Source organism: Xenopus laevis, chromosome 3L (assembly GCF_017654675.1).
Source record: "Xenopus laevis strain J_2021 chromosome 3L, Xenopus_laevis_v10.1, whole genome shotgun sequence".
NCBI classification, from domain to species: Eukaryota; Metazoa; Chordata; class Amphibia; order Anura; family Pipidae; genus Xenopus; species Xenopus laevis.
The window spans coordinates 96,639,904-96,781,721 of record NC_054375.1 but is presented as its reverse complement, the minus strand read 5'-3'; the positions used below and the strand labels follow the sequence as shown (position 1 = coordinate 96,781,721).

Below are 141,818 nucleotides of genomic sequence, written 5' to 3'. Positions count from 1 at the left end.
CGACACAACTGTTGGATGTGTGCACACTGCGTGCATCTTCATCCAACAATCGTGTCGAGTGTAGTTTGTACCTGCAATGTTTCTTTCACTCCCATTTTATTTGGCGCCTCCATGTCGTGTCCATTTCGTCACTGCGCACCCGAACTCCTCATGGAGTTTTGCCCTATATTGCACTTAATTATTTTTTTTTTTATAGTTTTTCAATTATTTTCCCTCTACTTCTAACTCTTTCCAGCTTTCAAATTTGAGTCACTGACCCTTTCTAAAAATCCAACGCTCTGTAAGGCTACACATTTTTTGTTATTGCTACTTTTACTTATTTATTTTTCTATCTGGGCCCTCTCCTATTCATATTCCTGGCTCATAGTCAAATCAATGCATGGTTGCTTGGGTAATTTGGACCCCAACAACCAGATTGAAATTACAACCCCTTTGAATGTACCAGTGCAAATATAAAGACTTATGACCAGTTTCTATATTTGGGTTGTAACTTTATTTTAAAAATAGCACTGGCAAGGTAAAGCAAAATCAAGGCAAATAATTATAACTTGATGGTATTATTAAGTGGGCAAGTGTTTCAAACTAAATACATTTAATAACATTATAGGATTCATTATCCCAAGTTTGCTCTTCAGTGACAATGTAATAACTTAAATGTTAAGATATTTAAGATCATTCTGTAATTCCATTCTTTTTTCATCAAGGTTTGCGTGGAATCTACAGTAATTTGAATCAACTCCTGGTTGCATATGGCATGATAGCTCACAGAGAGAGAGAGAGGAGAATGCTCCTTGTGTTACATCTGTTAAAACACGGTCAACCAACATAGGGGTGCAATGCTCACTCCCCAGATAGCTGACTGGCCACAGAAGAGTTAATTTAAAGCAAACAACTCTGCCTAAAGTGTAAATAAGGTAAGTAATGTTATTGTCAGATCGCGTTGCATTGTTAATGCGACACGACTGTCGGATGCAGACGCAGCATCCGACAGTCATGTCACATCAACGCTGCGTCATGAGCTGCGTCACGATCCGACAGTAGAATTACTTACCTTATTTCCGTCGCATCAAAATTGACACCTGCGTTATTGCGCAGCGCGTCGGATCGCGCCAGAATTGTCCATGGCCCTGCGCTTAAGGGGGCGTAAAGTGATCCCTTGTCTGCAATTTAACCCATCACTCCAATAGCTCTGATTACTGATCACACAAATCTCAGGCGGCTGCTGGCTGGCTACAGTGCAATGATCCATACTGAATGGAGCACACAGGGTTGGTTCATGCCTCTGCATCTTACTAAAGCTAACCTCGGTCAGAAACAACCTTGTGAGCCACTTTCCTGCCATCCAGAACTTGGAGCAAAGATGATGGTTTTGAAGTGATTCAGCCAGCGCCGTCTAGTGGAGTGAAGGTGGAAATTGCAGGCAAAAAAGAAAAAAACTGTAGTTTTTTTAAATGGATGTAAATTGGAAATAGGTTTCTTTTTTAGTGGAGAACCTGTGATGGTCTGGGGTTTTTAATCATGTGGAGAGAAGCAGATCTGCCCTGATCAATATCTCCCTGTAGCTGCACCAACAATCGCAGTTTCTGTCTGCGTGCAGCTACACGGAGCAGAGCAGAGATCAGCCGGAAAATGACTGCTTTTGCATTTTACGGTCAATCTTCACTTCCATTAACAACTGAGTCATCTGCTTGGGGTAGGCAGGGTTTTCCCTTTTATTTTTATTGCATAGTGGTAATTAAAGAAGTGTGAACACCGCCACCCCATCACAACAACTTTTAGATTTCACCTAATGTGCATTTCTATATTCAGGTAATATGTATGATTAAAAAAAACAATATTTTATTAGTCATGCACTTATACACAATTTCTAACAAGACAATTGTATCTTTACAAAAGTAAATCCATTGTTTAGATGTGCTGGACTTTCGATAAAAAAAACAATTTTGAAAAAAAAATGTAAACATACAAAAGTATATAAACAAAATCAGTAACGGGCTGGTGTAATTATAGATACATACATCTACATATAGTATACCTCACAGCTGTCCTGCTTTTCATGGAACATCCTGCTGTACCACATTATTGGTGGAATGTCCCACTTCTCCTTTTTTTTTAATTTCAGGCTCATTTTGGACTTTGGCTCTTTCAGGCCAGCTCAGTACAGAGAGCTCCGTCTACTTTGAGTCTTTATTGCCATGCAGCACTCCATTCAGTCACAGGTGATTTATTAAGAAAACATAGGTCTACTGCCTACATACTACACTAAGCCCTTTATCAAGCTTTATGATGGCCACATAGAGCGTTCACAGTACAATCACAAGTGCCTAAAAATAGCAGGTCATCCTTACATATTTTAAAATCTCCATCTACTGATACGTAGTCACATGAGGCCACATTAATAAGGTTCACTATTAATAAAACTTCAAATTAAAATTGTATCTGGAATGAATATAAACATAACAGTTAACTTCCCAAGTTCAGTTTCCAGGAGATTTTTGTCTCCGCTCCCCGAACTCGACCAATTGAGTCCAATCACGATCAACTAGACCCCTTCAATGCTGAAGTAATTTCTGGTTTCCTGTATGTTAAATTATTTATTAGAAAAGCAAGACGTATTATCCACCAAAGCAAATACCTTTTTGTTGTCAAGGTTTTTTTTCGATTTTTGTTTTTTTTCGATTTTTTTTTATCACGCTGATTACACGCAGCAGATCTTTTTGTTTCTTTTTCTGAATTTCCGATTTGAAATATTTTATTTGGTTTTCACAATAAACCATAAAAATCAATATGATAACAAATAGTATGCAGAATAAAAAGAATAATACAATGACATATTATACAGAATGTCTGAATTTTCAATGCTGGGAGGTAGGTATACAGTGACTAGACAAATTAACATGATGACAAGATTATTTCTACAATTACCTATTTCTCTAGTCTCTATCTATGTGAAAGCAATTAAAATGTATAGGATCATAATACATAATGCTCATCCAGTGGGTTTTAGAGTAAGTTCCAAAAGTAAGTAGGTTTTGCTGTAGCTCACCGGTTAGGGTAAGGCACAATGAGCAATTCAGAGCATTTTGTAGCTCCATTGGACAAAACACTTGAAATAAAAAATGTCTGGTTCAGTTTTGTCAAAGCAAATATCAATGTAAAACGTGGCACTGTCTGTAATATGGAAATACGGACAGGTTTCACCCAGATAGCTCTTTCATAAAAGGTGCCATCCCAAGTTACAGAGTGTGGAAGAGTAGTATCTAAACACTTAGAGGAGAATAAACAGGAGGTCCACATGATCCTGTAGATAAACACAGTAACAGCTTTATTCAAAGTCCAGTATCAGCTGTTTACACAAGTCCCAATAATATCATTAAACTGTATAAGGATTACCAGGCTGTTTGGCCCTCTTCTGCTGCCTGCCTTACTGTCTCTCCTCCTTCAGGTCAGGTGGCTCTATGGCTCCCAGGTTTCTGGTACAGAATAAAGCTTGCATTAGGGGTACCCTCTATGTGGCAACAGTATTTACCTAGCTTTCTTCCCCATACAATGAGTCCCTAACTGGTTAGGTAATGCCAAGGCACTGGCCCCCTTCTTAACTCTGCACTGGAGCCTCAACCACTCAGCTAGCTAGATCTGATGCATTCTTGCCATTACTTAAGTATTACTTTATTTAATAACCATATAATTCTAATTAAAGCAAGGATGGCCTTTAACCCATTAAGTCCAAAGCATTCTGTATAACCAATTAAGAGCCAATTAAGCTCAAGGTATTAAAGGTCAGGCAATACAATGGAAGTAAACCCATGTTCACATTGAGATATAGCCAATGTGTCATATGTTGCAAAACTTAAGCAAAGTGCCATAATAGTCACTAAACATAAAGTGATAAATACATAGTCCAAAATTTCCAGAAAGTCAGGCCAAAGTATCCAAAATTGTATCAAAATAAAAGTCATTTATAATCTTGGTAATCAGGGAAACTTCCAGGAGACGAGTTTATTAAAAAGAATCACACTTCTAAAGGGCACAACAAAACAACCTATCCTCATTAGATGATAGGAAACTGCCCCTAAAGCCTATCCTAGGTGACTGCCAACATGTCACACAAGGTAGAAAACAATAAACTGAGATATGCGGCATGATACAAACTCATTAATGATAACCATGCTAACAAAATTTCAACAAATTTTAATAGCCAGCATAATAAAAAATGTATTACTCCTGTAACTCACCCATGTAAAAATTCACGGCAGGAGATCCGTATTAAACCACACAGCTAACTGGCTCATTTATTAATTCCTTTAATATCTGAAAAATGGAGGAGAAGATAAGTTAAGAGTTACAGAAAGCAGCATAAACTATATTGTTCATTTATGTCTTTTGGCATGACAGAATCCAGCCGTCTAATTCACCTGACTTCCACGTGGCTTTTGTAGCAGAAGATTGTTCCAATCATCACCTCTTATGGGTGTCTGCACTACTTCCAACACTTTCCATTTCAACTGACAAACACTGTGTTTATTGGTAAAAAAAAAAGTGTCTGGACACCAGTGTGTCAGTGTGGGAGTCTTTTTTGAAACTCCTAATGGTATTTGTGTGTTCTTTTATACATGTATTGAATGCACGTATAGTTTTTCCCATGTAGAACATTCCACAAGGGCATTTTAGCACATAAACCACAAATTTACTTTTACATGTGGCGTATGTTTTCAACTCTATTGTTGAGTTGGTGTCTATTAGGCCCTTTATTAGGCCCTTTATTAATGGAACTACAACAATTGAAGTCCAGGAAAGGAAAAGTACTTATTTTAGGTCTACCCTCAAACAGTTTTCTCTTGCAAACAGTTTGTGTGGGACAAAGTAGATCTCTGAGTGATACACCTCTTTTATAAGAAAATCTGGGGTAGTTTGAGAATAGGTCACCATCCTTTGCATCTGATTGTAGAATAGGCCAATATTTTCTGATAATACCTTCTATTCTGTGGCTTTTTTTAAATCAAATTTACCAACAAACAACAAGCTATTTTAATCACTTATCTGTGTTTTAGGTTTTAACGGTTGTTCACAGGGTAATTCACCAACCTCATTGGCAATGTGTTGCAACCTCCATTGGTCAAATCATTAGCTGCATCTATATAAAGAATATCGTTAGATGCTATTTTTCTAGCCCGCATATATTGGCCTTTGGTTATTGCGTTAAAAGAGAAGTAAACCCTTGCTACTAAAATCCCCTACTCCCTTAGCCTACATAGACCCCCTCCCTGCTCCCCCCAGCCTAGCTGGTACCTTTGCTAAATGCCCCTAACTCTTTACTTACCCCTCGGTGCAGATTCAGGGCATTGGACTTCACGGCAGCCATATTCTTCTCTTCTGTAATCTTCGCGAAGCAAGTGTCGTATTGGCGCATGCGCAGTTTTAGCAATGATGAAGGGAAGGATTAAGACCCAAGGATTACCAAAGTGGCTGAAGGTGGAGCCCGTGAACTGAGTTAGGGACATTTAGCAAAGGTACCACCTAGGCTTGGGGGGCAGGGTCTATGGGGCAAATTCACTAAGATTCGTAGTTGCGCCAGGCGTAACTTCGCCGCACTTCGCCACACTTTACCAGGCGTAGTTTCGCCAGCGATTCGCAAATTCAGGGGGGGAAGAAGGGGAGCCCCAAAAAAAATTTAGATCTTTTTCAGCCTATCACCCATAATGTAGAAAGCACGCCAGCGTTTTTTGGGACTTAGTATAAATTTTGCCTTTTTTTGAGTAGCGTAAAAGGTAGCGTTCAGTACACTTCGCGCGTTAGTGAATTTGCGTAGTTACGTCGCTAGCGAAACTTCGCCAGGCGTAAGGGTGCGAAGTAACACTAGCGAAACTACGCCAGCGTTCGTTAGTGAATTTGCGCAGTAACGAAAATGCCAAACACTAGCGAAGTAACGCTAGCGTTCGGTGCTTCGGCGCTTAGTGAATTTGCCCCTATGTAGGGTAGGGGATTTTAGTAGCAAGGGTTTGTTTCTCCTTTAAGGGTTCGGGAATGTTGGCAACTCTTGACATGAAAGAGATTTTCAACCCTGTTGTCAGCTTATTATCAACTTTTCTGAGTTTAACATCCAGAAAGTTGAGTTCACTAGATGAAGTCTCAAACGTGAATTTTACTGTAGGGTGGAAAATGTTGGCTTCAGTTACCATTTGCTCAAATGTATTTAAAGGGCCATCCCATATAATGTATCATCCACACACCTGAAATATTGTTTGATATGTGGTAAATAGGTCTCATTGAGGAAAAGTTGTTTCTCTAACCCATAAACAAAAAGGTTTGCTAGGGATGAAACAACCGCAGAACCCATATCGGTACTCTGTTTTTGCCAGTAGAATGACCCATTATACATAAAATAGTTCTTGCTTAGTACCATTTATAAGCAGTCAATAAGAAAGTACACCAGAGCTTTAGGTAGGTTTGTGTCGAGTAATGCATTCTCCGCACATGTAAGACCCTCTTCCTGTGGAATTGAGATAAAAAGACTCTCAATGTCAACTTACAGTACAACGCTGCAAAATATGTTGACGCTATATAAATACATGTTATTAATAATGTTAATACTACAGAGCATAGTTCTATTTTTGCGATTACTCAAGTAGCTGTTCCTTAAAATGACTTTATATAATATTCACAAAATTGTTCCCCAGAGACTTTATTCTTATGTTAATGTTATTTTAGTACAAAAAATAAATGAATACAATTTTATACACAGAACATGACTGCAGGATATGGGGAAAATATATAAATGATTACACTGCAGACGTATACATTTCTTTTTATAAAAATGGCTTTGCAAATATTTATGTTACCTAACCAAATAAAAGAACAACATTTTCCTTGAACTAGCTGACAAGTACAATAGTTTTACACACTAATGTTTGTACTCAGAACTTTAAATCCTGGAAAAAATTACTTAAGTAAACCTTATAGCACTGCAGTTAAAAGAGTACACCTGGTTCAGAAGGATAGATGATTTTAAAACGTTGTCCTTGTAAAATATTTCTAAGTCCTAATGTACAATTGCTATTTCCTTGTTGACACGCCATGAATAAGAGTTTTGGTGCCAAAGTAACAATTAATTGGTTCTGTAAGGAAAGGAGTTAGGGCATGCCTGTGTTTTGTGTTGTGACTAAAGCTTTTGTCATTCATAGCTTTTTTCTCCTATATTGCCATGCCAACTGATTCCTGATCAGAATCACTTCTTATAAGACTTGTATGTTTATTCATGGAGCCAGGTGGCAAATGACGTTTGAAATTTTAAAATGCAAGCTTAAAAATATACAAGATCATAGACATATACAATGCCTTGCATACATATTCTCCCCCCTGGACTTTTCCAAAATTGGTTTTGCACCAGCTGGAATTAAACTGCAAATTTCTAACTTTATCTCTAGACAGGAGCACACCTGAAATTGTCTCCATCAACCAGAAGCAGACTGATTATTATTATTTATGGCTTAGCATTCATCTTCAGGTCAGTGATCAAATCACACATGGGTCTGGTCAGTCACAGTGGTCTTTGGCTCCTAAATGAGCAAATTGTTGGCCAACTGGGTGAAGTAAGGTGGAATATCAGTATCTTTTGTACACCAACACCTTTATCTTAAACTTTTTCCAGAAGCCAATTAAACCATAAGGTTTTATATCTGTGACCGTATTTGACTTGCAAATATCCATGTTTCCATATACTTTGCAAGTGATGTAAACTAAAGCATTATTCATAAAGTACAGATAAGCTAGCTGTGTTTTAAACATGGAAACTATGATGTATTCTGAATGATTGTAACACCAATAAGCTTTGCAGATTTATGTATAAATTGTCCTTATTCTTCTTATCTCATACTAAATAAAAATCCCAGTTCTAAAAAATATATTTGTTTTTGATTTTTTTTCTTTTAACAGAACTTTTAATAGTTTCTAGTAGTGTATACTAAGTTGCAATGTTGTTTGTATGTCAGTTGTTGAATTTGTAAGGTACCTGTATGGCAGCCATGTGATGATGTAGGCCCAAGCATCACCCTTTTCTTTTGGAAATCCATCATTTAGAACTATTTTATGTGTCTTGCCTTAATTAACTTGCGTTTCCATGCTGTTTGTTGATTGCTAGTTAGGCCCTAATATCTGTTGAAAATATACATCACACAGTGCAGGGGCCATTAATAAATGTAATACATTTAATAGCCCTTTATCATTATTTGAAGCTAAATGATCACAAATATGTCTCCATTAGTTAAGTCCAAATAAAGCAAACATTGAAATGTGTGTTTACAACCAGGAGCATTGAAGATGACAGAAAGGCTGCACAATGCACAATGGACTAAAGTAGTGTTGTTCAACTAGTAGCTAGCAGGCCGCATTCGGCCTACAACCCCCCCCTTGTGTGCCCCCCCCCCCACATGAAAGTCTGACTGCTTACCTTGTGTAAGATTTAAAAGGTATCACTACAGAGATTAACTGGCCCCTGGATTGTTTACACCTCAAATTCAGACAGTAAATTCCTATATTGTTCACACCTATAACCCCTCCTGAATTGTTCACACCTGTGACACCTATATTGTTTACACCCCTAAATCCCTGTACTGTTCACACCTCAGACCCAGACTGAAAGTGCTTACATTGTTCACCTGTTCACACTTCAGAGGGGAAAACGTGGCACCAGCATTGTGTCACTGTATGTAGCACAGTATGAAATGTTCATCTGTTCAAGAGTGTTCCTGTCTCTACTACTTTGCTGACCTATGCTCCCTGTGTGTCATACTCTCCCTGTGTGTGAGATACCATAGCCATAATCTGCCTGACCTATGTTCCCTGTGTGTGCCATACTCTGCTTGACCTATGCTCCCCGTGTGTCATACTCTGCCTGCCCTATGTTCCCTATGTGTGTGCCATACTCTGCTTGACCTTTGCTCCCCGGGTGTGATACTCTGCCTGTGTGTGCCATAGTCTTCAAAAGGGTAAAGTGTACAAGAAAAGGCAATTCAGCAAGATTAACTGCTTCCCATCAGTTTTTAATGACACACAGCATCTTTCAAGCTCTGTGAGGCTCTTTGTCAAGTGTAATACAACTTAGTGGGTTAACATATTTAAGGTGCTGTACAGGAAGTGACATACGAAGGTAAGTACCCTCGCCCTAGAGGAAAGCACCCTCCTCCGAGACCAATTCAGTTCATATAATGTGCAATAAAGTTCAATGGGAACAATTTCAATAGAATGTTTCTTGTGGCTTCAGACAGGTACAAAAACAGTCACTATACTGTGAAAGATAAAAACAGTGAGCCATACTGACATACATACTGACATAGTGACATACATAGTGACATAGTGACAAACAGTGAATATACTGACATAGAGTACACAAGGTTCTAATAAGTCTACTAGGAATATATAACTTGCCCATACTGTACATTACCATTAGTAGTTATTCTGTAAAGTTTGACTAGTGCAAGAGATCAATATCTGATAAACAAGTCAGAGATAAATATTGATGAAAGTGGTAATCAAGCAGTTTATAAGAAGCATTTAACACTCCAAGTTTAATTTAGGCCTTTTGGATTACCTAAAAATGTATTTTTATCCAATACATTTCTCTTTGAAGTAATTTTAATTTTAAATCCCCTCCTCTAGGTGGATTGTGTACAGCGTCCAAAACTAACCACTTTAATTTTTAAAACATTATGGTTCATTTCAGGAAAGTGCCTTGCTACAGTTGTTGGTATAAGCGTCTTTCTGGAAGTTACAAATATAACCACGGTGTTCTTTAACTCGTGTTTTACTGGTCTAGCAGTCTGTCCCCCATATGCCTTCCCACATGGGCATTCTAACAAGTACACAACATTACAAGTGTCACAGGTGGCATAATGTTTCAAGTGTATGGGGATGCCATATGATGATTGATCTTGCCGCCTTTAATGACCGATGTACAACAGACAAAGTTCAAGCATGCATATGTATCCTTCTTTGGTTTCCCTAAAAACCTTTGTGTACTGTTCTTTGGGGAATCGATTTCTGATGAACATAGCATATCTCTTAGGCAGCTGCCCTTTTTATAACTGAATATGGGGGCATTAGTGAAGCATTTGCCTAATATTTTGTCCTGCTGTACAACTGGCCAGTATTTGCAGATAGTTTTCTCTATAGTGTTGCTATAATGTTTGCAATATGTGGATACGAAGGGAAGTTGTTTGTTCTCTTTCTTAGTTTTATATGTTAACAACTCTTTCCTTTCTATTCTACAGACATCATCCATACATTTAGTGATAAATTTACAACTATAACTCCTTCCCAAAAACCTTTCTTTCAGTGTTTTGGTAGCTACAGTATATCGAAGTTATCTTTTCTGGGGATGGCTCTGATTATATTGGGGGCATGTAACATTATTTCTGTCTGTATTTTTACAATAAAGGCTGGTATGGATCTGTCCTTCCACTATTGTCAGGTGTACGTCGAAAAAATGTAAGGTATCTCCCATGTTTCAGATGTAAATTGTGTGCTTTATTAGCTACTTCAACCATTTCTTCAAAGCTATAGAGCGGGCCCTTCCATATGCCCTTCAAGATGTCATTGACATAGCAAAAGTACCAAAAAAAATGTGTTTTTATAACCACTTTCTAGGAATAGCTTTCTTTTTAGATGATATACAAATAGGTTAGTGAACGCAGGTGCGACTGCAGCATCCATATATGTACCTTGGCGTTGCCAGTAATAATCGCCTGTAAATCTAAAATAGTTTTTTTGTAATACCAAAGATAGGCAATCGAGGATGAAATAAATCAGTTGAGGTAATATATATTGGTTTCTAGAAGTGCTTCCTCTACAACCCTTATACCCTCTTCCTGTGGAATAGAATAAGTTTAACATCAGGGGTCTAACTTCTCCCAAGTATTCAAGCTACATAGCAAGTCAGTGGTGTCTTTTAAGTACTCTGCCTGCCCTATGATCCCTGTGTGTCCCATACTCTGCCTGTGTGTGTGATACTCTGCCTGCCCTCTCCAACAAGGGTGAGATCCATTCTAGAGCCTTCTCATACAGCAGACCAATGATTTAAGCAAATTAAACATTTTCAGACTGCTGCAGAGGAAGATAATACAGGCTTTTACAAGCTAACATTTCTTTACCAATGTCCTTTTTGGGCCCTGAGCTTTCTTTGAAGGAACCAACAGGAAATTGAATACTCTAGAGACAAAAACTAAAAGTATTTGTGACACCTGTGTGGTATGTCGTGCACTGTATATTATTCATTTGAGCAGTACAGGTATGGGACCTATTATCCAGAATGCTTGGGTCCTTTGGATCTTCATACCTTAAATCTAATAGAAAATCATGAAAACATTAAATAAACCCAATGGGCTGGTTCTGCTTCTAATGAGGATTAATTATATCTTAGTTGGAATCAAGTACAAACTACTGTTTTGTTATAACAGAGAAAAAGGAAATCATTTTGAAAAATTTGGATTATTTGGATAAAATGGAGTCTATGGGAGATGGCCATTCCGTAATTCGGAACTTTCTGGAAAATGGGTTTTCACATAACGGATCCCATACCTGTACCTAGATATGGCCCATCTTCATCATTCTCCTTCCTGCAACAGAAATCACTGGCCTTGCAGTATATGTCTTTCTGGATCAATATGCATGGGCCTTTCTCCAGCAGTATTTAGGCAGTAGATATCAACCCTCCTAAAACTTGTCCTGACCTGCCAGTTGAAGTTTTGCCAGCAGTAAACTCATACATATGTAGTAGCTATTTTAAGAGTAATTATTGGATTTATACATTTATATATGAGCTTGTGTAATATCTGCTACTTGGTTTCATTAATACACATATTTTCTGGGTATTTAGCTAACAGATTCTACTTAGCAGTAGTAAGGAACGAGATAAACAAATCATGTTGTAGGTTTTTAAATACAAGAATAGAATCCAACATCACTGTTGATTTTGTTGTATCGTATAATATAATTTTAAAATGTAATTTAAAATATAATTTTGCAATTAATCATTTTATAACCGAGCAAAAGCAAAAACTTGGTTTTAACTATGTGCAAATGAGGCTTGTTCTCCTTTTATTCTATTTCTAACAATGACTGCATTAGGAATTTCTTTGGTAAGGAAGCAGTGGGAAAATAAGCAAATGATGTACCTTTTGTTATTATAATCAATGCAAACAAGTATCAGCCAGACAGAGCAGAAGTATTCCATAGCTAGGTGATATATAGTGGTGATATATAGTGGGGAATATCCAGAGATGAGAGGAAAGGGATGATGCCTTTTACACCAAAGTGTATGTTGGAAGAGCAAGGTACAGATGATTGTCTCCCTGAGTGGTTTCATGGTCTCATTTCAAGGAGGTAGGTCTAAACATTCTTTTTTGATAACATGGTAATGAGAGACTCTGTCATTCTGGTGACATGTCCATGACACACAAGCTCATGAAAGAGGATAATTGGTACTATTTGTTTTAACTTAACTGTGTCTTCAGAAAGAAACTTAAAGGGGTAGTCCTTTAAGGACAATTTCAAAAATAGTTTTTAATGAAAAAAACAAAATGTAATGAAACAAAATGTTATTCTATGCAACTTTAAAATATACATACAATATACATTCATTTTAACATTTTTTGTGCAATTAATTCCAGTTTAAAACAGAGTTTGTATATCTCTGGTCTCTCTTGGTCTTGTATTTAGTTTTATTTCAGCTGGCTTGCAACATTGCCAGAACATGGGGGTAAATTTATCATAGAGTGAAGTTCCGCCACTAGAGTGAAATTCCGCAGCTCACAATTCATTTCTATGGGATTTTGAAAGGCATATTTATCAATGGGTGAAAGTGAAAGTTCACCCTTTGATAAATACGTCTTTAAAAATCCCATAGAAATGAATGGAAAGTGGCGGAATTTCACTATTAACTTCACTCTTTGATAAATATACCCCATAGAGTGCAGAGAGTGCTGCTTTTAAAGGCATTTATGTATACCTAATTCACGTCAGGCCATTCTGTTCTCTTTGTATTGTTTTTGACATTTTTGCCCTGATGAAGACAATTTACGGTTGAAACGTGTAGGGCCAATATCGTTGTTCTGTTTATTTTTCATGTAATAAAACGAATATATGTTTTCATTTGAGGGTTCAATCTTCCTCCTTATTGAAATTACTCCACTTAATAAGATCTATTATTTTCCTTCTTTGCTTTTCTTTCTGTTCTGATCTTTTTTGTTAATTTTTGCTTTGTATATTGAAAACTAATAAAACACTGTAAAAAAATTAACTTACAGTATCTTATAGACAGTAGAAATCTAAGCAATTTTTGTTCTTCTTGTGTTTATCCTGTCTGGTTGCAAGTGGGGGTTATTTAAGCAGTTTGATTGGCTTGAGTGCAATTTTTATTTTATTTTATCCATGCAGTCTGCCATTAATATCACTGCCTGGTTGCATCAGTTAGTGATTCTAATAACTGGACAATAGTGTGCTCCTTTAGTTTGCATCCGGAATCATAGAATTTTCAATCAATGGCAGTTAACAAGCAAGTTAAGAAATTCAAAACCCTCATGATTAAAAGTAACGTTACATGTGACATATGCAGTTAATTTTAAGGAGGGCCAATCACTGAGCTTGCAGGGCGCCAGCTCTGAATTAGCTCTTATGTCTTCATGTTTCCTAGAATAGTGTTCTGTATGAGTTCAACTTTTCTTCTAAATTTTACAAGGGAAACGGAAGAACTTCTGAAAAGCCAGGAGACAGGACGTTTCCTTATCGGATTAAGTCAAAGAACATTTGGTTACATCTTGTCCTACAAGTAAGTTTAAGTGACTTGTAGAAAATTACTGGTTGCTGTGTCTTACTTGGTAAAAAAAAAAGTATTGTAGTTATTTGTGATCTGATGCAATACGACACAAATTATGAATGAAGAGGTAAAAGATGAAGAATAAACATGAAGTCTCTAAAAGCTTTACATTCCATTTTTATATTGAATTCCTTATCAGGCCTTCCCGGTCAGAAACAATGTGCTTGTCATTATTACAACGTAATAGGTTTCCAGTGGTTTAATACATGGGAAATAATGTATTAGCATTATTATATGCATTTTGATTTTAGCAAAGCATTTGACATTTTATATGAAAGCATATATTAGCTATAATAAATTGCTAAGAATTGACAAAGTTGCTCAGTAGAGGATAAAATGCTTTTATCCTAGCTTTTTATTCGTCAGTGGTGTGTATTCTGAGGTACCATGAGAAACAATGTAACTGTTACCTTTGTAATAGTTATTGGCACATTGTCAAGGTCACTCTTCCTGCAGTAGCGTTTATGTGCTAAGTGCTCCCAATAATAAACCTATTAGATTTCACATTTAATTTTTATGATATTTGCACTAAGACATTCTCGCCGACCCTTCTATAGATATCTCCTTTCTTCAATGTGGCGTTAACACAATTTTAATATAGCTTTTATAATGGTCCAGAGAATTACATTATCTGTCACATGGGGAATACTTGGGAAAACAGCCTACACAAACCTAACATCATTATAAAGTCAACGCCCAGCTGGAATTCTGGCATAGTGCAAGAAAAAAAGCAGCTGGGAGTTAGAGTAGATTGGAAAAGGTACAATGAAGCACCTTTCATCTGCTTGTCCATGTTCTCCAATGGCATAACTTCTTCATTTTTTAGGAGATTGTCTAGTAGCGAGTTGGATACATATGTTGCAGGTGTGGGTTGTTCATACAAGCAGGTAAAAATGTGGGCTGCTCTGCAGGCAAGGGTCTAGTGTTGGACACAAACAGTCCTCTACTGGGAATTGTAGTCAAGCAACAGTGGAATACTGTCCAAGAATGGCAAGTGCTCTCTAAATAAACATATGAAAATAAAATGTGTTGGCCCATGGTTGTATACTGGTTATTTTTTAAACCATAGAGCCAAATTGTATTTATACTAGAGAATCACCAACTGGATCACTACATACGTACAGCACCAACCTATTAGCATATACAGTTCACAGGATAATACTGTAATCCAATTACGTTTCCTACTTTCAGTAGTGCGGCTATTGCAATGGCTTCATTCAATGTCCTCCTCCTTTTTGGTCACATATGTGGGCCATCCTTTAAAAAAGGAACTATTGCAAAAATGTAAATACTCTTCACTATCCCATTTTCAACATCAGTCTCTTTTAATTCTCTCTTCGAGCAGGAGTTGGAGTCAGTCTTAGGGGCAAATTCACTAAGGCGCGAAGCGCCGAACGCTAGCGTTAATTCGCTAGCGTTTGGCATTTTCGCTACTGCGCAAATTCACTAACAAACGCTGGCGTAGTTTCGCTAGTGTTACTTCACAACCTTACGCCAGGCGAATCTTCGCTAGCGACGAAATTACGCAAATTCACTAACTTGCGCAATGTACTGAACGCTACCTTTTACGCTAGACTTCCTTCGCCACCTCAGACCTGGCGAAGCGCAATAGAGTAGATAGGGATTGTTTAAAAAAAACAATTTTTTTTCTAAGTCCCAAAAAAAAACGCTTGCGTGTTTTCTACATGATGGCTGATAGGCTGAAAAAGATCGAAATTTTTTTGGGGCTCCCCTTAATCCCCCCTACATTTCCTGACTCATGGCAACTTACCTAGACAGTGGGCACATGTGTAGGGCAAAATAAAATTTTTATTTGCTGATTTGAAGGTTTTCTAGGCATTTGTAGTGCAGATACATGTTCCTCCATTGAAATTTGAATTTCGTGCCGTATGCAAATTAGCCTTCGCTAGCGTAACTTCGCTTTATATAGCGAATCAACGCTAGCGCAACTTCGCAACCTTACGCTACCCCTGTGCGCAACTTCGGATTTTAGTGAATTTGCGGAGCGCTGGCGAAACTACGCCTGGCGAAGTGCGGCGAAGTGTGGCTAAGTTGCGCCTGGCGCAACTTCGCATCTTAGTGAATTTGCCCCTTAGACTGACAGTTAGGTCTAATGCATCTCATGGGTGGTACTCCATTTGCCACTCAGATCAGATGACTCTTTCAAAATAACCAGAAATCATGTCTCTCTACATGCTGGATTTGTGCTAAACTCTGTTATTTTGTTAGATTTCGTTTGTGCTGGAGTTGATTATTTAAGTTAGCTCTAAATTATCTGTTAGGAAAGAGAGCTCCCCCCTAAAAGATGTATTAGACCTACCTGTAAATCAAAATCTGACCCTGAATTCTGCATGAAGAGAGAATGATGAAGGGGGGTCATGAAGATTAACTTGATTATTTTAGAAATGGTGTCAAATTTTTAACTAATCATATTTAGAAAGTTTCTTATTTCTATGAGATAAAGCTCATCTTACATTTTCATGTTTGAGATATTTCCCCTTTAAGCAGATGTTTTGTGTTTGATTTGCTCTCCAGTCCATGGTCATGGTTTGTCTTTTTCTACATTATTATTATTGCAGAGGTAGAGACAGGTGCCGCCATTTTGTCATAAATCAATTGTTGAACGGAGAATTGGTGGTATCCGGTGATTCCAAGTCTCATAAAAATCTGTCTGCACTTGTAAATCATTACCAAACGTCACCTATCTATCCATATGGAGAAAAACTAACAAAGTCTTACATCAAGGTACAGTGTTATATATTATATGAATGTTATGCATTGTAAATTCTGGATCAGCCTATTTGTTTGCAACATTGCTTTTTTCCCATAGTTTCTATATCTCCCATCTCAGAAAAGAAATAAAATGCAAAATACTGAAAGCAACTAAGGTTAGTTTTTAAAACATGGAATTCTTGTGTTCGTATGAGATAGGCCTCTTTGGTTGTGCCATGTCACTCCAGTAATGTCCAAGGTTTAATTATGTTGCTGGACCTGGTAGAAAACAGAATGATCACAGTGTGCATAGGGAACTGTTAAATGTTAATGATTCGTTTTTGAAACAGGATGGTGACTGAAGACGATGGGCAAGAAGCAAGAGAAGTGAAAAAAGTACAATTATAGGATCTGTTATGGAGTTATGGAATGGATTGCCTGTTCCCTCCTGAACACTATAGGTTCCAGACAGCAGAATTGAGTTGTTCACCTTCCAAACACTTTTCTTACTTGAGTTGTTTTCAGAATTTACACTTCAATATTAGAAAAACAGTCACACATAGAAAATACTAAATAATTGGAAATGTCTATTTCTGGTGAACTATCTGAAACCAACTGAACTGAAAAAGAGTGTTGGAAGGTGAACAATCCATTTAAACAGAGAAAACATTCTCTCTTTAGCAACAGCTTCCTTGATGCTTACATCTTCCACTATGGAGAACTTAAAGGCAAAACTCACTTTTTGCCATATTCTTTTGGTCACTCTACCACACTGTATGACAAAATGTGCTTGACTGTTTCACCTTGTAAGCAGTAACGTAACTAAAGGGGGGTGGGCCCTGGCTCGGGACGCGTAGCCGGGCCCCCCTCCTTACGCTATTTTCGGCCAGAATCCAGTGGCATGCGAGCTGCCGGGGGGCCCTGAGGGGGTGTGGGCCCTGGCCCAATTGCACCCCTGCTCCCCCGGTAGTTACGCCACTGCTTGTAAGTTTAATGCACAGACATTATATCCAAAAAGATATGACATGAATCACCCTTACTCACTAAGGGTGATTGATGTGATATATTTTTGAGTATAATGTCTTCATTGGTTTTAAATGGCATGTGCCTATGAGTATGCACTAAGCCCGGACTAAGGGAATGTTGCTTATCTAATTATTGATGGGCACACAAGGTGCCATTACTTCATCTGTTGCTGGCCCTGGAAAGATGCATATCAGTAACTCAGAATCCTAGTACAGTATAACAGTTACAGAACTGAATTGTGTCATTTGTCTCAATACAAACAGTTTAATGTCTTTAAAACGAAAACAAATATAAATAAGAAAAGTGGCACATAAGTGGCAATGCAATCAGGGACTAGTCCCTGTTGTTTACTAGTTGAATAAGGCATACACAACTTCAGAGGCCAGGGTATGCAAATGATATCTTTTGGTTTTTAAGATGAAGAAAAAAGATATGCGCTAAAACATGATCGGCATACTGAATAGGTAATGATTAGCAGGAAACAAAATAATTACAGTATTTTCTACCAATAAAATTCTCTGGAATGGCAGACAAAGAAAGTAAAACAGGAGTCTATGGTCAATTAAAACACTGTTTCATTTGCAGTTTTCAGATTTTAACAAGTATGATGAGATTGAGCCAGGGTTCCAGAATAAAAAGGGGCAAAATAAAAAGGGACAGAATAACTCAAATCAGGATGATTCTTCAGTGTCACAATCCAAGAACAAGACAAGAAGCAATCAAGAAAAAATGAATATGGCCTGTGTCAAGGTATGTTACTGTCATTATGCCTTTCCCCAAGCTACTGACCCCAAAGCCAGGCCAGATTAGTGTGTAGAGGCAAACTGCACCAAGACACATGGGATTTCTAGACTCTACATCACCTGCAATGGGAGAGGGAATTCAGTTATGTATATCCAGTTATAAAGTGATTAAATGGGAGATAATTCATTGAGGACCTCCACCTCCCGACACCAATAGCAAGAGATTAGGCTAAGGCAGTTTGGATGTGGAGGATCATGTGGCCCTCCCTGGTAATTCTATGACTTCTATAACTGTAGACCTGAGGGCTAATTTATAAATGAGACACAAGATGCAAAGAAAAAAACACTAGGCACATTTGCATGTGGGCATAACCTATGGCAACCAGTCATATTGTTACTTTCATTGTTCTTCCTGCAGCTGGCAGAAAAAAAGCCAATCACTGAATGTATGTGAATGTGTTTTGCACTCCATGCACCTTGTCCCTCCGCCTTCTGAACACTTCTAGAACACTTTATCTTGTCAGCACTTGTACCTATCCAATATTAAATGACCTCTCATATCTCTTACCTTGATAAAAGTATAAACTTTCACAAGAGCAAATGCTTTCCAAGCATTACTGCATAGAATAGTACAAGTCATTTGATACAGTTAACACTCTTCTGTAGGACATAGCACCACCTTTGCCAGAAAGAAACATCTCTTTGGCTGATCATTTGCAGGAAGATGTTGGGGATCAAGAAATCTTCAGACGCGTCAGCAAAGCTGGGTTTTCTATGTCTAGTGGAAGTGCAGAAGCAACAGTGCAACAGCACAAAGAAGCCAGTGAGAACGTGTATGCCCAGGTTACCAAAGGAGGTGCCTTTCATTCGTTAGTCAAAGAGACACATGTTAACCAAAAGAACACTGTGCAAACTGTGGTACCAGACGTTATATATTCTGAAGTTAAATTAAGCAAACATGTTCCTACAGCCCTGGGGCACCTTCAGAGATTCTCTCAGTCAACATCTACAAGTCAAGAAACAGTAAAAATGACATTAGACACCAAGTCCCAGAATGGAGAATATGAAGTGGTGGAGTTGAATTTTGCATCATCCATTCAGTGCAGTGACAGGTTTCACACTAAAATTTTGGGAGGCCAAATGCTACCTCAAGGAGTGGAAAACATATATTCGTATTGCAAAGGTTATCAACCTGAGCTTGAGGACACGTATGAACCGCTTCCTTTGACTGGACTCAAAGCCCAAAATAAGAGGCACGACTATAACCAGATCACCAGTTTCTCAGAAAACTGCAGAACCTCCACCTGCGATCAATGGTCCAGTCGAACACCCAAAGACACCGTCACTGAAAATGAGAGAGCACGCATTGCCACATCATTACAGAGTAATGTGTATGAGACCATTGAGAGAGGTGTCTCAAAACTCGCTGTAAAAAAGCAGACTGCAGCACAGAAGGTATGTCCAGGTGTAAGCCCTATGGGTTTCCCATATTTACTTATTTATGTTGCAGTTCACTGTTATGTGCTGTATTATGAACTAAGTAGGGATGCACCGAATCCAGAATTTCGTTTGGGATTCGGCCAGGATTCGGCCTTTTTCAGCAGGAATCGGATTCAGCTGAATCCTTTTGCCCAGCCGAACCAAATCCGAATCCTAATTTGCATATGCAAATTAGGGTCAGGGAGGGAGACTGCGTGACTTTTGTCACAAAACAAGGAAGTAAAAATGTTTCCCATCCCTAATTTGAGGGATTTCATGGGAGGTGTAATTTTTAACATTCAAGTTATTTTACATAAGGACATCACTAAACTGCATTTTCTGATGCTTCACTCTTCACTGAGCAACAGATTTTTCATCCAGCTCTTAGTGAAAAGCAAAACATCCAAGGGGATACAATTAGTTGTGCCCCCAGGTACTTGTGTGAACTATTTACAAAAAAACTGAAAAAAAAGTATATAGAATAACACAATATATACGATACAATATTGTTTACAGAGATGTACCCGCACTCCATTTTATCGCGAATCAAAAGTATTTGATTTTAATGCATATCCAACATTTCAGACCACTTTCTCAAGGCCCTAAAGTGGGCCAAAACGTTGGATATGCATTATAATAAAAATACATTTGATTCACGATAAAATGGAGTGCGCATCCTTCCATTATATTGTATGAAGTTATTTTGACCCTTGCACCCGGCAAAGTCTTCAATCCGGTAAGAGTGCAGACGCCGGACATAAATTATGTGTATATATATATATATATATATATATATATATATATAAAGTCCAGCAAAGAAAGGAAGCACTCACGTCATAAAGGTTTTTTAGAAGTCCTTTACTAAATCATGTAGACATCAATGTCTACATGATTTAGTTAAAGACTTCTAAAAAACCTTTTTGCTGTGAGTGCTTCCTTTCATTGCTGGACTTTATATTGAATTTGGTTAGCACCCGGTGAAATTGTCTAATGGTGGAGGTGAGTGCCGGTAACCAATGGTTCTATATATATATATATATATATATATATATATATATATATATATATATATATATACACTCATATAAAGAATTTGTTGGGGGGAAGTTGACACCATGGTCCATTAGAGATATACAATATATATACATTATCATCTAAGCAATCAAAATAGCCATATCAAAGCTTTTATATTAAAGTCAAAATCAAATATTCTTTACATTTGGAAATGTGATTTTTTTTATCCTCTTTTTTTACAGAATGAAAAACAGAAAAGATTCTTTTTTGCGGAAAAGAAGAAATAAAGGAATTAAATTAACCTGAGATCAGAGTGTGGTGTCAGGACATTATATTTTACATAGCGTCTGCTGTGGAAAGAATAGATTAAACAGCTAGAAGAGTGCTCATGGAGAAGATTGCTGTATTAGGATGCAACAGAATTCATGATGTTGAATGATGAGAATGATGCTGTAAATATTCACCTTAACTTACTTCATTAAGATGGAGCACTTGCAGAACACTCTCCTCTGCAAATATGAGACAAGAAACATCTATTTTGGCACTGAACATTTTTTCATATAGATGGAACAGACTGTATTTAAGCTTCAAACTCATTGTTTGTGGCAATTCACCAAGGGCTGAAGTTAGTCAAAGTTGTCAATTTAAGAGCTGAATTTTCCTTATAGTAACTGGAAATTAGTCTTTTAATACTGAGGGTACAACTGCGTTTTCTGCAATGCCATAGACGTGCAGGTTTACCTGCAATATCTCCCAATCTGCCACTAATTCAGTTTAAATAAAGTAGTAAAAGAACAGATCAGCCGATGTTCTGCCCTGACAGCAATAGTACGAAAGTTTATGTCCAACAAAAGCTAGTGACAGTCTCCCATTGAAAATCTTCAGATCGGCAATACACGCAGAGATATTATCGGCAGCCGTCAGAAATTTTCTAACCTGTCTGAACGACCGATCGCCATAGCACGAAAAATGTCGGGAAACTCCACACACGGTCCGAAAATCGTACGAATCGAGAATTCGTGCAATTATATCTGTACGTCTATGGCCAGCTTGAGGCGAGTGCAGGGGATAGATGACGGGTGACAGCAGCACCAGAAACACCCTTGAAGCACCAGAAAGATATACTTTCTTGTATTAAGCATTTCTATCTTCTTTTTTAATTAAAATATAAACTCTGTACAGGTATTCTGTACACCTGATTCCTTTTACATGTTGCCTGAAGTTGCCAACAACCCTTGTCTGAGCCATTTTCTCCTAGGTGTCAGCCTACTGTTGTTATACTAGTCTGAATACCCAAAGTGGAATGGGTTCCCTACAGGTGCCACTGCAGAAAGCAAGGGCTTCCAAAAGGTTGTTGGTGAACACCAATACTAGTGGGCAACTCTTGCTTTCGTGAGGAGCTTGTGACAGATGGTGGTGTCCATTGTGCATACACATGCTGGCAGAAACTTTACATGGGCTGCTCTTACCACCACTGTAAAGGGGTTGTGCATTCTGCCTGTCTCTGCTCCCTATTGGGGATTATGGGAAATACACTTCCTAATGCCCATTTAGGCGTAATAGGAGGACCTCAGCCCAGAAATGCTCAATTAAAGTCTTGATGGCAAATGGAAGTGACCAGTGATTTATATGGTTCTCCAGTATCCTTAAAGGAGAAGGAAACCCCCTGGGCAAAAAATCACTCCCCCCTCCCCTATGTTGCCCCCCCTCCCTCCTCCACCCTGGCCTACCTGTCCCCCCGGGCAAATGCCAATAACTTGTTACTCACCTCTCTGCGCAGGTCCTGTCCACGGAGCTCACAGGCATCATCTTCTCCCAAGTGGTCTTCTTCCTGCTTTGATCGGCATCTTCTGGCGCATGCGCAGTAGGAGCATTTACCGGTACGGATCTACTGCGCATGCGCCAAATGTCACAAAGTGAAATCGGAAAACTTCGTGACATTCGGCGCAAGCGCAGTAGATCCGTACCGGTAAATGCTCCTACTGCACATGCGCCAAAAACGCAGATCAAAGCAGGGAGAAGATGGCGCCTGTCAGCTCCGTGGACAGGACCTGCGCAGAGGGATGAGTAACAAGTTAGGGGCATTTGCCCGGCGGAAAATGTAGGCCGGGGGGAGGAGGGGGGGGCAACACAGGGGAGGGTTTTTGCACCCAGGGAATTTACTTCTCCTTTAAAGGGTTAACAGATTTCTGTATATGATATCATAATTTTATTATAATCAAGGCCTCAAACAAGAGATATGAGACATAAGTGGCCTACTAAATGTAAAGCTATACAGCATTGGCTTATGCAGTATATTACACAGTATATTGATAAAAGTTTTATTTGTCTATACATCGTCTTTAAGACATTGTCACAGAAAAAGGGGGGAAGCACATAGAATATCCATGTATTTTTCTTGCTTTGAATGTGTCATTAGTGTCCCCAGATTTTTTTAGCGTTTTATAGATAATTATATTTCCACAAACACATTTTTTCTGCATGTTTAACAAAGTATGTTACTGCCAGCCTTAAGGAGTCTCCTGAGCAAAGGACCACTCCCTGAAGGAATCTAACATTAGAAGTGTGGTGACAAAATATTTCACTTGATTTTAATTTAATTTCACTGGAAAAATAAAATAAAATTTTTGGGGGAAGCAAGACCTGCAATGGTTTTATCCAAATCTTATTACACATGGACATTACCAAACATAATACCCTACAGAGACTTGCAGTTAGAAGGCATTTATTGTTGCTTCCATGTCTAGGTGCCATCTGTATTCACTCTGAAAAAGTCCCTCGTAGATATTAATTTAAGACAACTATGTATCCAAGTAATGATGTTGTATTTCATTTTTGCTTTTTGTTCCAAAGACACCCATGCACATATCTCTGCCACTGCTGGAGACTATACTAAGCAAAGAAGATAGCAGGCCGTGAACAGGGGTATTGGGGTGGCTACAGACAAGGACTACAACAAGTCACAGAATACTTTTCTAATAAGAAGTATTTCAAATAAAATGCACATTGACTGGTGACTGATACAGCCACCAATGAAATACTAAGGAACCCGACTACCTTTTGTCACACTCTGAAGAATGAAACATCGAAGAAAAGTGTTACAACAGCATTTTTTTCCTTTAATTGCTCTGTAAATGAACATCAAGGGTATGTTCTACTGGAGATGTACATAAATGCAGCTTCGCTATGAAAGGCACCATAGTAGTTTTTATGTGAGACGCTACAAAAGCACAGTCATTAAAATGTCCACTTACTTATCACTTGGAAACGTTCCAGTGCTTTTTATCTTCAATGTGCCCCTGGGTTGGAGTGAGCTTCTGTCACCCATTCTAGCCCTTATAACCTTTCTTGTACTTATTAAACTTCCATTGTGTTAAACCTTGAATAGATTGTATTGCCTTGCTGCAAAAAAATGCTCACGCTGTGCTCAAAAGCCACTAAAATATTAAGAAATCTTTCTGGAAGAACATCTACATGGAGTTCATTACAGCCAGCAAGTCATTTTCACACCTGTTTCTTAATGTCTTCCTCCATTCAAGCTTGTCAATGATTCAACTATTACAGAAAGGAGAGGATAGCTCAAAGCACCACACATTCTCGTGTTTGATAGAATCTTCACACTGTTCATAAATTAGAATCACTTTTCCGTGGTATATGTATATATTTATATATATATATATATAGAGAGAGAGAGAGAGAACATTGATCTTGAATGGCAATTAATTGCTCACATTACTGTGTTTTCCGTAATGGATTCTAACTCTGAATTTCTTGAAGGACATGCTTTACTTTGCTAGGAAAAAGCCCTTAGGAAAAATTACTTATTACTCCAAACCATTGGTGTGAATTATACCTACCAGAAAAAAAAAATAATCCAGCTGAATGAAGGTTGCAAGAAATGAGATATTGAATGGCTGCCTATTTTCTTCTGCAGCAAGACTGCCCTTACACATGTTCATATTGTCATTTGCACAGTTTATGTTTATCTGTAATTCTTCTTTACTCATTCAGCAAATAAGGCTTGTCATCCCCTCCTGTTCCAGTTTTAGATCTTATGTTCTTTTTTGCATCAATATCATTAACAAAAATTGAATCGATAAAAAGACTGCACAGAAATGCATCCTCAAATTTCGGAAAAAGATTCCTGATGCAAGGTCAGCTTCATTTCAGCAGATGGAGCTATTTTATTAATGTTTTTGCACAGTAAGTGAGGCCAGTACCTGGCGATGCCTGAGATTCAGCAGTTCTGAAGCAGAAAAGGTTTCCAATTGCTATCTTCATATTCGTATATGAAAAGTACTACAATAGAAGAAAAGGTAAAGGTCATTAGGGAGGTTAAAATACATTTTCACTGGTCAACTTTGTTGATCAGCAAGACCTTACAGTATGGAAATAAAACTCTCTTTGACACCAGCCAGTCATAATCTAACTGATTTTGCTATTCTAATTATTATATATCCTGTAATTATATTATGTTATACAGAAGACACCAGCTTCTTGATAGTGTTGCACAGACATGCCATAAACCCTGAAGAAGACCTGCAGATTCAACTGTGGGTTGAGCAGATTTGAGCCAACAAATTAGCCCTCCAACACAGCGGCAGTCCTGGTTCTCTCCTTGGCCCAGGACTACCAGCGATCCCCCATCCATTTCAACCACTTCTGGAGACTGTTAAACTTACATGGCACTTTGATTTAAGTGGATGTCCACTGTGCCCTGCCCTGTCAGGGCAGAGTAAATATCTAGGAATTATGATCCATAAAGAGTTTAACAAATATAAATTGCTGAATCTTTCACCAATTGTTCAGTCACTAGTATTCAAGGTTAAGATATGGCAAGATCTCCCTCTCTCCCTTCCGAGGCAGATTAAACTTATTTAAAATCGTATTTCTGTTGAAGTTCCTTTATGCTTTCCACAACTCTCCAGTCACTCTCTCTATGCAGTGGTTGAAACAGCTTGGCACTATTGTTCACAAATGAATATGAGTCGGTGCACAACCCTGCATTGGTTTTAAAAAACCTCAGTCATCTGCAACTAAATTTGGTCTATCATGCTCCTATTTTTGGGCAAGCTAACTGATTTATGCACACTGGTGGTTAACTCCCAGGCTGACATGCTGGATTTCAAAAATATTGAAAAAATGCACAGGGGATAACTCTGGTTTGGTCACCCTAAACACCATTGTGGGGTAACCTGTCACTTCCTCACCTTTCCTCTGTCTCTGAAATCAGCTGCTGGGCAGCCTCAGGAATGAACATGCAGGACATTGTTATAAATGGGGGGCCTCAAACAATTTCCAGTGCCCAAGGAAGAGCTTCATTTCCCTCTGCCATTCTTTATCATTACTTGCAACCTAAGTACACTTTTCTTGATTAATTTCCCACCAGGACATTACAACTCAAAGAAACTACTTTGGATGTATATTTACACAGGCCTAACCTGAGCAAGCAAACAAAACCTTGTCTATATAGCCAGAGGTTGCTCTGTCAAAATTGAGGCCATTTAGGCTTCCTCACAACCCCTATGAATGCATGGCTTGCTCATCTCTTTCTTCTTCACTTATCTGTCTTCTTTCTGCTTTTTTACTCTCTTTTCTCTCCTATGTTTTTTTCTTTATTGTTAAATTTGAAAGTTGAAAATAAAATAAAAAATAAATTTTCATGAAAAAGCAACTTCACTAGTACTGAATAATCTCATATAATGCACTGTACTCAATCACCGGGGTCATTCATGCATACAAGGTTACAGCAGCCAAAGAATGGATAGATTTGTGTCTTTTATCCCCACACTTTTTACTGTAACCCCTGTTAGAACCTGCATTTTCTGGTTATGTTAGAACCTGCATTATTTCATGCCAGGTGACCCAGGTTCACGCCTCTCCTCTCTCACCTCTTACTCAATCTACCATTTCTCATTTTATACTTTTTTGCAGTCCTTTTTGGGGGGAGGGTATACAATTCTGGACACAACTCCACACTGTAAGCTTTAAGCAGGCTGAAATGTTGGTTATATATTTGTAAAAAGTTTTTTTACAAAGGGTGTTGGAAGATATTTTTTGTATACATTTTATAACTGAGCACCCCTACCCTCAAAGATACATTGAGCCTTGGAGTGCGGATACTCACCTGGTTGTTGGAAGTTTTGCCCACATCTACTAACATCTACTAACATCTACTATCCCCTAGCAGCCAATCAGTAAAACAGTAACTGCTACATGCTGATTGGTTGCTATGGTTTAAACAAGAAGCATTATCCCCTATAGATTTCCTTTACACATTTATTTAAATCTGGATTTACCTGAGAAAATCTGGAGCTTTGGAAATCATGTTCTCAAAATCTGCAAATGCCAATTTACCGTCCCCATCCATATCAGCTTCTTCAATGACCTTCTCACAGACCAGATTTACCTCTTCTTCCTCCAGTTCTTCTCTTGTCAGTTTATTTATTGTTTTCTCTAGGTCTGATTTACAAATGAAGTTGTCAGTGTTGAAATCTGTTAAGAAAAAAACACAATAAATAGTTATAAATATTGTCTGCCATCTATAACATTTTCCTTCGTATTGATAGAAAAGAAAAAAAATGCAAGTATATATAAATACAGTTATACTGCCACCCTTTGATATAGCTAATTAACATAATAATATGAGCACACATGCAGTGTCCCTATACTGTATGTATCTCTAAGGAGAATTTAGATATGAAAGCATGCAGAACTTGCACATGAAATTACTATTATTTACCATGAGAATCATTAATATTACATAAGGTTTACAGATTGTGCAGATAAATGTCCAATAATTACTTTGCTCTGTGTTTTTACCATAGATTTTAAATGCGTAGATTGCCTTGAGCTCACGTGGAGCCATTTCACTCATCACAGATAACATGTCAACAAAGTCATTGAAACTGAGGTTTCCGTCTCCATCTTCAGAGAAGGACTGAACAATTCTCTCCTTGAAAGGATTCTCCTGAAAAAAAAGCAAATGATGGTTATTTTTGAATTTAGCATTGCTGAAACCATAGAGCAGTTTCATAAGTTTCTTTTCTTTTTATTGGCACTACATATTTTCAGTGGGAATAGTACTGCTTTAGTATTGGGCCAACGAATGTATTGCTCTAGGTAATCAGATTTCCTACTTATATATAATTATTATGGGCAGCACAGTGGCAGAGTGGTTAGGATTGCTGACTTGCAGTGCTGGGGTCCTAAATTCCCGCGAGGGCATCTGTAAAATTTTCCCTGTGTCTGCAAGGGTATCCGCCCACACATAGAGGAAGGTTAATTAGCTCCTGAATAAAACTTATGGTATAAATGATTGAATATGGTCTTAAAAGTAATAGAACCAGATCATCTCTGGGACGAGGTGGAGCTATTTGATGTTCAGACTTCTTTTTCTATTACCTGTATATTGGGTTAACAAAAGAGAAATAATCTTTTCTAATAGAAAAAAACAGCCTTCCTGGTATTTATCTTTGTTACCATTTTTACCAGAAAACATATAAAACAATACAGACCAGCAGCTTGGTCAATACTAGATATTTACAGAAACCTTGTCTCCTGAGTGTTAATTTTCCTCTTGATTTAACAGCCAGATTTTCCAGCTGGTCTCCATAATTACTAAACTGCCAGAAAGCTAAATGTTGCATAGTGATGCTAATTCCCATCCCTAGGGAAACAGTGGCCTGCAGTTAGTGCCAATGGCTATCTTGTCTACCTTGCTGTGCACAGTGGGTGGGGAGGGGGGGGGGTGCTCATGACAGCCACACAAATAAACTGTCAACTTACTGCACATCTAAACTGTTATCTGATGTTTTCATATACATATATATCAAAAATGACTTCAGGACCAGCACTCCCTACATAATAATAACCTGAATAACCTGTAAATTATTCCCCTGCTTAGTGAGGTCATCCATTCTTAGTGATGTAATTTCTGTCACATGATCTCAGAGTTTTGTGACCTTTCTAAAAGGGGATACTTTATTCACTATATACACACATAAAATATAAATCTAGTTAATGTATTTTAATTATTTTAACTCTTCAATGTATTCCGCAACTTTCAGTATAACTCGTAGGTTGCAAAAGGGGCGGGGCTTGTGGACAAGTGCGGGGTTTGCTGGGTCAAGTAAGGGGGTTTGTCATAATTTGAGTGTGGCCAATGCAGATTAGGTTTTGACACAATAGGAATTTTTCATGTCAGCAATGTCCACTGCGGAGTGGGCCCAGGTGAATGGTGAGCTATTAATTGTGGCCCCCTAAGGGACGGCACTGCCCAGCTATGGGCCCCATGATAACTGCTGGCACTGCTGACCACTATGTGACATTAGCAATAGGTAGTAAATGTAAATAATAATGCTTAGGTCTCTAACACACCTACCGTATGTTATTGTTTTAGGTTGTAATCCAGTTCTGTTCTTTTTGTTGTTTTTTTTTATAATAAATATTAAAACGAAAAGCATAAATTCACCACACCTGGATCCATGCTAACAAAATATTAGTTTAAATCTATCACACCATGATCCATGTTAAAATCATACTAGTTAAGAAGCAAAAATACTTTCTTGTTGTGCCATCATACTTGTGCAATTGGTTTGTGGCATCAAAATCCACACCTATAATCTGACCCTAGAGAGAAGGCTGATGAATCACCCTTTACACTCTTTTATTATATTTTATTGTTCCTTGGAGGTCTCCCATTTACAAAAAAAAGTCTGCATAACTACAGTACTGAGGTATGTTACATAGTTACATAGTTACATAGTTAAATTGGGTTGAAAAAAGACAAAGTCCATCAAGTTCAACCCCTCCAAATGAAAACCCAGCATCCATACACACACCCCTCCCTACTTTTAATTAAAATTCTATATACCCATACCTATATTAACTATAGAGTTTAGTATCACAATAGCCTTTAATATTATGTCTGTCCAAAAAATCATCCAAGCCATTCTTAAAGGCATTAACTGAATCAGCCATCACAACATCACCCGGCAGTGCATTCCACAACCTCACTGTCCTGACTGTGAAGAACCCTCTACGTTGCTTCAAATGAAAGTTCTTTTCTTCTAGTCTAAAGGGGTGGCCTCTGGTACGGTGATCCACTTTATGGGTAAAAAGGTCCCCTGCCATTTGTCTATAATGTCCTCTAATGTACTTGTAAAGTGTAATCATGTCCCCTCGCAAGCGCCTTTTTTCCAGAGAAAACAACCCCAACCTTGACAGTCTACCCTCATAATTTAAGTCTTCCGTCCCTCTAACCAATTTAGTTGCACGTCTCTGCACTCTCTCCAGCTCATTTATATCCCTCTTAAGGACTGGAGTCCAAAACTGAACTGCATACTCCAGATGAGGCCTTACCAGGGACCTATAAAGAGGCATAATTATGTTTTCATCCCTTGAGTTAATGCCCTTTTTTATGCAAGACAGAACTTTATTTGCTTTAGTAGCCACAGAATGACACTGCCCAGAATTAGACAACGTGTTATCTACAAAGACCCCTAGATCCTTTTCATTTAAGGAAACTCCCAACACATTGCCATTTAGTGTATAACTTGCATTTATATTATTTTTGCCAAAGTGCATAACCTTGCATTTATCAACATTGAACCTCATTTTCCAGTTTGCTGCCCAGTTTTCCAGTTTAGACAGATCACTTTGCAAAGTGGCAGCATCCTGCATGGAACCTATAGTTCTGCACAATTTAGTATCATCTGCAAAAATAGAAACAGTACTTTCAATGCCCACCTCCAGGTCATTAATAAACAAGTTGAAAAGCAAGGGACCTAGTACAGAGCCCTGCGGTACTCCACTAACAACACTGGTCCAATTAGAAAATGTTCCATTTACCACCACTCTTTGTAGTCTATCTTTTAGCCAGTTCGCTATCCAGGTACAAATACTATGTTCCAGGCCAACATTCCTTAATTTAACCAGTAAACTTTTGTGTGGCACTGTATCAAATGCTTTAGCAAAGTCTAAGTAAATCACATCCACTGCCATCCCAGAATCGAGGTCTCTACTTACATTCTCGTAAAAAGAAATTAAGTTAGTCTGGCAAGATCTATTACGCATAAAACCATGCTGGCACAAACTCATAGTATTATGAGTATGTTGTGCTTACCACTAGCTCTGGCATGTTAATTATTAGTTGGATTGGCAGTTTGACATCCGGGTCATCTGTATAATCCATCGGCACAATGCTAGGTGCCAGCTCGTAGAATATCCCGTGTAACCTACAAGTATCACAAAAGAGTAAAGATTACTTTAGTAGATTATAGTCAAGCATAAGAAAATATTAGTCTGGTGAATGCTTAGTCAGCCCCCATGTGTAGGTGATATCATTATTTTCTTTTTGCAAGTGATAGGACTTGTCCTTGAAGTGATATATTATTTTACCAAGCAGATAAATATCTGCTTAAAGGAGAACTAAAGCCTAACTAAAGAAGTAGGCTAGAAATGTTGTCGAATTTCGAATTCATGTGAGTTCTTTAAAACTCTCATAAACTCCCATACATTCGACCAATCTAAATGCATTAATAAAATTTAATTTTCTCAGCTCGGATGAATTGAATCGACCTGAAAACTCAAATCTAATTTGATTTGAATAAAAAAAACCTTTTTCTCCGAAAAAAAACTTGAATGTCAGGAAGGCTGCAAACATCACCAAATTGATCCCTGGACCTCTCCCATTGACTTATACAGTAATTCGGCAGGTTTTAGGTGGTCAAATTCGAGTGCTTAAAGAGCCAGAGTATGATAAAGCTCAAAATTCGAATTATAACTCGAATCGAGTTTGGATAATTCACAATTCCAATTTGAGAGTTTTAAACAAAAAACTAAAAATTTGATTCGACCCTTAATAAATCTGCCCCTATGTGTTTGGCTTCTGTACCAGCCCAAGGCAACCACAGCCATTTAGCAGGGAAGATCTGTGTCTCCAAAGATGCCCCAGTTGCTCCCCATCTTCTTTTTTGCTGATTCACTGCACATGCTCTTTGCTGCTGTCACTTACTGAGCTTTGGGAACGACTCAAAATAAGCATGTGAGTGCAGCAGTCACTTTCCGAGATGGTGACCCCCCCCTGGGACAGGCTTGAAATCCTGGATCATTGCTGCTATTGAGAAGTTGAAACTTTAGGCTGGTGCAATGAGATCATTATATAAAACATGGCATCTTTAGCCATATTCATTTTAGGGTTTATTTGGTGGCATAATCATAGAGGGGCACACCTGCAACTGCCAGGGGGGGGTGCCTGGGGGAACAAGGGGCTTGCCAGGGGTGGGGTGATGGGCGACCCACAATTAATGCCCCTGGGCTTTAAGTGAATACTCTGGGCTTTTTAACTGCATATTTTAATAATATGACACTCCTCAGCAGGAAATATCTAATCACAATACACATAGTTTGTGAATGGAAGCAGGTTCAAGAGTGGGTACTGCTGTCAAACATGCTGTGTTATATACAGCAATAAAATTGAAATATATCAAAAATAAGATCATATTAAACTCATTCAACAGACAGAATAAACACTAAGAAAACATTATGAGGGCCAGAATACATTCAATTCTTAGGGTTTTTTGCCTTCAATATTATTTCCACAAAAAAACATATAAGGGAGGTCTATCCCCTGCAACATTATTTTGTTTGTCACACTGTGTGGCTTGTAATGGTTAAGCACCTTTCAATCTGTAGTGTTTCTGTTATTTTTTTGTCTCCTACAAAGTTAAACATCTAATTTATAGGCATTTGTTTAATGGTCTCTTCTTAATTGCTTCAAAAATGATTAATGAATTCCAAATGTCCGTGATTATCTGTTTAATGATGCTACAGCAGTAGGGGAAGGGAATCTCTGAGGAGGGTGGTAAAGGTTTACTGGGAGGTATCTGAACTTATGTATCATTGTGACTCAAAATAGAGATGGTCACTTTGACAGACAGTTAGGGCAAAATATATCTTAAAATATCCATATAGTACAGTGACTGATAAAATAAACATATCTATAAAATGCTAAGCATCTATATTGAATGATTAGAGGATCACAACACTGTGGCCTAATTCATATTAAGGTATATCACATATTCTGACCCAAATTTGACTAAGAATGTGCAAGACTAATGCCTAATATCACTATGGACCTGGCATAACCAATTGAAGACAATCAGACAAATTCAGTAGAAACTAATTTCTGGTGTATAAAGTGGTGCAAATACTGTATGATGACACTCAAGTCATGTGGCTTTTCTCTTTTTTTAAAACTGACTTTTAAACTTGGCTTCACATCTGCATAAAATAACTGCACAAAATTATAAATACACATCATTTTACATAGCTTAATATGTCGTTAAGAAATATGGCCCTGAGAACATTGGACTCTCATAGTTAGTGAACTTCTATTTGCACTGATGATTCATATTGCTAACACATTTTTTATTTGGTTTATGCCATCATTATTCTCGGAATCACCGCCTTCTCCAGATATACACCATTCATATTTAGAAATATTAGTACAGTTAATTTACAGAGAGTGCACTCCTGATTAATTTTGCTTAACTGACTATTTAGCCATATAGTACAGTGAGCAAATACTCACCGGAGAATTTCTTTTCGTGTAAAGAAGGTGCAGTCCTAAAAAGAAGAACAAATCTTATTAAATTGGTAAGCACAGATCATTAAATACCAAACTATTTTTTTGACGCGCGTCTTTTTTTTATGACGCACGCCGCCATACAGGTCTATGGGCGTCATTTTTTTGGAGAAACGAGGCGAAAAAATTTGCCCATCTGTAGTTGCAATCAATTGATTTGAGAGATTGGTTCTTTAGAATATTTAAAGGTAGAATTTGTGAGGGCCTTTAGGGAAAATAGGTATAATTTATTGTACAGATCAAAGGTTATAAAGAAAGCATCACAGGACAGTGTACCATTGTTCATTACTTCGTACAGCAAGCAATACTAAATATACTATTTACTAAAATAAAACTCATAGTTAAAAAATACCTTCCTTTTCTTTTACAGAAAGTCTTGCAACATGGTTGCAAGTTTGTTTCAGGTCGTGCTAAAACATTGGGTAACATCCTGTCACCAAGTGACGTCACTGTCACTCGAAATGCAAGCACTTGGTTGAACACCACAGGATGGTTTGGTTGTGGTGCAACACAATGCATTACATGTAAGCATATGATAAAGTCAGTAGAGTTTGTAAGTACCAGTACAAGAAAGGTATATGAGATCAGAATTTTTCAAAATTGCACCTCCTTGTTTGTAATTTACCTTCTCACATGTTTAAAATGCAACATACAATATGTGGGTTGCACCTCAAGAAAGTTAAAATGCCGCATGCGGTAACACATAAATCAGATTGTCTCCTGAAGTTCAGGATTTGTTGTGTCTAGGCATTTTTCAGATTGTAGTGATGTTGATAGAACATACCTCGAAATTCATGGAATTGAAAAGATACATTCCTCCTCAAGAGGGGGGGGGATATGACATCTAAACTGCTGCATAGAGAAGCCGTTTGGATTTTTACATTAGACAAGCGACAACCTATAGCCTTAAACTTGCGATTCAATGTCACTTGCTGTCACCCTGACCCTAACCCACAAAACCTTAACCTGCACCTGACCCTAACCAGCAAAATGTTGCCATTGCAGGACGCGCGCCCAAGCAGTACCAGCGTCTTCTCAGTCTGTGCAATCCTTTGTGTGCCTCTGATTCCAGGGAACTTTTGAGAGCAGTGGAGGAGTGTACTTTCCCAGTCTGACCCACACCCAACCTTAACATGCAATGGTTAGCCAAATCTCAACCAAAACCCATCTTCCCCTCCTCTCCCTCCCAAATAACCTAAAATTTAAGCAGACAGCCAGCTATTGCAATGGATAGGAATTAGTCCTGCTGAAAGGAACTAAAGAGGCAAACAGCTGTAGAACTGACAAAGCTTAGGTTGGCCAATATACCCCTGAATGTTATATAAATCAGGGTTGGCCCGAAAGCTCTGTAGAAATTGCCCCATTGCCCAATGTGTCCATTTATAGCAAGCTTTGGTAAGGAGCTATCTTGTTCCTTTCCTGGGGGTGGACACGAGAAAAGCCCCTACTTGTGTATATGATATACAGGTCTGACCATAGTCTGGCACTATATGTACATCCAGACATAGTCATTTCTGAGGAAGCTAGTGTTACCTGTAAACCTAGAAGGGGTTATATTGCTTTAAAAAAGATTTAAAAATGTCATGCCAAGAAGGCTAAGCCTGATTCCAAGCTCTTAAAGAGAGAGTAAATCTTCAAAACCATCAATGACTGACATTGTGCAAACTGTAAAGTGTGGCTTATTCACATAAACACAATAGAGTTACACTTTGAAGACTACAAATATGCTCTGTTGGGCACTAAATTGGGCTGGGGTGAAATCCTTTTTAGGTCTGGGTCAATTCTGCATTTAACTGGAACATACTGGAAGAGCATTCAGCAGATCCAACCATATAAATGTAGAGCAGGCACTCAAAGAGCAGAGTTCCAAAACAGGTATATAACACCCAAGTAGATTTTTATTTACGGTATGTACAAGCAGAGGCAGCCCCAGATTTGTGGAAAGGCCAAGAAGGCCCAAATTTTAGGGGGCGGCATGCCACCCAATCACACCCGCATTGGTTTAGAAGCACTGGGGATTTGCAGGTTTTTCACAATAGTTTTTAAAATTCCCTGTGCACCAATCCCCAGTACTCCAGACCCTATGCTGAAAATTTGTGCATGTGCACAAACACAAATTTGTACGGAGCACAGGAGCTTGGTTTCATAACATCTTCAGTTATTTCAGTCTGGTTAAAAGCATATACAGGGTATAACATCCGCAGTGATAAATGATACCCCACGCTTGACGCGTTTTGTGGCGTGTAGCCACTTCCTCAGAAGCACTAAACCAGACTGAATAAATGAAGATTTTATGAAACCAAGCTCCTGTGCTCCGTACAAATTTGCAGTGTGGTTCTACAAAGTTCGCCCAGATCTTTTACAGGGTGTTACTACCAGTCAGCAGTGGGAGCTGGTCAGGCCTGTGGCATCAGAGTGGGTGAGTGCTCTCGTTTCTAGTTATGGTGCATGTGCACAAAGGAAGATGAGGAGACAGGGGTGATGAATGGCAGCGGGCCTAGGAGTGCCTGCTATGTAAATCCGGCCCTGAGCAGAGGTAGCCTTATGCTTTTCATGTTATATAAACATTGGTCATTGGCTCATAGGCCTTTGACTAAGTGATTGTATAACACAAAACACTGTGCCCACCTGGATAGCCCTTTCATAAAAGATAATTCCACTACTGCTACTACTATTGGGCACAAAACTGTTCAGTAGATGGAAATAGCAAAATTGCTTTGCTTTAAAGTGGGCAAAATCAGAAAGGGTTTTAGGCAAGGTTTATTATAACACTGGATGTGGCTTTTAATTATAGCATGCCTCCACTTTTTTTTCACCCCAATTCAAGCACTACAGATTTTAGCTGTCACACATGTACTTATTTTGCTTTATTTTAACCAATAAATGAAGTCGCCTTTTGCCAGTTTAGATTTCTATATTTCGTATAGATTACACATGCATTTTTAAGGCAAATCTGGAATGATTTGTGTTAATAAAATACAAAATAATATCTTTTCGCTAATTACCACTTAATTGTTAAATAAAATCTTTTCTAAAAATACCCTACGGTAACATTCATATACCAAACAATATTGTTGTAATTGAAAATACAATGTACCATTTTGTATAACCTGCAAATTGCTGCAGGCTCTAAGTGTGTAGCACTTTCCTTTAAAGCACATGTCCTGTCCCCAAGTTTGGTCATCTGCTGCCCAAAGACATGTAAATCACCATGCTTGCACCCGATGTTTATTTGCATATAATTTAATGGTTAATGACCACTGTCAGGTCTCACACTGGTCACTGTGCTATTACACTGAAACTCAAAACTTAATGAAATACATTCAGTCACACTACATAGATCTGAGTTCTACGCCATTAGCTACTAAATCTACATAATGCTTAACAATGCTCATTACAACTTAAGGGTGCAACACTGTATTTTTATTGGGTCCCCAAGAAAAATTCAGTATGCTACTTCTACTCTTTTCATCCTATTTTTTATCCCTAAATCACATTATTAGCTTTTATTTGTCTTTCTCACTGGCACACTTTGATCTCCATTATTAAAATCCTTGGCAATCCACTTAGCCCCATAGAATATCTTCCTGCCTGTACCTAAAACTATCCTGGATCCATTGAGCAACTCACCATTCTAGTCCACAAGCCTAAAGCTGGCCATAGACGCAAAGATCCGATCGCACGAATCCTCGATTCGTAAGATTTTTGGACCGGTTGTGGAGAGTCCCGTCATTTTTCATCCCATGGAGATTGGTCGTTTGGTCGAAAAAGATTTCTGTCGGCTGTCGATAATTTCTCTGAATGTATTGCCGATCGTACGATTTTCAGTGGGAGACTATCACCAGCTTTGTCGGACATAACTTTCGTACGATTGCTGTCAGGGGCAAAACATCCTCTGAATGATCTGAATGGTTAGTGGCAGGTGGGGAGATGGGGAAGTCCGATCGTTCGAGGATTCGAACAATCGGATATTTGCATCTATGGACAGCTTTACATATCTTCCATTGTTCTGTCACTACCTTTGATGCTAAATGCATAAGTGGAAATTAATGAAGGTTTAGGGAAGCTTATCTCCCTAAAAAAAAAACAACTGCCATATGCAAGCAAGCATTTAAACTCTTTCACTGAAAGCCATCTATTGTTAGCTACCCTAAACAAAAGTGTGAGTCACTGTGCAGTAAGCTCTCATTTCCTACCAATACAATACGTATAAAAACATCCCAGCAAGTTTATGGTTTTAATGCATCTAGTTCAGCATTTATATGTGTACATGTATATATTTTTGTGATACTTCTTTTTTTTACTTTATTCATTCAAGAATTGCATACTCAAAAATAATATACAGTAATAGGTTGCCTACACTACATTCATAGAGAAATGTGGCAAGGCAATTCAGCCAACAGTTCTATAATCATCCTACAATCAGTAAATCTCACTCTCTGCAGTTTTGACAGACTGTCATGCAATTCATTTGATTCAAGTGGGCCTGTCTGTACAGTAAAGCCAGTTGGCCAATGCCTGACATAGTCATATTTAGGATCATCTGACCCATTATACTTTCCTTGAGACCTATTAGCTCTTTCCACTTAGTCAAACAAGCAAAACAAACAATACACGTGTCGCCAAACAGAATGCAATTCTCTTGTATATTTCTATGCAGTCACTGGCAGAGTGCAACATACATACACAATCTATCTATCATCTATCTATCTATCTATCTATCTATCTATCTATCTATCATCTATCTATCTATCTATCTATCTATCTATCTCTCTCTCTAGCAACATAACAAATGCAAGTGTATTACTTGTATTATCCAGTTAATTGTTTTTCTTCAGTAAACTATATATACAGGTGTTTATAGGCATCCCCAAAACATTATTTGCCAAAGCAATGGATTGTGAATAAGGGGCCATGTGTCTCGTTATTACTGGGGATATTCTGTTAATAGCCTGGTTTGCCCATATAATACAGGGAGCAGAGAGTCTTGCTAAGTGCTAAGGCCTAACCTTTTTGCAAATCGAGGGCAGGTGGTTAGTACAGTGTATACCTTTAGGACGTCCTTCACTGCTGTGCAAGAATTTAGGTATGAAAAGTGCAGTACTACAGTATTAGGTAAATTCTGTAATAAAGGTGGAGGATATAGTATGTGCCAAAACATCAAAAGGGTCAGGAATGCCATGTGCGCTGCATACTTCACTTTCCACCTTGTTTTCTTGTTGATAATTACAAGGCCCTGTGCTTAGCCTCAGAGGCCGTGTTCATCAGTACAGCATGCTCTATTTTTTTGAGTACTATGCAAAATAAAACTGAAAGAGGCTAAAGAAACACTTTACTTTAGGAGTCACTGTATAGGCATTAATTCATAAGCATACACATATTTATACATACATAATCATTAATACCAACCTACCCCATCTATGTACACACACATATATATGTGTTTATGTAAGCACATCCATAGACATGCAACCACATTTACTAGCAAAACAACAACAGGGAAGATGGCACATATGCAGACTTCCTTACCTGGTATGCGTCTAGCTGTTCATCTGTAAATATTGTTTGCTTATTGCCCATGATAGATGAGGGATCCTGGTTCTCCTGAAATGCATCACACAGGGAGGGGCAGGAGTGCTCTCTAGTTTATGCATTGACATTTACACGCAGACAGCAGAAGCATGAGGGAACTGGGGCTGCATCAGGATCTGCCTGATACAGTCCTGGGTTGAACAGTGCAATGCAGAGTAGTGTCAGGAATGATGAAGCATCTCTGAGGGAGAATGCCACAGCTGGTCCCAGATCTGTGCCTCTCAGGCTGAAGCTTCTAATCCTTACTGATGCAGATTCCAGTGTGAGTGCCTGCAGTCTCCAGGTTGTCTGATCGTGTTCTACTTGTCCTGTCAGTGCATCAGTATGGACAAGACACTCCCTCTATAATGTCACATCCCAACTGTTCCACACGTTACCACTAGATGCTGCACAGGCCACCATGGTTGCATAACCTGTCCAAATAGCTAAAGCTGGCCATAGACGTACAGATATAGCCTTTAACGAAAACTTTACCCCCAAAATGAATATTTAAGAAACAGATAGTTTATATCATATTAAGTGACATATTAAAGAATCTTACCAAACCTGTATATATATATATATATATATATATATATATATATTTAAGTAAACATTGCCCTTTTACATCACTTAAACCACCATATTGTGATAGTTTCTGTGCTGCCTCAGATATCACCTGACCAGCAATAATGTTTTAACTATGTTTAAGTTTTATCTTTTTATAGAGACCTACATTGTTCGTGGGTATCGTTTTTCCTTTCTATTGGACAAACAATTGTGCGGTGCAATCTCCCAACCTGCCACTAACATTCATATAAAGTAGTTAGAGAACAAATCAGACAAAATTCTGCCCGTGACAGAAATCGTATGAAAGTTATGTCCGACAAATTCTAGTGACAAGCTTCCATAGATATTGTCAGATAGGCAATACATGCAGAGAAATTATCATTAGCCGACAGAAATCTTTTAACCTGTCTGATCACGACTAAATGACCAATCGCCATGGTACGAAAAATGTCGGGACGATCCACACATGGCCCAAAATCTTATCAAACTTTGATTCATACAATTATATCTTCTATGACCAACTTTACACATTCTGCTACTGAGGTTATTTGACAACAGCATTTTTACTTTATCTTTCATGCAATACAGGGAGATAAATACAATTAAAATATTATAAATGCTACAGTACATGCACTCCACTGCAGATTTCTCAGCTTACTTCAGTATTCAGTATTGAAACCAATGTCTTTGTAGATTATGGCACTAATGGTACATGGTACTACTAACTGAAATATACTGACATTTATTCTGGCAGCTGTTAAAATAAAATGAACATTTCTGGAATTTTTTAGTCGCAAATGCAAAAACAGAAACAAAAATCATCTATTAATAGCTGTACAAAAATTCCAGAAATGCTCATTCTATTTTAACAACCACCAGAGTCAGCAGTTATAGAATCTTGGCCACTTTGTGGTGATTCAGTCCAGTGCATGGAAGTCTTTTCTATTTAATGCAGCTGACCATTGGGCCATGGTGCCGGAAGCATTTTTTAATTTAGCACAATAATTTAATGCCCAGCATACATGGCAAGTAAAATGAATACAATGTAATACAATGAAAAGTTATGAAATTCTGCTGGAATTAGCTCCGCACAATGTATTTAGACATGCAGAAAGTCTGAAAGAAAATAATTTACAGCATAAATACATGGTCCCATTGTCCTGGGCTGCATCAATCACATACTCTCAAGGATGCACATTGCCACTGTAAACAAACAGTGCTGCTGCAGCATGGAATAGGACAAGCAGTTCACATGAGGTGCTCCTTATATCTAGGTACAGTATGCTCTTCACAAATTTGATTATATTATACTGTGCATTAAATTAAAATGATTTGCAAGTGAGCAGAGCCAATTTTTTTAAGCTCATTTGGACAGATGATTGAATCGAGTAATTGAATTATGAGGTTAATGCCTGTGGTGAAACATACATATCTAAACTATGAATGTGATCTGAAGGGTTGTCCATGTGGTATAGTACATTTCAGGGTTAAAATATACCATTAAATACACTATTCAAGCTGGTATATACAGTAACGTGTACATTTACTCTTTTGTTATATTTCATTAAAACAACAAAAACATTTAATTTGTTCTTCTTTACGTAGCGGCAGCATGTTGACACAGTGCTTTACTGTTTATTATTTAGAGCATTTGCAGAATGTAAATAATAATCACACTTGTTTAAAGTCTAATATACAGGATGCATTTTACATCTTTGCCTTCAGAGGGTCTGATTATTGAACAGCTTCAGGCTCATATAAGACATAATGGAGTGGGAGTGGAATAACTCACACCAGATCCCAAGGGTTTAATGTGTCCAGGCAACCAGAATTCAGCATGACCTAAGTTATATCCAATATATCAACAGGAAACACAGGGATTATTTAGGGTGATGAAGCCTCTTTAAAAAAGGTTAAATGAAAAAGGCATGAACTATACATTTTCATTTGTTCAGTATGGTTTACCAGTCCTAGTAATAAAGTAATAATTTTTACTTTCTAGTTCATATAACTTAATATTACTTTGCAAGTAAGGTTTGCAGATGTGCAGAAAAGGAATTAAACTATCTTCAGGAGTTTTTAAAATTTTAGCCCTAGTGTTAAGTGAGTGCCCCAACTAAATTCAATTCTACGCCTGCCTAACTGAATTGTTCACCCACAACAGACAACAACGTACAGGTATGGGGTCCGTTATCCAGAAACCTGTTATCTATAAAGCTCTGCATTACAGGAAGGACATCTCCAATAGACTCAGTTTAAAGAAAATAATTTACATTTTTAAAAATGATTTCCTTTTTCTCTGTAATAATAAATAGTACCTTGTATTTGATCCCCACTAAGATTTAATTAATCCTTATTGGAGGCAAAACCAGCCTATTAAGTTTAATGAATGTTTAAATAATTTCTTAGTAGATTTAAGGTATGGAGATCCAAATTACAGAAAGATCCCTTATCTGGAAAACCCCAGGTCCTGAGCATTATGGATAATATGTCTCATACATGTATGTTACTGTGATTGAAAATTATTTCAATGTATGACATGTTTTGTGACAGATTGTGTGCAGAATCTTACAGACAAATCTAAAAACATGGTATCTATTTTGCTATAGTGCTTGCTGCACTAATGCTAACTGCTGGTTCTATCTTTGCCTTGAGCCAAGCTTAAAACCTTGCCTCATGTAACACTTTTCCATGGGCACCAAAAAACACTTCTGGTAGTTTTTAGTTGAATCTCTATCTCTTTTAACTAGAAATTTACCTTGACTCTCTTCAGAGTAATTTTGTGAAGGAGCATTGTCGGGTCATTGGGGGCTGCAGCCTACAAAACTTATATATAACTATTAAACGTAGTCATATTAATAGCCAGAGAAAATGTCTGAATTTGTATTGACAGATTAATATATAGGTGTAATAATCATAAGGAAAACAATATGTAGTTGTCCATCCCTTCACCCACCATGGTGTGTTGGTTTAAGTGACTTGAATGGGAACGTGTCTTCCCCCCAACATACACTAACCTGGTTTTGTATGTTATGTTAAGACAGAAATTTCATTAAGAGCTAATCCTTGTTCCTATACACCAGCAATTTACAGGTTGTATACGTTTCTGTGTACCATAAATGGGAGTAAAACTAACCTACCCTACCACTACATGATGTTTATTTAATAAGGTTTCACATTTCCTTTCTACTACTTCTAATGAGAGTTTTTAGTAATGGACCTCTCCTAAAAAACAAAAATGTTACTAGAAAAAAAGCTAAACAGTGTTCTTGCCCCCCCCCTTTGGGAACAAATAAAATCCATAATATTAAAGGAAAGTGCATTGGCTTAATACTTCTGGCCTTAGAAGGAGAAGCAAAGGTTCTAAGATGCTTGCATTTCAGAACATCCATTACAGCAGGAGTGTGGCATTAGGTCTGACGTTGTAACTCAATTCTACTATATCATATGTGAGACAATCTCTTATATCACTTGAACTTTGGTGGATGGCAACAGGACAGTTGAATAATTCATACTCTGTAATGAAATTGTAGATCTGATCACACAAAGGTATCTCTTTCTGCATCTAAAAAGAAAGACACTTATGTTAAAGTTCCTGAAAAGAACCCTCATAAGATGTAAACACAATGGGAAGATGTGTCAAGGTAAAAGCTAGATACACAGAAAGCCTCATCTGTTTGAAATTGGTAATCAGAGGTGATGTTACCTTTAAAAATTAAACGCAAGTTCTTGGTGGCTGTGGGCAAATAATGGGTCTGAGCTGCTTATGTTCAGTTTGCTTTAAATTGTGACAATATTATATATAAATACAAACGTCTATTGTCTTGTGTATTACATCTGTACTTAGCCCATTCTGCATAGCTACCTACCCTAATGACATGCTAGTTGGGGTTTATGTCCTTGTATATGTACTATCTTCAGCCCATGAGCAAGTGGTTCAGTATGTATAAAATATATTGTATATGTGTCGTTATTATTATTAAGAAGAAGAAGAAGAAATATTTATAAAGTGGCAACATTGTAAAATATAATGGTGCAAACATCAATGTATACATGTATGAATGGCTAACTGCTCATTAACAGGATTAATGGCCCACATATTACTTTTCCATGTGATCCACATTATTGCTGTTTCATTCCTGTGGTATGAGAGTCTTGCAGAATATCAACACTGGTAGGGTTCCACCTTTCCTGAAAAAAACAAAAATAGCCATCTTATATTTTTATATACAGGTATGGGACCCATCTCCCATAGACTCAATTTTAACGAAATAATCCAAATTTTAAAAAAATGATTTCCTATTTCTCTGTAATAATAAAACAGTATGTACCTTGTGCTTGATCCTAACTAGGATCCCAACTAATCCTTATTGGAAGCAAAACCAGCCTATTGGGGTTAATTAATGTTTAAATGATTTTCTAGTAGGCTTAGGTATGAAGATCCAAATTATTATTAGTAAAACCCGAGGTCCAGAGCATTCTGGATAACAGGCCCCATACCTGTACTGTTATAGGGGTTGTTCACCATTGAGTTAACTTTAGTATGATGTAGAGATATGATTCTGAGATAATTTGCAGCTGGTTTTAATTTTTTATTTGTGATTTTTGAGTTATATTACGCTTTTTATTCAGCAGCTCCCAGTTTGCAATTTCAGCAATTTGGTTGCTAGGGCCCAAAATTACTCTAGCAACCATGCACTGATTTGAATTAGAGACTGGAATATGAATAAGACAGGGTCTGACTAGAAAGGTGAGTAATAAAAAGTAGCAATAACAATTCATTTGTAGCCTTACAGAGCATTTGTTTTTTAGATGGGGTCAGTGTCCCCCATTTGAAAGTTGGAGAGAGTCGGAAGTAGGAGGCAAATAATACAACTATAAAAAAAAATAAACAATACAGACCAATTGAAAATTACTTATAATTGGACATTCTATAACATAATAAAAGTTTAACTTATAGGTGAAACACCCATTTAAAAATATTAAGCATCATTTTTACAGGCTGTTAAAGTGGACCTGTCACCCAGACATAAAAAGCTGTATAATAAAAGACCTTTTCAAATTAAACATGAAGTCCAAATTCTTTTTTTAATTAAAGCATTCATAGCTGTTGTAATCTCTTTTACAAATCTCAGCTGTCAATCAAATATTGCCTGCCCCTCCTCTATGCCTTGGACATAGAGGTGGGGCAGACAATTACTATTAATTTCGATTCAGCACTTCCTAGATGTCACTGCTCTCCCCATTTCCCCCCCTTCTCTTCACTGTTTAATTGTGTAGCCAGTGCATGGGGATGGACTTCAGGTGCCCCATTCTGGTGCACAAACAAGACTCTGAGATGATGCAAGGCTTGCCTTAATAACAGTGTCCACAAAATGGCTCCTGCCTGCTTGCTATAATTATGAGTTCCCAGACTGATGGAAACAAAATTCAAATAATTCATATAGTCTAATTAAAGTTAATTTTGCTTGACTAAATAGGATTTGGAATGAAATCATACCTCCCAACTGTCCCGTTTTTAGAGGGACAGTCCCTCTTTTGACAGCTCAACCTGCAGTCCCTCATTTGTACTGGAAAGTCCCAATTTTCTCTGCACTGAACAGCCAGAAAAAGAAACAAAGTTTCTAACTTAATTGGCTTTTGGCCACAGCTGCACATAAGATATTTTTGTAATAATTTCGATATAAGCAAATAAGTAATTGTGACAATATAAGATAACAGCTCCCTTGGGAAATGTTAGACTCACAGCTTAAAGGGCAATTGACCTTCATTAGCAAAACTGTAATAACTGAAAAAAAACACAGAAATATGTTCAAACATTCATAACCTGCCAAATTTTGTAAAATAAACATGGTAATTAGGGGGTGTGGCGTCGCAACTTTTTTACCTATTTTTTTCCCCCAAAATGTTGGGAGGTATGATTTTTGGGTGACGGGCCCCCTTTAAAACACTAGTCAACTCACTGACAAAGAAATATAATTTTTATCCACTGAGGTCTATTTAAACTAAAATATTGAATATTCCTTGAATGTAATGTTAAAATGTACTTCAGAACAGCCAGTAACACCAAAACAAATATATATATATATAATACACAAAAGCCATGAATATCCTGTAAATTATATCCTTATAAACGGTGAGTTCTGATGTCATCAGTTATAAACGGTGAGTTCTGATGTCATTTCTGTCACATGATTTACTGAAACATGTGTATTATAATAAATAAAGTACCCCCAGTTTGAAATATGAGGATATTAGAAGTAATCTCGGAGTTCCATGACCTGTATAAAAACACTCGGCCTTCGGCCTCGTGTTTTTATATGGTCATGAAACTCCTCGGTTACTTATAATATCCTTATATTTTACAAAAGGGGGTACTTTATTCACTATATATATATTGAATAAAGTACCCCCTCTTGTAAAATATAAGGATATTATAAGTTACCGAGGAGTTTCATGACCATATAAAAACACGAGGCCAAAGGCCGAGTGTTTTTATACAGGTCATGGAACTCCGAGGTAACTTCTAACATCCTCATATTTTACAACTGGGGGTACTTTATTTATTATAATACATAAGTTTATTTGAGTCATGTGACAGAAATGACATCAGAACTCACAGTTTATAACTGATGACATCAGAACTCACTGTTTATAAGGATATCATTTACAGGATATTCATGGCTTTTGTGTAATATATATATATATATATATATATATATATATATGTATATATATAAACGGTGAGTTCTGATGTCATCAGTTATAAACGGTTGCAAAATATGAGGATATTAGAAGTTACCTTAGAGTACCTTGACTTCGGCTTCGTGTTTTTATATGGTCATGAAACTCCTTGGTAACTTATAATATCCTTCTATTTTACAAGAGGGGGTACTTTATTCACTATATAATTGCGTGTAACCATGGGAGCCGCCATTTCAGATGCCCAGGACTATAAGGCCTGACACCATTACACAGCAGGTAAGCTAAGAATACATTGATTGACACTTGAAAGACAATTCTGATTCTAATCTGATATAACAGGACATTTGCAATAACAGCCACAAACTGTAAACTTAATAAAAAAAAATGACTTTATAGTGTTGCTTCTTTAAATAATTGGTGACGTCACGCGCTTGCCATACCAGCAAGGACCGCGCTTCCGGGAGTCTGGTGGGAGGGGCAAAACCACCGCTAGCAAGTTTCCACGCCTTTCTTCTGTTACTTCATGAACATGGCTGGCAGCGCCTGGAGGTCACTGGTGAGACACTGTACCAGTATGAGGGAAACAAGGCTCCGAGTTGTGGGTTTTTACGGTTATGCTACGGCCATTAAGGCTATGCCATATAGGTAGCGCGCGGCAGGCAAGGTGCCATGTTATCCCTAGCGTAGGGACTGGCGGTAGTGTTGTTGCACAACTATAATTCCCACAATGGCAGCATTGATTAGAGTAAGCCAGAACGGTTAGTATAATTGGGGCATATTTATTGCCATTCTTTAGGCTGCTGTGCTAATGCCACAGGGAATTTACTGTGCCGCCCCCTCGTGTATTAGCGCTGCCAAGAGACCTCTGCTGTGCCCGCCCCTATGTCTAATCTAGTAGTGTCTGTGTGTAATAAACTGCCAGGGATTCCCATACCTTACACTGGAGGATAGTGATGTCATTATGATCCTCTGTGTATCCACGAGTCCCTTAGTGCAAATGTCCTTCATCAGCCAGAGGCATCCCACACAGTCAGCAGGTCCCTTTCACTGGCTCCTGGAGTTGCTGAATGGCTACATTTCCCCATACTCCGGTTATGTAGACCTGTGTGCATAGCCTTTATCTGTGTATCATAAATAAAGCATAGTGCCCTGTACTGCATGACTGTAGCTAATGTACATCTAGCAGTCACATTTGCATCCTGGGGAAATGCAGGTTATTCTCTGTAAGGTCACAGGCCTATGTAACTAGGGATGCACAGAATTCAGCCTTTTTCAGCAGGATTCAGATTCGGCCGAATCCTTCTGCCCAGTCGGACCCTGATTTGCATATGTAATTTAGAGGCAGGAGGGAAATCACTGGACTTTGTGTCACTAAACAAGGAAGTAAAAATTGTTTTCTCCTTCCCACCCCTAATTTGAATATGCAAATTCTGATTCAGTTTGGTATTCGGCCAAATCTTTCGTGAAGGATTCGGTGGTTCGGGCGAATTCAAAGTAGTGGATTCGGAGCATCCCTATATGTAACTGTGACATAGTTCTACTTGCAGGCTGCAAATGGCATCCAGAGACTTGTACATCATATCGTGTCATGTCTATGGATTATAATATATTTAGTCATTTGTCCATGGAATATAATGTTCATTTATAGAAACACGACCATGAACCAATCACTTGACTTTGCTACTACTGAAAGTTAAGATGAAGTAACTGCGGGATTAGTGCCAGGAGTTCATACATATCCGTTCTATGAGAAACATAGTGGCAACACATTTGGTTTTTTTGTTTATAGTTCATAGTTGCACGTAATATGTTTCTGGAATTTTTTCAGTTTGTGGCTTTGAATCATAGAATTTCAGATCCCTCAGTAGCCATTTTAAGCAATATAAGTCTCCTTTTATATCTGTTCATGGGAAGGCCATCTTGGCTAATTTCCATGGGTAGTAATATCCTGCAAGTGGGTGCCAGAAAACTGTTTCAGAGGGTTCATATATCTGACCCAACAGTTTGGTCAGCACAAGCACTTGCAATTTAGCTAGTTTGAAACCATGTACTTTTAATTTAGATGATTGTTTATCAAGCAAAGGTGCAAATATGTGGCTGAACAAATCTTCATTTATTATGCATACTGTAGCAAGACCATAGCATTTGCACTGGCCTTTTTTTCTTTGCTGATTTGTGTAAGACACTGGGGGCTTTCAGGAATTTACTATTCAAGTGAATCAAGGGGAAATGTTGATCATTTTATCTTAAATTCCTCCTGTGTGCCATTGCACATATCTAAATGGTGAATTAAATTAATTAATGGTGATTTAAAGGGACAGCCAATCCCCTTGTTCAACCTGAGTTTGATGAATAGGGCTTGTGCTGAACATACATTTTGTCTTGACCAGGGGTGTCCAAACTGCGGCCCGAGGGCCACATGCGGCCCAGGATGCATATGAATGCGGCCCAGTTTGAAATGCTTGGAAATAGGATGAGGGGGGACTCTGCCCATTGCCCAGTTAGTAATAATAATAAGGTCTATTTAATATCCAGGTGTCCCATATTCCAGTGTATAGTTCCATCTGGTTATCCAACTGGCATTGTAGTTCTTTTCTGTGTATTTCCTTTACTTTTACAAATCAAACGTGTTTGTGTATTTCACGTGTGGCCCCAGACAATTTTTATTTTTCCAATGTGGCCCGGCGAGCCAAAAGTTTGGACACCCCTGGTCTTGACAGTGGATAAGGTGGCTTAGCTGAGACACAGTAAATCCAGTCATATGAAAACGTTTGGGAACCCCTCTTAATTCTTTGGCTGAGCTGGCAAAATAGCGACTTCCTTTTAATATACTGTATAACATACCTTATAGAAACCGTTGTATTTCAGCAGCCACATAAAGTTTATTGGATTAACAGAAAATATGCAAAATGCATCATAACAATCAGTATTGAGCAGTTTCATGCATTCAACTAAGCATAATTAAAAGGGTACACAATAGAAATCAGGTCAGTTATTGTCTAACAAGTGGTCGTCAGGTAGGGCCCATATACTGGCAGATAAGCTACCGACTCATTCTGAAGGGGCAGAATTAACCTCTTAAATCTTTTTAAAACCCTACCGGACCCGCATTCTTACCCGCTTGGATCTGCTACCTTCCCCAACCCACAAGTGCCTTATCCGCAACTTGATCCACTACCCACTGACCATCAAGAAACAGGACGTGCTGTCATTGTAAACCGGTGGTGACATCATTAGAAGTAGGCGTGGTCAGAAAACTCGCTATTGAAAAGACCTGCAAAACCACTGACCTGCATCTATACCTGCACCTGAAAGTTGTACCCACAACCCGCAGGTTAACCTTTTTTTTTTTTGCGGCTACCTGACCTGCTGCAGGATTCTATATTGGAGCGCAGTTGAAGATGCCTGGAAATATAAAATTACATGCACAACTGCAGTAGGTTCAAACCTCTGAACTTAGTCATAAAAATGCTTAGTGTAGTATGGTCTTGGCCTTGGCATAAGTAATCTGCTTTACTTAGTACTATTCAGCAAGAGTTGATGACTTGCAGTAGCGGTCTGTATTTGCATCCTGCCTTTGTTTTTATTTGCAAGTGTCATCAGAGGCACATGCTTCTAAATGGGGAAACCAAGCTGACCTTTTTTATTGCTGGCCAGAGGTAGTACAGTGCTGTGTTTAAGCTGGCATAACAAATACAAAAGTCATGTAATTATCAGGATTCATTCTTTCCCTGTAAACTGGAAATGTGATAGTAATATAATGTGTTTCTACAGATCTCTCGTGTGGCAGGGGCAATCACTACACCAGAATATGGAGCCAGGCAGCTTTCTAATCATGTAAGTGTTTGCTTAATATCCTTTGTTGATATGGTGCTGACATGTTACACAGCTCTGTACATTATTCACGTTACTTTCCACCTTAGTGTGGCTTACAATCCTTACAAGGTCCCTATCACATTTACTAGGGTCAGGTTTATCAGAAGCCATTTAACCTGCATGAATGGTTTTGGAGTTTGAGCAGTAACCAGAGTATGTAGAGCGGATCAGTACATGCATGGGAAGAACACGCAAACTCCTTGCATACAGACAAGAGGTCTTAATGCAAGCCTGGTGATGTGCTCTCAACATCCATCTTGTTTTGAAATTCTTTTCAATAGAGTATTCGTACCATCAAACCTTTACAAACCAGTACAAAATTCACTCTGAAGAACCACGTCTAATCAAGTTATTCTGCAATGCACATGTTTCTGATATAACAATCCTTCATCAGGTGTTTATTCGGGAATAAGCACCCGATGAAGGATTGTTCTATCAGAAACATGTTGTGCATTACAGAATAACTTGATTATCCTATGTGGTCCTCCAGAGTGCGATCATCTGGGAAACTAAGAATATGTCTAGTCCCATATCAAGTTTTAAAATTAAATACAGGTATGATTGGAACAGAATGATTGAAACCAGGGGTTTTCCAGATAATTGATCTTTCTGTAATTTGGATCTTCGTGTCTTAAGTCGACTATAAAATAATTTAAATATTAAATAAACCCAATAGACTGGTTCTGCCTCCAATAAGGATTAATTATATTTTAGTTTGGATCAAGTACAAGGTACTGTTTTATTATCCAGGGAAATGCATTGTAAGTAGCACTTCCATTATAACTAAATATACTTTAATTTAGCCTTAAGAGTGCTTCCACAACCCCCCAAATTTTGTATACTGTTTTATTATTACAGTGAAAAATAAAATCATTTAAATAAAATTGGAGTCTATGGGGATGGCCTTTCTGTAATTCGGAGCTATCTGGATAACTGGTTTCTGGATAACGAATCCTATACCTATATAAAAATCCATTTTGTCCTTCTGGATTCTGCTGGAAGAGTGCTGTTAACTGATTCATTAAACTACCAAAAAGGCCCTCTCCTTTAAACAGAACATGGATAGTTTAAATATATTCAAGCTGGCCAACTACATCAGTCATCCCTGGTTTGGCCAGTTCTTCTCTCATTTCAACCTGATTCATTAAGAATTCTACTGCTTCATTATACATTTTACACAGGGTTTTACCTGCAACTTGCTTTCAGGGATAAAACACCCAAATAGTTGCTTTTTATTGGCCACCAGTGGGATTACCTGGCTGTAGCTGGGAATGATGGGAGTACACAGAGTGGTGAGAACATAAAGAAACCTAAGTCAAAAAGAGAGAGAAGATGAGAACGTGAAAGAAGTGGGTTAATGGAATTTGGGTTGACAAGAAGAGAGAGCAATACACACAAGAAGAGAAGTATTAAAATAAGCATTAAAAAAAAAAGATGCAGAAGCGAGAGAGAGACATGACAATAGAAGAAAATAATTTTAGAGAAGTTGCATAATATTTTTTTTTTTTTTTAAAGTTTTTTAAATTTTCAAACATTCAACATACACAATATGAATAGTAGAGCTAGAGAGAGAAGAAATAGATATTAGAAAAAGAAAGTTGTGAAGGAAGGGGGAGGGGAGGTAAGGTACAGACTGGCATATGCATTATATCAGAATACTTGCAGTTAACCTGTTTGTACTTTCAACCAGGTACCCCAGACAGCATTACATTTTTTCAGGGCAGCCCCTTGACAGATTGAGAGAGAATCATTTATCAGCTTTTGCCAATATTGTAGTGTAGGAGGGTTAAGTGACTTCCAATGCATTAATATGGCTTTCTTGGCACAATATAAGAGCTGTAGGTAACAAAGTCTAGAGTAGGAGCGTAACAGGAGGTCACCCGTTATCCCCAATAAACAATTTTCCGGTGAAAGAATACTTGGCAATGCGAGTTTTTCATTCAAGAATTGAAGTACAACACTCCAAAATCCCTGGATTACCGGACAGGTCCAGAACACATGAAACAAGACACCCGGTTCCACTCTGCACTTGGGACATATGTCTGAAACATTTTCATAAATTTTAGCCAGTCGGTAGGGAGTTAAATAGACTCTATTCAAGAATTTTATTTGTATAAACCTGTCCCTCATAGAGATAGATAGCTCAGTGACTAACTTGAGAGCGTCCTTCCATTTTTCTTCATCTAAATCAGGAATATCACTTTGCCATTTGCCCTTAATCCTCTCAAGGGGGGAGGGACCAGCGGTAGATAGGATAGTATACAACCAGGATAGGGGTTTTGTTAGGTCCACTCTATGTAAATATGTCTCTAAGGTTGTCATCTCTAAATTTACAGGTCTCACTGGAAATTGTACACTGAAAGCATGTCTTAATTGCAAATAGCGAAACAGCATATCTGGATGAGGGTGTACTTCCTGTTGTAGTGTAGCATATGTTTTACATTCACCCCCAGAGGAGTTGCATAATATTTCATGGAACAACATGAGGGAAGACAATGTGAATGAGTTGATTGTACTTCAGCCTCTAACAAAGGCATTGTGGCATAGTGAAAGCATAAAGAGATGGGATGTAAAAGTCGTAGAAGGTACATTTTCCTTTCTGCAGTCAATTTTGTTTAGGCAGAGCACGTAACTCCACATTAAAAAGATCATGGAAACCATGACCCAGACCAAAAGCAGATGTATTGTGGATCTTGATTTGGAAGAAGTAAGCTATAAGATCTTTATGTACTAGTATTCAGGAATTTTGTTACAGTATAATTGGGCAAAGGAGCTGTCCCACTCGTGTTGTGCAAGAGACTGTTCTGTGGTAAATATAATCTGCAGCTGGCTAATCATTCAAGCCAGGTAAAAAGAAACTAATTCAAGTGCTTGAAACTCAGGCTTCTATATAGATAAATAGATCAGATAATACAAGAAAAAGCTCCCCACCAATAAAAAAATGCCATCTGCCATAATCCGTTGTCCCAAAAGTATCAGAGCTGAGGATGAATGTGTGTAGTGTCACTATTATGCACACATGGGCACATATAATTTGTACCTTAAATTCAACACCTTTGATATTACATAATATTGGGGAAAAAATACTCGTCCATAATACAAATGGGATGAAATGTAAAAGATATTGCACTTTAGCGCTAGAGAAAAGAAAGGAATCTTTTGTAGCCTTATTGTGTCTCCAGATGTCATTTGTCCTAATTTATTACTTAAAGACCATGAAATCCAGCCTGCATTCTCAGCATTTTTAAGTTCTCCCATCACGCTCAACCAAAGTTTGGTTGTATAATTTTATGCTGAAAGGCCTGGAAAAAGCACTAAGAGATCAAACTTGCATATTTCTATACAGGTGCACACTGTCACTCTCATACCAGGGGATGGAATTGGCCCAGAGATTTCAGCAGCTGTCATGAAGATTTTTGAGACTGCCAAAGTAAGTGTTATAGGTGACCGGTGGGCAATTTGTATAACTTTATCATTTAATTGTTCTATATCCTGGTTGGATTCCTATTCTATTCAGGCCTTCATTTCAATGCAGCAGTCTAGTTACATAAATAAAATGTGTAGAAATAAAAGTTTCAATGTTCCAGTAAAAGTGGCGTGACCGTATGATGCCTACAGTAGTGTGACACAATGCTTTGGCATCATAGCTTTTCTAAGATAAGCATCTTTTTGCTTTGTAAGCATATCTAAGTTTTGCTATACTGACTGTTTGCATTTACAGATAAACATATCCGTACACTGCACTGTCTGCTGAACATGTAGATAAAAAAGGGTGTTTCTTTGTTTTATCATTGCCTTTAAAAAAACAAGGAAAGAGTTATTCATTGGTGGGGTGCCGATTAGGCATCCCCTTTGATTCAAATCCTTTTACTTCAGTCCCTTGGACAGTGCTTTTCTTCACTGAAAAATGCACCTGCACGGGGTTCTATTTTGTTCTGTCCTGTTTCCTATCCCAGGATCTTTGCTGTGGCCCCGGGCTATGAACATGTGCAGTGAGGCTTGAATGCATTGCAAAAGTGTAATAAAGGTTATAGAGAAAAGGAACCCCTTATTAACCAATGCATTAAATTACCATTCCCTAGTTAGGGTTACATTTTATTTTCCTTGGTGTTCCCCCAACGACCCAACAATAACTAACAAAGTTAACACGCAATTAAACATAAATTAGTGTGATAAATGAAACCTCCTTCAATAAATTGAGGTATCTAAAGTGCAAGTGCTCAAATAAATAAACAATCCCTTGGACTTCAATCCTTAATTGTAAAGTGGCTAGTGCTTAAAAGTGTAATATAGGAAATGAAATGCAAGCAAAGCACATCCAGTTCTAATTAAACACTGTTCATATAGGCTCCTGTACAGTGGGAAGAGAGAAATGTTACAGCAATTAAAGGGCCTGGTGGAAAGTGGATGATTCCCCCTGAAGCCAAAGAATCCATGGATAAGAACAAGATGGGATTGAAAGGTAAAGCAGATGCACAGTCTCCATGATGGCGCAAGGATACTTTGTTGCCTATGGGGGGGGCACAATTTCTTGCGGGGGACCAAGTGCAAGAAATGACCTTGCCATTGGGAACTGCGGAATCAAAGAGGGTAAAATACATGAATCTCTCCTATGGCGAGGTATTTTCAGATGCTTTTCCGCCCATTGGGTAGCATAATTTCCTGGAGGCAACAAAGCACCCTATTTGCTGACTCCCTTAATCAATTATTCCCAAAGTTTCGGGGCTGAGGATAAATGTTTATTCACTATGTTGGAGAGTGATTGTTTCTTATATTGGTATATCCTTGTTATGAGCTAAAAGTCTGAAGACCTCTGGAAAAAAAAAATATGTGCATTCTGCTGCTCACCTCTCAATTTGTGTATTTTTTTCTTGCAGAATAAAACACAGCCATATCTGCAGTTTATATTTGAAATAATTTTGCTTTATAAATCACATCATTTATCCCACCATTTTAAAATGAAAATATGTCAAACAGAGGTCAGTATTTCATTACATGGGGGACAGAGCTTAGAATGTCATTACAGTTTACCCCTTTTCATGCCAATCTTGGTTGCTGTCATTTATATAGACATAAGTGCAAAATATCTTCCAGCAGGCACATACTGTATGTTCTACTAAATAGTTCTAGCAGACCCTATTGGTAAACATGGTATGGTTTATGGAAAGTCTTCATATCTTATGTTTAATTTGCTATGTTCTTCCAGGACCTTTAAAGACACCCATCGCTGCTGGGCATCCGTCCATGAACTTGCTGCTCCGCAAAACATTCGATCTCTATGCAAATGTGCGTCCATGTGTTTCCATTGAGGGATACAGAACCCCTTACACAGATGTAGACCTGGTCACAATCCGTGAGAACACAGAAGGAGAATATAGTGGAATAGAGCATGTGGTATGTGCATGTCATTTCCTATCCTATGAGAATATGTTTTTGTTCTTCTTTTGTACAATGTGCTGATAAAGTCATGCATTCATATGCAAGACTGTAAAATGAACAAGAAAGACTTTTTTTCAGTTAATACGGTTTTTGCTCTTATGTTAAAGGAGAACTAATCCTTAATAATGAATATGGCTAACAATGCCATATTTTATATACTGAACTTAAGCCTAAAGTTTCAGCTTCTCAATAGCAGCAATGACCCTGAACGTCAAACTTGTCACTGGGGGTCACCATCTTGGAAAGTGTCTGTGACACTCACATGCTCAGTGGGCTCTGAGCAGCTGTTGAGAAGTTAAGATTAGGGGTTGTTGCAAATTATCAAACAGAAAACGAGATTTGTCTGTAATATAAACTGATGCTACAAGGCTGATTATTCAATTCTGATGCTAGTTGCACCGATTTCTGTACCTCCAGGTAGTAATTATCTGTATTAATTATTAATCCATTTTATATTGTGACTTTTATATTCTGTGTACTGTATATTGTGAGTGGGTCCCCGCAGTGCAGTGAATCAGCAGAAAAGAAAACGAGGAGCTACTGGAGCATCTTTGGAGACACAGATCTTTACTGTTAATGGGCTGTGGTTAGGCTTTAATTCTCCTTTAACCGTGTTTTATAATCCCACACTCTAAGGGGCAGATTTATCAACGGTCAAGGTGAATTTTCGAATGAAAAAAATTAGAATTTCGAGTTATTTTTGTGTACATCGACTTGGTATTAGTTAGGGATGCACCGAATTCACTATTTGATATTCGGCCGAATCCCCGAATCCTTCGTGAAAGATTCGGCCGAATACCGAACCGAATCCGAACCCTAATTTGCATATGTAAATTAGGGGTAGGAAAGGAAAAAGTGGAAAAAAATTCTTCTTTTGTGATGAAAAGTTGTGATTTCCCTACCCGCCCCTAATTTACATATGCAAATTAGGATTCGGTTGGCCAGGCACAAGGATTCGGCAAAATCTGAATCCTGCTGAAAAAGGCCGAATCCTGGATTCGGTGCATCCCTAGTATTAGTCCAAATTCGATTTGAATTTGCAATAAATTAATTGAATTTCAAAATTTATCATGTACTGTCACTTTAAAAAATCGACCATTTGCTATCTAAAACCTGCCGGGGAGACCTCCTAGAACCTATTTGGAGTCAATTGGTGGACTTTGAAAAATCAAAGTTTTTTTTGGGAAAAACTTTGAATCGAATTCGATCGAATCCGCTGTTAATTAAATTTGTACGATTAGAAATCGGCTGAATACGGACCTATTCGAAAAAAAACTGACTTAATTTTGGTTGGACTTTTTGAATTCGAATTTCAAAGTTTTTTCAATTCGAAATTTGACCCTTGATAAACATGCCCCTATGTGAATAACAGAGCTCTGATTATTATTTGCAGATTGTGGATGGTGTGGTGCAAAGTATTAAGCTTATTACAGAGGAAGCCAGCCATCGCATTGCACAGTTTGCCTTTGAGTATGCAAGGAACAACCAGAGAAGCACAGTGACTGCAGTGCACAAAGCTAATATCATGTAAGTGTAAATGGATGCTGTGAAATTTATCCTAATTTGCTAGGCTTTTTATTACGAATTATCTTTTTTTTTTTTTCGTTTTTTCTGCATCAATTCGCCCACCTTGAGGCAAAATTAAGGAATTCTGACCTCTAGTGTTAAGTGTAAGGAGTAGCATTGGCCCATGGAATTTCATATGATGCAGACACAGTATGTGTTATCTTACCCCTAACCGTATCAATGTCCTATAGGTCATGTGGTTATTTGAGTATATATCCCATATTGTAAGAAGATACCAGGATCTGCCAGGGCACAGAGCTCTTTCTGTAAGTCATTTTAATGGATCCTGCTTGCCACATGTACAAAAAAAAGGTGGTCCAATCTCCATTCATTGGCAAGATTCTTTAACCTTTTAAGGAACTGTTTAGTGTAAATATGAAATCAGTTAAATAGGCTGTCCAAAATAAAGCAACCTATAAAGGCTGGTATGAAGGGTAATAGCCAGAACACTACGTCCTTCTTCGCAGCTCTTTAAAGGGATACTGTCATGGGGAAAAAAAAATATTTTCAAAACACATCAGTTAATAGTGCTACTCCATCAGAAATCTGCACTGAAATTGTTTTCTCAAAAGATCAAACAGATTTTTTTAATATTTAATTTTGAAATCTGACATGGGCTAGACATATTGTCAGTTTCCCAGCTGCCCCCAGTCATGTGACTTGTGCTCTGATAAACTTCAGTTACTCTTTACTCCTCTACTGCAAGTTGGAGTGAAATCACCCCCTCCCTTTCCCCTCCAGCAGCCTAACAACAGAACAGTGGGAAGGTAACCAGATAACAGCTCCCTAATACAAGATAACAGCTCCCTGGTAGATCTAAGAACAACACTCAATAGTAAAATCCAGGTCCCACTGTGACACATTCAGTTACATTGAGTAGGAGAAACACCACCTGCCAGAAAGCAGTTCCATCCTAAAGTGCTGGCTCTATCAGAAAGCACATGACCAGGCAAAATGACCTGAGATGGCTGCCTACACACCAATATTACAACTAAATAAATACACTTGCTGGTTCAGGAATTAAATGTTTTATTCTAGAGTGAATTATTAGCCTGTGTAAACCATGTCATTTAGAAATAAAAGAATATATTATAAAAATCATGAAAGAATCCCTTTAACCTACTGCCAGTTCATACTTGTGTGTCTTATTTGGCTTTATAAATTTATGAAACTTGTTTGTTACATAACAAATGGACTTTGAAAGTAGTGTAGTCGGTGGTCATGAAATTAATGCAATTCATAGGTTTCTGTGTAAGAAAACGTAAAATAGTGCTGTATGGGTGGCTGCATCGTGAAATTAGAAAAAAAAAAACCTCTGTATGCCTTTTTAAGTGTTAACATATGTGGATCAATAAAGTAAGGCAGCACGTCTATATGTGATGGTATATGTTTTTTTTTCACCAGGAGGATGTCTGATGGGCTGTTCCTGAAAAATTGTCGAGAAGTTGCAGAAAGTTTTAAAGACATTAAGTTTAATGAAATGTACCTGGATACCGTGTGTCTTAATGTAAGAAATAGGCTCTTAAAATGGGCTGTCACTGTTAATTTTGTTTTTTTTCTTATAGGTTTTTTTTTATCTATTCTCTTTCCCCCTACTATCTTTTTTTATGAATTTCTCATTATTCTATGGGGGCTCTTCTTTTAAATACCACTAAAGAAAGCCATAAATAAGATTTAATACTGTTTTCACAATGATCCCATAAAATTGTTAATCTGTAGGTTTTATAGTTGCCCCGATAATATCTTCCTGGAAATTGATTAGAAAAGTTTATAAAAAAAATTTGAGGGGAAGCTAAAGCTGAAAAAATAATTTCAGACCTGTTACACCCTATGTTTTGGGCTCTCTACTAGCTTAGATCTGTGCCTCCAAACATGCACCAAGTAGTCACTAAGCACAGTATATGGATTGTGTAGTATTAATAAATAAATTAAAAAAAAATATATAAGTTTGTTCCAAACTTAGATATAATTAATCCTTATTGGGTTCCAAACCATCTTGTTCCGTTTATTTAATGTTTATATGATTTTCTATTGATTCTATCGATTCAGTTAGGTCTAATACATCATTTGTTTTTGGAGTTGGTTATTTGAGTAATTCTGCTAAGAAAGGGAGCCCACCTAAAAAACCTGTTAGACCTACCTGTCGATCAAAATTTGACCCAGACCTCAGCATGAAGAGTGACAGGTTTTGGAGAGTGAGATACTAAAGAGAAACTTGATTATGTCTTAAACAATACAGAATTTTTAATTGATTGTATTTAAAAACTGTCTTATTTCAGTGAGATGAAGCTTATGAAAATTAAAATTTTCTGTGATACATCCCCATTAAGGTATGAAGATCCAAATTATGGAAAGACCCATTAACTGGAAAACATATACACACACGCGCAGCATATAGATTAGTGCATACTGCAGCAAAGTGATTACCGTAATGATGACAGCTAGAATAGGAACATCTTGACAGAATACCATAATGCACCTATCAAGCAACTTATTAAAAATAACTGGTAAAAACAGTCCACATTTAGAAAGTTTTATTGTAAAATCTTACAACAGTAGCACACAAATTTGTACAAAAAATTGTTGTGGCTTTTATATATAGAGAAATCTCATGTTGAAATCTTTTTACATGGTTGTGTTTATTTTTATTTATTTTTTTGTGTCCACTGTATCATAGTTAAAACAATCATGAAACAATATAGTTGGTGACAATCTGTTAGCTCCACGTAACTATACTATATTTTACAGAGGACATATAACATAACTAACTCTTGTAGACAATAATGCATACTATATGATGCCAGTTTCAATCTGGGCTAAAAATGATCTTTCTGTTGAAAAATGTCCCCATCATTGAGCTCCCTATAGATTCTCTCTGGTCCCTAGGTGTGTTTGAAATAAGTGATGGTGGGAGTCCTTGTCAGAAGCACAGTAGGAGGTGGGTAACCAATCTTAGCCCTCCATTTACACAGACAAAGATTGGCTACAGTTCCTTCTCAGGTCTGCCTGGCTGCTGATTGGCTGGCATCCTACAGTCCAAAGTGCTGAGAGCTGCTGGCTCTACTGCACTGTCTGAGAAAGTAGCAAGCCGGATGGGCGGGGATAGTATGTTTTTGGGGCAAATTTTCTAAGCACAGTATAATGCAAAAGCACGTCTTTGTTTTGTTTTTTTACTACAATAAGTGCAATGTATTTTCCAGCTATTGGTGTCAGCATGATTGACCTATCTCATGGGATGTCTGTATATACTTGTAGCATCACTGTCCCATTGTACACATTTGGCCTCATGAACACGTACTCTATGGCTGCTTGGAATGCCTGTGGCTAAGCTAACAATGACTGCAAAATAGATTAGAAGATGGAGCTAAATCAATGGTAGCATTCCACTGTTAAAGTATGTATATTTGAAATCTGAACCTCAATGTGGTAGTAACATTAGTTGAACACTACTAAAGAGCTTGTAAAAAAAAAAAAAAAAAAAGCAGTACTGGAAGCTGAACTGTGGCCATGTCCTAGTTGGCCTAGTTCAACTAGCAGTTTGGTAGGTTTAAAAAAAGTTAAAAGGTTGAACTTGATGGACGTGTGTCCTTTTTCAACCTTACTTACTATGTTACTAGGTATATTCCTGTTCACTGTCCAAGAACCTTGGACCAGAAGTGAAACAGCCAAATGTTAGCCACCAATCCTGCCATGCAGCTCTACACTTTGGCACCAGTTATGGCTAACAGTTGAGTTTCTGACAGTGGGGTTGATGCATTTGGAGAAGTGGTGTAGAAGGTTAACAAAAAGGAGGAAGGGGATAATTATGTGATCACAGTAATCTGAAGTCATCCCCTTGTGTTTTCATCTTTAGATGGTCCAGGATCCTACTGAGTTTGATGTGCTAGTTATGCCAAACCTCTATGGTGACATATTGAGGTAAATATTTGCATATGCCAATTGCTTTTAAAGGGATTCTGCCATGATGTTTATGATGTAGTTTTAATTTCTAAATTACACTGCAAATAATTCACTTTACAATATAAAATGTAATTCCTGAACCAGCAAGTGTTGTAATATTGGTGTATAGGCAGCCATCTCAGGTCATTTTGCCTGGTCATGTGCTTTTAGAAAGAGCCAGCACTTTTGGATGTAACTGCTTTCTGACAGGCTGCTGTTATTCCTACTCCATGTAACTGAATGTGACGCAGTGGGACCTGGATTTTACTATTAAGTGCTGTTCTTAGATCTACCAGGCAGCTGTTATCTTGTGTTAGAGAGCTGCTATCTGGTTACCTTCCCATTGTTCTGTTGTTAGGCTGAGAGGGAGTGCAGGGAGAGGGATGATATCACTCCAACTTGCAGTAAAGAGTGACTGAAGTTTATCAGATCACAAGTTGCATGACTGGGGAAGCTGGGAAACTGACAATATGTCTAGCCCCATGTCAGATTTTAAAAAATATAAAAAAATGTTTGCTCTTTTGAGAAACGGATTCAGTGTAGAATGCTGCTGGAGCAGCACGATTAACTGATGCATTTAAAAAAAAAAATGTTTTTCTCATGACAGTATTTAATGGAATACTGTTAGGAAAGTTAACAGCAGTTATTGTAGGGATGCACTGAATCCAGGATTCAGTCGAGGATTCAGCCCTTTTCAGTAGGATTTGGCTAAATCTTAAGTGATTGGCCAAACCGAATCCTTAAAATAACCTGACTTTTAATCAATTGTTCTTTTTTAACCCTCCTTAACCTAATTTGCATATGCAAATTAGGGTTTGGATTTGGTTTGGGATTTGGATGAATGCTTCATGAAAGGACTACTGCAACAATTAGAGAGCACACTGAGTATGTTTAGTGTCCATGGCATGCTTAATACAGCAGCAGCCAACACAGAGAGATGCTGGGACAACTTTTTGAAGGTATGAGTCACTGCTGAAATTTTGGGTTGGTACAGTAAGTTCAATATAAGCATTTCTAGCCTAGTTATTTCTTCAGAATTTAGTGGAACATTGTGGCAGAATACCATCATGCACCTATCAGCCAATTTATTAAATAGTCAATGTATTGCAACCCATTGCATCCTATCCAAGCACTGTCACTCAGTTATGTAACTACTGTAAATAAAAAACTGTTTTCCAGTAATTTTGACTGAGTAACATTTGTTCAATGGAGTAATTGGTCAGCACTCACCCAAACCAAAATTTTATCGAAATGGTGCACGTGCAGGGTTGTCCACTCCAACCGGATAAACAATACGTAAATAGAATCACAGCACCATCCAAAGCGTATTTTTTCTTAAAAAGCCTTTATTGCATTCTCTGGCTTGGATCTCGAATGAACAACGTTTCAGGCCTATGTGGCCCTTTGTCAAGTTCATTGAGTAACATTTGTTCTCAAGTCTCGTCAGTTGTTCAACTGTCATTCTTGTTACTGGTTTAGAGTACTCTGAAATATTGAATATTGATTCATTTGTGTGTTGCCAGGCCCATTTTCTGTTGTCTAATATGACTTTTTTTATTTTAAATCTAGTGACCTTTGTGCAGGTCTAATTGGAGGTCTGGGAGTGACACCAAGTGGAAATATCGGTGCTAATGGGGTAGCAATCTTTGAATCGGTAAATATGTAATTTTTTATTACTCATAAAATGTAGCTCAAATGGAGAACATTTTGCCCCATTCAGCTTGTAATGTCTGCATCTAGCACAATTCCAAAGTCTTTATTTTTTTTTACTTTATGAATTTATTTAACCAAGGTTTAGCTTTGTCCTGAATTTTCTTATCACTTTAAGCCAACTAAGGTGTCTTTTGTTGCTTTTCATAATAGATATGTGTGTGTATAACTAAACCATAGAGGTAGTGCTACCGTCAAAAAGTGATACATACATACACACAAGTTTGTGGGATCAGCACTTACTGATGCCAAAACTATTTTCGTGCATGTGTTACAGGCTATTGTGTAACCTCTGTTCTTGAGCATTCTTTGTGTGTTTCTGTGTATGTACATATGTTGATATAAATGTTCATCTACACAGCCAATATATTGAATTTGTGCATTTATATAATGGTGTGTTGGTTATATTGTATACAGGTTCATGGCACAGCCCCAGATATTGCTGGAAAAGACTTGGCAAACCCCACTGCTCTCCTCCTAAGCGCAGTCATGATGCTGCGGCACATGGGTCTCCACGATTATGGGCGCAAGATAGAAAATGCCTGTTTTGAGACAATCAAATCTGGCAAGGTGAGAAAGAGAGAGAATGACTGAAGTGATGGCATTTATAGAATTTCATATCTTCAGCTGATTGTATTTTATATTAATGAGCTTCACCCAAAGTGAAATTTTGAGTAGCTGTACCTTGGGGTGAGGGGTGGAAGGTATCTGAAAAAATGATATACTTGCTTAATTTCTGTCTCACCACTTCTGGTCTTTTGTTAACCTACATTTCTTGCCTTTTTTGTTTCCTAGGCTCTGACTAAAGACTTGGGTGGTAACGCCAAGTGCTCTGAATTTACCAATGAAATCTGCCGCAGAATACAGGACAGCGATTAGCTTTGTACTTCTTCATTTACTGTCAGAATGGTCAACTGAATTGACAAGCACTTAACTTCCTGCTGTCTTTGATATCATGCATCAATGCTTTATCTTCTTCACAGCAAACCAAAAGCCCTGCTATGCATGGCCTGCTACTCTAGTAGTGTCTATAGGCTTCTCTGGCAGTGAAATATTTCAGTGGAATCTCATATTATCAATGCAGCAATCCATAATTAGAATCAATGCAGCAATACTGGTTAGATTTAAGGGTTTATACATATTCTGACCATTGTATTTTTGTCAATTACGCAGCTTTTACCAAGGCCAGTTTTGTGATGTATCTGTATGCTGAGCATTCCCTTTCTCATCGCACACAGAATTTGTTGTATTTAAGAGACTTTAATTTTGGCACAAGAACATACAGTATAGTATATCCATGGATATAGCACAACCAAACATGTCCTACCCCTGTATAACTTTACTGCTGTAACAAGAAATGATTTGTATTACTGATGCAGTTAGGAATATTGTCTGATTACAGCTCCCTCTCTGCACATAAGATCTTTCAGTGGTTTCTCATTATCAACTGATCCACCAGCAGAAGGTGCTGCTAAGCAGCAATGCCAGAACCTGAAGTAACTGTTATAAATGTCATGTTCAAGCCTTAAACTTTGTAATTCAAAAGTTATATTTATTTATAATTTCACTCCATTCTTCCATTGTTTGGAGGTACCTTTCTTGTTATTTTCTGATTATGCACTTATGTTATGTTTTGCATTTTCATTAAATGTGCAGTCAAAGAGACATTTGAATGTCCAAATCCTGATGCAGATGAGTATGTTTTGTTGTAGTGAAAATGATTGTTTGGTGACAGCCCATAAAGCTTATATTTTTAAGCCTGTTAACTGTCTACTGTATTAGAGGGTAAAATTCATACCCCAGGAGGAGGCTACAAGTTACAGTAGGAATTGAACCAAAGTTTGAATTTAATTGAAGCATGTCTGATTTTCCAAGCCTTTACAATGTAACTTTTGAGGTTAAAACTGTTTGCCTATACAGTGGTGCCCTAACCATACCGAGGTTTTGATGTTATCCTATCAAAATCGACTGCCTCCATAGCATTTTTTTTAGCATTCTGTTGAAGTGCAGCGAAGGATGTCAATTTAATACATTCAGTATTCAGATGATGTATTATTTAATACATTCAGTTATATACAGTATGTGGTTGCACACCACAGAATGTAAAAATCAGATTTGGCTGGTTGCACGGAACTAGTCAAATCTAGTCATACTAGTCATGTACAGTGCTGCTCTTTAGTTGAATGCATATGAATGTTTCAGCTCATTTAAATGCTTTTAGGCAAATACCTGGGTGAAAGATACAGATATGAATTAGTGTACAAAGATTGTAGTCCTTAAATTGCAGATGTACATGAAATACAGTGGCTACCAGTGACCTTTAATATTTGGGGGTCAGATTTATTATACCCCACTACTACAACCAGAATTATACCCATAATATACAAAGTGCACTCCAGTTAAAGGAAAGCCAAGTTATTCTGCAAGGGTGCAGTAAACAGTCTTACTAAAAGTGTGCAGCAATCACTACAATCCATCCTTCATACTTGTAATAGGTCACCCTACTTCTGTTCTCTGTTTCACACACTATTATCCTGGTTGAGAACATGCTTCTAAAAACAGCCCAAGCCTCTTTTACAGGTGTTCTTTTTTTTCTTGATCTAGCCGCCACATGCACAAGATTATTGTGTAGCAGAAGGATGGGACATTGACACAAGTTACATATAAGATTACATAGAAAATGAATTGCTGACTACTTGGGAAGGGGAAGAGGTTCACAAAAAAGATATACTGGTTTAGGACAATGGGATGAGCATTTCCACGTTTCCTTTTCTACTTCAAAGGGAAACTATACCCCAAGAATAAATACCTAAACAACAGATTGTTTATATCATTGTTTCCTTTTAAAGAATCTTACCAAACTGGAATATAGATATTCGTTAATATTGCCCTTTTACATTGAGCCAGCATTTTATGCTGACGTGTGTACTCCCTCAGAGATCACCTGACCAGAAATACTGCTGTTCTAACTGTAACAGGAAGAAGTGAAGAAAAAGACAGAACTTTGTACATTAATTGGCTCATTTGACTTAACATGTATGTGTGCCCCTGGTTTGTTTGTGTGTGCTGTGAATGGCCAATGGCACATACCACCATAAAAAGTATATTTATATGAAAATGGTTTATTTACATATGAGCTGTTTTATGCAATCCATTTTTATACAGGGCTACATTTTTCAGGGGTATAGATTTCCTTTAAATGTTTTCAACTAAACATGAACAAAATTGCACTGTTCTGTTCTAAATTTCACTTCTTTAATATATTTCACTATGGAGGGTCCAGATTCTGCCTCATGTTTTATTTGGATATCACCACTGTAGTAATTGCCACATTGTGTGCCATTAGCCTAAGTAAAAGAAATGTAGCAGTCACTAATAGAATTGTTTATGGCCATAATGATCAATACAGTGAACTCTGGACTGGCAATCTGTGGTTTTGACAAATGCAGTATGGTGGGGGTTGTTTGGGCCTCTGTATACCTGAATTGCCAGGGCCTGTTTTGAATTTTAGAACAGACCTGATTTTAACTTTTTAAAGGAGAAGGAAAGGCTTGCAGCACTTGGGGGTGCCAAATGTTAGGCACCCCAAAATGATTGTATTTACTTAACTGAAACCCCTATCAGCAGAAAACTGCACCAGCCCGGGGTTATACCAGCGAGCACCTCGGATCGATCCTGTTCCGTCATCCTCTTTTTTTTGTGCGGCTGCACTTGCGCAGTAGAACGAAAAGCCAAACTTTTAAGTAAAAAGTCAGCTATTTCGTTCAACTGCACATGCGCTTCCCCTGGGAAATTTGAAGACGGAAGTGGATCGATTCTAACATTTGGCACCCCCTAATGCTGCAAGCCTTTCCTTCTCCTTTAACAAAAATCATGTACCACTGAATGGTGGTGGTTGAGGAGTTCTCTGGTGAACTATGCAGGTCTATGTGTCATATCAAAACCATAGGAGGGCACTCACAGGATATAAAAGTGGTTTAATTTCAAATTATGTTGGGACAGACCGCTGTCCTGATACTTTTGGCCATAAAATGTATGTAGTGTATAATAATTACAATAATGGTTTGATGAAAATCAGGGGCTGGGTAAATAATGTGCCTATTATATAATGTTTGGTTGATAGTGAATAAACAAAGCAAAGAAACCAGTTTAGCACTGTAAGTTTCTCATGCAGTTTACTATAATATTGGGCATTCGCATAATATCTGCAATTTTGGCCAGGGCTCTTGCCCTGTCTGACTTGACCACCCAAGTGTTGAGAAACCAGGCTGATCTGAATGTTGAGTTTTTGGGACAAGAGGCTCATAAAGGAAGAGGTGACTGTTCACCATGGACTGTGGGCCTTCCTTGCTAGGATTTTCTGTATTGCCTTTATCTGTGTGTGTGTGCGTGTGGTTCAATTCGCTATTAATCAGGAAGAAGGCTGTTAATAAAGGTCAAATGTGTATATGTATACAGGCTAGGGATGCACCAAATCCAGGATTCTGCCTTTTTCATCAGAATTCTGATTCTGCTAAATCCAAGTGTCTGGCTGAACTGAATCCGAAAAATCACGTGATTTTTCACACAAACAATGAAGTCAATTTTTTTCTAACTGTACGCTGCCCATGCAGTTCTCTTTCCTCCTTGTTTCCCTAATTTACATAAGAAGATCCGGACTCGGTTCGTTATTTGGCCGAATCTTTCACAAAGGATTCAGGATTTAGACGAATCCTAAAATAGTGAATTCAGTGCATCCCTTGTACAGGCATCTTTAGATTGGCTGCTATTTCTAACCGTTAACTTGCTTTGTAAACTGTCCGAAAATTATATTCATACCCAATATTAATGAGGATATTACTATGATATTGATGTATCACTCTGCTGTTCATTTAAGTTGAGGTTATAGTTATGCGTTTTCAGTGCTTCACTACTTGTTCTTTACAGCAGCATATTGATGTTTAACCTCTGCAGTGCCCCATATTATTATTTTACAGCTTTGGTGTCTGACAAGTAAGTTAATAATGGGAAGATCATTATTGGACTGGCCAAGTTTGGATTATATTTGAAGAGGCACAGGCACATAAGGGTGTTGAGCAGATGAACACTTTGTATGAATCTAAAAGAAGAACCATTAATAAACCCTCTAAATACTTATTTGCCAGTAAGTCTTTCCGGAAGACACGTCCTTGAGATTAATACAAAGGAATGTCGTCTTACAGTGCTGTGTGGGTTTGTTTCAGTGAAGAATGTGCCTGAAGCTGTAGATCTGCAAGGTGCTGCAAGATATTCATCTATCTTGTACAATGTTGGTTCAAGGGCTTGTCCAAAGATCTTTTCACCTTCTGAGGAAACATTTTCAGATTTTCTTTCCCCTCCCTTGTTCTGAATCATCTGTAAGAAATGTAAAAAAAATTATGAGGTAGCAGAATATGTGTCTTTTATAGGTGGGGCTTTTGTGCACCCATTTGTGCCAGTGGGGTTCCTGTGCAGGCCACATCGCTAGTGCTTAGAGCACAGTTCTGTACTCTGTATCAGATTAGTCTAATTTCCAGTTTAATAACCTGAAATTTGGCTCTTAAAATTACTAGGGACCCTGCCACCTGATGAAAGGTTCTCACCTCATTGGCCTTTGAGGAAGTTGCTGAGCAGAAACGTGTCACACTGTGACATCACCAAGGTGCTACTTCATTGGAAATCATATGGCAGTGGTAATATGATTTTATTCTATTCAAATACGAGTGTAATCTTCAACGTATAAGATTTCAGTAAACAGGTTTTATACTATTGGCGCTAAGACTGGGAAGGTGACCCCCCCCCACTGAGAATTGACTTGATCAGTAGCTGGTAAGTTTTTTCTAACTTTTATATTCACTTTACCTTCTAGTGAAAGGCTAACCCAACTCTGCCCTAAAGGTGAACCCTTAACAGAGCTATTTAAAAGTTCATAGGTACATAAATATGCGGGTCTCCTCCATGCAGTACATGACTACTAAGGGGCTTATGTAATAAAAGACACTAACCTTGCCCAAGAGCCTAGCTGCTAACCCGGGGAAATGCTCCTAACTTTTTACTTACCCCTCGGTTCTGATTCAGGGATCGCATTTCACAGAAGCCATCTTCTAGGTAATCTGAGACTGAGATTGGTGAATGCATAGCTGGAGCTATTTCGTAAATTGGACGTAAATTGCAAAAGCGCCGTTAGAAGACACGAAGACCCAGAAGATGGCTGTCGTGAATTGCGATCCCTGAATCTGCACTGAGGGTTAAGTAAAAAGTTAGGGCCATTTCCCCGGGGGGGGGGGCAGCTAGGCTGGGGGGAGAAGGGAGAGGTGTCTACATAGGGTAGGGGGTATGGTTTTTATTAATTAAGGGTTGGAATTCTCCTTTAAAAAGGTCCACTGAGGAAGAATCAATGAGGGTGTGGGCAATAGGCTGAAATAACAAAACAGTACTTTAAAAGGTGGTACAGTAGTTCACCTTAAAATGAACCACTTAAAGGTGCTCATTCTAAGCAACTTTGCAATTGTTCTTTATTAATTATTTTTTGTTTTTTTTTTAAATTATTTGCCGCCTTCTTCTAACTCTTTTCAGCTTTCAAATGAGAGGTCACTGTCCCCATCTAAAAACAAATGCGCTGTAAGGTGACACATTTATTCTTATTGCTACTTTTCATTACTCATCTCTCTATGCATAGTCTCTTATTCAAATCAATGCATGGTTGCTAGGGTAATTTTTTGCTGCCATTTTCCAACTTGTATTTGCTTGAAGAAATATAATACTAATATTATTATGCCAATACTAAATAGTTAGTATAAGTAACCTATGGAACCTATGTAATTGCACGAGTTTAATGAAATAAAATAACTCACCATTTTGTGGAATAAGTTTTAAACATTATAAAAAGCTTCCACTTGCTCTTTGTACTTTTCCAGTATTGCATGACGTTTCAACTTCATTGTTGGGCCTGGAAAAATTTCATACATATAAGAAAAGGGAAATTTATAGAAACTGTCCCATGTGATGGCACTGGTGTCAGAACTCTTTCATATAATGAATTTACTAGCAGTGATAACTATAGTTATTTCTGTTGGCGTTAGGAATGCAGTTAGGGAGGACATTGAGATGGATCAAGAAACGGGGGGAGGGGGGGGTCAGACAGACAAGCCTGATTGTTACAGCACAATTATGCGTCAATGCACAAAGCAAGGTCTATACAGAATGCACAGAGCAATGACCTTTGGGATGAACTGGAACACAGACTATAAGCCAGACATCAGTGCTCAACCTCACTTATGCCGAGTAGCTGAGTGGAAGCAAATGCCACCAGCAATGCTCCAGTATCTAATGAAAAGACTCTTAAGGAGAATCAATGTTTAGGTCATTGGAGTGGGGCAAATGAGGCACCCCAAATGATCATACTGCTTACCTGATACCACGGGTCAGTGCTACTGTTAGGTAAAAAACTGCAACCGCTAGGGTTGCATATTTAATTTAGCATATTAAAGAATACATATAATCTTCTCACCCATTTCTCCACCAGATATTGAGAAATCCTTGGGCAGAATCATCCACTTCTGTATACGCTGGGCATTGGACACTGCTTCCCTATTCACCCTGTTTATTCCCTCTTCAATCACTTTATATAGAGCTTGGTCTTTCCTTCCTACAATATCTGACACTTTGGTAGCTTTACTGCCCACATCTTGGCAAAACCGTATTGCTTCCTGGGTTAGATCATCCGTTGGTTCTAAAGTATCAGGATTCACAGTGCTCTGGGAGATAAAAAGTACTGTCATCACTTGCTGTTTAGTTCCACAATGTCTTCACAGAATTTTACTGTACCTTCAGTGTAAGAAGCATTGATAGGAATTTCCTCTTGTCCCCAATAAGCACAGCATTACTAACAACTGGTAATTGTCTCTTCACTGAATCTTCAATAAGTATGGGAGGCACATTCTCCCCACCAGCAGTAATGATTAACTCTTTTTAGAAAGACAAAATACAGATTAAAGTAACAGTGTGAGTGTTGTGCAAATACAATAACAACCTTTTGCAAAGGCAACATTACAGTTAGGCTTGTTACAACTTCTTTATACTACTGTGCTTGGGCTTATCTTGAATTCAGAAAATAAAGGCCACTGATGCAAGCCAAAACAAATACAAGATTATTAAAAACTTTGTCATTGCCAATCCTGCTCACCTGCCAATAACCCAATTTCAGTTATTTATTTATTTATTTAGTCATTTAGTCATCTTTGTTTTCACTTGGTCTAGAATTCAGTAAACCATTTGTAGTGTCTGTATCCACTGAAAATGAACCTTGACCATATTTGGTTTTAAGGTTGGACTTGACCTCAACCCCCAACCCAGTCCTCAGCCATGATTTGGTCATAGTAATGCTAACCCCAATACTGTAATCCTTAAAGGGGAGCTCCACAAAAACACAACTTGAGCTTTTTGAAAAGTAAACATAATTGTAAACAGCATTGCAATATACATCAATTAAAACATGCAGACTTTTCATGATTTTTAATGGTTTCTAACAGATCCATAAACCTAGCCCCCTGCTCTTCTGCTGATCTGTCTGACTACTTTGCTAAGCTGCCAGACTACTGTTACTTTTTATCAGCCAGCTAGCTGTCCTCAGGCCCGGATTTGTGGAAAGGTCACAAAGACCCGGGCCTAGGGTGGCAAAATTTTAGGGAGGCGGCAGGCCGCCCAACACTAACCCGTTGGTTTGGAAGCACTGGGGATTCACAGAAGATACAATTGTTTTTAAAATTTCCTGTGCACCAATCCCCAGTACTCCAGACCCGATGCTGAAAATTTGCGCATGTGCACAAAGGAAGGGGAGGGGACGTGGGCAATGAACGGCAGGGGGCCTAGGGGCTCCTGCCATGTAAATCCGGCCCTGGTTCTCCTTAGACTGCATCCTCCAAACCCCATATTTCCCTGCACATGTGATTTCAATAAGGAACGGAACATCCCAGTGCAATGCATTGTGGGTAATGTAGTTCCTGCATGGTGTCTGTAAGCTGTGGAGAAGTTGTTACAATTTGTAACATCAGTGTTTAGTCCTTCCTTCCCTGACAGGATTTCAAATGATGCAGAAAAACAGTTAAACAGTTGGATTGCAGCATAGAAAATGGCATTTATTCATACTTTTGAAGAAACAGGTAACTGTGATGGATATATTAGGTGTTATGTGGGCCTCTTTATCAAATTTTGGTTTGGAAGCCAGAGTTCCCCTTTAAGGTAGAACACTTCCCCCCTTTAAAAGATGTCTCTACTTAGCTATTCTGTGTATCTGGCATCATAGCCTTAAACTGAAAACATTCACGTTTTGGATTGTTTTTAAATATATCCTGCCCACAGTGCAGCCTTGAGCAGAAGTCTGTGTTTATAAAGTTTAATGGAATTATTAAAGCATGAATTGCTTAATGCTGTTTTTGCAGAACATTGTTTCCCCATGGTACTACGTTTACAGACAAAATATTCTCTTGTTCTGCACTGAATTGATCTGATAACCAAAAAAATGATCACACATTTTTTTTTGAAGGAACTTGGAAATTGTCATTTGTCTTTTAATGCTAAGAAATAGTAACTAATTACTCTGGATTTATAAAGCTTTTAACCTTTGATCCTCCCAGTTACTTGCAGGAAGCCTTCAGCATCCATCTTCCCAATATCTCCTGAGTGTAGCCATCCGTCTTCATCGAATACTTCCTTTGTTTTGCTGTCCATCTTCAGATAGCCCATGAATACTGTCCTGCCCCAAAAACAGATCTCTCCATTTCCCTCAGCATCTTTATTTACCAGTTTCACTTGACATCCAGGGACAACCTTACCACAGCTGTAATAAGTGCAATAGGTTAGACTGGGATAAGGTACTAACTCTGCATCACTTCCACATACAGCACCGAATAGTAACTGGATTATCAGTCTTACCACTGTAATCGATGTGTTTGTGGACCAGACATACAGTGGGGTCCTGTTGTTTCACTCATGCCATATGCTTCATACAATGTGATATTGAGGCCAAGGAAAAATTCTAGGGTTTCCATGGAAATGGGTGCTGCTCCGGAGAAATGTTTCTGGCAGCTAGAAAATCCTAGGAGTTTACGGATCTTTGCCAGGACCAAGTAATCCGCCAGTGATGGAAGAAATAACTTCAGTCCACCACTAATACAAAGTATAAGAGAGAAACTGCTTAGTATAGGTGGATCACAATTCCTTCTCTTCCCTCCCCCTAAACTGCCTTGCTCTTTGTTAAAAGTTAAAATAATAATAATACATTTTTTAAACAAAACTTCAACTTAATGGATTTTTCAACTTCATTCAATATTCTTCTATTCCAATATTATTCTTCTGTTACCATTTGTGTCCTCTAAGCGGAAACCTGTGGCATGGCTATTGGAAAAATCAAAGCATGCTCTATGAAGCAGCACAGGGAGCAGTAACCCGTGATTAGTAGTGGAGTTGTTCTGCAATAAGTCCTCTCTGCTCTGAGAGTAAGTCTAATAGCAAATGGGTCAATTTCTTCACTGAAGCAAATATGCCAGTGCCATTAGATGTGCAGCCAGATCTTTTCTGGAGAACTGAGGGAAAACAGCTTGTAACGGTAAGTTATTTGGAAGTCTCTTTTTTTTGTTGGATAAACATTTGTTGAATAAATACTGGCATTGCGGGTGGTGAGGCAACGTCTCGTCTGCCATCACCCTGATGATAATATTTAGTGATGTTTTTCTTTTTTTGCAAATTGAGACATAGGTCAATCTCTCTGGAGTAACTGTCTGCCCAGGGATCCAGCTTGGCTAAAGGGCAGGAGAAAACTGCCTGACCTTGGCCTGTAGAGCAAGACTTATATACAAATATGTGCTCAAATGTCACTCCCTTTGCAAGACCTAACAGTACAAATATTAGAAGTATTCTAAAATTTGTATTTTCAGACATTTTTACAGCCTGTAGGTAATAAAATAGTTTATAATGTAAAGTCATGATGACATTTTCCACTTGGATTTTGCCTATGGTGACCTGTGAGAAAATCATTGTTTGTTATCCATGTTAACTTGGTACCATGGTCTGCAGCATATTATGAATGTCCCTCACCTTTAAGATTCATGGTTATATTGTACCTTCAGAGGCCATTTATATTGTACCTGGAGAGGCTTCGGTTCTTCTCTAAGCTGAGGGACATTGCCCAGGATAGAAGCATCTTTCGGACAGTTCCTGATTGTGCTGACAAATCTTTAATATGCTCCATGATTTTCTCCCACACTCTTGGCACTCCCATATGGGATGTAGGCTGCACCTCCCTCAGTGTATTCACCAAGGAACCCTGTCACCCATAAAATAGAACCAGTTTAGTTCACGTTAATCATTTAAAAAATAATAATATTACAAGCAATTTATCGATAAAAACAACTGATATATCTGAAGTGTATTAATGATGCTGGAAGAGGAGATACTCTAGAAATTATCTCAGTTAAAGGGAGAAATCCACTAAATTGTAGAGAATAATATTTTTTCTAATATTTGTATATATTTATTCAGTGTTCTGTTGTTTAAAAATCATTTAAACATTAAACAAACCCAATAGGATCAAGTACAAGGTACTGTTTTATTATTACAGAGAAAAAAGAAATGTTGTTACAGGTATTGTATCTGTTAACCCGGAAACCCTTTATGCAAAAATCTCCGACTTACGGGAAGGCCAGCTCCCATAGACTCCATTTTATCCAAATATTCCAGATTTTTAAAAAATGTCCTTTTTCTCTGTAATAATAAAACAAGACCTCATACTACGATATAATTAATCCTTATTGGAAGCAAAAGCAGCCTATTTGGTTTATTTAATGTTTACATGATTTTCTTATAGACTTAAGGTATGAAGATCCAAATAACGGAATGATCTATCATTCGTAAAACCCCAGGTCCCGAGAATTCCATTTTATTCTAACTGGTTAGACCCAAGCATATTTGGTTCTAGTTTGTAGCACAGTCAAGTTGCATTTTTATGCATTTGATAAAACCATGTTAAATTAAAGAAATTTATGTTGAACTCACAAAATTGCTTCTAATGCACTCATCTGGATGAGTTCAGTGTGGATTTAAATAGATACGTATGCATTCAATTGCCCTTATGATAGGCCCTAGAGCTCAATCATTGAAAAACAAATGGATTCAGAGCCCCCAGCAAATTAATTTCACACTTCTCAAATTAAGTCATACTGAAAAAAAAGTGCCATGTTAGATGTGATTTTTAGCTTATGCTAAAACTGAAATATTTTTGCATGCAACTCTAGTAAATATAAATATAAAGCAGATGGAGCCACTAGAGGGTGCTCCTACTAAGAATAAAGCAGCAACACAAACATTTCAATTATGACAATAGCTTTTAAATTGATTTTAAAAGGAACTTGTATTCCTGGTGTTGAAATAATTATAGCATAGCAGTACTAGTAAATAAAGCGTTTTATTGCATTTTGCCTAAATAGGTTGTCATTCAGATCAATAGAATGGCAGTGTATAGTCCCTACAGTATTGTTGTGTTTGGGACAAAGGACTGGACTGTACTGGCTACACCTACATTTTTTTTAAAAGTTTTTATTTAACAATTTTCAGTTTAACAAGACAAACAATTGCAATGTCTCACATCAGTACAATCACATTGGGTCCGTACGTACACCATTCTAGACAAATAGCTTACTACAAAAATTCCATAGCTGCAGAGAGGGAGAAGCAAGTATCACCCACAGTTACCCTCGTGGAACAACCGTATCCTGCAAGTCAATCCAGTCACCCCATATCGCCTGAAATTTACCAGGGCAACCCCTAGCTAGATAAACAGTTTTTTGCAGTGGCAAGACATCATTAATCAAGGATTTCCATCTAGCTAAAGTAGGGGGGGCAGTATCTTTCCACGCAAGAATAATGGCCTTTTTAGCAAAATATAACATTTGCAGATAGAACTGCCTACGGTAAGGGGGAAGGGTGAGAGGTTCAATAAGTCCCATGAGACAAAGTTCCGGAGAAAGGATATTAGGAAGTGCAAACTTGTCCTGAATGAAACCCAGGACCTTCCCCCAATATCTCTGCATGTGAGTGCACTCCCAAAAAACATGGTACAAAGTTCCCACCTCAGTCCCACATTTGTAGCATGTGTCCGGGGTTCCTGGATATATCCTGGCGAGTCTATGGGGGGTCAGATATGTTCTATGAAAGAATTTAATCTGAATAAGCCTGTCCCTATTCGAAATATTGACTAGTGGAATTTGTTCCAAGACCTCACACCATGCCTCCTCATGTAGTCCTGGAATATCAGCCTGCCATTTTAGACGCACCCTCTCTAAGTGGGAGTCCAAGGGTTTTAGCAAAATAGCATATATCCAAGAGACCACTTTCTGCAGCCCAGGTCGCCTCAGGTATCGTTCAAGGGAGCACTGTGTAATATCAAGGGGTCTAGCCTGGAACTGCCTTTGAAATGCATGACTCAGTTGTAAATATCGGAAAATCATTCTAGCTGGTAGTTGGAATTCCTCTTTAAGGACTGGGAAAGCCTTAAGCTGCCCACCCTCAACAATTTGGACTAGATACTTAATACCCAAAGAGGCCCAGAGTCCGGCATCAGCAAGCTGTTTAAAGTGGGGGAATTTTGGGTTCTACCAGAGAGGGGTGCCCGGGGACCATGTTTCTGGGCGCGGGTATAGCTTCTTCATATACATATCATAGATCTTCATGACCGGAGTCATGGAGGCGGTGCACGGGAAGGCAGAATGTGGACCCCTGTATAAATGATTAGCCAATGCCTCCAGCGAGGAGGCACTTGCCGCCTCCACCATCAGGGCAGGATTATTCAAGTCAGGCACTAGCCACCAGTGGGCATACACCAGTTGAGAGGCATGATAATAAAGCAAAAAATTCGGCAGTGCCAGACCCCCTTTCGATGTTGGGGATTGAAGAGCCGATAGGCTAATGCGTGGAGTCTTACCCGCCCAAATGAAGGAGCTAGTGACTTTGTCTATTTGTTTGAACCAGCTTTGGGGTAAATAATTCGGGGCATTGTGCAATCTATACAAGAATTTCGGCAAAAAAATCATTTTGACAATGTTGGCCCTCCCCACCAGAGAGAGAGGCAAATTGACCCAAGAGGTAGTTTTCCTACGATATTCCTGGAGAACCGGTTCCAAATTGTCCCGTATATAATTAGCCGGGTCTCTAGAGATAAGTACACCCAAGTATTTAAACGAGGTGGTCCACTTCAATCTAGATGGGACTGAGTCCCGAGCGGCAATGTCATCAATCGGAAAGACAGTGGATTTCTCCCAATTTACTCTAAGCCCCGAGTAAGTCCCATACTCATTCACTACTTGAAGCAGGGTGGACAGAGAAGTCTCAGGATCAGCCAAATACACCAACATATCATCGGCATAAAGGGATGTCTTTTCTTCTAGCTGGCCCTGCCGCAAACCTACAATTTCCTTATTGTTACGAATTTGAATAGCTAGGGGCTCGATGGCGAGCGCAAACAAAAAGGGGGATAAAGGGCAACCCTGCCTCGTACCTCTACGTAACTCGAAGATCTGTGAGAGATAAGAGTTAACTCTGACTTGGCCCACTGGTGACTTGTATATCCCCTTCACCCATCTAATAAAGCCATCCCCAATGCCAAAGCGGGCCAGCACCTCCCACAGGTAGGCCCACTCGACCGTGTCGAATGCTTTGGCCGTATCAAGGGAGACTACGACTCTGGAGCCTGTATTGTCATGACGAGTTTGCATATTTGAGTATAAGCGTCTAATGTTAACATCGGTGGCTCTCCCCGGCATAAAGCCAGTTTGGTCAGGGTGGATAAGATGGTCAATAACCAATTTAAGTCGGGAGGCAAGAACTTTGGTGAAGATCTTAACGTCTACATTAAGCAAAGAGATGGGCCGGTAGGAGTCACAACAGTGGTCAGGTCTGCCCTGCTTTAAAAGAACCGCTATTACTGCCTGGGTACAAGAGTATGGGACTTCACCCGTCTCCGAGGTGGTATTCCAGAGAGAGGCAAGAATGGGAGCAAGGGATTTGGTATTTGCCTTAAACCACTCAACCGGCAGTCCATCAGGGCCTGGGGATTTGTTATTAGGGAAGCTAGCTATTGCGTCAGCAATTTCCTCCTTAGTGATGGGGGCATCTAAAGCAATCGCTTGTTCCAAAGTCAATTTAGGGAATGGTATGGGAGCTAAGTACTCCGGAATCCCAGCGCTGGAAGTCATTCTAGAGCCATATAAGTCTTTATAGTACTCGCCAAAGGCATTCGCTATATCTTGCGGGTCCTGTATCTCGTCCCCCGAGGGCAGGACTAGCCTAGGAACGGCAGTTACTTCGTGCGGCTCCTTGACTAACAATGCCAATAACTTCCCACTCTTATCCCCCTATCGTACCAAGCCGCCCGTCTGTTTATTTCAAATTGAGAAAACTTATTAGTGAGCAAGAGATCGATGTTTCTTTGCGCAAGCGTCATAGCCGCCCTGTGGGATAAACTGTCTTCCTGACTTAGGTTTCCCTCCGCTGTTTGAAGCTCAGATTTGGCTTCGTCCAGACCCATCTCCATCGCATTGCGTTCCCTTTTAATGAGGGACACATAGGTTCCCCTGGTCCAAGCCTTGCAAGTATCCCACACTACTATGTCCCTGGCTGTACCTGTGTTAGTATCCCAGAATTCAGTGAGCAGATGCTGGAAACTCTCCTGAATGGGCTGGTTATGTACCCACTTAGGGGCCAACCGCCAACTGCGCGTCTGCCCAGGCCCTGGAAAAGCAAGAGTAAGTTGAAGGGGTGCATGGTCGGAGCAAACCCGGGGCAGGTATTCAGCCGAAAGCATGAGACGAAGAGCCTCTTTGTTAGCTAGCGCTAAGTCAATACGGGATAGGGCCGAGGTTGCTATAGTGAAACAGGAATACTGGCGAGCAGTGGGATGTTTAGATCTCCAAACATCTGATAACCCAGCGCCCCCTATCCAATTGGGGAAAATCAAGGTATCATGAGGCAAGGCCCTAAGCCTATCCATAGAGGGGTCTGGAACCGCATTAAAATCCCCTAGCCACATTGTCGGGTATACCCCCATATCAGCAATACGGGTCAGGACTTCATCCAAAAGTGTCACTGAGAAAGGGGGAGGGACATATATATTAACAATTATAAAACAGTAGCTAAATAATTGACATTTAATGGCTATATACCGACCCTTCGGGTCCGTGTGTAAATCCGCCACCCCAAGACCCATGCCCTTTCTAGTGAGAATTGCTACCCCTCTCGAGTGAGAAGAGTACTCTGCATGGTAAAGGCTGCCCACCCAGGCCCTTCTCAGTGCTAGCACTCTCTGACCAATTAAATGTGTTTCCTGGAGCAGGCATATGTCAGCACCGGATTTTTTCAAATAATCCAAAACAATAGACCGTTTGACACGGTCATTGAGCCCCCGTGTGTTCCACGATACCACCCGTAACTTACGTTGCTGGTTAGCCATGAGCATGCTCAGTTTGGTGATCTAGCCCGGTAACCAGGAGGCAGAGGCCTGCCAAATAAATTCCCCAACTGCAGCCACAAACATATACAGGAACCCTTAGTGTGTTAACAAAGCAAATTAGCGTGAAAGACATTGCAAAAACACTCATCCCATTTCCAAAGCGGAAATTTCCACCCTCCCGGTATCCACCCTGAACGTGGGGATACATGCGTCCCACAACTTCAAACCTTCCCATGGAGAGTCCCGGCCACAGGTCAGGCTACACCTACATTTAACTGTAGGTTAAGTTTCCATGTTGAAAGAGTATCTATTTTGTACAACTCTAAAGAGAAGGTGGAGAGGATCTGTTGCTTTCATACATTTACTAAAATAAGAACATTTATCTGATGTGCTAAGAAATAGCAAAAACAATCATTCTTTTCATAGATTATGTGTTTGTGAAACATGATGCTTCTCCTAAAGCAAAACATATTTGTTGCCATCATTACACAATGCGGCTGTTAAACCTGTTTTGGCTGCTGAGCTATTTGATAGTCCTGGAAAGGAAGAATCACATGATTATAGCAGGATTTATTTTTATTACTTTATCTTATTTAATTTTATTAAAATGCTGTTTTGCTTTGTACACCCCATGGTCACTAAACCTATTCATTGTCTAAGAGACATACTGAAACTGTGCATCCGACACCCCTTCCGATATATATATTATACTGAAACTGTGCATTCCGATATATATCTGGGTCCTCCAGAAACCCTTGCTCTACTTTAGCAACCAATCAGAAGGCTGAATTTACTGGCTGGTTGCCTGCAAAGTGCCAAGGATAGCAAATTTCTTATGAGGAAATCATTGTTCTGCACTGCAGGGCAATATTTAGTGGCTTTAGTGAAGCCTTGGGAAAAACAGATTTTGTTTACCCATTATTTTTATTAAATAGCACAGCCTTAACCCTTTAACTAAGGGCAGTACATACAGTATATAGTGTCCCACCACACCCTGAAATACTTGCCATTGCACCACCACAGTCCCTCAGTAATACAATAAACCTATTAACCCCACTTTAACCCTACTATACTAGTTATAATGAACTCCCCTCCTTGAAGCCACTATTCCCACTGTAACAGCCACATTGCTTATCCTGCCATGAGGAGATGAACAACAACCTTGCCTCAGTTGGCACTTTATGAGGGGTGGTGGCAAAACATTCTTGATAACTTAAAGAGCCTAATCTCTCTTTCTTTCTTCTGGAAATGTGACTACTCTAGTGCACTAGAAATGCAGAACCTCATAGAGTTGCCACCTGTCCAAATTAGGAAATCTGGACAGGATTCTTCAGTGAATGATGAGGTAATCGGCAATTGGCTGATCGCTACATCATTTACTGTGGAGTCCTGTCTGGATTTCCTAACTTAAAATCAGACGGGAATAGCCACCCTCTATGAACCCGGCAACTGAACTTCACCACCTCGCACTTTGCATGAACTTCCCTGCTTCAAAAGGTGGCAACCCTACCCCTCCAACCCTTTGAGTGCAGGAGATGTGAGGGTGGAGTTGGTGGTGTGGAATGGGATCACCACCTTAGACACCTCAACCTACTATACCTGATATGCCATATGTATTACCCAGATCATATTATCCCCCACTGTTACAGGCACCACCTCACCCTACTATACCTGGTATGCCACATTTCTAACTCATAACTTATTATCCCCACTGTTAAAGACACCATCTAATTTTTTAATGATTTTTTAGTGCAACTTTGAATAAATATTTTTACTTTAAAATGTTTGTGACCCTCTGTGGAATCCTTTGGAGCGCCTCATTGCCCATGCTGCTATTGTCTACCATTTGTAGCTCCCTGTGCTGAGGGTTCAGGGCAGGTGCACCCTGACCACATTTTTCACTTGGTGAGTGCCTCTACTTGGTCCTCTGTGAGCTCTTTCTCTTTTGACAGATCCTACCAAAAGCATACATTAGTAGGCCCACCATTACAGTAATGATGTAACAGGGTTACCGCTTTTACTGCAGAGCCTTCCCATAGCTTATTCCCACTGTTACAGGAACCATACTACCCTACTGTACCTGTTAGTCTCTTTCAAGAGAATATTATTACTACTGTTACAAGCTCCATCTTATCAAAATGTTCCCTCCCAGACAATGGTGTAACTAGTTGTTATGGGTCTCACTGCAAATTCAATTTTAGGCCCCAAAACATAAATAAGTTGACTTATACTGCCAAGAAATATTGACATTATGCATTAATTAAGACCCTACTGGGCCCTCCACATTCCTGGGTCTGCCTGCAACCACAGGGTCTTCCTCCTCTGCTCCCAGTGGATAGTATGCCTACTGTTAAGAGGTACCATTTCAACCCTACTATACCTGCCATTCCACAGTACCTAGCCAGTGCATATTATTTCCACTGTAACAGACACACTACCTGTTATCCCATTCTATTCCCAGAGGCAGCTATCTCTACTGTTAACGGTGGCTTTCTCTAGCTTTTAGTAGCTCCCACTAACTATGTTTCTGGAAGAAACTAGTAAACGATTCTCTGTCTAAGCAAAAACTGGTATATCTGGCATATGGAAGCCCTGAAAAATTTGAAGAGATTTGGGGGATCTTGGCTAAAACATCAGCCTTCATGGACATTACAGCTGTTACCACCTAATTAAATCTTTTACTTACTGAGCTAAAATTGGGCCAATTGGGCTCAACTGATTTTACTTTTAATATACATACCTTAAGAGCATCTGGATCTGCAAAGTAGACATGTTCTCCCCATTTAATTCCAGTCCATAGATCATATATCTGGGCTGCTATATGACTGAGAGGCAGGTAACTGACTATGGTTTCCTGCTGGATCTCTGCAGGTCTCATGTCACCTGCACAGCTTGCATGGGCAGCTGTCCAGGTTATCTGTGTAGGAGAGGAAACAAATACAGTAACTATGGTGTAATCCTTGGCTATACAGGAAAGCTGTATATTCCCCATACATTGTCATGACTCAGCATAACTCCTTTTGGGTTTCCAGTGGTACCAGAAGTGTAGATGAGGACACAGCATTGGTTGGCTTTCTGTGAGTTTATGATGTCATCCAAGTGAGCATCTGTGATGTTGTTCCCAAATTCCATGAATTCTTCCCACTAACAAAAAAGTTTGAAGAAAAATTAACCTTAATGCATATGTACTGTATATTATAATGTTTGAAAGATAAATATTTGAATGCAGTATAATATCGGTATATAGCCTAAATAGAATAAATACATTTGTAATAATGAATATATGTTTCACTCTGTTTTATTCTTTAGTTCTTAGGAAATTAGCAAATACTCAGGGCTACCAATGTTGTCTAAGGACATAATGAATGTGTTCCTTCTATGTCATAACCTTTATTGTATGTAATGTGTTCCAGCTATTTAAAACGATGCATAACTATTGTTGCAGCTAACCAAATGAAAAATGTATAGATAAAAATAGCTTGTGGTCTTAATGAAAACCTTTAATTAGTAAACTATAATCCAGCATTTTGGCCTTATTTCAAAGCCTTCAAAAAGTAATGGTGCTATGTAATATTGCCTACCGTGTATAAATTTGTCCTCTTCTCCTGCAAGCTGCCTTTATACTGAACAACTGCTTTAAGATGAGGTAGATGATCCCAAATCTGTAATTTACAGAACAAAGTAAGTGTATATATCTTTCAGCTGCCAGTACTTTATATTCCTGGCCCACTAGGGGCAATCCTACAATACATTGCAGGAAAGCCACTCATCAACCTATAGGGAAGAGAAAATCATCATGCACTGTTGTCACTGTGAGAAATTATATTCAGAATAGTTATAAAAACAGCAGATTTTTTTCCACCAGAAATTGGAAAAGACAAAAATAAATCTCAAAAGCAAAGAGAATGAGTCTCCGCTTCTGTTGCAAATAGAAAAGGCTGTTGGTTTGGGGCAAGTCTTAATTACCCAGGGGGTTTTAATTACCCAGATAGTGGCTTCAGCACACGTACTGCAGTACTAAAGGGATACTGTCATAGGAAAAAAAAATTTTTTTCAAAATGAATCAGTTCATAGTGCTGCTCCAGCAGAATTCTGCACTGAAATCCGTTTCTCAAAAGAGCAAACAGATTTTTTTATATTCAATTTTGAAATCTGACATGGGGCTAGACATTTTGTCAATTTCCAAGCTGCCCCATGTCATGTGACTTGTGCCTGCACTTTAGGAGAGGAATGCTTTCTGGCAGGCTGCTGTTTTTCATTCTCAATGTAACTGAATGTGTCTCAGTAGGACATGGGTTTTTACTATTGAGTGTTGTTCTTAGATCTACCAGGCAGCTGTTATCTTGTGTTAGGGAGCTGCTATCTGGTTACCTTCCCATTGTTCTTTTGTTAGGCTGCTGGGGGAGGGGAAAGGGAGGGGGGTGATATCACTCTAACTTGCAGTACAGCAGTAAAGAGTGATTGAAGTTTATCAAAGCACAAGTCACATGACTTGGGGCAGCTGGGAAATTGACAATATGTCTAGCCCCATGTCAGATTTCAAAATTGAATATAAAAAAATCTGTTTGCTCTTTTGAGAAATGGATTTCAGTGTAGAATTCTGCTGGAGCAGCACTATTAACTGATTTATTTTGAAAAAAAAATTTTTCCCCATGACAGTATCCCTTAACAATCCAGAACCTATCCCACCCCCATCTACCTGTTACACATTTGTGCGGTATAAATGTTATGAAGAAAAGGAATGTTCTGACCAAACAATTTGCTGTGCCCTTATGCCGGATCTTCTGTTAATAATAAACCATCAATGAAAGTTGTTCTACTGGCTTTTCTTGTTTAGTTCTTTAAGACTGTACCTGCAGGATTTTCCCCAGCTGTTTGTCATTCTCAACCACAATGATGTTCATTTTGCAGTCGCTTGCGACATAATGACAAGCTTCTGGCGAATTGGTTGTGTAAATCCCTGTGATGATCCCCCTAAAGTTAAATAGAAGCAGTGTTATATCTACTTTAGTTCTTTACAAATGCAAGCTGTTTATCTGAACAGGTAAATATAGCTGAGTTGAGAGATATATAGAGTGGAGTGTCTTCTATCTTAATAAGCCATTTATAGCACAATTGCATCTAAACTGGTCTGCCATCTTGCCCAAAAAAGTGTTACTCCAGTATGAACAAAAATATAATAAATCCATTATTTAGTCCTATGCAACTTAATTGAAGCTTAATTATTGCATTACAAATTGTGGCCAAAAAGACAAAGCACCTATGAACATGTTAAAATGGAGGTTAAAGATAAAATGGATAAAATAAATGATACCTAATTAGTTTAATTCCAAATAATGATCACAAGCAGGCCATGCGCATGACTAAGTGTGCTAGAGATAGGAAAAGGTTCAGTTTGCTACTGTATTTTTAGCATTTGACCTCAGAGACTGCATAAATGAGGAGCAAAGAAGCTTGTTAACAGGCAGATGTGTATCATTTCGCACTTGATAAATGAACACATTTCTTATTATTTCATTTCCACAGGTTTGATTAAAGGGGTATTTTGAAATTATTTCCCCAGACAGGTCAACACTCTTAAAATAGAGGACTCTCTCTTTCATGTCAAACCTATTTCAGTGTTTTATGCATTCATCTTTTACATTTAATTGTTGGAGGTATACCGTTTTTTTATGGCTCTGAATTTTAAGACTGCTCTAATAAAGCAGTGGTTCTTGATGCATAGCTGGCAATAGAGACATAAAAGAGTCATTTGCATGGTTTGAACAATAAATTCTTACAATCTTTACTTTACTGTTTAATGCAATGCTGTGTGTGTGTAGGTTACGACGCATGATTACTTTGTGATTTAGGTAGACTTTCACTGTGTTTGTTCCCATTAGTGTACGTAGTATTTTTTATCTGTGTTTATTGATGGTACGGGTTAAAATTTTAACAAAAAGCAAAGCTATCCCGTCCAAACTATTGTAAATCTGCAGCAGCATAATCTAGGCTACCAGACTTTAGCCACATTCTCTTCCCAGTAAAACAGTAAACCCCTGTATAATGAATATCTTCTTTCAGACATGAGTAACACTAAGAAAAACAATAACTACATACATGAAACAGTTCTAAAAAATAAAGAGAGAGAGGCACACATTCTACATATTTATTTTACTTACCCAGCAAACACAGTTCCAATTGCTGAAATAAACCATTCCTCTGAGTTAAACCCCAGAATCCCGACACTGTGGAAACGTTCTAGACCAAGCTGCAAATATAATGCAAAACATAACGATGGACTACATTCATTATTATCAATGAAAAAACAAGGGGTAAATGTGAATTTGAAATTGAAAAGGGCTGCTAATAGGTTCAGTCATGTGATTATTTTATTCCCACATTCTCCATCAGTTTCACTATATCTAATGCAGAATAAATATAGTGATCAGTAATTAACTGAGAGGGATAATCATATTAAATGTCTTATCCTGTAATCACATGAGTGTTTGCTACAGTATATTTTTGGAACATGGCATGAGATTTCAGGTGGGTTTATATTCCAATACCAAAGAGGGCACCTCAAGGCCAAGCCCTCTTGTATGGCCCATCTGCCCCTACACTCCCACTTGGCTCGCTTCTGCTCCCCTTTGTGCATGTGTGCCATCCTGTGTGCCAAATTCTACAATATTCTGAAAATGCAGAAGCAGCTGGGTTGCATGTTGCCCCTTAAAGGAGAACTAGACCCTAAAAATGAATAGGGCTAAAGATGTCATATTGTTTGTAATGACCTTATTATTGCACCAGCCTAAAGTTTCAGCTCCTCAGTAGCAGCAATGATCCAGGATTTCAAAACTGTTACAGGGGGTCACCATTTTGGAAAGTGTCTGCGACACTCACATGCTCAGTCAAGCTTAGGGGTTGTCGCAAATTATCAAGTAGAAAATTAGGTTTGCCTGTAATATAAGCTGATGCTACAGGGCAGATGCTAGTTGCACTGATTTCTGCAACTGCCATGAAGTAGTTATCTGTATTAATAATATTATATTGTGACATTTATATTCTATGCATACTGTATATTTTGAGTTGGTCCCTAAGCTCAGTAAGTGACAGCAGTACAGAGTATGTGCAGTGAATCAGCAGAAAAGAACATGGGGAGCTACTGGGGCATTTTTGGAGACTCAGATCTTTACTGCTAAAGGGCTGTGATTGCATTGGGCTGGTACAGAAGCCCAAAACATAATGTACAACATTTCTAGCCTACTTCTTTAGTTAATCTTTAGTTCTCCTTTAACTTGTTCTGCCCTAGGCCCAGGACTTTGTGGCCTTTCCTCAAACCTGGGCCTGAAAGCTTGTAAACCTGGAATAATTGTGCAATTTTCCTTAGATTATACTATAATCATTTCGTGCAAACTAGTACCCTAAATGGAAACAGATTTGCCCAGTATATCGGAGGAGCAAGATACATTTGTGAAAACATGGCCAGCATGGGTAATGTTTTCAAATTCACAAACAATTGCAATGGGACCAGGAGTATTATTAGGCTTCCATACATTGTATAATGTTGAGATTTGTTTTTAATGGCAAAGTATAAGCTGTTACCTCAGATTGGAGAATGTAAGTATGACCACATTTTCATTTTCCTTATATTTTCTTACCTATTTTACCTATAGGGCATTACTGTAATTTTTGGAGATGCTAACGCCCCAGTTCTTCCTAGTTATTTGCTTTGGAATGTCCCCTTAGTGGGTATATGATGATCTTGGCTAATCTGGAGATAATATACAGGTTATAGCAATATTCATTAACTGACTATATATTTGAGCTACTTTTGTACAATCTTTGCCTTTAATATATTGTAAGCTTGCCGAATATATCATTGTTTCACTGTCTTTACTTTTGAATACCTTTTCTAAAATGTTAAATAGAACCAGGGGGTTAACTATAAAGGAAGCAGACCCTGCGGCTGAAAGGGGGCCCAGGATGTATAGGGGCCCCACGAGGCCCTAATTAATAAGCAATTTCAATATATATTGGGAGAAAAGGACCACTTCTGGGTATTTTGGGGGACTTAAAAAACTTTGCTGTGGGGCTCAGTAGCATCTATTTACGCCACTGAAAAGAACCTTACTGATAATAAAGAATACATTAAAAAAACAGATTTGCCAAACTTCCCGGTTTTATTCAGGAAGTATAATTGAAAAAGCCAAGGAGTACAAGGAGGTCAGGATATGTTTCATTGACTAAAGGGATACAAGGAAGAGTTCAGCCTGCAACAACATGGATATTCTCAGTCACCAGAAACATGACTAATACATGATGAATCCTGATAACCCAAACAGAGGGCAGGGCATTACTGGAGAAACACTATCCGTATGGTTGCTAAGAGTCTAAACCAACTTGAAACTTAAAGCGATACTGACACTACATACTCCTCTTCAAAAAATGCATGTGCATTAAAAGGGGTTAAATAGGTTTTACTGATAGGTTTGCTTTTCTAAGTAATTGTTACTTGAAGTACCTAAACCTGACTGTTTTGCCAACCTGACTCTCCCTTCTCAGCCCCTGCATGAAGGAACATGGTGGATCAGAAAGGAAAAGTAAAAGCAGCAGGCAAATACTCATAAGGCAAAATTCAAAATAGCATGCAAAGTCAATGTTATGATAGATGTAAAAAAAAGGTTTAATATCTAGTGTCTCTTTAATAATAATACTCCTGACGTAACCCTACTGATATATTAGATCTGTATGCTCTGCAATACTTTTCTCTCTCTCTGTAACTTCAACCGAATATGACTCAGAATTCCCCAGGGCTTTCTGTTTACTTTCTGTGTCTATTAAACACACATAGTGAAGCAGTTTGACTGGAAAGTTTACTGCTTTCTGCATTGTGAAATTGGCCTGCTTAGAGCAGGTAAATTATATGACTAACTGTGTGCCCCAGCTGCTGTATGTGTTCAGCTCCCAGCCACAGGCTTCCTGACAACACTGGCATATTAGTATGATAATATATAACAGGCAATCATTTAATACTACTGGATTATAATTTTGAATTGATTGAACTTCTAAAGATGGGGCAGAGAAAAGGACTAGTAGTAAGCCAGGCTCTGCTGTACTTAAAGATGAAGAGTATTGAATATTTGTTTATTCTTAGCCTCCTTAAAAAGTGATCAACTGCAATACGTTTTTGTTTGGATATTCTTTATACATGTAGACCAAAATGACCAGCTGCAAGGAAACTTCAGAGGGTGATCTCATTCATGAGGACGTTGACAGATACTTTGGGGTTGAAAACATTAAGCCCCTGCATGCAATAGCCCTGCATATCTCCCTTTCGCATGTGTTATTTCACATTATTTCAAATAATTTGGACATTTAGGGTAAACAGGCAGATTCAGGGAGATTATTCGCCCGGCGACAAATCTCTTTTTTCTGGGCAACTAATCTCCCCGAACTACCTCCCCTGCCTTCCTGCTGGCTAAACTGTAAATTGCCGGCGGGATGGCACTCGGCGCGATTCTATTTCCAAAGTTGCCCGAAGTTTCCTTGTGATTAGAGTTTTGTCACTCCGAAGAAGAGGAGATTTGTCCCCGGGCGAATAATCTCCCTGAATCTGCCTGTGTGCCCTGACCCTAAATGCAACAAAACTTTTTCTGGGACACCCTCCCATCCAGGAGAAAAGCAATGGCTTGTACTTTTTGTGCACAAAGCTTTGTACCTCCCCCCCACTAGGGTCCACCACCATTCTATCTGACCAATCAGATATCAGTACTCTTAAAGTATAATTGAATGCAACAAAATGTACCTAGGGGTTTAAATGCTGCTGAGCTTCAATGTGAAATCTGTTTACCATGAAATCACAAGCCTGACAATCTGATCAATCAGATGAGCCTCCATTCCATAGAGTTATTCAGTATGCCTTGAGACAAAAGACAAAAAATGCCCTAGTGGTTTTGAAAGATGCTGAGCTTCAGTCCGCCATTCGTGTACTAAATTGCATCTGCCATCAGACCACACTGACTGCATCACCCAGTGGAATCTTAGCAACACTTTGTTGCAATTGAGATACCATATACTGATAGATTTTCAATTCTGACTGGTTTACAAGCGAATGTGAGCACAGGTACAGGCATAACTGCTGAAATTACAACATTTCATAGCACTGGAAAATTTCTCAGCAGTGCAAATGTTCTAAATAATGGTTAATAAATATTGTCATAAATATTGTTTAAAATAATATTCAATTATTTTAAAGATGTAGCATCATCTTTCCTGGGCAACATCAGGTACATGAGCTAGTATTCACATACAATTTTAATTTCTCTATTGGAAAGTCTTCTACTGGTAGACTCCATGAACAAAAAGTCCATGCTTACTCTTTTGTTTCTGTTTAAATGAGAACTAAAGCCTAAAAATGATTATGGCTAAAAATGCCTTATTTTATAGGCTGAACCTATTGCACCAGCCTAAAATTTCAACTACTCAATAGCAGCAATGATCCAGGACTTCAAACTTGTCACAGGGGGTCACCATCTTGAAAAGTGTCTGCAACATTCACATGCTCAGTGGGCTCTGAGCAGCTGTTGAGAAGCTAAGCTTAGGGGTCATCGCAAATTATCAAGCAGAAAATAAGTTTGCCTGTAATATAAACTGCTACAGGGCTGATTAAATGATGATGCTAATTGCACTGGTTTCTGTGCTGCCATGTAGTAATTATCTGTATTAATTACTAATCAGCCTTATATTGTGACATTTATATTCTATATGTACTGTATATTGTGAGTGGGTCCCTAAGCTCAGTAAGTGGCAGCAGCACAGAGCATGTGCAGTGAATTAGCAGAAAAGAAGATAGTGAGCTACTGGGGCATCTTTGGAGACACAGATCTTTACTGCTGTAGTTGCCTTGGGCTGGTACAGAAGCCCAAAACACAATGCACAACATTTCTAGCCTACTTCTTTAGTTAAGCTTTAGTTCTCCTTTAAGAGGCCTGAACTGTGAGGATACTTCAGTCACCATACAGCTATTCAGCTAGCTAGTGTTTCAGTTCCAGCTGGACAGACCAGACTGTTGACTACTAACATAAAACATTTAAATAATTAGCTTTCTACTAAGCAACATCATGCCTAGGGAAAGAGTGCTAAATACACTGCATTAGGATTCATTTTTCTGCAACAGACTGGCCTAGATGTGACTTTTCCTCTAGTGTTGGGACTGTAGCAGGGAAGTGTGTTTTCTGTGTGTATGAGGTGTGGTGTTTTACTGGTTTACTGTTTATGGTGGTGAGAGGGCTTGAACTGTGAAAAAATACAAGTGTAACTGTGTTTGATCTAACTAGAATGTGATTGTGTTCAGGTATTAATGTGTGCGAATATTATCACAAATAGTTTACATTTTTACCTATAACATACAAATAAAAACTGTAAATGTACTTTGCAGTTAACTATAATTCCTCGTTCAGCTATAAAACCCACAAACATTTAGTCAGGACTGGAGTTAGAAATATTATGGCCACGGCCCCAATTTAACACTTTAGGGGTCATTTACAACAGCAAGCACAGTTGTGGTTGCTCAAATTTCCCTCCAGTCAGTTGCATGTAAAACCCCATTTAATGCACAGGCTTCAGGCTGGATAGTCTGCACATACCCCACACCACATACCCAAAGCCTAAGTCGAAAGGAGAAGTGAGGTGCCCCTAGGTAGAGCAATGAACGAGATTCAACTTTCTTTATCATTTAGAGTTTTATAATTGTACAAGAGATCTATGCCATACATAATAGTCTACAAAGTTATAGAACTATACAGTTTTAACTAAAAACTATAGAGGCAAAATAGAGGGAAGAAATTTAAAAGGACAGATTGAAATATGAGGACATATAGAGGCAGAGACCACCTGGGTAGAAAAGTACTTATTGTACAACTGAGCATATTTTAAGATCCATTAAGCCATTTAAAACATAATTTATTGGGTCCCACTACTTTTAAATCTGATCCCAAATAGTTGTGCCAGATCATCTGCAAAATATAGCATACCACAAAATACCTACACCTGGAATAAAGCTTCATTGTTGCAGCATCCTATCCTGATTTATGCAATACAGTAAAGCAGCATTATGTCAAGAACAGTCTTCCGTTATGGTAAGTATTTTAAATAGAGGTAGATTGTGTGAATCATGATGGGCAAGAATAGGAATGCATCGGTATATGGGTATTTAAACAGTATTGGCCAGTTGGTCTAAAGTATTTAATTTCCTAAGTAAATATTGCATGTTTTACAGCCATGGAATTCACTAGAAGAGAAAGAGGAGTGTGCTATTTCAGCCATTAAAAATAAGAAAAAAATAAATTATTACATGACTTAATACACTTTTGCAGGGGATTTGTATATTTAATTTCCATATCTTTGCTTAGATCCAGTAGCGTCACTAGAGGGGGGCGGGCCCTGGTGCGTGACACGCAGCCGGGCCCTGCCGCCCTCCGTACGGCCGCATTTGTCCGCATTTGTCAGTGTCGCGCGGGCTGCCGGGGGACCCTGAGGGGATGTGGGCCCTGGCCCGCTCGCACCCCCTGCTCCCCGGTAGTTCCGCCACTGCTTAGATCACACACATCAAGCCAAAAGTAACCAATTTTTATATTTGAACTGTATCAAATGCATAGCGATGCTGTGTTGGTTTACTTTGTGGTTTGTTAGTTCATTCAAACAAGAGAACAGGCAAAGTGAGAGTCCAATTGCTCTTGAACAGTTTCAACTAAAAGACAGCAGGTTATTATGAACGCTTTAGGCAGACAGTAAAGACAGTTAATGTCGGTTATAGAGGTCATGTTATATTTTTATAATGCTCCTACCTTTAAGAAACTTTTGGCAGCTTGACGACATCGTTTGTAGTAGTCCATGAAAGTAACATGTTCCCACATTCCATTCCTCTTGGTAGACATTGCATTCAAAGCCCCATATTTATCCACAGATTCAAGAAACATCTGGTGCACAGTGTTTGGACTCTGAGGGCACAAAGTATCTATCCGAAGCTTAACTGAGTCATTTGCATCTGTGGCCCACAATTTCTCTACAGGAGGGGTGAAACAAGCCACATAACAATAAACAAATCTAATTTGATTTTACAGTGTATAAGGCACTTTTAATAGTAGATTGTAACGAATAAAGTTTACCCTGGTGGTCCAGTGGCTCTCCCTGGTGGGCTAGCGTCCGGCGGGGGAGCCCGACGCGTCTCCAGCAGGGATGCCCACCGTATGTGTCTTGTTCCCCTATGGCGCTCGCTTCCGTGTTTATGTGCCTGCATGATGAAGTCATCATGCATTGGCGCAAAATTCAAACGTATTTAAAGGGATTTCAGTACTGAACACATTGCCTGTTGTTAGGTTCAAATTAGTTCATTCTTGGTGCTATTTCTAAGTGAATCCTGTTGTTCTTCTGGTTATTGACCCTTGCCTGAATATTCTGACCTCTCCAAGCTGACCCTTGCCTGTCTGACTACTCTACATTCTCCAATCCTGATTCCAGCCTGTCTGACTACTCTACGCTTTTCAATCCTGATTCCGACCTGTCTATTCCTAACTCTGCTTGTGCTGGCCCAGCCTGTCCGTCCACGCTTCATTGTCTGGTCTGTCTTCCAAGCTGTGTTGTCTTCCATCCAGTATCCTTGGTGAAACGATCGTGCCCCTTTGCTCATCTAGAACCTTTAGCTTTGCTCCTCTCTTAGTAAGACCCGGCAGCATCCAATTAGCTATGGGCTACTCCTGAGGTGAGAGGCGGATGATAAAGGCGGAAGCAAGAGCCATGACCAGGGAGCCTAGCATTGGTTCTGCAGTTAGGGTGCCGAACGTGACACAGATACAGTTTAATACCACACATATAACATGGTCATGTTTTCATTCATTTAAAGGAAAACTATACCCCCCAAACAATGTAGGTCTCTATAAAAAGATATTGCATAAAACAGCTCATATGTAAAATCCTGCTTCATGTAAATAAACCATTTTCATAATAATATACTTTTCTATTAGTATGTGCCATTGGGTAATCATAAATAGAAAATTGCCATTTTAAAAAATAAGGGCCGCCCCCTGGGATCATAGGATTCACTGTACTCACAAGCATACCAACAAACCATACATGTTAGGTCACATGAGCCAATTAACAGACAGAGTTGTGTTTTTTGCTTCCACACTTCTTCCTGTTACAGTTAAGAGTTGTAGTATTTCTGGTCAGGTGATCTCTGAGACAGCACACAGACCATCACGAAATGGTGGCTCAAGGCAAGAGATGTAAAAGGGCAATATTTACTTAAATATATATTCCAGTTTGGTAAGATTCTTTAATATGCCACTTAATATGATATAAACTATCTGTTGCTTAAGTTTTCATTTTGGGGGTATAGTTTTCCTTTAAGAAGCATGTTTTCATTAATTTAAGAAGCATGGTCAAAACTGTATATTACCCCTAAAGGTAATGGCAAACATTGTGTTTTCAAGTGCTTTTGGTGCTGCATTTCTTCAGTATCCCAAAAACATGGCACCAAACTACCCCCATTGATTGCATCAAAATCTTCTGAAAAGTGCTTGTGTGTGGGGATTTGGATGGGGTGCTTTGTACACACCAAAATCCTGGACAGCGCACTCTTCGGATCACTCAAGGAATCACTTGGGCGTCAGATAATTGGTAAAAGCTTCATTCAATAAAATCAAGCTTTTACCAATTATCTGACGACCAAGTGATTCCTTGAGTGATCCGAAGAATGCGCTGTCCAGGATTTTGGTGTGTGCAGTATTTCGTTTTCCCTTAGCGACGGACTCAGGGCGGCTGCACCTGGGTCACAACGAAGTCCGGGTAAGATACAATATCTTCATCTATTTGGGAAGCTGAATCCGGTGACCTTGCGAGGGGCCTGGGGCTTTGCGCACCCAGGCCAGCAAACCTTAAGGGTGAGCTTGAAACTGGTATTAAGCAGATAATGAAAATATAACAACGAATTAAAATAAATTAATGTATATTAAACAGAGGAACAATTTATCGCAGGACTCGTAGAAAGAAAGAAAAATCTTTTTTGAATCCCATTAAGTAACGCTGTGACAGTGTTTTTGTGATACATGGGGTGCTTTGTAGCCATGTTTTTGAGCCAAAATGTTAGGCAACTTCCTAGAGAATATAATCGCTTAAACGAGACCCCAGAACAAACTTTCAAGTAACTGTAACATTACAATACCTGCCTCTTTTATTGTGGTTATATGCCTTTAAAATTGGTGTTGGTCTTAGAGATCCTATAGAAAATCACGTGCAAACTCAGGCCCTTTCTGTACGGTCACGCTTGGTGCACAGCTCTTCAGGGAGACGGCCCTCCCAAAGTAAACTTGAAGAAAGCAAAACAGGCTGGCACACAAAGCTATTCAAACCGGGGTGCAACCCCTGGTACGTTTATTGCGTCACCGGTCTTAGAGATCCCTCTTATATTAAAAATACAGTGGATCAGTCTGTAAGAAAAATGCTTAATGGGGAACGTGAAAATGAAATTAAAAATTCTGTACCATTTCTGAAATAAGCAAGTTTATCTTCACTATTCCTATCTCAGCATTCTGTCTTCATTCAGGAGTTGGGTGTCAGATGAATCATCCAATATATCTTATAGGGGGGCTCCTTTTGCCTAGAATATGTATTAGAGCTCACTCTATTAAAATAAGGGATGCCACACGTTTCGAGGCATCTCACCACTTCCTCAGAAGCTCAGTTCGCTTCTGAGGAAGTGGCGAGATGCCACGAAATGCATAAAGCGTAGATCCCCTCGTTGTAACAAATATGCTGGAACGTTTTTAAAGTGGACCTGTCACTCAGACACAAAAATCTGTATAATAAAAGCCCTTTTCAAATTAAACATGAAACCCAATTTCTATTTTTTATTAAAGTATTCATAGCTGTTGCAAACTCATTTAAAAATCTCAGCTGTCAATCAAATATTGTCTGCCCCTCCTCTATGCCTAGGCATAGAGGCGGGGCAGACAATTGCTTTCACTTTCCATTCAGCACTTCCTAGATGTCACTGCTCTCCTCACATTCCCCTGTTCTATTCACCATTTAATTGTGTAGCCAGTGCATGGGGATGGACATCAGGTCCCCCATTCTGGTGCACAAACAAGATTCTGAGATGATACAAGGTTTGCCTTAATAACTGTGTCTACAAAATGGCTCCTGACTGCTTGCTATAATAATGAGTTCCCAGACTGAAGGAAACAAGATTCAAATAATGTATATAGTGCAATTAAAGTTCATTTTGCTTGACTAATGTGATAAAATAGGATTTGGAATTATTTTTTTGGGTGATGGGTCCCCTTTAAATGGATTATTAAAAGTGATATTTTACCGCCAGTGCCTGATGCACCATGTGTTACAAAAATTTTCCGTTAATTGGTTTCCTGTGGGGGACAGGCTACACGTGCAGCACCGACAGGAGCGTTGGATTGGAGGTATGATGCTCTCAATTCTTCCATGTAATCACAAATGAATGCAACCTGCATGAATCTGCTGACCTATGGAATATTTGCCCACTAATCCACCCCTTTTCTGATAAATCCATGATTTTAGACAATTGGGAGGTATGTAAGTGTATTATATTTGTTATTGAGTTATAAATTATTTCACCTTCATTTTTCTTGATTGGTACATCAGTGGATTGATCAGCCACCACAGAGGACTCCATGGACTTTCTATAAAAAATGGATCTGGATAATACAGTGATAAGAAAAAGATACACATTTTACTTTGTAAAATAAAAAGTATAATAGGGAAAGTGATAAAGAGCTTTATGTGTAGTTGAAAAATGACTACTTATAGTACTTAGCAAACATGCCAGTGAATATATACTTTGTAACGTTGAAAACTGATAATGGCTTTCATATGCAGGTATGTGATCTGTTATCTGGAAACCGATTATCCAAAAAGCTCAGAATTATGAAAATGCTATCTCCCATAGACTTCATTTTATCAAAATAATCCACATTTCTAAAAATGATGTCCTTTTTCACTGTAGTCATAAATCAGTACCTTGTAAATGATCCAAAAAAAGATAAAATTAATCCTTATTGGAAGTAACCCCAGCTTATGGGTTTATTTTATGTTTACATGGTTTTCTACTAGACAAAGTATGAAATCCAAATTACAAAAAGATCCATTATATGGAAAACACCAGGTTTCTGGTGTAACAGGTTCCATACCTGCACTGCACAGGCATATTGTTGTAAGAAACTCTGTTGCGGGCTTTAAGTTCCTTGCATTAGGGAGGGTAATCAGTTAGTGAGCTCATACCTCTATTTGTTTAAAGTAGTTGGATAAACTGTAATTACCTTAGTGAAGGGTATGGGAAAAGAAACTGAACCAGAAATATATTTGTAATCCCGAAGTACAAGGTAAGGTGGTAGAGTTCATGGGTCAATACTGACCCCATCGACAACTACCCCATTGGGCACAGGGCAGGCAGAAAGCCTCTAATCAATTCCTCCCTTATTGCACAGGGTAATGTAAATTAGTCCCAGCACAGTAAGCATAGAGTAGAATATCTGTGTAAAATAACGACATTGATATTTAATATAGTTTATTATTATTGAAAGTGGCCACATTCCATATTAGATTATGTATGGAGATTTGTAATTATTAACACAATTATATAATAAAATATCCTGTCAAAAATATTTATATATAGTTTATTTTTATAAATTACAATTTACATTGTCTGATTCATGGATATTACTCCATCAAAGAAATGTTTACCTGCCAAGTAGTTTTCTTTTCTCTCAGATCAGTAATCGTGCAAATTCCTCCGGTTTGTAAAATACTTAGATATTCTTCCCAAAGTTGCAATGAAAAAGTGCTTCTTGCATGCCCATTCTTTGAAGTAAACTAAAAAATGCACTGCTCTCTCTTCTAAGCTTATTGCATGAAAGTCAGACTTTAATTATTTTTTTACCCTAGCTGTTGTATTTAATTGGACACGTCAGGAATTTCAATGAGATTTAGCCTCTTTTACATGCAAATCTGTCCACTCCTTACAGCCAATCGTAAGTGTCCTCCAAGTTGCACAAATCTGGGCCTTTCTGTGAGGTATTGTCTAGGAGAGAGAAAGGAACACAGAGGAATTAGGATGAGATTTCAAACTCCAAACAACAAGATCTTTGTGTGGCTTTGAGGTTTATACTTTTTTCCCAGAGCCCCTCACTGAAACACTGCCAGCTCTTATCTGTACCAATGTGAACTTTATTTTTTTTTTTGTTAATTTTGGAGGAAGCACAGTGGTTGGAAGAATTTGCTACTGTTAAAAAAATGCATGAGTTTTCATTTCATAATAGGAGATTTTAATCATTAAGTATGTGAGCCTGTGATTACAGCACTCTGAGCTTTTATGCAACCATAATCTAAAAATAGTTATTCCTGCTGCATGAAAGCAATAGAAATACAGTAGTTACTAATGTGTATTTATTTATTTTTCAAAGTCATACACTTTTTTATACTTTTACTTTAGGTCACAGCAAAAATGTTTTGTTTTATTCCTACCTTCAAAACAGCAAACATGCTACAGGGTTTGACTCTTTCATATAGTATTAATATTGAATGTAATCATTAAAGACCATTACTGTCCAAAACGGGTATGTTTACACTACACTCTTTGTTGCTACTTTGAATATGAAAATAATGTTTCTATCATTTATCAGTTCAGAATACAGAAGTGCCTGCCATCCCCTTAGCAGCTGCTAAGCTTTGCTCCAATATATAGCAGAATGATTTACATGGAGAGGTGTCTTAAAGAACCTGGGGATACTGACACAGCTTTCGAACAAAGAATTTGAATAATTCATATAAATTTAATTTTGAGACCACCATACGAGGGAAAAAGTGGCAGAATTCTCCAGTGGGAAAAGTGGGATGTTCCTGTTATCAACTGCATGAAAGTGCAGAAGCATGACTTACAATATGGACTTTTGGTCCTAATATTGTCAGTGAATATGGTTTTTATGAAAAAGGTAGTTTAACACTATGAGCTCAGTCCGGGTTTTGAAACCAACAATAGGTTGTACCTCAGTTTTATTTATAACTTCCTTAGACATGGAACGAACTTGGCTGGTGAATGAGGCATCTACTATACCAGAGGCAGAGGTCATTGCCATAAAGGCTAATTTAAATCCTGTTCTCTTTTTTTGTTGACTTTTGCTGAAGAGAAAAGTAAAGAGTAAAAGTGATGGCCCTAATGGATTCCCTTTTTATAGTGATCAGGTTGAATTTTCTTCTTTTCTTTCTTATTATAGCTGTAGGGGAATTAAGTATGATGCTTAAGAATGGGTCTCTGATATGGTTCAAGGAATAAAATAAATTGGACCAGGTCATTGCATTAAATTAATTCACAGATAATCTTACATGTTGACAAATGTGGACATTTGTTAAAGCAATTGTTCAGTATAAAAATAAAACTGGGTAAATAGTTAGGTTGTGCAAAATAAAAAAAAAATCAATATAGTTAGTTAGCCAAAAATGTAATGTATAAAGGCTGGAGTGACTTTATACATTAAATATTTGGCTAACTAACTATATTAGAAACAGCTTTCATTTTGCCCAGTTTATATTTTTACACTGAACTGTTCCTTTAACGTCTGCAGTAATCAGGGCCGCCATTAGAAATCTAGGGGGCCCCAACAAACTAATGATTTTGCCCCCGTTCAGCTTAATTGCCATCATTGTGCCAATGTGCCCCACTTTCCATAACCATGGTCACTACTCTATCCCCCCATGCCCTGCTATTCATCTGGCCAGGAAGCAGGTCAGACCTTAGTAGTGTAGGGACCTGAAGTAAACTACGCAATGGGGGTCCTCCCTATATTTTTTTCACAAGAGCAACTGTAATTATTTTCGCCCCTATACACTTTATCCCCAGTAATCCTATGTAGGTATATAAAATAAAATGTAGGCCAAAATAGATGCAAAATTGCACCTGGATTCATACCATTCATAAAATATATTTGTGCCCATACATGCTTCTTGCATTTATGCATATTAGAGGGGAGTAACAATGCAACTGCCTACCCTGATTAATTGCATGTGATAAGGTTACTTTGGTAACATAAAGAACGCACATATCCCTTTAATTCAAAAGTAATTGTTGCTCAAACATTGTATGTAGGCAAAGGTGCAAATCAATAACTTTTTCAAATATCTAATCAGATGCTAGGTCAAACTGGCCCTCTAGCTGTCTTCATATTTTTAATATTTTATCTTCATTTATATGCCAATTAAATTGATATACGTATTCTTTATGTGACTAAAGTTCTTATAACCTTATCACATGCACTTATAGACACAAGTGAACCCAGGAATTACTGCCAGCCTGGACATGGCAGAATTTCTATGTGTTCCAGGGTTCCACTAGCAGGTTTTATCAATAGACTGAAATAACTTGTACAGGTATGGGACCTGTTATCCAGAATGCTCGGGACCTGTAGCTTTCCAGATAATGGATCTTTCCATAATTTGGATCTTCATACCTTAAGTCTAAAGAAAATCATTTAAACAATAAATAAACCCAATAGGCTGGTTGTGCTCCCAATAAGGATTAATTATATCTTAGTTGGGATCAAGTACAAGGTTCTGTTTTATTATTACAGAGAAAAAGGAACTATTTTTTAAAAATGTGGATTATTTGATTGTAATGGAGTCTATAGGAAACAGCCTATCCGTAATTCGGATCTTTCTGGATAACGGGTTTCCGGATAACGGATTGCATACCTGTACTAAGAAAATTGTGAGCTAATGACTTACTGCTTAACACATTGGTGCACCAGAATGACCAGCCCTGCTCTACAAATGTTAGCAACAACTTGCATGCAATTCACAGAAATGCTCAAAGCTTGCATTTTCATAAAAGTCAGCAATAAAAAAAGCATAGATTTTCTATGTTTGCTATGGATACTTCCCTTAATCTAACAGAAATATTGCAAGGAATAATTTCACAGTTTGTACAACTAATTCTTTAGGTGAGCTGGAGATTAATACTAGGGGAAAAAATGTCACAATAGAGTGAATTCCTTTTTTTCTGTAATAATAAAAAGAGTACCTAGTACAGTGTACTTGATCCTAACTAAGCTGCATGGATCCATATTGGTGACAATAAAAAATCTATTGGGTTAAATGATTTTTAGTAGACTTGAAGGTATGCAGATCCAAGTTACAAAAAGATTCCTTATCCAGAATACTCCAGGTAATGTTTTAAGGTAAAGAAGTATAACCATTTTCTACTTAACAATGAATTTAACAAATTATTTGCTGTCTGTAATTATTTCCCCTCTTGTCTCTTGGGGGTATATTTATCAAAGAGTGAAGTTAATAGTGAAGTTTCGCCCTAGAATGAAATTCCGCCACTTTCCATTCATTTTTATGGGATTTTTAAAGGCATATTTATCAAAGGGTGAGCTTTCACTTTCACCCATTGATAAATATGCCTTTCAAAATCCCATAGAAATAAATTGTGAGCTGCGGAATTTCACTCTAGTGGCGGAACTTCACTCTTTGATAAATTTACCCCCTGGTCTCCCAGCTGTCTTTTTCTTGACTGGGATCGACTAGTGGAGAGTCCTATTTGATTTGATTTGAAAAGCCAACTGTTTTGTAAATAAACCTTAAGGTGGCTAAACACATGTTGATAAAAGCTGCCATTTCGGTCCTTCTGGACTGAAAGATCTTTAAGTGCATGGTCAACTTATGATAGCAAACCCCTTATTGTCTGCTTGTCGACTGGGGCAAATATAAACCAAATAACTTATTCATAATGGTGTTTACTAAGTCATGATTAAAGAAGAATTAAAGAAGAATTTTTGCTTTATAAAAGAAGTTATTTAGTTTAGTAGTTTAGTTATTCAGTTTTTGTGTATATATATATATATATATATATATACATATACGTAATGTGTAACTCATAAACATTTGTGGTAGCATGCTTTGTGACAAAAATTCCCTCCTCTTTGTGCTGTGCCCTGTGTGCTGTTATTCAGTTACTAATAACTTCCTGGTTTCTGTCTTTTTTTTTTGAACTGCTGTGTGAAGGAAGCAAATTCTTACTGCAGCCCGGGTTTGAACATGGATCCAACAGGTGTCCGATGGACTGAGAATGAGTATACTCTTAATGGATATTTGTCCAAATACATCAGCTCATTTCCGAGCATCATAAAAATCACAGAAGGATTTTTAGGGAAGCAGGAAATAGACAGCATCAGTTCAAGTATGGTAAGAAAGTTCATGATGATTTAAATTTCTTGTATGTGTTCTGTCCTATCCGCTTCATTCTCTGTTTCTGCCTTGCATCACAGGGACCCCCTATAATTATTATCAGAAATATATAACATTACCAGATCACTTGAAAATTCACGGACAGGTCTAGAAAATCGAGCTAGAAGGACTGCACTGAATGTGATGTAAACTCTATAATATATAATTATAGATAATTCATTTTATTTAAGCCCTGCAACAACTTGTTATAAAAAACATATTTTGCAGCGCTGTACAAGGGTTTATAGAGCAAGCACACAAATTACATACAAACACTGACAATATGGCGGTAAAGGGCCCTACTTGTTTTAAAAAATATGGAGGCACCTTTGTCAAAGTGTGAAATAAGAGCTCACCACAAAAAAATCCACCCACTTTCTATTCATTCCAATGATATTTTTTGTAGAAGTTTATTTATCAATGGATTGAAGAGTTCACCATTTGACAAATACGATTCTAAAAATGTTATAGGAATGAATAGAAGTGGGTGCATTTTTCAGGGGTGAGCTCCAATTTTACATTTGGATAAATCTGCCTCAAATTGCTTGAATTATTTTAACTAAATTACTTGAATTTTGAATGTTCTTCTTACAAAACTCAACCACCCATATAATGCACTCCTTTCCGTAATGTTACCCACATGTTATGACATTTTGAATTGTTGCACTACTCCTGTAGTGTAGAGCTTTTCTATAGGGTGAATTTATTTTAAAATAGAAAAGAATAAGCTCTTCCAGTTCAGAGATTTTAAAACCCAAACTGGTATACACTTAGGGTGGTGGCACACTGGGAGAAAAGTTGCTAAGCTACAAACCGCCACCCTTATGTTGCTTTTCAGGTTAACATAGATTTTTGACATTTTACAATGAGAAATGCAGATTAGATGGGACACGATAACATTTTTGCTGTGTTTTTATTACACTAAAACAAACGCACAAAAATTCGAGTAGTTTTTGCAGGTTGAGAGAAGCAGATCTGCTCAGTTGATTTGAATCAAGAGCTGAAGCTGAGGTCAGCCCACAGGCTTCAGCTCCACCATGTCTGACTGCACACGGGCTGATCGAATTCAAATTAATGGAGTAGGGGCACAGAGCAAATCTGCTTCTCTCAGCCTGCAAAAATATGCCGGCTGACAACAGCCAGAGCCACCAGCCTTTGTGCCCACAGCCTAAAGGTAATGGCACACGGGACTACAACATACGAAGTGCATTTATTTTCAGAATCCCATTGACAAAGGCCTTGGTGTCCGAAACTTTGGGATATTCTCCAACACACCAAGTTATCTGCCTTACAAGCTTGAGTGCTGTTACCAGTAGGAGCAACAGTCTATTATATTTTAAAGGGATACTGTCATGGAAAAACAAGTTTCCTAAACACATCAGAATTTTGCACTGAAATCCATTTCTCACAAGAGCAAACAGATTTTTTTTATATTCAATTTTGAAATCAGACATGGGGCTAGACATTTTGTCAGTTTCTCAGCTACCCCAGTCATGTGACTTGTGCCTGCACTTTAGGATGGAACTGCTTTCTGGCAGGCGCATATTTCCTACTTAATGTAACTGAATCAGTCTCAGTGGGACCTGGATTTTACTACTGAGTGCTGTTCTTATCTTCCTGGGAGCTGTTATCTTGTGTTAGGGAGCTGCTATCTCGTTACCTTCCTATTGTTCTGTTGTTAGGCTGCTGGGGGAGGGGTGATATCACTCCAACTTGCAGTACAGATTAAAGAGTGAAGTTTATCAGAGCACAAGTCACATGACTGGGGGCAGCTGGGAAACTGACAATATATCTAACCCAATGTCAGATTTCAAAATTGAATATAACAAAATCTGTTTGCTCTTTTGAAAAAAGGATTTCAGTGCAGAATTCTGCAGGAGCAGCACTATGCATTTTGAAAAAAACATATTTTCCCATGACAGTATCCCTTTAATTACTTTAATATACTTTCATTTATTGGTGTTACCTTTGCTTTAAGTGTCTGTACTAATGATGTGGTGTCCAGAGTAACTTTTATAGCTTGCAGTATTTTATGGCTCTATTTGCTAAACTGAAACCCACCCTGTGTGCACAATGACAGGTTAATGCCATTTAAGTCACCTACAGCATTATTGTGATTTGGAGCCACATTGCCACTGAGCAACACCTTGTGCGCCATTAGATTAAGAATTGAGGTTTCTTCTTAAAGTGAAAAAGGTGTTTCTTTTAGTAAAGTCAGCTCTATCCCTAGTACTACAGGTATGGGATCCATTATCCGGAAACCCATCATCCAGAAACCTCAGAGTTACAGAATGACCATCTCCCCATAGACTCCATTATAATCAAATAATCCAAATTTTTAAAACTTATTTCCTTTTTCTCTGTAACAATAAAACAGTAGATTGTACTTGATCCAAACTATGATATAATTAATCCTTATTGGCAGCAAAACCAGTCTATTGAGTTTACTTAATATTTACATGATTTTCTAGTTTACTTAAGGTATAAAGATACAAATTACAGAAACATCTACTATCTGGAAAACCCCTGGTCCCACGCAATCTGTATAACATGTCTCATACCTGTAGTAGAGAGAATAGGAATAATTTTACCCCCTGGGCACAAGGGAAGAGCACTAGGGGTAAATAAGAGAGTGTACATTGTGCTAGGAAGTACTTGTACTAGGTGTCTCTGGTGCTGAGAGCTGGATAAATATCTGTAGCTTGGTGCAACTTGGCATCTATGTGTCTTCCCACCCCCCCACCCCCGCCCTTCCCTAATACATCGCTGACTAACACAGAAATGGAGCCAGAGGCCTGCAGCTATTTGAACACTCAGAATGCATTTGCACTTTGCACACTGTGTCTGGGTTAGTAAATAAGCCCTAACAGCTTCAATTAAGTGTAATTTTTGGCAAGTGAGAAAATAGTTACTACTGTAAATAGAACAAAGCTGACGCAGCCATTGCTATTTTCCTACATAAAACTGGCTTAAACTACAGAAAAACCAAATGAAAAGTTTCACAGCCAGCTGGCAAAGCCAGTTTAAGGCTAATGGCAGGTGTGATGCATTCTCCAATGGCATATAAGCGCCAGAGGAAAAAAGCTGATCCGCTGCATTCCATTCTAAAAGGGTAGGACTACACGAGTACCTGCTTTTACCTATACCTGTTTTTACCTGCGATAGCATCCGTTCCGACGCGCTGAGATGAATTGCAGGCGTCACTTCTGGATGCGCCGAATCTAAGGTAAGTAATAGGAATGTCGTACGCAGGCGTCACTTCTGGATGCGCCGAATCTAAGGTAAGTAATAGGAATGTCGTACGTTGACGCTGCGTGCACCTGACACGACTGTTGGATGAAGACCCAACATGCAGCGTTCGCATCCGTCAGTCGCGTCCTGTCGGATGCATGCAGCGCCAACATCTGACATTCCTATTACTTACCTTAGATTCGGAGGATCCGACGTGACACCTTTGATGCATCTCAGCGTCGGAACGGAAGCTATCACACTTAAAATTGCCCGTGGAGTTCTACCCTTTTTATTAACAGACATCTTACAGTTTATTAATTGACTGCTACAGAATTATATAAATGCAAGAACATGAGTATATCATGTTGCTGATACTGACAATAACATGGCCCCCACACCTTTTCCTCATACTCAACACACATCTTCTACAGTCCAAACTACACTCTGTCTTTATGATGATCCTGGGCTCACATCTCAAAGATCCCCATATCCCCTTCAGTTTTTCCTTCCCTTAAACAGCATAAACATATAGCCATCCCATATTCAAATTAATGCTGTAGTGCAGCAATAGGCAGAAAAACCTCAGATTGAGCTCTTTTCTCCACCACACCCCACATAAATACAACCGTCGCAGTAAATAGCATCGTCCATGAAAGTCAAGGCCCGTTAACCATAAATAAAAAAAAATATTCTAGGATATTTCCTCTTTAGCATTCAGTAGCAATCATTAAGGCACACCAAGGAAATTCCCTTTTGGCAAAGATTGTTTTGCTATGTCAATAGTCTGTCAATAGATGCTATGTCAATAGTCATTTGGCTGAACAAAAAAGGTCAGTGCTGGAGAAGTTTCACTCCATTTTGCCAGAGAATTTTCATTCAGGCAAAAAATGATTGATCTGCAAAATTAACAAAGCGTGAAAATTTCTATTCGTTACCCTTTTCACCAAGGTCTATTTGGTTCTGCCTGGCGAATTAATAATATAAAGCTACATCTTCAACATTATTATGTCAGTGACATCATGTCCTGTACTCCAAAAAAGTCATAAAAAAGACAAAAAAGCTGGCTTTTTTTCATGTTTAATGTGGGATTATGTTTACCAGTTGTAACTGTTAAATATATGTTATTTACACTTTTTTTAACCATTTGAAGCCCATTCCACATTTGTTTTAGGATAGGCTCATGTCTAGAGCTGGCCACAGACGATCGGACTTTCCCATCTCCTGACCAGCCACTAACCATTCAGATCAAAGTCTTACCATTCCGATCAAATAAAGTAGTTAAAGATCAGATCAGCTGATGTTCTGCCCCTGACAGCAATCGTACGATAGACAAAGACAGTCTCCCACTGAAAATCATACAATCGGCAATACACGCAGAGATATTACTAGAAGCAGCCGACAGAAATATTCTAACCTGTCCGATTGACCAAACGACCGATCTCCGCCAGACGGAAAATGCCGGAACCACACACGTTCCAAAAATCGTACAAATCCTCGATTCGTACGATCAGATCTTTGCGTCTACGGCCATCTTAGGACAATGGAGGATCTCTATTGTCTTAATTTTGCTTCCTTAAGCTGGCCATAGATGTTGAGACTTTTAAAAGATCCGATCCTCATCGTGAGACCACAATTTTCTCGGAACAATCGTATGATCGTACGAATTGTCCATCAACTAAAAAGACCAATTTGCCAGGAAAGCTAAGGGGAGCTGCCTGCTTGGCCCTGCAGACATAGATAGATTGCACTGGGACTGACAAAGATTTTTTAACCTGGCCGATCAATTTCCTGACAGATGTCGGCCGAAAAAGTCGATCGTTCGAATCCCACTAACACGATAATTTCGAAGGATTGGTCGGACTTCGCTGAAATCAGTCGCTCGGCAAAAAGAATCGTCGCGTCTATGGGGAGCTTTAGACATTTTTAATAATAAGTGGCCACTTCCTGCAATTTCACCGACATCATTAATAAATACATACATATACATACCCACTATATTATAAGTAAGTTAACGAATTTTCACTAGGAAGAAAGTAACACTAGGGAAAATTCGCTAAGAGACTTTTGAACTGACAAATTATTGCTGTCCAAAGTATGCCAGCGTTCTTTTGCAGAGACGAAATCACTAATTTTGATAAATACATGTATTAGTCACAAAATAACATCTGACATGAAGTTTCCCAAACCATAAAATTCGTAGATAACTAAATATACCCCGAAGGGTGCCTAAACCAATATCCACAATATCGGTGACAGCTCCATAAAAATAACGATGGTCTTTAATAATCAAAAGCAGTTGAGAGGGTTGATGATGGAATTTCAGTTAATTGCACATGTGCAGGGCCTATCTTCAAAGCAAGTAGTCTCCAGTTATTCTATATTTATGTTGGCATTTCAGTCAGTTGCACAATTTATTAATCAAATGTTTTCTTTACCCAGGTGATTAGGGTCCATTCTCTTTACAGCCAAAGGAGAGTAATAGCTGAATCAAGATTGGGCAAGTTGTTCTCTCTACCAATAAAACTGAAAACCCTGAAATTCATCACTACCGGAGGTTCCTCTCCTATCAATGGTAAACACCACAATGTCATAGATGTAGTAAAAAAACAGATTGTTAAATATTTTTACTGTGTGAGTTAATCATTTAACATTTTCTAACACTTTAAGGCTACCTATAAACCTAACCCAAACCACATTCTTTTAGGGGCATCTTGCTCCACTTGTTTCACCACAACTACATGCACGTAGAATGGAGGACAAAGAGTTCTTACTAATTTTGTATGCATCACTGCCTATGTTCAGCAACAGTGTCGGACTGGGACACCAGGGGCCCACCCAAAAACCTTAGACCAGGGGCCCACTCTCAGTACTAATATTCTTTATCTCCTCAATCAACCTCTATTCTGCTAGTTTGTTTTCTTTACATACTATAATCTATTATTACATCTATTTAGCCTCCTTGTTCTCCTAGAATAGGGAATGGTAAACACCACAATGTCATAGATGTAGTAAAAAAACAGATTGTTAAATATTTTTACTGTGTGAGTTAATCATTTAACATTTTCTAACACTTTAAGGCTACCTATAAACCCAACCCAAACCACATTCTTTTAGGGGCATCTTGCTCCACTTGTTTCACCACAACTACATGCACGTAGAATGGAGGACAAAGAGTTCTTACTAATTTTGTATGCATCACTGCCTATGTTCAGCAACAGTGTCGGACTGGGACACCAGGGGCCCACCCAAAAACCTTAGACCAGGGGCCCACTCTCAGTACTAATATTCTTTATCTCCCCAATCAACCTCTATTCTGCTAGTTTGTTTTCTTTACATACTATAATCTATTATTACATCTATTTAGCCTCCTTGTTCTCCTAGAATAGGGAATGACCATGAAATAGGCCAAAAGTTTAGCAGCATGAGGGCCCACTGACACCTTGGCCACCGGGAGTTTTCCTGGTATCCCGGTGGGCCAGTCCAACACTGTTCAGCAATGATATATACAGCAGGGATAGAACATGGTTTGCAGTTGCAGGTGCCCAGACCTGTGCATCATTCAGAACACACAAGCTACAGAGTGCTGGGAAATTAAATGTACTAGGGAGCCCTTTACTTAATCCACTACTAGGCACAGATCACAACCTGCAACAGTAAATGTACAAGTGCTCCATAAGCTATGGTGCATTTTTGCACCCCTTAGCTCTCAAGAACTTACATCTGGACATTAGTAATGAGCTCTCTGGACTATTAACAGTGATAACTAAGGGTTGTTTTTACTAAAATCCTGAACCTGAAAGGAACAGTAACGTCAAAAAATAAAAGTGTTTTAAAGTAATGGAAATATAATGCAGTGTTGCCCTGCACTGGTAAAACTGCTGTGTTTGCTTAAGAAACACTACTATTATTTATATAAATAAGCTGCTGTGTAGCAATGGGGGCAGCCATTCAAAGGAGAAAAAGCTCAAGTTACACAGCAGATAGAAGATAAGCTCTGTCTGTCTAATGGTGTTATCTGTTATCCATTACTTAACCTGTGCCATATAGCCGTTTTTCAATTTCCGCCATTGCTCCACAGCAGCTTGTTTATATGAACTATAGTAGTGTTTCTTTTTTTGTATTTATTGTATTTATTTATTCAGATTTTTTGTTAAAACAAGAAATAAAGTACATAATGGGACAATACAGCAATAAATGTTTTCTCATTACATAGTCATCTTCGACACATATAATACATTTATCTGTATACATAAACACATAGAGAAAGAAGAGACAAAAAAAAAATAGTAGTGTTTCTGAAGCAAACAGATCAGTTTTACCAGTGCAAGGCAACAGTACATGATATTTTCATTACTTTAAAACACTTACATTTTTTGGTGTTACTGTTCCTTTAAGAACAACTGTTAGTAAAAATGTTTACATGTCTACCTCTTTATTTTTAAGTCATAAAAAGGAGAAATATGAAACTATATAGTGGCCTTTAATGCATATTTATATTTCTGCATGCATCACAATTCTAATTTTATGATGTTACAATATTTACCAATGCAAAGACTTTACAATCGTTGTCTATACAATGTCAATAAACCTATTTAACAATTCTGCTTTTTAATTTGCAGGGCCAAATTTACAGTGTCCTATGACCCTACAAGAAATAGTTACCAATTATCATCTCCCTGTTGGCATTCATTCCTCCAAAGCACTGTCTTTCAAGGAAAAAGGGGATGAGGAATCCCAGGAACAAATACTTCCTGAACTACTTTTGAAAGACACCTATGAAGAAAACTTTTTACTTGGTCATCCCATTGATAAAGGTGAATGATCCTCCAGGTTCATGCAAATTAGCTTATTTTCTTAGTACATCATTTCAAGGGAAATTTCGAAAAGCATATTCGCTTTCAGAATGTTATGAGAATGTCAAACCCAGAAGAAGCCTTGATTTATTTGTGGCTCTAGTTCTTTTCCACATTCTCTAGGCCTAGAAGGTAGTTCTTAGTGATGTGGAGTCTGGGAAATATCTACATACAAAAGCACACACATAGATATGCAGCTCAGTTAGATACCTGTATAATCTTTTTTTTTCTTCAATAACAAAAGGTAAAATCTTTACCAAAGAGCCCATTATGGTCCCAATGTATATGAAAGAACTGAGACTGGTGGTAGCTTTAGGATTCACCAATGATGACACAAACAATTGGAACAAGACTTTTGAATGGCTTACCAAACAAGTGGATAATGAAGGGGACATGTCAGAGGTTACTTTTGAAGGTAAGCGTTTGGCCTTTCTATCAAGAAATATATATTTATAATAAGTAACAGGTTATCCCAGTCCAACACTACTGTATCTACATGTAAGATTGCTGACAAGACCCAATAAATAGCAAGTGGGGGGAATCAGAAAGCTGTACTTGATTTGGCTTTAATTCCATAGGGACACCTAGAGATGTACAGATCTAAATGGATCATAATATTCAATTAACCCAAGGACTGCTAACTCAGCAGACCAGAGAGAGAGAGAGAGAGAGAGATGATGAGTTGAAGGTCGAAAACGGCAAAAGCAGATCGAGGCACATATCATTAGTATAATTCTGTAAAAATAAATGTATTATAAAAGATACAATTACACTGAGGGGTCTATTTATCATGCTGTGTAAAAAGTGGAGTGAAACATTACCTGTGCTCATAGTAACCAATCAGATATTTGCTTTTGTTTTTTAACTGTTGAACCTAATTGCTAATTGGTTGCTCTGGGCAACATCACTGGTAATGCTTCACTCCACTTTTTACACAGCATGAGAAAAAGGCCCAAGTGTCAATATACAAGCCTTTACTTCATAAACCTTCAATCATACAGCAGTGTCCCCAGTAAACTAGGAACTTGTGATCAAGATGTCCATTCATAACAACAAGCAGCAAATCTTTTATGGAGGACTTGTGTGTCACTATGAATTTACATTGGGTTCCCATCGTCCAAGTTTAATGAAGAAACATTTTGCTGTAAAACTGAAGGTTTATGATTTTCCAGCTAAGCTCTACATGTATATCGACATTCTGTATAACGTGCAATTTTATCTTTGATAAAAAATGAATTTTAACAGGATTACACTATGGAAATGTGCCCCTTGTATATATGATGATTGAGAACACATCCCCCCAGTCTATCGAGGAGACAGCAACACTGCCTGGGCTAACCTTCACTGATCTAATACATCCATTTTTTAAGAGGCGGTGATAACAAACTACTAAAATTGTTATGTTTGTATGAACTAACTATACTTATTATGATTTTACTTTACTTCACAGTATATTATCCATAAGCACATTTTTTTCAGCAATATTAGCATATATATTTAAAATCTACTTTCTGCCATCCCTTGATTTCCTTTCATTGTGAATATTCCCTACGTATAACCCATACATTACACATTAAGGGGCTGGAAAGTAATAATCATTATTAATTCTGTTTTTAACTTTCTTTGGCCTATGACATTGCTCATTAAGCAAGCCAGCCATGACTTGTCCTCTTTGCTTTGTAGAAATATATTTACTGGACAAAAAGAATCTGTCATCCAATGAACCAAGATACAGCACCATTGAGCCAATATATATTGACATCAGTGAACTTGGAATGGAACAGCAGAGAAATAAAACACTCATAGGTACCTCTACCCACAATGAGAGACACATTTCTCGAGTATTAAACCAGACCGCTAAATATAGCTTGGAAGGAGTGTCTCAGGTGGTGTCAAATGTCACCACACCAATAACAAACATAAATGATATCCCAAAAGATCTTCGAGGCTTGACTGTGAATCAGGTGTGCAAGTGTCTTAATCTGCTCAACATGAACCAGTATGAAGATGCCTTTAAGGGGGCACAGGTGGATGGCCAATTCTTGTATGAGCTGAATTGTGAGATGATGAAGAGTTGCCTGGGGATGAATGGACTTCATGCTGTTAAATTAATGAAGTTCAGGGATGGCTGGAGGCCCAATATGCAAGATCAGTAGAGGTTACAAAAGCATTGATTGTTAGAGGGTTAGAATATTTAGTAAGGTGGCACAGTGTTACATTTGGTACAAAAATATTTATAAGAAATGTCTTTGGCAAGTCTTTGTAATTGGAGCAAAACCAATAGAGCCGCACATTAGCAGTAAGGCACAGCCAATGATAGCATCTAGGGTACTAATAAAACAGTCAGTACTGAAATTCCAGTGTTTAAATCAGGGAATTTACAACATTTACAAAATTTCGGTTGGATAGTACTAGATTATATTCTGGTGAGCAAAATGAGTTTATTTTGGAATCAGTGGAATATTTGCTAAATCATAATTATTTTATGTATGATGGTCGCTTCTATCTCCAGATGTGTGGCAATGCAATGGGGGCGCGATTTGTGCCCTCATATGCCAATCTCTTTATGGAGTGGGTAGAAAGGTGCCACATATTTGGAGATGGATCAACATGGAAAAACTGTATCGTGAGATATTTTTGCTTTATTGACTATTTGATTTTGATATGGAAAGTTAATGAAAAGCAGTTAGAAGAATTTGTGCTTTTGTAATAATAATCCTTTTGGTATAAAGTTTACTTACAATATTGGTGAAAAGAATAAAGAATTCTTGTACAGGTATGAGCTCTGAATTAAGGAAAATTCGTCTTCCATAGACTCCATTTTATCCAAATAATCAAAAGTTTTTAAAATGATTTCCTTTTTCTCTGTAATAATAAAACAGTACCTTGCACTTGATCCAAACTAAGTTATAATTCATCTTCATTGGAGGCAAAACCAGCATATTTGGTTTATTTAATGTTTACATGATATTCTAGTAGACTTAAGGTACAAAGATCCAAATTATGGAAAGATATGTTATCCGGAAAACCCCAGGTCCCGAGCATTCTGGATATTAGGTCCCATACCTGTACATACTGTTTCTACATGAAAATGGTAGAATAGAAACAGATGTTAGAAAATCTATTAGTAGAAATTCCCTATTATTGAGAGAGAGCTGTCATCCTGGGCCCCCACTGGCGGGTATCCCGATTAGACAGTTTCTCAGATTAAAGAGGATCTGCTCCACATGGGATGCCTTCCAGATGGGTGCTATGGATTTATGGGATAGATTGGCAGCTATGGGATATAGAGGAAAATGCTTAAAGAAAGCAGTTGGAAGTGAACACAGAGACATTTTAAAACAAGTAAAATGAGTAATGAGAAAGGAATGAGGAAAATTAAAATAATAAAAAAGTTGAAAATATAGGCTATAAAGAAAATAGAAAGTCAGAGATGTATTTTGTGATTGATTATAGCTGTGAAGCAAATTAAATTAGGAGGATCATACAAAAGCATAGGAGAGTGATTAGTTTGGATCCACAAATAAAAGTTGGGAAACATTGGTTCTCATATAGAAAAAATAGGACAATAGCCAACTATGTCTCAACCAGTATGCTACCGGATATAAAAGCTACATCTAATTGGTTGAAGCTATATGGTACTTACAAGTATGGAGCGAAAATATGCAAAGCATTTAATTCTATAAATGTGTCTACGACCTTTAAAAGTACAACAAATGGGAGAGAATATGAATGTAGGACATATATTAATTGTTGGACACCAAGAGGCCCATTTACTAAGGGTCGAATATCGAGGGTTAATTAACCCTCGATATTCGAACATCGAAGTAAAATCCTTCGACTTCGAATATCGAAGTCGAAGGATTTACGGCAAATACTTTGATCGAACGATCTAAGGATCGTGCTCGGTAGGTTATAAAGTGGCGAAGTAGGTAGTCGAAGTTTTTTTTAAAGAGACAGTACTTCGACTATCGAATGGTCAAATAGTCGAGCGATTTTTAGTTATAATCGTTCGATTCAAAGTCGTAGTCGAAGGTCGAAGTAGCCTATTCGATGGTCGAAATACCCCCCAAAAAAACTTCGAAATTCAAAGTTTTTTTACTTCAAATCCTTCAATCGAGCTTAGTAAATGTGCCCCCAAATGTGATTTATTAAGCCACTTGTAAAAGTGGATGTCAGTATGTGGGGGGGACATCTAGAAAAATAGATAGGGTATTGGAACATGTGGCATGTGTTTGGGGTGAAAGGATAACTCATTGGCAATAGCTGACCATATCTTGACAGAACATAATGGTAATGAGAAGTATATCTCTTTTCAAAGTATAGAACATGTGACTTTAGGAAAAAGAAGTGGACATATAGAAAAGCTTCCTAATAGGAGAGAAGTATGATGGATGTTCACTTTGGAAACAGAGCAACAGCAGGGCTCAATAAAGATTGGGAAATTAAATATTATATTGATAAGTAGAAATAGTGTGGTGAATGAATGTAACCCTAAAAGATACTAAAAGTATGTGAAAGATATAAGACAATGGATGTGAATGGGAGAGGCCACATATACAGTATGTACTGAATGTACATTTGAAAATGTATGAATATAAAGTATGTAAATGTGATGCTTAGTTTTTAATTACTAGTTTAAAAAGTCAAAAGTTTAGAGATGTTGACAAAGTTTTTAACGTGTGTATAACTTTAAGAATGTCTCTAGAATGGACTGTGTTACTAGCTATAATGTTGTACTTTTTGTATAATGTAACTATGATCTGAGGAAGTGACCTTTAGAAGTCAAGACATTGCTCAGTAGATTTAAATATATTGCACTAAAATATGCTGACAGCTATTTTTAAAGAGATGAAATAAAGTGTTTTAAAACTATATTTTAAAAGTGTGGTTGATCCTAAGCTGTGGAGAATCTAAAGTTTACAACATTTAGGCTCGGGGTAGTGGGACCTTAGTCTGAGCAGCAGGGGCCCTTCAAGCAGTGGAATAACTGCATAATCAGCACAGTTTAAAATATTATTTCCAATAACTTGACTTTGAATGCAAATTGAATTTAGATTGCAAGTGTATTAGGCATTTTAACTGAACTGTCATCCATTAACCCATCCATAAAAGGGTCCATTATACAACAGACCATGCCTCCTCTACATATGTAGATCAGGTCCGGACTGAGAATTAAAATAGTTTAATAGCTTTTCAAGTACACAGAGGCCCAATCAGCCCACACGGAGGCCCAAACAGCCCCACACAGCCCACTTAATACTGACTTTCTATGGCACCTTATAGCAGCTCCTCTGGCTTTTGCCAGAACCCACAGATTGCCAGTCCGGGCCTGATGTAGATCCATTAAGATGTGCATAAGGCCCATTCAACCTCATTTTAATCTGATCAGGCTGAGAATCAGACTAGATCACTAATATGTCAGGGGTGTGCAATCTTTTTTTTGGATCCAAGATCTAAAACGAAACTGTCAGATGTACATGAGTGAGGGCACTTTACAACAGTGGATACAGTAATTATGCATTACAAAGGAGATTCCATTTGTATTAAACCACATATTAAAAAATGTTTCATTCTGAACATTTCCATAATTTATGGGATATAAAAGCATCAGTGAAGTGAAGTTTTTTTTAAGAGCTGTGATCACTGTAAAATGCTGCTATGTTACTTCTGTATTTGCAAAGCTCATTGGTTTTATTTGTTCTATCTCACCCAGAGCTCTAATTTGGTTCACTTTATGAAGAAGTTGGTTAAGCTAATTATGTCTGCTGTAGAACTGTCCACAACAATATATGACTATGAAGTAAATTGCTCTATGCCTCCCACTATTAAGTGGCAGGGCCTTTACTCCTTTATCTACTGTGTCAAATCAATGATGTAGCTGTACAGTATCTGGAGCTAGCAACATCAGATATGGCATTATGGAAATAAATATTTAAGTTAAAGGCATATTTCTTTCCTTATGTATCAGAAAGACAGACGTTAATTTCTGTAAGGAGATTTTTTATTCCAATAGAAAGTAATGAAGTTGCATCACATTACCTTGCAAGCATATTATGTGCCTGAAGATGGCAGCCTTTCCCTTGTGATCCCATCAATATACAATTTGCTGTTTCTCACTCCTTGTTGATATTTTGTCTATTTTATTATTTCCCTTAATGGAACAGGATTATTTGAAGCTGTTATTTATTAAACATGTGCCACATATACATATAACTATCACAATTACTCTCTTTTATCAGTGTGAGGCATTTTTATATATTTTTTTGTGCTTCTGCTCATACAATAGCCTTATAGTAGTGATGAGTGAAATTTTTGCCAGGCTTTGCAGCAAAAAAAAAAAAATACCCATAGACGCCAAAGAGTGAAAAAAAATTGTCTCCCATTGACTTCAATGCATTTTGCATTTTTCACCATTTTGCAAATTTTCAACGAAATAAAACAGGGTCAGATTTGTCCATCATTATTCCTATTACATATATTTTAAGAGCGCCAATAAATACCGCAACACTGTACAATAAGAATTCTTGTTTTATCGTTCTATATGATTAATTAGTTTTCAGATAGATGTTGGGGTTGATAAAACATTTTGTGGCCCCATTGCCTCTGTTTGACTAGGTTTTGATGCAAAGTCAAAAAGTATGCTTATCTTGAAATTAGAGATCAAAATTCATGTTTTTCAGTATACTTATAGAAGAGAAAAAGGGTCTTTGACAATTTTCAAATAAGAGAATCTGTGCTTTAAAATATAAGAAATGGTACTGACAGCCTTTCTATTTTTAACCTAGAGGAAAGAAGGGGGATTATATTTTAATGTTATAGGTATTGGTTATTATTCAACTATCAATCAGTTAGATACTTCATCCTGAGTTTTACTTGTAATCATAATTCAGCAATATAGTGTCAAATGGGAACTAGAGGCAGGCACAGAAGTAGCGTACAGATTGAGAAGACACAGGTACAGGTCGAGCATGGGTCCTACAATGGCAACATTTTGTGGGTTAGGGTTGGTTCAAGTTAAAGTTCTTCCACCTCTTAGGGATCACTGCAAGTGCAGCATGGAAGAGGTATTTTCTTTCATTATTTATAAGATTGTGGGTGGACAACCCCTTTTATTGGTAGTGTCCCTTTAAACTGCCTAGTGTGATTAACCTGTCCAGAACAGTGGGACAGTTCCCCTAACCTGTTAAAATTGCCACTGTCATTAGGTCACTTTGGTCTCTTGTTGGACAGATTTTGATCAATGTGATTCAGCTTCAAAGAATCAGGATCAAAGCTTACCCAATATACAGAAACTGTCTGCACATCTGATCCTGTCTGCTCTTCCATTCTCTCTGAACTCCACAATGAGCAGTTAGACCTGCCAAACAATGCAGATTATAAGCAATCATATTGGCAGAAAGGGCCAAGAGACACAAAAGCCTGCACAGCTTCCAGAATGGTCACATGGGTATTGCTCTCCTGTAAGGCCAAATGGCAAATGGGGCATGTTGGTGCCTCAGCTAAATTGGCTCACTTTCTGCAACAAAACTCATGAAAAAAACAAAACTCCTGACTGCTGCCAAACGAATTGGACACTAACGCTGCACAACAGAAATAATGCCCTGCACCCATATTTACGCTGGGATTCTGGGGAAAATCAGAATTGTTAATAAGAATCCTGATCCGAAAAGTGCACCAAATGTGTAAATAAGGCTTCACACCTCATATGTATAAAATACTGTATACATAAAAGCAGAATTAGCTTTTCTTCATAATATTTCCTGGCAATTTATTCTACTACAAAGAAAGTAGTAGAATTTGCTATTAACTATGCTATACAAGTTACAGTGTGTTCTTAACAGAGACACAATGTACAGTAAAAGTATGGTCTTTTTTCAGAATGGCTGACTTTGAACTGCAGCCCTAATGCTGTACTTGTGTTTGATAAATTGTAAATGAGCTAGATCCTGCATCTAACACAAATTCATGGCAGAAGAAAATGACACAGAGTTGAAACCTTTGTTATTTACTCTTGTGGAAGCAATGTAAAACGTTGGCACAATTCCAATTTGTGTGGCAGGTGCCAGATCTTCCAGAAAACAGATGTGAGACTGTGACATTCACACTGAAGCTTTTATTTATAACAGCCCATTGCCATTTATGTCGTTCATTAATCAATGATAATTAAAACCTTTACTAGCCCACTTAATACCACCGAGGGCTATGCATGCCATTTATATGCCTGTTTGAATATACACAAGCCATTAGTATTGCTTTCCCATTTAAATCTGTGCAGATGTTCAGAGAAATCTCCACACACATCATAATATACAGCTATTATAAATTCTGTTTCCCACTGTATTCCATTTATATATTTGCACAGTCCATATTTTTAAAGACTAACTTTATCACAGTCGGTTTTGCATATCTTAGCAAGCAATAATCACTTGTCCCTGAAAGATTACAGTTATCATCCTTATATCTATATATCTATATCTATATCTATATATATATATATATATATATATATATATATATATATATATATATATATATATATATATATATATATATATATATATATATAGTACTTGAAAAAAAGACCGCACTCACAGGGCTTTCGCAAGAAAATAAGCCCCCATGGGCTGTGACATTTATTCCTCAACGTTTCGGCTAGTACACTCTAGCTGTCCTCAGGAGGTAGAGTGTACTAGCCGAAACGTTGAGGAATAAATGTCACAGCCCATGGGGGCTTATTTTCTTGCGAAAGCCCTGTGAGTGCGGTCTTTTTTTCAAGTACTGTATACAATTTTGTTACCAGCACCTAGGCGTGTACCTACCTTATTGTGGAGTGCACCACTGCGGATCTGTATATATACAGTATATATATATATATATATATATATATATATATATATATATATATAGATATAGATATATATATATATATACTGTATTTATACACTGTAAAACAGTATACAGTACAAAGATCAGCAAAAAATTACTCTTGTGGTCATATACAGCTAATATGATGTTTCAGTCCACATTCAAACCTTTCTTTGTCACCCTCCTTGCCCTGCCCACGTAGGAGTACCTAACGGTAATCAATAGGGGTAAAAAGGGGCAACATTTGGTAGGCCACCTTAGTGCTACAGTTAGGGAATATCGGCCCTGCTAACAGATAGCGCAAAGATTAATTCATATAGCAAATAAAGCAGCAGCACTCCGGTATCTTTGATAATTTGCAAAACTTTACTCAAATGCCATAGATTAATTCATACTTACCATGATCTTCCTTTCCTAGATGAAGTCCATGTCAGTACTTACTGCAAAAGTCCACCCACTGCTCCCATCAGAAGTGTCCTCCTCAAATCTTTAAAAGACCAACCACACCAATCTACAAGCGTATTTGTAACAAGCTGCTAAAAACTACCAGAAAAAAGGTGGGCTGTACTGACATGGAGCTCAAATAGGAAAGGAAGATCACAGTAAGTATGAAACAATCACTCAGAACCATATGCGCTCACAGCAACACAGGAAACACAGGCAGAAAAAGGATACCAAACATTGCACACCAATGCAATGACACACAGGTAGCATGACAGTCCCGTATATAAGCAATAATACACAAGAATGAATGATTTGTAATATATATGCTCATAGATGTTGCTTAGTCATCAGCGGTCATCTTTTTATCTATCATAAAAAGTAGAATATTGGCATAATAACGTCAACCTTACCTCAAAGTTCCATAACTTTTACGAACTTTTAAGCCTTTCCTTAGCCATGAAACCACTTGGTGAGAGCTAATATGCTTATATTTTACATTAGGGGGTACATCAATATGTACTCAAGCTCTCGTGCAAGGTAAGCACAGTGCCAGAACTTGCAAGAGCAGCCTCATTGGTAACTGACTAAAAATTTGGCCTTTTAAACTACTTTGGCAAGGACCAGGAGATACTATGTTGCCACAATATACAGTATGCATATATTTTCTAAAAGCAGAGAGAGAGAGAGGTCGCACACTTGCTGTCCTACCATATGGCACTGCTTTTGCCTGTGCTCTCCCTGCTCATCTCCAGTTGGAGGGGTCAGTATTACCCCTTCCTTTAACTGTTTAGTAAACACAGTGTGAATCTAAGGGGGTTATTTATCAAAGTCCAAATTTATCTCAATATTTTCTGAAAAAAACTCCGACCAAATCTGCACCGTTTTTTTGGGCTTATTTATTAATACATTTTCCCGAAAATTTTGTTCGCGGGAAAAAATCAGAAAAAATAGTGAAAAATACGTTTTCACAATTTTTTTCGGATCTTTCATCTGATTTTCACGACTTTTTCACACGAAAATTACGAATTTTTGTCGGGGTATTGCCAAAAACCCAGCGCACATCAAAAAATCATTGGGACTTCTCTCATTGACTTATATGCAACCTCGACAGGTCTGAGATGCCGGATTTTCAGATTCTGACTTTTCCCATCCTCGGGGTTTAATGAATTTCCGAAAAATTTGTGATTTTTTTAAAAGTCCGATTTTATTTTAAAAAAATCACGATTTTTTCTTGATTTTTGCATTCGGAGTTTAGTAAATAACCCCCCTAGGTGTTTCTATATAATAATATGATCACATCATAACAATTTAGTTACTGTGGGCACTCATTGCCATTACTATTGAATAACTGTTGGTTAGCCATGGTATAGTTCTAGATTAGCAGCCATACATTTGGCAGGCTAAAGGACGGTGTACCTCCACACAGACTGTTTAAAGTCCTCTGATTTGTTGTTATTGTATGGTACTGGACAGCTAATAGTTGATTCTAGAAGATATGGAATGGATAATGAATTGATAAATGAAAAGCTGTAGGTACAGAAATGGTTGTGGTAATTTTGCACAAATAAATGTTTGAAGTGAACTGTCTTTTGAATTTTATAATCTGCTAAGTGTTTCTGGACCCTTGCACAGACAGCAGATACCCATATTGTAATATGTTATATTAGGTACAGAAATTGTGTTCAGGAAAGCTTGGCCTGTGTAATAGATGCAGAGTTTTGTTATATATTATATGATTTTAATATACTATAACCTTATGTGTGTTGCATAATACAGAGGCGAACATACAGTAGATCTTGAGCTGACAACTAGTGCATCCCAGGATTCGCATTTTTTAGCAGCAACTTCATTAGGGCAATGACGAACATCCAATTCCAGGCTTCTTACAGCCTGAGTGTTTAATAGTTGAGGGAGTGCTATGTTTCTGCGTAACAATCGCTGGACCTAAAAATGCACCAGTGGGTCCAAGGAATTTTCATTCAAATCAGTAGGAAACAACTCCAGGTTTTGTAACCTGCCTGCAAAACTAATAAACTGTTGGGTAGTAAACCCCCAGAAATGTGTCATGTTCCATTGCTGTGACATTGAAATACTTATTTATTAATATAACCACATGTTGCTGTTTTTCTTACCTCACAATTGCATACATTGATTAAAGCTGATCGTAAAACCTGACAATGCATTGTATGATATGAAAAATTAATTAATTAATATGGAAATGAAATATCATTAAACATTTCCCTTTACATTGCCCATGGCAGTGAAGGGCACAAAGTAGAAGCTTCAAGTCTGCATAGCCCTGACATAAGATATATATATTTGATGCAGTTTAAAATTCAGATGGTGCAATTTCAATATGAATCTGAGCACGTTCTGCTATTTTGCTCTGTACAGTGAAACTGACAAAGCTTTCAAGTGTTAGGTTTCCTGGAATTCAGCAAACTGATAAATGTGAGAGTCAGTACAGGCAGCTTATTAAATCAGCACATTACAGCTACTATGTTAAATGAAGCACAGAATGTAAATATTTTATAAGTAAGATACGATACAGAATTCAGTAATGCTGCCAAGTTTGCAAGTGACAATGTAAAGGTTTGCCGTTTATTTTTCATAATTAATACTGGTGAATTGCTGAAGAGTGACATCTCACATGGGTTGGGAACAAAAATGGGTTCCAGTACTGCTTAGGTTGGGTCCTCCTAAACGATGACATTTATTGTTACAATGCACAATAGTTAAGTTAATTTTAGCAGGACACAGAGGCAACTTTCACACATAAAGGGGTAGTTCCCCCTTAAAGTTAACTTTTAGTATGTTATGCAGGCCCGGACTGGCAATCTGTGGGTTCTGGCAAATGCCAGAGGAGCTGCCATAAGATGCCATAGAAAGTCACTATTTAGTTGGCTGGTGAGGAGCTGATTGGGCCTCTCTATTATTGGAATGCCAGGGCCTATTTTGACTCCCAGTTCAGACCTGTGTAATAGAATGGCCAAGTCTAAGCAACTTTTTAGTTGGTCTTCATTATTCATTTTTTATAGTTTTTTTTCATTATTTGCCTTCTTCTTCTTTGACTATTTATAGCTTTCAAATGGGGGTCACTGACCCCATATAAAAACCAATGTTCTGTAAAGCTACAAATTTATTGTTATTGCTACTTTTTACCCTTCTCTCATATCCCAGTCTCTTATTTAAATCAATGCCTGATTGCAGGGGTATTTTGGATGTTAGCAACCAAGCTGAAATTGCAAATTTGAGATCCGCTGAATCACTCAAAAACCACAAATAATAAAAAATAAAAAGCAATTGCATATTTTGTCAGAATATTACTTTCTACATCATACTAAAAGTTAAAAAGGTTAAGAAGCCTGTATTAACCCTATTTTGTTGTTATTTCGGAAAGAAGCACATAGGGGACTTCTAATTGAAAAAATCCATTGACCACCTGTACACAAGTGATAGCTTATTAAATGGTACTGTATAAAGATAAGCTGCATAAAAGGATAAGCTGCTCTGTGGTAGTGTCATATTTGCAGGAACCCAGGGGAAACACATATTTGTCATCCTGTATCCTCTGTTATTTTGCCACTGGGATGCAAATCAATGCGGCAAATTCACTAACCTCCGAAAATTCGCCAGCGAAGGCTTCGCGCACAGCGTAACACTTCTCCAGGCGTAGATTTGCCAGGACAACGCTAATTCACTAAAATCCGAAGTTGCGTCCAGGGTGGGAACGCTGGCGAAGTTGTGCTAGCGTTACTGCGCCAAGGGAAGCAAATTTTCGATAGCGTTGGCTAATTTTCATACGGCTGGAAATTAAAGTTCAATGGACGTATATGTTGCAGCAAATACATTACACTACACAAGCCCGGGAAACCTTAATAAAATAAAATAAAGTTGTTATATTGCCCTACACATGAGCCCAGTGTATAGTTTATGTGCCATATTTTAGGAAATGTAGGGGGGAAGCCGGTTACCCCAAAAAAAATTGCTCTCCTTTTCAGCCTATCACCCTGAAAAAGGAAAAGACGCTAGCGTTTTTTGGGACTTAGAAAAATTTTCAACTATTTTTTTAAGAACTCCTATTTACTCTGTTGCACTTCACCTGGTCTGAGGTGGCGAAGGCAAGTCTGGCGCAAGAGGTAATATTCAGTAAAACCCGCATCTTAGTGAATTTGCGTAGTTACGTCCATTTGCCAGAGCGCAAATTTGCCAGGCGTTAGGGAGCGAAGTACCGCTAGAGTCTATCGCCTTCGATAGCCAAGTTATGTCAGCGACCGTTAGTAAATCGGCGAAGTACCAAAATTACGTCACGCTGGCGAATTTTCACCCACGTTAAGTTACTTCGCCCTTTAGTAAATTTGCTCTAGTGTGTCTAATCTAACCACAAATGATTTCCTAAATAATGCACACCAAATAGGTCAATGATGTTGTTTAAATGCCATTTCACACCTCAGTTCTCTCAAAATCAGACGCATTGTTAGCTAAGATCATTTTTGGGAGACACAGGTATGCTGCTCAAACTTATTTGAATAAACTATCATTCAGCAACAGGTGGGGCAGTTTATTTAAAATTCCCTCCTTTTTATTCTGTTTTCTCTGCACTGCACTCAAAAACACAGAGGCAGGAAGATAGCTATATTTAGTAACAGGCACATTACAGTGTATTGATATCTGGAAGGAATATGCCTACCTGGCTCTTAGGGGGTATAGTTATTATCAATCGATGATCGTGTTTGTATTAAGTGTTTTAAAAGCACAGTAGTGATTTTAATCTCATTCTCATTATCTAGCACACTACACTACACAATACACCAACTCTAAGGCACAGACCTGATATTAACATATTCACAATATGGGCCCTTCTACTGGACGAACTAATGTAGTGGTTCCCAAATTTCTGATTCTCCCCAACCCAAGGGGGAGACGTATAATGCAGTGAATTGAACTGAGCATACCTAATAGCCAAAAGTTAATGTAAATTCCCAAGGGAGGCACAAAGTGGGTTAGACGAAGAGAAGGTTATTAAGTGAATGCTGCAGCCTTACTGTTTAATTTGAGCAATCAGAGTGGCAGGTATTTAAACAGATTATACTGATTGGAGCAACATTCTAGAAAGATCTTATTTACAAGTCATTCTGAATTGAGAAAGCCAGTTGGGTGACTAGTGAAACGTCTTCAAGAAAAACACAGCAAGTCCAGTTGATTTCACTTATTTCTACATATATACCATGACCTGGATGAATGAGAATCTTCACAAAAACAGGTATTTAAACATTTCAAAAAGGCTGCTCACTGATTAGGGTTTTTTTTGGAGGGGGGTTTACATGACTTTTTAAGGCACTACAGCTTAAATTTGTACCCGAAAGTAGTTTTTAGTAAAGATTTTGGAAAATTTGCCAACTAATTGAAAAGGTTGCAAGAGGTCATTTAGTACTTCCCTAGCAGAAGTGAAAGAGCACTGAGCGGTGCATGAGTTCACACCTTTAGTGCTCATGCAGGGAGCCCAGGGGAATGGCTGCACTTTGCCCAATTTCTATTTGCGCAATTTGCACAGCCATGAAAGAAAGGGTTTTGGAATTATTTGTCCCATTTAAGGCAGTTGGAGATTTTCCAAAGCCTCAAGAAAACAACAAGGTTTTCGGAGTCCAGTGTCTCAGTTCAGTGTATTAATTTCAATTCATGTGTGCGTCCAAAGTGGAACAGGCTCTTTGCAGCCCCAGGTGCAAGCTGTACCCCCTGCCAGGGTAAAATTCCACAGCAGCACTCCGGTAATATTGAAAAAGTGAAAAACTTTACTTAAAGTGCTTTAGGCAACGTTTCAGGCTACTCAGGCCCTTTGTCAAGCCTCAGTTCAGTGTATTAGCTCCAATCAAATCAGGACCAGAGGAAGCAGCTATCAGGTTTGTTCCCCCAGCTGCATCTTACAGTGTTTTCTATCTCTTCAGTGGAAGCCGGTCAAAAACAGACACTTTACGTGATGTCCAATGCTCCCTTGGGATACTTAATAGAGCAAAGCACACCACGCTCCCTTTCTTAGGGAAGCCACACTGTTGCACCAAATAAACTGGAGGTCTACAACACAATTGCGATGAACTCAAGAACAAATGTATTACCAGCCCACCAGTGATTCAGCACAATTATTAACACATATTCTTCTCACCACACAGTCTCGATGGTTAGGGTTTTCCCAGACCACTTGTCTGTAGTGCGCTGTAATAGCTCTCCTCTACTCCATTCTCCACTATCTCACCTAAATACTCATATCCACTTCTCCTCTGAGGTGGCCTACCTCAGGCTTTCTGGCATCACGTACTATCCCGTTATTCATCAGACACAGAGAACGTGGCTCACTATACCCCTCCTTATATAGCCTCTCCTGGGATATTCCTTCTTTCCCAACAGTGGCACCTTGTGACTGAACCTAATATAACAGTAATCACATGGAAAATTTCCCCACTCCTTACACCTTCCCCTACTTTCAATTTCTGAGCTGAACCAGCATGTCTCTTCATAGTATTTGCAGTATAGTAACATTTCCAACTTTACTATACCGTGCAGTCTTTAATTGCTGCAAGGTGTCCATTGAAGTTAAAGTACTAGCTTATAACTTTTCCTGCAAATACTTGGTGGGATCTGGAGAGTTGCAAGTTGTGATTTTGAAATGATTATGTACTGAAATTGTGAAATGATCATGTACTAAAAGTTAACAACTTCATGACTAAAATGAACAGCCTCTGATGGTATTGCATAAAACTGCTACTTAATTTACATGACCATGTACCTTTTGAAGAACTAAGTAGGATTAGCAACATGTGAAGATCCGCAGGCTCTACAAAAATAAATGGCATCATTAAACATGTCAACCAGTTCATTACAGGAGAGTAATAATTTTGCCATTGAACATAAAATCCTGTTTAATACTCCTCTTCCATCTCTCCTCTTCTTGGATCAACCATCTGTCATTCACACTCTCCTTGGAGCACATTTGTCTTCATCTGCAACGACTTTCCCCTGATTTCCTTTGTTTTGCTGGAAATCCTATCTGTCAAGTAATTATCCCATAAATCTTGTCATTGATTAAGCTGCCATTGGGCTTGAGGCCAGCAGAAATCCCATTATTGTGCAGCATTATCATTGCAGCCTGACAATAAACCCAGGCAAGGGGCAGAGCATTACTCACACATGCCAAGGAAAAAAGCATTATGGGAATGCACCATGCAACATGCTACTGTCTCTATTTAACATGGAATTGTACCACAATATGTAGCAGTTTTGAACATTCGTGTAAAGTATACTCACTAAATAATACCTTATCTTAGTTAATGCTGAATTATTTAATGTGATACTAAAACATAAATGAACATCTGCCTACTGGAGAAAATAACTGACCCCAAAACCTGCACTACTCTCTCTATTTGTGCATATTTCATTCTAGGACAAGATGGTCCTTAACCCTCTGGCTATAGGATTATTGTGTCTAAGCAGGGTAAACTATTTCCTATCATTACTGCCATTAGGACTGATTTGAAACTGAACAGATTATTTTTTTTTCTTTACTTTTTTGTAGCACTCAAATCAGATGTTATATTATAGCCAGTAGCTCCAGTCTTACCCATTTAAGGGCTAAATTGAGAGAAACACTGGTATAGGAATGCCACTGCATGGGCAAAATTGGAACTGCATGGTTTAGAAAAGAAACAGCTTAACAAAGAGGTATTTCCATCTCATAAGTAACTTTTTTAACTGTATAGATTAACTGACACACTATAGATTTCTCTGGCTTCTGTACACACATTGCTCTGCATACATGCCTTTGCGCTAATTTAGTGAGTGAATTTAGTAAGTGTTAGGCTTTAAAACCTCTATGCTAAAGTTCCATGTAAAAAACCTAGGGATGCACTAAATACAGGATTCAGTTCTAGATTTGGTCAGCATTCAGCCTTTTTCAGCAGGATTCACCCAAATCCAAGTGTCTGGTGGAACCAAATCTGAATCCTTAAAATCATTTCACTTTTTTAACATATGGCACATAAACTATACAGTGGGCACATTTGTAGGGCAATATAACAATTTTATTTTATTAAGGTTCCCTGGCCTTGTGTAGTGTAATGTAGTTACTGCAACATATACGTCAATTGTACTTTAACTTCACACCGTATGCTAATTAGGCATCGTTAGCGTAACTTCGAACTGCTTATTGTATTATCGTTAGCGCAACATCGCAAGCATTCGGAACTCTGGAGGCAACTTCAGATTTTCATGAATCAGCGTTGTCCTGTTGCAGTTGGGTACATACATTTTCCAGTTAAAATCCACATTTTAGGGCTTTCCACGTCTGATTGCACATTCAACAAGGTTATTATAACAAATACCAGACTGGATTATTTCAAAAGTGTCATTCTTTTTGTCAATAAGAAAATGTATCTGCAAGTCCATACATGACCCTCCTGGGCTTGTTGGCAACCACAGTACCTATCATCAGTATATAAATAAATGATGATGATGATCATCATCATCATCAGTTGAGCTTGTTTTCCCATTAGAGAAGCTCAACTAGGTTTCCCCTCAACAATACAACAGCATTTGTCTTGTCAAGAGGCAGGGTGATGCCAAAAGTCCTGAAGCAAGTGGCTGAAATGCAGAGCAAGGAGGTACTAGGGAGAGGACTATAGAGTAAGGGAGGATTCTTTTGCATTGAAAGCAACAGCAGTGCAAAAACAGAAGCAATGTAACAGCAGTAGCGACAGCAGCTATACAGTATAACATGCCAACATATTAATTTTCTGTTTTTTTATTAAATGTAACATTGTAAATGTAAGTGGGTGTGGTTAAGAGGGAGAGAAAAGTAGGAATGTTCTAAATAAAAATGTGCACACTACAGTATACAGTATCTGTATTTCACTTTGAATATCTGGTAAACCTTGTTCCTGGTAACTTCCACATTATGAGCATCCAATTAGCGCAATAACATTGCTTCCCCAGGTCACCTAGGTATGTTACAACAATAACCAAAAATATAACCCAATTACAGCCACTTAGAATAAACATAGATTTGTAACCATATGTACAAATTAACCAGTTAATCAAAATGAGAAAAAAGCCCAGTGTGGTCTTCTGTATGCATCTCCAGTCATCCCTTTAGACACGATTGATGCAGATTGACCAACTCAAAGAAATAAAGCACCTGTATAACACTTCCCCATACTCAGCAGCCTTCTGGCTGAGAATGCACTTTGTGTGCTCATTATAAGAGTATTGCTTGTATGCTGTGTACTGAATACAAGTGCCTAGTTAAAGGGCATATACAATCACTGTGTGACAGCTGAGAGAATTTTCCGTGACTGACTCAGCAGTCCTTGTGTATGGGGATCCTATAGATAAACTCTGAAATACAGCATACAAAGTTGGAATGTAACTATGTAAAGGCACACTGGGGAAATCATACAGTATTGTGGCAAGCACACAAAGGAAGTTTAAATCAAAAAGGAAAATGGAAAGAAGTCACCATGCTGAAGTGTAGGTGCTTTTACTCATGCAAAGGAGCAGAAGAACATGGATTTATCTGTATGGGAGATTGTTATTTGTCACATGCTTAAAATGAACTTAGACAAAGCTTTGGCAGTAGGTTTCTACTCCAAGCTGCATGCTGTACCTGTGCCAAAATGATGCTTGTAGGTTTGGGCTAGGGCATATGGTGAAGATTTGCTGTAGCCGTATGCTACAAGTGTGTAGTACGTAGATCGGTACTACTTTTCTTATGTTGCTTTAATTGGAAGAAATCGGGAGAGCTTTATCACCATTATTATTAGAAATATTCCAAACAGGAAGGCAGTGTGCAAAGTTAAAAGTGCAAAAATAGACACAGTCCATCACTTTTTTGCACCTTCCCTTCCTGCCATTGTTAATTACCCCTTTAATATCAGAAATCAAGGCAAAGAGAGTTGTTGGGTGGAATTATTGGTAAACACCTGGTATGTAAAATTAAGTCTTGGGAACAACTGCAGAATAGAATTAAAGGGGTTCTTCACCTTCCAAACACTTTTTCAGTTGACTTGTTTTCGGATTGTTCACCAGATAATAAAGATTTTTTTCAATTGCTTTCCATTTTTTTATTTTTTTTACCGTTTTTCCATGTTTAAAGTTTGGCAGCTCAGTAATTCAGATGCAAATTCTAAACTGTTACAATTTTGCAACATTTAGTTGATACATTTCTCAGCAGCATCTCTGGAGTATTAGCAACTAGAGTATCAATTCTAACAACTGCCTTTAAAGGGGTCGTTCACCTTTGAGTTAACTGTTAGTATGATGTAGAGCCGGATATTCTGATACAATTTGCAATTGGTATACATTTTTTATTATGTGTGGTTTTTGAGATATTTAGCTTTTAATTTTGTAGTTCGCCTGTCTGTTAGTTCAGCAATCTGGTTGCTAAGGTCCAATTTACCCTAGCAACCATGCATTGATTTGAATAAGAGACTGGAATATGATTAGGAGAGGGCCTGAATAGAAAGATGATTAATAAAAAGTTGCAATAACAATAAAAGTGTAGCCTTACAGAGCATTTGTTTTTAGATGAGGGTCAGTGACTCCCATTTGAAAGCTGGAAAGAGTCAGGAGGAAAAGGCAAATCATTTAAAAACTACACAAAATAAATAATACAGACCAATTGAAAAGTTGCTTAGAATTAACTAAAAGTTAACTTAAAGGTGAACCACCCCTTTAATGAAAATCAGAGTTTCTGCTCAGAAATGTATCAACTAATGTATCAATTTAAATATTTAGAGTCAGCGACCCCCCCCCTCGCACAGTAGCTTTAGAAAGGTCAATATTAGAAAAACGGTCACACATAGAAAATAGAAAGTAATTGTAAAAAGTGTTTATTTCTGATACCAACTGAACAGGAACCCCCATCCATCTTGTAGTGTCATTAGAAAATACTAGCGAAGGACAAAGTAGCTGCTCTGCCAATGCAGACACTAGCTTGACACTACATTACAGTGGACTCCTAAATCTAAAAGTCCTCTTGGCTGTGAGGTTGAGGTGTTGAGGAACCAGATGGATCACGTTGCTCTCCAACCCCTTGGATGTTGCTCCCAGTGGTCTCAAAGCAGGTGCTTTTTTTTTAATTCCAGGCTTGGAGGCATATTTTGGTTTCATAAAAACCAGGTGCACTGCCAAATAGAGTCTCAATGTAGGTTGAAAATCCACATAGGGGCTACAAAATGGCCATTGACAGTACTTATTTGGCACCCCAAGAACATTTTTCATGCTAGTGTTGCTCCCCAACTCTGAATGTTGCTCACAGCTTCAAAAGGTTAGAGTATAGACCACAGTGAGAGCTAACAGCTGAACTTGAGCCCACTCCAGAACTAGTTTGATCTCTTGAAGTAATGCCAGGCTTCTTGCACCACTCTGCGTTCATATGTATGAGACAACAGAAATATTGTATGATCTTAGTTTTAAGTAAAAGACTTCCACAAGATCTGTAAAGGCATACAAGTCTCTAAAACAGCCCTTATATTTAAAATATTTGAAGGCATTACTCCCAGGATCCCTGGACTAAATGACCAAGACAGTAAGCCCCTCAATCTGAGGCGGAGGAATTGGAAATACATTTTCATCCAGGAAGGAAAACCCCCGCTGTAGGGCCCCTCTTATTGAGGAATATATGGAAATGAGCTGTGACCATTTCTTCTGATACTTGTCCCAGTGGACTAGAACATGATGTTGAATAGGTCTCATCTTCCATCTGGCCCATTTGACTAGACCAATGTTGGAAGCCATGAGGCCCAGTACTCTCATGATTTGTTTCACCATGGCATGAGGTTTCTGGCAAATCTAACTTCTACAGAACTCTTTGATATTCTCTCCTGGATCAACCATACAAACTTGTGTCTCATATCTATAAGGGCTTGAAGACGAATAGAGGGCTGGCTCCAAATGATTCATTTATATTTACTACCTAGGCTTTCTCTTTTTTTCTCTGGTTCTGGATAATAGCAGTATGTTATCTAAGTAATTATACATCCCAGACCTTTCTCTCTGAGCCAGGCAATCACTACTTCTATCACTTTTGAGAAGGTTCAAGGTGAGGTTGATAAGCCGAATAAAAGACAGTGAACTGTCGGCAGAGTGCGCAACTTGTGGGAGAATTGGACTGCATAAGGGCTAGTAGTTCTTATCTGGCATGTGCACTGTATTGCTTGAAGTGCACTATCTCGCCGGTTGCTGTTTGGGGGCTGAGGCAGGAGATTGTATTGTTGCTGGCTAAGGATTATCTTATCAGAGGCAAGGTTAGGACTTGCTTTTGCAGTGATTTATTCACATTCTAGTATATGTGAATAAGAATATACATATGTGAAGAGAACAGGGCACAAAAAATGGAAGGCTTTGTCAAAAAATTCAGGAAGGTGAAATTGCATTCTGAAGAAAAGGGGCATTATGAAAAAAGGGATATTGAAGAATAGGAAACGTTAGAACAAAAATAAAAAGATATAAAGAAATATAAAGAAATGCTGGATAAAAAGAAAAAAATTACAAAGAAATAGTAGAGAAAGGCAGAGATGTACAAGAAAATAAAATGGAAAGCAAAAGCAAAGAATGAAAAGATAAAGTTAGTAGTATGTTGCTTTTACATATGTTAGATTTCTATATACACTTATAATGTAGTCCTTTGTCTAGGTAACATGATCATTGCAATGTGCTTGTTTGTGGTGACATGGTGGAACTGCACTTTGATTTCTGAGTGATTTGACAGCATTGTACTGACAGTCCTGCAAGAAGGAGGTCCATTTGGTGTCAGCTGTTTGAATGAAAGTGTTGGTGGGCGAGGCTTATTATGGCAGTGGGCAGAAGAGGAACTACCGGGGGAGCAGGGGGTGCGAGCGCCCCCCCGGCAGTCCGCGTGCTACATATCCCTGGCCAGTTCCAGGTGTACGGAGGGGAGCGGGGGGCCCGGCTGCACGTCCTGCGCCAGGGCCCACCCCCCTCTAGTTCCGTTTTTGGCAGTGGGTGGTGCTTATCCGGCACCCGGGCCTGCTTGGTAGTAGTTATGCCACTGGTAAAACTCTGAGCATTGCACTCTTATTTTCCTCTGTTTAGCACACTGAATCCAATGGGACTGCTGAACAGGTAAACCAAGCACTTGAACAGTTCTTAAGAACTCATGTATCCCTTTGTCAGGACGATTGGCCGGAATTGCTGATAATGCCTTTCACGCATCCACGGGCAGATTACCCTTCCGGTATGGTCAGCATTCCCAAGCATTTCCTCAAGACCTCCTCATGTCAGACATTCCAGCTGCCAATGATCATGCAGCTCAAATGTCTGCAATTTGGTATTCGATGCGTCTCTGATAAAACCAGCAATTTTAACTTCTTATTTGAACAACCTTTTTTTCCTTCAGTCGTCATTGATGATTAGCAGTATGAAGTTGAAAAGGTTCTAGATTCAAGGGGGATTTTGGTCCAGAGGAATTCTGGGTGAAGCACTCTGATGTCCATGCTCCTCAGTTAGTGTGGGAATTCTACAGTTTCCTCAGAGACCGGGTCATAGTGGTCCCGTGACCCCCCTGGGGGAGAGGGTACTGTCAGGTGAGCTTTCCGTGCAAAAATTCAAAATAAAACCGACACCAAAACTTGGGTTCAATGCTTGAAGATAGGCCATACTTGTTAGTGCTCCTGGGTGCTTCTAAAATTCTTAATGGGTTGTTTCCTGGACTTCTTACCCGCCACTCTGTTCCTGTAAGGTTCCTGTAACTGCAGCGTGTTCTCGGCGTCTGCCGTCCGCGCGTGCGTCTTTGCGCGGGCGCACGTCCATTCATTCGGGCTTGCGCGTGTCGTGATGGACGCGGGCGCGTTAACGCTGCGTCGTTACGTTTTGGCGCCAAACTTGTCCCTGTAAATAGACGTCAGCAAGAGCAAACAGTGCTTGGTGATTTTTCCCTTGCTTGTACTCGTTTTTGTGTCTCCTGATTACTCTTGGATTTGCTTTTCTTGTTACCGACCTCGGCCTGACTTTGGACTTCGATTCTCTTCTGCCTGCCTACCGACCCTCTGCCTGATTATCGATACGACTATCTTCTGCCTGCCTCTGACCTCGGCCTGTCCCTGACTACGTATTACTTGCTGCCTGCCTACTGACCCTTTGCCTGATATTCGACCACGCTTTTGTAACTTGCACTTGTCTCATCGTGTCAAACCCTGCGAGCTGTACACTAACAGCAGTTTTAACTGCTCTTCCTACTTAAGTCTCCAAAAGAGCCTGACAGTTCCTGACCTTGTCTGATTGATGCCTGCCTCTGAACCCTTGCCTGAATAGCACAACAAGCCTTCTTAACCATTCTGCTACCACGTACTGAACCCTATATCTAGTGCTCCCTCCTTGGTCCGGACTTCTTCTCTATTAGCTGGACCCCCAAAAAAAGTGTACCCCCCTGAGTAGTCTGTGAGCCCTTACACTCAACAGGCCATGCCCCATGAACCAGCCAACCGCCCCCATTTCATTGCAGCCCAATCCTCCAATATTATCAGGGCACCTAAAAGCAGTACTACCAATCCAACCCTTATGGTGGCTCTCCTTCATCCATTACTTGCCAGTAGGATAAAAAATACTTGCAAATTGGACCCTCAGCCTTTATCAAGATACTGGTGTGGTATTTATAGTAATCATTACAGTAAAGACCCCCCCCAGTCCGACACTGAAAGACTCTGATCTTTGGTTGGCTAATGGTTGCAGGTAATGATATACAGCAGACAGCAAGAGAATATTAAAATATAATTAGTGTATAATGTATAATGCATTTGTTTGCTGATGTGTGAGCACACGGCCCAGTCTGTTAGGCTTTTTAGGTTGCATACTATATTCTCTAGGGAGTTACTGTTGTAAATCTTCTGCAAGAGTCAATGCTCTCACGCAAGAGGAGGGAAACGTATTGCATGCAGAGGAAGGTTTCTTGTACTCTGCACTGAGAGATATGTATAGGCTGTGAAATCAGTAGAAGACTGTCCACTCAAGGTGCAAGATGCATTTACATACAGTATATCCTTGATAAAGGTCCTGTGTGGGACCAAAGGTTGCACAGTGACATCTACTGAATAGAACAATATATCAGCAGTGCTGGTCCATGTTAAACTATTTCTAATACTTTTACTGTACATTATTTCTGATACCAGTCAGTGTGAATACTATAGCATAATAGGTACAATGAAAAACCTATCCTGATTCTGAAGTCATCCTTGTACCAAGTGCTTGCTGAATAATACAGCTTTTCCAAGTTCTATTCATAGCATTATTGTACTATTTGAATAATTATTTATGGTGCAACTACTTACATGCTCCAATTTTTGTGAAAGTTGCAATACTATAAGGTTTCTGTGCAGGGGCTAAAGTGCAAGTTGTGGATGCAAGTCTACATGTATTTTACTTGCACTGCAGCATTTTCCCTCAGTGTAATTACAGCAGTATGGGAAGTTTCACCACTGCAATTGTTCCCAATGCATCAAATGAATGGAATTGGGTGTGTACTGGTAGCAATAAAACACCATTAGCATGTGATTCTTTAAGTGAAACGTCATTTTATCTGATCAAGTTTTTAGGGTGTCTATTAATTCAACATACTGTGGAATCCTGAAAGTACCACCACGGTCAGGGTTCCACAACATCAACATGCAATTAAGAAGAGGCAGGTCAGATGAAATTGTGCTCAGTGTAACTATACAGAATTCAAAGGAGCTTGTTTCAAAGTTTCGCTAGGCAGAAAGGAATGCTAGCGAAAATTCGATATAAAATGCTCGCCTAGCCGAGTAAACGCTAGCATAGTGGTAAAGAATTTGCACCTGGTGAAGTGGCGCGGAGTCTGAATTTGCCCCAATCTGATGATGATTGGCTTTTTACATATAAGTTCGACTTTTGCTCTACTGTGCCTGTCCAGACCAGAATGAAGAGAATAAGAAAGGTGCCAGCCAATGGCAATGACAGGCTTCAGTCTGTGCATACATTCCATGGTAAACAAGATTTTCCTGACCTCCAGGGGGTTCTGATTTTGGCATTTGAGCCTTTTTTCATATCATCCTAATTCAGCCCACCATTGTGGCAGCCGATTTTGGTAAAGATCAGCTTCTGTGGCAGGAAACATATTTTAAATGTCTGTTATTATAACATTCCATAGGATGTTCCAGAAAAACAGCTCTACATATAATAAATATATGTCAATGAGAATAAAGATAATTATATTCTAATTCTAGAATGTGTCATTTCTTCAGAGACAAACTATGATTTTGATTTTAGCCATGACGTGTATACAAAGTTATATAAAAGCACAAGCCTAGCTCAGTGTGTATTAGTTTAGGGGTTCCTTACAATTAACAGTAAAAACTGGTACATTTATTAAGGTACAGCACCCACAGAAGTTGGGAATAATCCAATGTTTTTTTTATCTCTTTTGAGCCAAAAAGGCAATCCGCTTTCTAATTTTCCTACAATGATTGCACCAAGTTACAAACATATCACAGAACAAGGTTATAGATTTTCAAAGTGAACATCTATAAAAATCTGGCGGGCAAAGTGTTCCATACAAATTTTTGTTTAGGCCTTTTTAACCACTTCCCCAACCACATGCACTGAAGGAGCAACCAAGTTTTATTTGATTAAAAAAAGAAAATAAATATATTAGCATGTTATATTTTGTGGCTGTCATCACATTGTTGTTGCTGTCAACAAAAAAACAGCTCCCCTAATAGAATAGAATCATGTGAAGGATTATCCAAAAAACAGGGACATTCTTGAGCCAATGCCTGCTGATAGAAACTTTGTGCAGGGACACTTTTCCCCAGGGACCAAGTTTTTAAAATAGTGGCTGCGCCCCAGATACAGGGACTGATGGGAATTCTATTACAGTCTATTAAATAGCTCTTCCCTATAAATGTGTTGACCACAGATGGGCTGATTCTCTTGCATTTCAAAGATGGACTGAGCTGGACTGATCATGTGGCACATATGCAAAAGAACAAACAAGGGAAAGTTGTGTTCACCACTAATTTTTAAAAACCATTAGGTGGGGGTGCAATGAGGCTGTGACCACAAAATACATATAGATAAATACAATAATCCTCTGCACTCAACCCATTAAAAATATATTTAAGACATTGAGACATTTTGTGCATACGGCTACTAAAAATGCCTTACCCTTTAAACAAAACAGGGATTGTTTGTCCATATATTGCAATATATTTAAGCTGGCCAACTACGTCAAAGTCATCCCATATCTGGCCAGTCCTACACTCAAATTGCATCTGATTCATTAAGAATTCTATTGCTTCATTATACATTTAACACAGGGCATTTTAAGTAGCTGTATGCACAAAATGTCTCAATGTCTTAAATATATTGTGATTGGGTTGAGTGCAGAGGACTTCTTGTATTTGTACATATGCAAAAGAACCATACTGGGCAGGAGAAACCAAATATGATCTAATGAAAATATTAACTAGGATAACAAAAAGGATACACAATTGGAGGATTAGACTTGATAAACAGTTAACAAGGTGATAGACAGCCAGCAATTATTTGGTATCCCAAACCTTAAGAGAAAGAAGGGGAATTCAGTAATAATTTGTCCAGTATACTTTAAAATGCTACCTGCTAATACATGTTTATAAATAAACATATTGGGCACTTATAAACATATTATGCATAATAACAAGTCGGTGCAAAAACATATTTTGCTAAGTTGTAGAATGAGGACTGAATTACAAAACAAATGAAGGTTATACACACTTTACTTTAATAAAACAGAGCAACGCTAGTTATACCTGATAATTCTGAAGAGAAAATCAAGATCAAGTACAGTCATTTAAATCTTTTATACCCTTAAACTTTCCTGCAGAATTGTGCATATTAAAGAGAATTATCTGTGCTGGCATAGATTTATCATCTCTCTCTCTGTCCCTGTTAAGAAGAACACCTTTTCCGTTTTCAATCTCACTATGCCTTTCTTCATCTGCATAATATTTGCTGTCATAATGTTACTACTTGTTTAATATGAAAATCAAATAAAACACTTTCAAAATAAAATAAGAAGAACACCTTGCAGTTGCACCTGGGACACCAGGCCACACCAAGACTTGAATCTTAGGTTAATATAAGACAACAGGAGAACACTGGAAGTTAATAAGGAAAATTAAAGTCAACCAGGCTGAGATAATGGCAACATATGCAACATTGAAACCACATAACAGTTCTAAAATAGATTCTTAGCAGTTAAGGGGTTAAAAAAGCTAAATAAACATATGCATTCACTTCTTCATATTTCCATTAGACAAATGACAAAAAAGACAGTGAAGGGATATGGGTCCTTTAGTGCTGCTTAAAGCATTAAATAAATTCACGTTCTGTTGTTTTATTACAACCTTCATTCAATCTAACATTGCAGATTTACTCACAACAGGAAATGCTTTACAACCTCCATAAAAACTGTCAGGCTATCTCTAATTATGAAGTCATAACGGTATTATAAATTGCAATTCCATAATGTTACTCCTTACAGTCAGAAGTCCTGAAATTATACCATTAGTGAGTGTCTCAGGTTTAGAAAGGTTAAATTTATTACACCACATCTGGTGAATGCACCTCACTGGTAGTGCATCTGCTGAGCTCAGACCAAGAAAAGAAAGGAGGCACTTAGGGGGCAGACACTAGAGGGTTTACAACCCCTCAAACATTTCTCATCATTAGGCTCCTTTGCTCCTAAGTGACACTAACCCTTTTACCAATTAAACATATCAATCTCATTACGAACCGATCCTTTGACCAATAAAACATGTCACTTATGTCATTACATCAGTTGGGTGTAGACTCCATTAAACCAACAGGCAGATCACAGGAGTAAAGTGTTATGCAAATTTATTTCATTTAATGTCATTAATGCCTGAAGGGATCTGTATTTATGACACCTAAATGTCTGCATCTTAGTCCAAATGACCCAAGTCTATATAGCAGCTGGGGCAGTAGATCATCCCCTGACTTCAGCTGTAGTAGATTAACCCTTTCTTATTAGGAAGAACTGAATCTACTCTACATACTTTATACTGAGGTGAAGTAATAAATTGTTTTCTTTGTACACTAGGATCATCATGAAATAAACCATGGAATAAGCTTTTCTAATTTTCTAATTGGAATTAGTCTACCTATACTTAGTGAGGATGAAAAAAAGCATCCATTACGACTGACTCAAATATAAAACCTTTATAGTCTAACTAACAAGTATTGCAATAAATAAATAAAGGTATAATGATATTTTATTGAGGGGACTGCTTCAATTTTGTGTAACATGTTTATCAAATATATACCGCTGCATGGCAGTTTATACACCGTTCAGTACAGCACTATGCATATGGATTAAGTGGGGGCTATTTCGATCACTAGGTCTATCCTAAACATTATTCTACCTGATCACTAAATCAATAGGCATGTATTTGATTATCAATACCACAAAAGCCTGTAGAGTTTATGTTAAATGGAAAGAAATGACCAGGCATCCCACCCCTCCAGAGGTTTAAATGATCAATTCTGGTTATTAAGCATCACGTATTATTCAATGCCAAATGCAGTGATGTTTTACATAAAATTTGCTTTATAGGTCTGTTTAAGTTAGGTTCTTATATAAACATATGAAAATCTGACATTAAGGAGGGGTCAGTGGAGGGGGGCAGAAGGAGGGGCACCAGCTCCCTCCATCAAGATGACATGCAAGAGAGAATAAGACAGGACTCGTTTAGACGTCTGGCTGGAATTAGAGCGTCCGTTCTGGGTGAACCTGCACTTTTGTCCTACTCCTCGTTATACACGACATAACGCCATGCCAGATTTTGCTGGAATTTGGAAAATGAAGAGCAGTGAGAATTTTGATGAACTTCTGAAAGCTTTAGGTAAGTCTTATAAATTGTGCCATTCTCATTTTTTTAACATCACTGTGCTATCAATTAATGCTAAAATGTGCAAGTGAATATTTCTATGTACATTTAATATTTTAGAGCTGTTAATTTCCCTTTTTATAATACAGACATATATTGCAGAACATGTCTTGTATTTTTATTTCATTAAACTTTTTATAACACATAGGGAGTGTGGGAATGTACCGGAACTGTTTGCATATTAAGCTATGTATGAGGTGCAAGGTAGGTGCATACTGAGCAACTTTTGCACTCAATATAAAGGATTACTATTAAATGTAAAATAGACAGATTTTAACTTCGAATGTTAAGCTAAAAGGCCGCCAATATGACAGATGAAAGAGTCTACATATAAAGACTGGAATAAGTTGGAGCATGTGTGAATGAGGGACTATTATCATAAATCACAGCAGATTTAAGCAGTTGTAGAGAGGTTTATTGAGCAACCCCTTTCACTGAATCAGTATCTCAATTTTTAATTACACTAGGCAGTCCAGCTTGTACAGTATATGCCAAAAATGCAGAGTCCTAGAAACCCCAAGACCACAATTGGCTATTCATTTAAAGTCTTTAATACAATTACAAGGAATTATTACAAAGCTAAACAACCCTGAACATCTGCAGCCACTGAAGTGAATTCTTAAATCTGAAATCCAAGGTTTCTTTGTTGCTTGATTTTGTCTGCAACATAACTACCCTGAGGTTAACCCGTTAACTACTTATATAACATGGTTGCAATAATAACAGAATTCACAGAATGTCTTCTTAAAGTCAGTAATACAAAGGCATTGTACACTCAACATTGTTTGGTCTTATAACCTATGGCAGATATTGGTAACTAAATCTTGATGCTTTGTTAGGTAATTGAATCACCTCTTACCTATACTGTAGCAAAATGTTGTGTGGGTTTTTACATCAGATTTCTTCCATACAACAGATCTAACCATAAGCTCAGGCATTACCATGCAGTGTTGTTGGGTTTACTCACACACAACCTTGATGAGAAATTGAAAAACGTTATTTTTCGCTCTAATTAGTTTTTCTCTCTAATGCCATTTCATATAATTAAAATAAACTGCAATAAAAATAGAAATCATCTAATGATAAAATCCATGCAAAATTTATGAAAAAAACATCTAGCATAAACCGCAGGGAGACAACCAGAAAAGTACAGTACAGTATTTGTAGGTCAGAACAGATCTGATAGAGAAGATGGATCAACCCATTTAGAGAAGCAGGAAGCCAAGCGTGAAACATTTCTAGATATTAATGAGAAGACAAGGCAGAAAGATATAAGTAGAGGCAGGAGTGTTACCATTTACAACAGATGCTCTTTCTAAGAACTGATGAAAGTAGGACAAAGTGATAATATACTTATATGCTTTTTATATTTTATTGTTTTATCATCGAATAATATTTAGTTGAGGATACCTTTGGATAATATGCAAGGTGGTTCTATGTACAAGTTGTTACAGAAGGCAAATTATATTCCACTATAACATAGCCTCCATAACAGTAAGGATGTGGCAGAAAGAAAGTGATATCACAGTATGGAATGTTTTTCAACTTCATTTATTGAAGTTTTCCCTAATCTAATGAATGATAGAAAAATGTAATATTACATTGCTCATTATTGCAAAGCAAGGGTTAGTGATAACACCTGCTGTGGATTTTCGATAAATATTTTGACGCAGAAAAAGTTTTGCCATCGCAAAATTTTATTACATACACGAAGCATGTTCACAAAAACATTGTCTATAAATACTGATGTACTAGTTATTTTTTGTCCAAACAGGTGTCAATGCTATGCTTAGGAAAGTGGCTGTAGCAGCAGCTTCTAAGCCCCATGTTGAAATCCGTCAAAATGGGGACCAGTTCTATATCAAGACATCCACCACTGTGAGGACCACAGAGATCAATTTCACAGTGGGAGATGAATTCTATGAGGAAACTGTGGATGGCAGGAAATGTAAGGTAATATTCTTTCTGTGATAACCTTTATACAGAATAGTAGCCCTAGTTTATTTTTACAGGATCAGAGAGTGCAGTCACTATCCTATCTGAAACATTCATATTAGAATGGTAGTTCAGCAGAAACAAATTTATAATCAATAAATTATGAAAAGATTTTGTTTATTAGGGATGGATAGAGTCAAATAACAGTGTGTTGGTTTGAGATATCAAAAAAACACCAACAGGACAGACTTGTTCACTTCTTCTCAGTTCTTGGTTTAGGATTATGGCATGCTTTGTGTCATTTGTCTTAATCAATGAGTGATGATCACTGTGATTACAGCACAATCAATATCTCTCCAAGATGTAGATTTGAAGAGATTAACTCTTCTGTTCAAGGCACAGTAACCCTTATACATACCTTCCCTAATACATGTCTACAGCCCTAATATATTACTTATAATGCATGTACATACAAAGAAAATGTGCCACAATTGGTATGTGTTTCGTGTACTAATGCATACAAAAGCTTAAAATAAGGATGGATGCTATCAGCATACAAATAATATGAATATATTTTGCTCAAATCAAGATTTGCCTTAAAATGAGTCACATTGCTTTTTTAAATGTGAATGTTGGCATTTACATTCTAGATAGCATATTGGTTTCTAATGCATTTATTCTACATGTATAAACATGAAATCAGTGCTTGACATTACTAGAAATGTCTTGAACAATTGTTGGTTGCAATCATATTATTCATATAACAAATACAATGTGAGCATAAACCATGTAAGTGCCGATGAATTTTCATACAAATTTGATTTGATGAGAAAAGATCCTATTCCACTTCTCCTAATCTCCTATTGCAA

At 38.2% G+C, this 141,818-nt stretch overlaps 5 protein-coding genes across 7 annotated transcripts in view; 3 read left to right on the top strand and 2 right to left on the bottom strand.

Moving 5' to 3' along the window:
• Positions 1-23,939: 23,939 nt before the first annotated feature.
• LOC108711284 (calcium and integrin-binding family member 2) lies at positions 23,940-39,421 on the bottom strand. The gene is made up of 6 exons (XM_018252873.2): positions 39,020-39,421; positions 33,437-33,471; positions 30,968-31,079; positions 27,664-27,811; positions 27,141-27,336; positions 23,940-25,140 (listed from the first exon to the last, which is right to left on the bottom strand). The coding sequence occupies exons 1-6, from the start codon at positions 39,068-39,070 to the stop codon at positions 25,119-25,121; spliced, it is 564 nt and encodes a 187-aa protein (XP_018108362.1). The 5' UTR covers positions 39,071-39,421; the 3' UTR covers positions 23,940-25,118.
• A 7,353-nt stretch (positions 39,422-46,774) lies between these two features.
• On the top strand, positions 46,775-64,547 carry idh3a.L (isocitrate dehydrogenase (NAD(+)) 3 alpha L homeolog). 2 transcript variants are annotated; one of them, XM_018252872.2, is made up of 11 exons: positions 46,775-46,892; positions 50,111-50,173; positions 53,559-53,642; positions 54,560-54,674; positions 55,419-55,606; positions 57,045-57,178; positions 58,622-58,724; positions 61,071-61,135; positions 62,726-62,810; positions 63,284-63,436; positions 63,662-64,547. In XM_018252872.2, the coding sequence occupies exons 1-11, from the start codon at positions 46,860-46,862 to the stop codon at positions 63,743-63,745; spliced, it is 1,107 nt and encodes a 368-aa protein (XP_018108361.1). In that variant the 5' UTR covers positions 46,775-46,859; the 3' UTR covers positions 63,746-64,547. The 2 variants fall into 2 exon arrangements, with proteins under 2 accessions (XP_018108361.1, XP_018108360.1); XM_018252871.2 differs by having other exon boundaries at positions 46,858-46,934.
• A 1,907-nt stretch (positions 64,548-66,454) lies between these two features.
• acsbg1.L (acyl-CoA synthetase bubblegum family member 1 L homeolog) lies at positions 66,455-97,419 on the bottom strand. 2 transcript variants are annotated; one of them, XM_018252870.2, is made up of 15 exons: positions 97,113-97,419; positions 95,988-96,067; positions 92,186-92,403; positions 85,523-85,611; positions 84,215-84,335; positions 82,943-83,023; positions 82,356-82,505; positions 82,102-82,278; positions 74,008-74,186; positions 72,797-73,030; positions 72,484-72,701; positions 70,691-70,830; positions 70,374-70,620; positions 69,718-69,812; positions 66,455-68,239 (listed from the first exon to the last, which is right to left on the bottom strand). In XM_018252870.2, exons 2-14 carry the CDS (start codon positions 96,043-96,045, stop codon positions 69,736-69,738), a joined length of 1,989 nt encoding a protein of 662 aa, XP_018108359.1. In that variant the 5' UTR covers positions 96,046-96,067; positions 97,113-97,419; the 3' UTR covers positions 66,455-68,239; positions 69,718-69,735. The 2 variants fall into 2 exon arrangements, with proteins under 2 accessions (XP_018108359.1, XP_041442588.1); XM_041586654.1 differs by having other exon boundaries at positions 95,988-96,052.
• Positions 97,420-101,403: 3,984 nt separating this feature from the next.
• On the top strand, positions 101,404-112,511 carry XB13580952.L (hypothetical protein LOC100496311 L homeolog). The gene is made up of 5 exons (XM_018252867.2): positions 101,404-101,606; positions 107,319-107,451; positions 109,499-109,693; positions 109,977-110,147; positions 111,416-112,511. Exons 1-5 carry the CDS (start codon positions 101,460-101,462, stop codon positions 111,886-111,888), a joined length of 1,119 nt encoding a protein of 372 aa, XP_018108356.1. The 5' UTR covers positions 101,404-101,459; the 3' UTR covers positions 111,889-112,511.
• Positions 112,512-138,888: 26,377 nt separating this feature from the next.
• Positions 138,889-141,818, top strand: part of LOC108710284 (cellular retinoic acid-binding protein 1) — an 11,627-nt gene continuing 8,697 nt past the window's right edge. The window contains exons 1-2 of the mRNA XM_041586653.1: positions 138,889-138,969; positions 140,789-140,967. Of these exons, the coding sequence (XP_041442587.1) occupies positions 138,900-138,969; positions 140,789-140,967 (249 nt within the window). The 5' untranslated portion in view covers positions 138,889-138,899. The remainder of the gene's footprint in view (positions 138,970-140,788; positions 140,968-141,818) is intronic.

Coding starts and splice junctions, on each gene's coding strand:
- LOC108711284 (XM_018252873.2), bottom strand. CDS start 39,070: ATGGGCAATAAGCAAACAATATTTACAGATGAACAGCTAGACGCATAC. Junction 31,080..33,436: donor ACACGAAAAGAAATTCTCCG/GTGAGTATTTGC, acceptor TGATACTTGTAG/GTTACACGGGATATTCTACG. Junction 25,141..27,140: donor AAAGCTCCAGATTTTCTCAG/GTAAATCCAGAT, acceptor CTTCTATTGTAG/TACTTTTCATATACGAATAT.
- idh3a.L (XM_018252871.2), top strand. CDS start 46,860: ATGAACATGGCTGGCAGCGCCTGGAGGTCACTGGTGAGACACTGTACC. Junction 62,811..63,283: donor GGGTAGCAATCTTTGAATCG/GTAAATATGTAA, acceptor TATTGTATACAG/GTTCATGGCACAGCCCCAGA. Junction 63,437..63,661: donor AGACAATCAAATCTGGCAAG/GTGAGAAAGAGA, acceptor TTTGTTTCCTAG/GCTCTGACTAAAGACTTGGG.
- acsbg1.L (XM_018252870.2), bottom strand. CDS start 96,045: ATGGAGTCCTCTGTGGTGGCTGATCAATCCACTGATGTACCAATCAAG. Junction 83,024..84,214: donor AGCTGGGGAAAATCCTGCAG/GTACAGTCTTAA, acceptor TGTAAATTACAG/ATTTGGGATCATCTACCTCA. Junction 73,031..74,007: donor AAGAACCGAAGCCTCTCCAG/GTACAATATAAA, acceptor ACTTTGTATTAG/TGGTGGACTGAAGTTATTTC.
- XB13580952.L (XM_018252867.2), top strand. CDS start 101,460: ATGGATCCAACAGGTGTCCGATGGACTGAGAATGAGTATACTCTTAAT. Junction 101,607..107,318: donor ACAGCATCAGTTCAAGTATG/GTAAGAAAGTTC, acceptor TTCTTTACCCAG/GTGATTAGGGTCCATTCTCT. Junction 109,694..109,976: donor TGGTCATCCCATTGATAAAG/GTGAATGATCCT, acceptor CAATAACAAAAG/GTAAAATCTTTACCAAAGAG.